The sequence below is a fragment of the Trachurus trachurus genome (genome assembly GCF_905171665.1).
Source record: "Trachurus trachurus genome assembly, chromosome: 10".
NCBI lineage: Eukaryota > Metazoa > Chordata > Actinopteri > Carangiformes > Carangidae > Trachurus > Trachurus trachurus.
This window is the reverse complement of record NC_139894.1, coordinates 7,467,931-7,612,109: the sequence shown is the minus strand read 5'-3', so window position 1 is coordinate 7,612,109 and position 144,179 is coordinate 7,467,931. Positions and strand designations below refer to the sequence as shown.

Below are 144,179 nucleotides of genomic sequence, written 5' to 3'. Positions count from 1 at the left end.
CTTAGTTGGAGCTAGTTGGAGCTAATGAAAACGAAAATGTGTCGCCTGATAACTGTCGCAATCTAACAGGAAAATTATTCTGTACAATTCAGTGAAGAGAAATGAAACATCACTCATAGAGGGTTTAGGTTACATGGTATTTAAGACATGACGCTCTGTTATGATTATGGATAGCAGCTGACTGAACTGAACAAACCATGAAACAAATAGACCAGACAGTAATAATCATAAATCAACCTCCACTCGACCTGATTCACCTATTATTTTTATGAACAATTGAAAAATGGCATACTAAAAGAAAAATAATTGATTATTTCATTGACTGCCTTTGATGCAGGTGCTGTAATCTTTGGGGTCACTGAGGTGTAAAAATGCACATATGCAATTATTCCCATGAATAATGAATGAATGAGAAATTATAGGATGCAAATGCCAATCATCCATCATATTACTTTATAAATCTGTGTACAAAGCCTGTTGTGAAAGTATGTTTGAATTTCAGCTTGATATTTTTACACACACACAGCCCACATATGGATACCTATACATAATATAATTCCCATGGGTTCAGAGAGGCAGCTTACAAAAGTCTTTCCAGTGAAATACAAAATCAAAATTTAAGGGTAGTAGTACCCAACAACCACAAAATCTTATAAAAACAAGGCTATTACTAAGACACTCATACCCTTTAATGCCATAACCAATACCCCATCCATTATCCAGTAGCTCCCTTTAGAAATATATCATCCCTTTTTAAACAAATTATGATATCATTTTAGCTTTGAAACAGTAACCATGAAACTGACGCAGGTGTTTCTCCTCGCATGGCGCATGCGTCATCAGACAAAACGACCTAGCTTAGTTAAACTCACCAAAGGCGGTTAACTCCTGGCGCACAAATCCCTGAACCACCTCTTTCACGTCGCAAAGATGTTGTCTGAAAGTCTCCTACCGCCCATAGCAAAGATATTATTCACCACCACTGGTTGAAATTAAGTACTTCAACCTACTAGCAGCAGTTTTCCGTTCGTGTTTTACTGTATCTGTTACTCAACGTTCACCTGGAGGAGGCGGGACTTATTATTTCTCTCCTCCAATCAGAGGTCGGCATTGCCTGACCCAGCCAATAAGAATCAAGTCTAACCAGGCATACATGGACCTCAATCAGTCAGACTTTATGTCGCCATGCAGACAAACTCCAACTACATAAGATGCAGCCCACCACTATTAATTGTAAATGACAAGATGACTGTGACTGGTTATTGACAGAAAATACTTCATTTTGAACAGTAAAATAGGTAAATTGAGCAAATAAGCCTAGGCTACTAGCCAAAGTTTGTCTTGACAATGTAGAAACTTATGAAAGACAAAGTAAAAAAAAAAATGCACAAATTGTTACCAAATAAAAACATTTTGATGATTAAAAAAAAGGCTAATAGCTATATGCATTTGTTTGTTTGCTTATTCATAATTTTTTTTTTATTATTATTTGTTTTATGTAGCCTATGCATTATTAGATTTATTTATATAGGCTTTAATATAACTTTTTAATAAAAATCCATACAAGGCCTAGACCTCGCTGCTCTTACCGAGAGAAAATCACTCATGCTGTGTCACAATGGACTCCTCATGCTCCTTTATTAGACAGATTATGTGTAGCTGATGAAATCAGAAGGCATTTCTTGGTAACTTTATATCATATTTAGTGTATCACAATGGAACTTGTAACTCCCTGTACAGATGAAGGGAAAAGATCCTATCTCATCAGGCCAGCATGGGGCAGAGTAAATATATCCTAGCAGCCACTCCCCGAAGCTAATAGAGCTGTAGAGTCTCTCTCTGTCACGTCCATCCTTTGTCATGTTTTGCAGGCTTCCTCTGCTGACACTCTGTACTGGTGAGCTTGCTGAGTTTGCCCAGGATTAAAACTCTCTGAGCTCATGCTTAGAGCCTGGATATCCCCATGACTGTGCTGCAGCTTATGCCAGACCGAACAGTTTGACAACATGTTACTTTATTACCAAATATGGTAATTCTTATCCAGAAGCAATGCACTACCCATTTTTCCTTCAGGCGACCGTTCAGAGAGGATTTCTCCGGCTCTGGAACGTGACAGCAGAAGAATGAACACCAAGAGGTTTTTTGAGACGTCTACATGTGCTTCTTCAATAAGGACTTTAGAAATGTTTAATTATGGAAGAAAAGCCAGCCGCAAACAGTAACTAGTAGAAACAGTGAGGATTGTGGAAAAAGCCATTAAGCCTCTGTCACATCTGACTGCTTTTCAATGAAACCAGGGGGGAATTTGCCCTCAGAAACTCCCCTGTTAACAGTGGGAAAAGACTGCTTTTTTTGTTTTGTTGATGAGGTCACACTAATTAGACACCATGAGCAAAATGTTGAAACGTATCTCATTATAGCTCACTGCCGGGCCTGTAAACCATGGTATTGATCCAATTTTCCCAGTCTATAATTCTGTTCAAAAAGATAAAATGAAGGAAAAAAAATGCCATTCTCACTTAATCTGGGGAATGTTCAACTAAGATAAACACACAGTCGATTTGGGGACTTGTAATCCTAATATTGTAGTTACAGACAAAAGCGCATGGGGCCCAATACTGTTCCTATGAATGCTGCATGTTTGCTTTGCCTGTGTAAAAAGATGAAGCCAACATATGTTTGATGTATGAAGAACAAGTGCGGGGGAAACTACCACTATGTCCACGACTGTGTATTTTGGATTTATTCAGCTGCATTTATAGTAGGATCTATATCATATAGTATCTGCTTTGAGAACTGCATAAACACCATTACAGCCTTCCCTGAGAATCTCGGGTGTCTATCTCCTCTCTGCCTTCAATCAACTTCAACTTCAACTTCGACTTTATTGTCCCCAAAGGGAAATTTGCATTGCAGGCAGGTAAAAACATAAAACATATAGAGCACATTCACACAACATCAATCAACATGTTCAAAAACACAGCACATGATATTAAGAGTTGGGGTCCTTCATTGATGGTTTGCTGATAGAAGTCCACACATACCATTACACATTAGGATGGAAAATTGTCCTTCATGGATCTGACACATGCTCACGGTTGTGTTTCAACTGCTTGCGAGAGGAATTGGTTCATTAAAACATTGTGTGCCTGAAGGTGATATTCTGGCCTTATCAGGAGCAACATTAAAATATAAGATTGCACACTGAGATTACATTAACAAAGGTGCAAAGTGACAACTCTTGCACCGGGGGAAGTAAACATTTCCCACAGATATAATAATAAACAAGAGATTTATCATGCAAAATCTTGAGATATTTTATTTGATCCTTTCTTTATTTGTTTATTTTGTAGATATTATCTTTATATACAGTATGAGTCTGGTTCATAAACTGATAAGAACGCAGTTGTTTTGCAGAGTTTGATGTTACTATTGCCTCTGCCAAGTAGATTCAACCATGTCTGTTTGTCCATTTGTTTGCTTGTTTGTCAGGCAGTATGTCATAAAAAGCACTGAACTGATTTGTACTACACTTGGTGGGTGGATGGGGCCTTTGGTTGGGAATAACCCCTTAAATTATGGTGTGGATCTGGTTTAAAGGGGCAGATCCAGGAGTTTAGAGATGGAGCTTTTCATTATGTGATATTGAGAGATGCAAATTTGTACATAATAGCTATTTTACAAAGTGTTCATATTGTCAAGAGGGAGAAATAGTTTTCAAATGACAGACTTCACTGAAATACATTGCAGATTCAGCATGACACAAACTGGACAATAACACTAAATAGTATACAACTTGGATTGTTTGCAGTTAATCCTGACTGGGGGCAATGGCTGGAAAACTTTTTATGAATTTCTTAACAGCTCTGAAAGTAGTCCCTGCAGTTACTGCAGGTTTTTATGGCTGACTGCAAATATATGAGCCCTCATCACACACACTGTGGTCATCAGAAGCTTCTAATCAGCTCATTATGAAGAGGATGTTAAATCTGTCGCAGCAGTGACTCTGGCACTGTGTTTCACCTTGCAAGGAGAAGGTGTACCCTGCGAAATATATTTAGCCGTCCCAATTAGCTGACCTGGTTTTCACCACTGTGGCACTGAAGGCATCTCCACCACTCCACCACTGTTTACATGACTGATCAAAGATTAAACTGGTGTTAATTAACTACTAATAGACTGTCTGGTTTTAGCTGATACGTAATGAACCTTGTATCTGTGTGAGATCTGAGAGCATAAGGGATACGGGGAATTTTCTTTTTTGATGTTATTTTTTTCAACATTTTTATCTTTCAATAAAATTAAGATAAACGTTTATAAAGCCTTTTGTTTTTCAGTTATTTCATTGAAAAGCATTGGAACATGCAGAGCCACTGACCCAGTGCACTCGTCAGGTCTGGCATATGTTAGTCTTTTCTTTTTAGACAAGTTATATAATAACCTCTGACTCGAAAGAGTTCAATGCCATTTGCAGTTTCTCTTTAGGTTTAACAGACAGTTTTCATGAGGCAGCAGTGGCCAGAGGGCAGCTGACAAAATATCTGTATTTGAAAGACAACCAACAGGGACACACACACACACCAAAAAACGCACACACCATGTGGCTGTGGTGATGATCATCAGCAGTCTAGTCACAGCGAACAGAAGTGACTGTTAGATATCTCACCCCCTCCCACACTCCTGTTCTCACCACAGAGAAAAGGCCTCAGGACTTTGGGGCCTTTGTGTAAAACCGATCTGTCACTAGTTTAGCGACGTGGCCTAAACCCACCAACCCTTCCATCAGAGCAACCCGAGCATGTTTGTCACTGATACAGTTGCTGCAAGAGCAGATTTTCACCTCGTGGGTTATATCTGCTCAAAAACAGGAATGGGCTTAATGGCTATCTGTGCCCTCGGAAACATCTCCTCTGAGGGATTTGCAAGTGCCACCTCTGTGTTTGAGGTTTGGTTTCAGAGGCTAAAGGCTTTAAGATCTGGAGGTTGACTATTAGGTGACTTGATGGAATGAAAACCACAGTCCACATTGCTTCATTACATTCATTTTCCTAAAATTTCCTGAAGCAAACGTCTTCCATATTCATCATTTTTCGTGAAATGATTAATCATAATTGTTGTGTAAAAGCTTAAATATTGACTAAAAAGTATTTTCTGAGCTGACTGCGAATTCGAGCTTTGGCCATCAAAGTGTAATGAGTTTGTAATTGAGTCCAAGTGAATGTTGAAATCATATTTGAAGAAATTCCCTGAGGGTTTTACAGAGATATTGCGTTCAAACGGCCCAAACCATGTTGTGTGACGTCACCACGGCCTTGACCTTTTAAATCTAATCAGTTTCTCCTTAGATTGAGGAGAACGTTTTTCAGATTTGAAGAAATTTGGTTTGACCTTTAACCCCAAGAATATAACCACTATGTCTTAAGGATTACTTGTGCCAAATTTGATGAAGCTGAATTGTTATTGAGATGTCATATCCATGGGAATGAGATAGATGGTCTACCTGAAAACAATACGCCTCTGGCTCTGGCTGCTGCTGCCGATACAGAGGGAAAGAAATAGAAAATAAAAAGTCATGCAATCGCTCTCCTGAGTGATCTCAGCACTTTTACAGCCCCTCACAGTCCTCTTAAAATAAAATCTCAGCTGTCTCCCCCAAATGTTCCTGTAATGTCAGACTACAGTATGGTTTAGTATCTGAATCCTTATCATGCCACCTCAGAGGTAGAAAACAGAGACAAAGACAGTTCTGACTTAAGGCTCAAGACACAAGAACTGTTTTAAGACTTTCATCTTTTCTTCCTGTCTCAATTAAAACCCTGCGTAGCCCACAGCTGAATTCACATTCACACGATTCCCAAAGGGATTCTTTAGGTTAAAGGATTATGAAAGATGTAATATGCTCAACCAAGCTGGCACCTACGGCACACGAGCAGAAGCTAAATATTTATCAGCATCAAATGCAGGCTGTGTTTTATAACTTCTGAGAGTGTTGTCTGCAGCCCTTAAAAGCACGATCTGGTTTCATTCCCTTCTGCAGACGGTCGGTTGCCAGGGAAACATATTTCAGCCATTCTCCTCTCCAGAAAATATTCACCTCGGCACATCATTTCATCTGGTGCTGCTGACGCTTTTAAATGTCTTTTTTTTTCTCAGAGCAACGGGAAGAAATCCGGCCAAACCGGTTCGATTTCTGCTTCACACTTGCACTAGTTTCAAAGTGTGTATCAAAGTCACCATATGCAGAAATTATACATACACATTATATACAGTACAGGCTTCTGTGAAACCACATATTCCACACAAGCAAACAAACAAATCTCATAATGAAATTCCCTCATTGGCAGTACATGCATCACACAGCGAGACGGGCCGTTGCCTGGGTGACAGCCCTCAGTCACGCTCTTGAGTGGCCGGTAGGAAGACTTCTGGGAGGTGTCACTGTGGGCCAGGGAGGCACACTGGGAAGTGTTTTTGTCTGCCTTTGAGCAGCTCTTCCGGCAGCTGGTCCAGAGAAGAACAGTATAGCTCAGTTCTTATCAACTTCTGACCCCCCTCCCTCGCTCCTTCCTCCTCCCATCTCCCATCCTATGTCTCTCTATCTCCTTCTCTCTCTCTCCCACTTCTCTCCTTTTGTTCACTGACCTGTTTCCTGCAGGCTTTGTGACGGCCGTGGTGGATGGAGGATGGAGGTTTCAGAAGAACAGAATGTGATGAATGCTCCACATACTGAAAGCCCAGCATGTGATCATTGTACAGTGCCCAAAATGTCCCAATCGTCATTTCAGCTCTCTGCCGTTTGTTGTTTTCTTTCCTCTGTTTGAAAGCTTTAGGAGCAGCTGTAAGGAGGGATGTGGGGGAGTGGGGGGCGAGGAGCGACAGAAACTGCCTGAAAAGCTCATCTATGCCAGTTATTGACTAAGTAGTTTTGCTGACTACTCTACTCTAGCTCCATCACTTACGGCTAACTAACAATGTACTGCGGCTCTTGTGAATTTTGGATCAATAAAACGAATAAATCCACCAATTGTATTCATCAAAGTCAACTGGGGAATCATGGGCCGTGCTGCTCAGGTGGAGAGAGGAGAGAGAGATGGCTCTGGAGGAGCTTTTTCAAGTTTAAAAAAGAAAAAAAAAAGTGACACCACCAAGGTTAGCTCTGCCTGGAGGCAGAAACCTTCACATTGTCCTCTACGACAAACTGCAACAACAAAAAATGTATGGGAGGTTTTAACAAAGGCGAGTCCCAGATGAGACACTTGAACATTAAGGTGAAGTAAAACCTTATCTTGCAAAACACAATAAACTGAATCCTTGCAGCTCTGTGTCTAATTTGTGGCTCCTCCACAATAATTATGAAAATGATTTTCCATTAAACACAGCCTAAGTCTTAGATCTGAACAATAGGATCTGCTGTGTTGTGTTGGTGTCCACACACACAGGCACACCAATTCATCCCACTAAGCACAATACAGAATTCTTCATCCATATTGATTTGGCCCATACCGGCCCCATACATCACACACAGCTACTTTGTTCAAATTTCATCTGCCTCCTGTAATAAAACATACTGTGTGTTCGCTGACCTTTAGTGGAAATACCAAAGCAGACCTTGGATCTGCTGTTCTATGTTCTAATGATCTTGGAACCTGCCAGAGCAAAATTAGTTACATCTATAAAAACACAGCTTCATCCAGCATCTCAGGGAGCAGCTGCCATAGCAACCAGACAGTCAGCAGTTGCTGGAGATGAATAGGGATCGACTCAAAGAGGTTGAGCAGAGTGAAGAGACATTAACACAGATGATCCTGATAGCTCCTGTTCAAATTACATTTGTACATTGGATGTGAAATATTTTATTTTAGGCTTGAATATAGATTGGATTAAACAAAAATTAGGTTTTCTACATTATACTATAATACAATATTTGTCAAATAAGGAACTGTAATACAAACCCCGGAGATGGCCAGCATGAAAAATAAATCAGTCGCTAATTAAGGCTGAGTAAATTCAGCAATATATATTTCCACAGCACTAATTCCATCTGCACAACAGCAGAGTTGTGTTACATACACAACTCTGCTGCTGCTGCTCTTCATCTCCCTTTGGAGTTCAACAGAAATGCTGTTTACATTGGCTGATTAATTACAAAAGCCTCTGTGATTCATTGAGTGCCATTAAGTTGCAATCAATAAAATTCAACATTTCCTGCAGATGTTTCAATTTAGAGGCCTTCAAAAAAAATGAAATGGTTTAAAGTCCAAGTCTGTCTTTTTTTTCATGTCAAATTAAAAGCTCAAGGAAAAGGTTTATGAGCTGGGACAAGGCTTTCTTATGAGACATAAGGTGACCAGTTGTCCCAAAGCATTTTCATCCTTCGTCCTGCGTCACACATCTTCAAATCACCATGATAACCTCTGAGGGCACAGGTGTTTTGAATCAGATTATTACTAACATCTGGGATTTTATGGTGTTTATCACCTAATTTACTGTCGGGACAGTCATTTTCTGCATGTCTGAAAATGTGAAATCTGAAAAAACACCTCAACCCAAGGACTGTGAGCCGCAATAAATACAAATGTCTTCATCTTGGAAGTTGCTGGTGATAAAACCTTATTTATTGGATGAGAAAAATCTCAGACTCTGAAACTGTTGAGTGTATACAGCCCTCATGACTAGATATCAAAACAGGGACAGCACTGACAAAACAAGGGAAATAAGAAATAAAAACCTAGTACTTCAACAATCCTCAACTGCAGATTCTCTGTAGAGGTGAATTAAGGCCATGGTCACTAATTGAAGTTTTAATAGAGGATACAACATAATTAAACATATATGAATGTCACAAAAGCTGAGGATGGTATGCACACTGTCATTAGCATGACAAAATCCTGAAGGGAGAAAGTCAGCACCTCCTGAGATTGGCTTCATTTTCATATAGTACTCCTCTGCACTATTTAAAACAGTTTTGACATTGTGTCTTTGTCAGAGCTTACACACTTTGAGTCAGTGCCAGTGACAAGTCCCATAGAAGAAGATGTAGATTACACAATACTCCTACTTTGAAAAGCAAAGCAAACACAGTCGTGACCTTCCGGAGGCCTCAGTTTTCTGCGCTGAAGTGAAGCATTAAAAAGTAAGATTGAGGTTGCAGCTGGAGTCCTTTCATGAGCTTTGATGCATCCTTTTCTGTGGGGAATTTTCATGCAAATCTGACTATTTTTTGACAAAACACCCCTCACATACAGAAAGCTGGTTTCGCTGTGCAGACACAACACAAAACAGAACTTGTTATGTTGATAGAACACTGAACCGTGACATACTGATATTTGCTCAGAAGCAATGCGTTTGCTTGGCTGAAAAGTAAACACCGTGTAGGATATGGCGGCACATTAAGGTATTAAACGCAATTAGGATGGGATTGGAATGGTTTTACCCTCCGTAGGTATTTTCCTGACTGTGTTTTGAGTCAAACTTTCCTTCACTGAACAAGTGCAGATGAATGTGGGTGAGCTGGTAATAAAGTGAGTAATGGACTGGCTTCAAGTTGGCGTCAGGATGACTGTTGGCAGAGGAATACGTCCTGCCTGTAATACTTACTACAGCTACACGGCTGTAGTAAGTATGATGACAGCAGAGGATTCAGATGATGTAGTAGCTACTTCAAAAGTCCACTTTAGGAAGATGGTTCAGAAAACATATACAACTAACACAAGAAAGTAATAAAAGCCATTATTAACCACATAATTTTAATGTTGCGGTCACATCCTATAACAATGTCAACAAAGGTGTTATGGCCTCAATTTAAGAGGATAACTTTACGTTTTTTTCTGCCACCAAAATGTATATTGGAGGAAGTGGGAGCCTCAGGGAGGCCAGAGATCATATCCTCTGGGTGAGTAAAAGAATGAAGTTTGATGCTGAATTTACAACTTCAACTGCTGATGCCAACGTTAGCTATTTAGCAATAGCAAAACTTATACTCAGCATCAGAGGCAATTATACTTAACTCAAACCACAAGCTTTCCCAGTTAATCCACAGCTTTGGTCCTGGCAACTAACAAATGCATTGTCACAAAGATTTATGCAGACACATGGTTCTCGGAGAATGGAGCCATCTCTCTTTGGTGATTCCTTGACTTTTCCTTGAGCATCAGGTTTGTTTTTGTGATAATGGAATTGAAATGACAACTTTCATAATCTCTTGACCACTCATGCTGTGTATCATCAGGTTAAACTTTGTATTTGTCCAGTGTATTCATAGGCAAAACTCCCCATCACTCTGAGCTGTATTTTGTGTTTAGTGCCAATTAGCAAGCCTCATACAGTACTAATGCTTAACTAAGATCTTGAATGCTTCCACCATTATAGGCCTACATACAGTACATCACACTGAAAGCTGAAACCTTGGTAACACATGGATACCAAATGGAAACCAAATGTCAAAAATCTGAACATCCCTGCTGTTTATTTCTGATCACTGAGGCAGAACTGGGAGAAAATGGGAAAATGGGAAAGTATTTGATGTTTGTTAGTGTAACTGCCTTCTGGCGAGCGAATGGTGAAATCACCAGAAAATGTCAGATAATTTATGCAGCTGTCCCCTTTTTTTTTTTGCCAGCGTTTCTCCTGCTCTTGGGGTTGGGGGGCGGTGTGTACTGTAGCCTATCTGCTTAGAAATGTGAGGCCTGAAACCCACACACACTTAAACCTACATGATCCAAAAACTCTGTCTGTGCCTCCCTGTTTATATGAGCAGCCTCACTCCTGTCGACCTCAGCACCAGCAGCCTCTTCTCTATCTTCAGTCTGACGGTGTTGAAACAGGAGCAGACAGCAGGGAACAGTCCAGAGTTGCCACCTGCCTGCTACATCATTACACCCATCCACCTCTCTATAGCCCGAGTTTGTACACAGCCGAATATGTCTACGCTGACTCTGTGTGTGTGTGTCTATTTGTTTACCTTCTCCTTCAGACACCTGTCACACACGATCTCACCTGCTGCAGTAGGGAGGGGGGGAGGAAAGGAGGGGGGGGGCACAGCTGCTGACCCTGCCTTTGTGGAAGCAGCCTCTGGCCAAAGTCCTATCTCTCCCTCCGTCTGTGACTCGTCATGTTCCTCCTCTCTCTTATTTATTTCCTTATCTGCTTCTAATTGTCCATGTCATTGTCTATTTAATGGTTTTGTCCTGGCAGCTATTACACACTCGGCTGTCCTTGTGGTCAATCCGTTATTTGAATTGGTTTTATTGTTGGAAATTTGACCTGATCTTATCCAAGCGTGTAGGGCGGATGCTGCAGAGTATACCGTGTGCTCACTTACACTTAAGTACTTGTCATATGTTAGTCAATAATATTTATCTGTTTTTGTCCTTGTCACACAATAAGTTCCTGCATTTCTTGTCCAGATGGACGACAACTACCAGTGGAGATGCACAAAGATCCAAAACGTACAGCACTGTTTCATCCACACACATTAAACATACATTTGTCATGTAAATTTGCATGTTTGCATAAATCATCCAACCCAAGCAAATAATTTTCCCTAATTTAGAGACCTGCATCCATTCACCCATTATTGTTTTTCATTAACTGTGATGATTAACTCGCATATTACACTGAAGTAGAAGGGAAAGTACAAACTTTTTTTTTCCTCAAATGAAAATGGCAACAGGTGTTTTCACAGTTTCCTGAGCACATTCTGACATTTTTAATCCATTCAGACTGAAACTCTGAATGTCACCGCTGCTTCCTGAACACAAACTATTTAAAAGCTCATAATAACGTTTGGCTGCTGCCCAAAACATGAATCATAACCAGTTCAGTTCTGTACAAACCCACTGTCTAAATCCTGTGTGATGGAAAATGACTATTATAAAGATGTTCACATGAGAGAATGGTTTATTCTCTTCATATGTTTGTTTTTTTTCATCCACCTGCAAATTATCCGCTGCAAAACATGAATCGCTACATTAAGATAAGAACAAATATTCTCCATACATTTTAGTTAGCACTGTTGTATTTTTTTTTTTAAATGCCATTTTTCCTTTTCATCTGTGAACAAAGCATGGGCAACAAATGAAAAGAAAAATGAACAAAGAGGAGCATTAAAACACCCAAGGCTAACCTTCCAACAAAACAGAAAACGTGTTGTTTCCAACCTCTGAACTCCTTCGAGCCTCAGCTGAATCCGGCCATTATTGACTTATGAGATGGCAGATCAAAGGCAGCGCCCACACACTGTGGCCTTACAGGGCCTCACATGGCGAAACACCCAGAGTTCCTTCAGTGGGGACAAACATCCTCACAGAGCCAGGCAGCAGGGGAGCGGGAGCGGCACATGCACGGCTGAAACCAAAAGTCAACGTCTCATAAATGCTTAAAAACTTCACTCATTTGTGACGAAGAAGCTTTTTATCTTACTTTTTTTACTTGCCAAGTGAAGAAATTTTTGTCTTGCAGCCACATAAGACATAAAAGATAAATTACAGCCCCCACATGAGCTCACATAAAACAATGTATGCTGGTGACAGCATAAGATAAAACCTGGTGTGCGCCCAAACATCATTATCCCACTCAACCCCATCCAAGCACAACATTTGGTGGTGGTTTAAATGAATCTGTCATCTTTCCAAAATGTGATCCCCTCATTTGGTGGTATGCTTTTTATCTTATCGTAGATGTTGTTAATCAGTGTCAAATCATGATCTATTCATGGTGGATTTGACTGAGCTCAGAAGATCCACAGTGAAACATCAGATTTATTCATTAAGACCAATAACTTGTTCTCTCCACTATAATGTACTGCTGTTTTATATCAATTCAATTTCTCAGATTAATGGATCATAATACAAGACCTGCTTCAGATCTCTATGTCTTTCTCTGTAATTCTCAGTTTAAAAAAAGCATCTAAATGTTTTGCTGTTGCATTCAAGATCATACTTTCCACCTAAATCTGTAACAAACAGCTGAATGCAATAAGACGAGGCTGTTTTCTGAAGAATGCTTCCAACAAATCGTCAGATCACTACACATCACACTGTGCTCACATGTACATAACAATTTCGAGGCATCCAAAGTTTGATTTTGTATTTCTTCAATATTTTCCAAATTGCAAATGCACGGTGTAATATCAGCTCGCACCCACTGATGCGTGAAATAAAAGAATTCGGTAGGCCTACAATTATACAAAAACGCAACTGACAAGCCAGCAGCTGCTGAGATGCGGCTGGCTCCGGTCCAGATGAGGGCCTATTGTTTAAAGCAGGCACACAACACACATCAGGGAGCAAGTTCTTACAAGAGTACAATAGATCCGTCTGCACAACAGACAGCGCCTCACAGCACCAACGATAATGTAAAGAAATGTTTCAAGTGGATCAAAGCTCTAAGTGAAGAGGACACGGCGAGCTCGGGCGAAGAGACGGGGGCCGAATGAAAGAGAGCAGAACGCGTTCATCGGGCCTCCATGTTGATTTACTGGGCTGTTTGAAGGGATGACACAGAGCAGGAGAGAAAACAGTTCATGTGAGAGGATGAGACCTGATAGCGGAGGTGGCTTTCACTTGTTTTGTCACTGAATGTTTACATCTCATTAGAGGCTTATGCAACAGTGAACCAGCTTCGCAAAAAGAAGGCAAACAGGCACAGGTACTTCTGTCCCCTCTGATCGAATCCACCTTTAGTAGTCTGAGTCATCCTGCCCTTTTCTTTTTTGATTTTTTATAAAAGGACACACTTGTTCTTACATTTACATTACATTTACATTTTGCTCAGTGAGACATAACATCACGGCAGCAGCAGACAGCACAAGGACGTGTCTGTCTGCTCCCTCGCCTCGCCCGGCTCTGTCCTGTTATTTTCATTCATCATTTTCTATTTCTTTATCTTTCCCTTTGTCCCTGGACTTGCACACACACACACACACACACACACTCACACACTCAAATCCTAATAAGTTTGACAAGAACACCCTGTAGGACCAGACAAGGCAACCGGATCAAATCTTAATCACCACGATGATGGGAAGGACAGATTCTCCTGTGTGCATGCTAATGAGCATCTCTCTTCAAGAGAAAAGGTTATTCGCTGAATTAAAGAAAATTCCATTTGTTCTCAGTTAATTGAACTTCAAGTTGATTGGACAAATATTTGAAAGTCAGATTCATAAAGAGCCTCTATAAAGAAGTTCACCAACTCAAAACTTTCTGCAGAAGTGAAATGATCTATAATCTACTTAATGTCAATAAAAATGAATAAATAATTAATGACATTTCAAAAGGGTGTACAAGCTTTGCTTTCTAAATTGAGCTTTTATTAAAACTCCACTGACTGATAAAGACTGAGATGAAAAACTTTCAGTAGGTTGTCCTTGTATTAAGGTATTTTTGTGTGTTTCATAAATTGTCAACATGTGCACATGCAGGCGTTACAGACTGTTTTATTATGTTGCTTTTTACTGTTGCTATAATTGACTAAAATGGATCAATCAATCAAAAAAAAGCTGTGTTTTATCGTGACTCCATGAAGTGGATGGTTAGTTAGTATGTACAGGTGCTTATATCTGCTAATACAGCAACCATTTCTTTACATTCATTCTTGACTCAATGGTCCGCTCACTTTTTTTCTAGAGCTTTCATCTACATAGTTTCCTCTCTTTTGGTCAATGAAGTAAGACATGGCGAGATATAGTACCTCATACAGTAGAAAGTAAGTCATTTGTCTTAGTCAACTCTTTTCACTGATGAAGACTGTCAGATGAAGTTGAAAGCTCTGGAAAACAGTCCACTTTGAGTTAAAGCAGAAGTGAGTGATATATTTGTGTTAATATAAGTCTTAAATAGTTATATCTTCCGACAGCAATCACTTACATAGAGTGTTTGGACTGAAACACGGGTCTGTCAGTCCCTCTGCTCTGCTCTGAGCCGAAGAGAAAACATTTATCGTATCCTACAGTTTTTATCCAATGAGGAGAGAGAACGGCATGCAGGGCTGTGTGTGCAGCCAAGGAACGCCGTGAATGTGGTGACGTAGCGACGAGGACTGTTATGGTGCGTTCAAGGAAACTCGTATTTTTCCGACCGTGAAGTGGTACCAGTTCGATCTGGTACGAGTTCACCGGTCGGAAGTTACGAGTGGCCGTTATAGTGACTTTCACCGGTAAAACAGGTCGGAAAAACACGAGTGGGTTGCCTGGAACGCTACAAAGTCGTAAGTTGTGACTTGAAGCTGTAATTTACGATTTCAAAAGCCTGCCTGGAACGCAGCATTAGCGAAAACGACCGGATCACTCACTTCTGCTTTAATATTATGTCAAAATGTTTTTGGTTCATGCTAAGTAAAATCAAAATTCTAGTCAATTTACTTATTTTTTGGTGATTTTCAAAGATGAAAACAAACAACAAGCCGCCAGTAAGACTATAATGTGAAGTTTGCCTCATCACTCTGTCTAGACTAAATTAATCATTGAAAGACTGTGTGCTGGCCGGATTTTGAGATGCACTTAGACACCTCCAGCCAAAAAAAAAGTTTGTTCTTCCACCAGCTTATGACAGAAATGCATTTGAGCCACCTGCCTTGGAGGCCCTGAGCAAACAAAGTCACTGGATGCGAGGCAGAGGGCAACTTCCTGCAGGGACACTTTGAATCATGCTGTAACCGATGCTATCTCAGTCTTGTGTTTTTTGAGGACACAGTGATAAGGCCTTGGTTGGGGGCTGTATTCAGGGCAAGCAAAGATCCACAGAGGGTTCTTTAGCCTCATTTTCTGACCAGCCAGCTCCCAGGCCTACTTAATATTTCACAGCTCCCACAGAAATGGAGGAGAATGCACTTAATTAAGTGTGAACAATAAATTGGCTATAACCAATGCTCCACCGAGCGTCGGTTTAGGCTTTTGATCATTCAGCAAGGTCTCTGAATGCATGTGGCCCTGAGATGCTGTGTGCATGTAAATGCATGAAATTACAGTATGACGTGATTTGACCATGACAAACTAGAACTTTGAAGTGTTAAATCACAGGACGGGTGTCAGTGACCTCAAAACGCTCCGTTGGTCTCACAGAGGGAAGAGCCCTTTGCTTTGGCTTTGAGAGAGGTGGGTGTCAGAAATAAAAGCATGGGAGCAAACTGAAGCAAGAATATTAAGTTTAATTTTGCAGCCACAAACACACAGAGACACCTCTCGTGGTCTAAAAGCAAAGGTCTGTCTCTGGATATGGTTAAATTGTTGGATAAGTCTGTTTTGGTCTTTTGGCTACACATAATGCCTTTCAGTGCTGCTAATTCTGTAGGTGTTTTGTCCAATTAGGGGAAGTCAAAGTGTAAATAAGATGTTGCATCTCAGTTTGTCAGCCAACACTAAAGTTGTCCAAAAAAAGAAAAAGGTGTCAGGTTTTTGCGTCATCGATGACTAAGGTGCAGGTCGGCGCTACAATCTGTAAACTGATAATTGGATGGTGATGCTAAATTTAGACATTAAGGTGGTTCCCAATCCTCAATATGGAGCAGCCTAATGACTTCTTGTGAGTCTCCACATCAACATGCACATGTCGGTGAGTTTGTCAGTTGGTCAAAAGCAGTCGGAGCTCTTCAAAACACTCAGTCTTAACATTTCTGATAATGCAAAACCATATAATCTTTGATTAAAGCAGAAGTAAGCGGAATGATTGTGTTAATATAAGTCTTAAATAGTTACATCTTCTGACGGCAATCACTTATATAGAGGGTTTGGTCCGAAACATGGTTCTGTCAGTCACTCTGCTCTGCTGTAAGCCGAGGAGAAAACTTTCCTTGTATCCTACAACCTTTATCCAATGAGGAGAGAGAACGGCATAAAGGGGCGGTCCTCTCTGTGTGCAGCCAAGGGATGCGCGTGAATGTGGTGACGTAGGGACGAGAGCGGGGACCGCTAACTCCATCGGCTGACAAGAAGTTAGCCAAAACGACCGGATCGCTTATTCTACTTTAACTGTGCTTTTCACTAAACTGAGATAATCCTGATGACATAATTAAGGGTTATTTTAGGAGGACTCCTCCAGATATGTGATTTGGTGAAATGCCCCTTTAATTATTAGTTTTAGAATTAGTGAACAGCTTCAGCCACAGTACTTTATAACAGGTATAAATCTTGTATCTTCTAAGACTCATTATTTATCAATGCATTATACATTGCATTATCATAACCTGGTGAGTCAAACATTTCCTTATTAACATATTACTACTCTCTAAAACATTAATAATCAATTCGTTATCAAGCACTAGCCCCAGAAATTTAATGTATATCATATAGATGATGTACGGTGGAGCATTAGTCATTCAACCACGTGGCGTCTCTAAGGCGTCTCTATTCCAGGAACTTTGAACAAGTTCCTTTTAGATGTATTGCTTTGGGTGGACAGTACACACACACACACACACACACACACACACACACACACACACACACACACACACACACACACACACACACACACCCCTGGCAGCACTTGCAGGCCCATCCAGATGAGCTGTTATTGATGGAGGGATGTATCATCCTCCCTCCCACTGTCTCTGACACACTGCATTGATGGAGTATGATGCTGCACAGGCCGAGTACAACCAGAGTGTGATACTGTGTGTCTGTGGGGCAGGGGCGTACATCCATAGTCTTATTTCATAAACTCAGAGAAGCCCTATACACTGTATTATATTGGCCAAACAAGAAATAAATCAATAAAAGGTAAAAAAAAAAAAAAAAAAAAAAATCAGAGGGAAAATACTGGATACAATACACAAGAGGACAGGAAGTATCAAAGATAAATACAAAATAAAGTAAAATAAATGAGTCTAAGTTCTGTGCCAACTTTCAGTACTTTGTGCTACAGGAACAGTTTAGATGAGACACAGTTAGTCCTGCTCATAAAAATATCTGCTCCCTCCCTATTCTGGGATGTGAATGTGTGAAGGCCGATCTGTCTCTCAGTCTTTTTTTTTTTTTTGTAGTCTACTTCAGTCACAGTGTGTTTAGTTCCACATTTTCCCTCGTGCTTCCCATTTTTATGATGGACAAAATCTCCCATTACTGGATCCAAAATGGGGAGCTCACACCTGATACCATACACCACCTCCTCCTCCTCCTCCTCCTCCTCCTCCTCCTCCTCCTCCTCCTCCTCCCCCGGTGAGCAGCAGCTCCCTGGTGATGGAGCGCGTGAGGAGTCCTGGAGCTCTGCACAGAATGTATTATTATTATGAAGAAGAAGCCATAGCTAGAGTAGTTATAATCTTTCAAAACTCCACATCAGCGTCGCCCTTTTTCTCCTTTTATTCTCTCCACCGCGCTGCTTCAGAAAGCACATTCGAACAAAAGGCAGAGTGGTGGGGTTAATGCACTATAATTACTGATGGAGGTGGATGCTGCTGAGGCAGGCTGCCATCTACCGGCTTAATAGCAAAGCTGCCCCCCGCCCCCACCCCCCAACCCCCACACCCAATACACACACACACACACACACCCCACACCCCTCCACCAGCTCACCTCACCTCACCCCAGCCGCCCCCTCATCCTCCATCTCTTCTTCTAACTCCCACTGAAGTCAGTTAGAGGAAGTACACACACTTTTTCTTTTCTTTTTTGATACACTCGGGGCCGGGTGCTGTGTGATAGGCAAGAAAAATAAAACTAAACATCGGCACAACGGCCAGTCTCTAAACTCAAATCCATCCTCCTCTACACCCACCTGTGGGTCAGAGGTGACGTTGATGTCGTTTGACCAATAATAAAAGAAGGAGGGGGTGAAGCAGCATCACAGTTTGTCACCAGTCTGAAGTGTCGACTACTTTAGAATAAACCATTCAAGCTATTTTACAGCCACATAAAAACACTCTGATTTACCCGAAAAAACAAACAAACAGCTCAAAGCATTTACATTGGTCACAGTGCACAGATTTTACATGAACTCTGGCTTTAAATAATTTGATTACGGGACAAAAAACAGCAGGATTCATGGCCGGCAGTGATGAATTGGCTCATAAATTAAAAGAACGAACATAAAATTGACTCCAATGCTGTTTATTTACTTTTTCCACCTCTTAACTCAGGCCCACTCCCCCAATCAAATGGCCTTAAGAAACCAGACTAATGAATTACATGCATTGGATAATCTGCAACACTGCCCTATCTAACCCCAAATAGACAACTAAAAATGAGTTAAGATGAGGAGATAACAAAGTTAGATGTTTACAAGCAACTTTTTTTTTTTTTTTTGGAAATGTTTGGGGCTGATTTAGAGATATCAGCTTCATATTTTCAATGATGCACACAGACAAACAGACATCACAGACAGACCCTCTCCACAAAGGTAGCTCTTCTTCAGTGAGAAGCAGTATGTTACAGTCGTGTATGTGTGTGTGTGAGAGAGAGAGTGTGTGTGTTTAGCCTATGTTGGGCATCGACATGACTCTGGCTGTGATGTGCCGGACGCGCTGAGCCCTCTCCAAAGCAGGAAGCTTTCATATGGTAATGAAATCGATTGGGGCCGAGGCGCGCACCAATCAGAAGCGTTTGATTTATGTTTAAGGGACTGTTGAGAGGAGTAGTCGCTTGGCAACCGCCTAATGAAAATGTGCGAGCCGCTGCTATTAAAAATAGCGACCTTATCAGAACCTGTTTGCTCTTGTTGCCTGTTGTTGCGGCTGTTTCAGAGACAACAGTGCGCAATAAACTGTGGCTCAGTTTGGAGGCAGAAATGAAATGAAATGAAGTGAAATACCGTAAATCACCGGAAACAGCAGCAACATGGGAAGTGATGGGAGTTGTTGAGGAGAGCAGCTCTTTAAGGTTGGGTAAGAAGCCCATTAATTAGACAGTGTATTTTCCTAAGGAAGTGTCAATCATTTTAGGATCCTCTGCTGTTAATTCAGCATGATAATTAATCCTCAATGCTTCAGTGTTAAAGCGTCGCCCGGCCACTGTGTGAGTGTGTAGGCAATGTGTGTACATGTGTGTGAGTGTGTGTTCAGTGTGAATCTATATGGAGGCATTCTTAAAGGAGCCAACAATGGATGAGCACCGCTCCTTCCTCCTGAGCTGAAGAAAGACGTGACATCGGTGCACACTGCGTGGAAAAAGAAATTGTCTATCTCAGCAACTCCTATTTCGTTTTTTCACGTGCGAAACGATTTTATAATAATGTTTTGAATGCATTTTTTGTTTTGTTTTGTTTTCCCAAATAAAAAAGAAGCAGAAAAGTCTCAAATCTCTGAATGCCTTCCAGTGGAGATGACGTTAGATTCAAGATGTTTATTAATATCAAGTGGGATTATTTCAACCCCCCAATTTTTGTGCTCCCATTCACTGCAGCCACAAAAAAAAATCGTTAAGGCTGATGGATGAAAAGAACAAATCAGGGTCGATGCTTTTTTTTTTTTTTTTTTTTTTTTTTGCATTGTCGTCTTGTTTGATCTCTGGAATCTGACGGAATGAAAATGGGATGGATGTGACTGGACTGTTACTGTGGAAACCAACTTTCCTCCCTTGCCCACACGATGCTCTGCTGCTCTTTCATCCTCAACTATACAACCCATGCAGCGCACGGCACAGCCACATCCCCGATATGTTCTGCTGACTGGATATAGATCAGACAGCACCGATGATTTCCAATCTCAATCACAATCAATCAATCAAGCTCGCGTCACGGGCATCGATATAGTATATCACTGGATCACATGCAAAACACTTGTGTGGAGGGTGGAGGAGGGGGTAGCTGGGTTCATTTCAACCAAGGAAGAAGGTGTTGGTCACTTACAACAATTGGTGACAGCGAAACTGTTCGCCACTTCCAGATTGTCAATGTGAGGCGTCAGTCTGAATTCAGAAGTGCCAAACTGAACCATCCCTATCCGAAATGCGCTGTACTCTTGATCCGCGCCCCTTGGAAAGAGTCCCCCTAAAAACCAGGGGAGATATGGAAGAAAAAAAATACCAGTTACACTTTGCACCATGTCCAATGATGAGACATCGTTTTAAACCATTTTTTTTCTTTCTTTCTTAGGGTTTAACGCACAAAGTCATCTCAAACCGTTGAACTAAACGGATACCTACCAATCTGAACACTGGGTGAGCCTCCGAGCGCGCATCCCCATAAAACCAGCAACACCGAGAGGGATAAATTCACTATCTTTTCCATGTCCACAGTTTAAGTGTCCACATCCACCACGGGGGGGTTTGATATTCCTCTGTCTCCTCTCCGAAGATGTTAGATCCGATACATATTGACACCTTCAGCTTTGGGGAGAAATCAAAACAAGAAGTAGAAAAAGAAAAAGAAGGGGGGGGAAAACCAATCTGCAAGAAAAATTAAAAAAAAAAAAGGAGTGGGTTATTTTTCTGCAGGTGTCTGGCAGTGGGAAGGAAACCAGCAGTGAAGGAATGGTCGCCTGCACTGTGGCTCTGCTGTCTATTCTTCCGCTCTCCTCCTCGTCGCTCTCTCCTCCTGCCAGCAGCTGATACCTCCTCTAAACGCACAGGGACACTGCGCGTCTCCGCTCGACGCGCCGGAGATCCTTTCAGCATCACACCCACAAGTGAGGAATGTTAATGAGACGGCGGAAAGAGACGGAAAGAGCCGAGCGAGTGCAACCGGCTTTTGGCGACAAGAGCGCGCGCTCGCTATACACTTTCAGCTCAGGCTAATAACCTGTGGTCCAGAGAAGATATGTTTTTGTCTTTTGCTTTGTTTTACTGGCTTTTAAATGAGCAGCGTTGATCACATCATACGGGATCATAACATTTGTGCTGTTAATTCTTGTGATGGATGGTTGCCAGTAGAGACACCACACCATAATCCCAGTTTTAAAGCAGTGGTGAAGCGTCTCTCAACAGAACTGTGGAATAATTGGTATGATGGCACTGAGATCTCAGTGCACTGCAGCTTAAAAAAAACAAACATGCAAAGACAGTTGTAAATTCAGAAAATATTCTTATCAATACCACAATGGGTGTAAAATAAAAACTCAACATAACAGAAATGTATAGGAACACAGAAAACGTGACTGATCTGGCTAAGACTAATGCTGAGCTAATAGTTCATATCTGGAACAATGATGTTAAACATATATCAAACAGCACTAACAGGTAGCCACCATTAAGATTTCTGAAGTCAAAAGGCACTGAACAGAAACACAACCCAGTCCAGCCCGTCACTTTTTTGTGTCACTGGAAACACTTCTGTGGTGTTGTGAGTTTTATTATTTGAATTTGAAGCCTGTTTGTGTCTTTGTATTTTCTAACGCCAGTATTGTTTGTAGTTGTCAGTGTTTTGCAGTGTGTTGAGCTCTCAGGGCCACCGTAGTTTGTCATCTTCCTCACCAACATTAGTTCACCTGAACCTGTCTTTCTTCTTTCCGTATGAAAGAAAACACAACAGTTCAGTCAAAAACTAATATTTAATATTAGTGAAAAGTTCACCTGATACCTGATGGAAATTGTAACCATCATGCAACTTCATGTAACAGTTTTTTTTTTTGTTTTTTAAGCAACAAATGCAGATGCTGCAACCAGAGAACATAGTCAGCTGTTTTGCTTGCTAAAGGACTAAAAACAATTGAAAATATTTTTTTGGTCAATCAACTCAAATCAATTAAATGAGGAGGTGTTTCACCTGTAGAGTTTGTAAGACAAAACTAGCTGGAGATGATTTCATGAACGTGAGCTGCAGCTCTTAATCAGACCTGTAACCTTACGGAGGAGGTGACGTCCTCCTTCATCGTCCTGCTGCCATGGGAGCCACATAACAGCAGCAGCTGTTTATCTGAGCTGCATTTAAAAAAAAAAACATGGCACTGACGTTTGTGTTTCAAATGTATGAGATTAAAGAGGAGTGCAAATAAGTATCTTTTCCACACTTACAGTAGTACATTTAAGATTTACATGTGTTAATCTTAATTCCTGTGTGACTCACTGCGCTGAATGCCACTAACCATGATTGTAATAGTCCACAGCTTAATTCAAAACACATTTTTAACCATCTGCAGGAAGTAATCCTTCCTCTGCTGGGATATTCCTGAATGTGTTTGCAACCTCAACCAAGACAAGTGACTCTTTGTGCTGAAGCTCAACTGTTACAGTTTGGATACAGATATGAAAATGCTTTTAGTTTACATGAATAACAAGTCTCCCTTAAAGCATGTAAACAGCAAGCAGAATCTATCAAGTGCATCAGCTGGAGTCCATCCCTCACACTCTCGATGAATCCTCTCTTTAACTTTGATCCAGCTTTATTACCCTCCCTCTTACGATTCAAAATTTACAGCTGGCTCTTAAGTGTCATGTTGAACAGGGTTAAATGGAGAGGAGTTGCCTCAGCGCCAACAGGAAGTAAATGGCAGCCCTGTCGCCTGTTTTTATGATATGCATATCTCAGCCCACACAGACAGATGTATATTAATCATCGGAGCGTGTGACATAGCAATCTGTGGGCAAACTAATGAGGCTGAGAGTGAGGGGGAGGGGGGAGGAGGTGGTGGGGGGGAGTGGAGCAAGGGAGGAGGGAGGCAAGCAGCAAGAAGCAACAGAGTGAGTCAGATTTCAGCACCATGGACAGCACATCACACCTCACACTGGCTCCACAGCTCTGTCGCTCCATCAGGCCAAAGACAGGAGGCGGTTTAATGGAGATTATGGTTTATGATCAGGATACAGAGTGAAAAAGAAAAAGGTTTGATAGAAGTTTTGTCACAATAGCAACAGTAAATGTGGAAATAATCGTAGAAGATATCTCCAGAAGCTGCTGTTTAAAGCACATGGCAGGCACGTGGTTTCAGTGATAAACATTTTTCTCTCTAACATGACATACTCAAACAAATATAAATATGCTCAGCTATTTAATAAGAAATGTGACATGATCATATTTAATTGACAGTGCTGGAAACAAAAGCAAACATCATCACAATGATGGCATCAGCATCAAATGATGATAGATAGCTCTTAACGGAGCACAGAAGTATGTGACTTAATAATAATAATAATAATAATAATAATAATAATAATAATAATAATAATAATAATAATAATAATAATAATAATAATAAGAATAATAATAAGAGCACCTTTCAACACAGTTACTATTTTCTTGTGGCTGTTTTGTGAGTTGTTCGGGTACGCAGCAATACTTCAATGACCTCTTTTGTTTTCTGGTTTTTTTTCTATAAGAAAAAATGACTACTTTACTCTTTGTAAATGTTTTGATACAATTGTATACATCTGCAAAACCCAATAAAAAAGTTTGAAAAAATAGAGTTACAAGGTGCTTAACAATAAAATGGTTAGTGCAATTTAAAATTCATGACATACAGAATTTTTTTTTTAAAAACCTAAAAGGATCAGTTTAAGAAGGCCAGGCAATAAAAGTGAGTTTTAAGAAGTGATTCAAAACAGGACACAGGAGTTTTGACAAAAGGTTAAGCCATGCCCATCTCAAACCTGTGAGAAAGCAAGAGAAAAACATGCAAGCACCTGTAACAAAGGTCTGATACTGTACTTTGAATCAAAATAAACATTAATGCATCATATTGTTGGTGTATTGTATGACTTACTGTAGACGTATTCAGATTGTTTTTCAGCTGACCTTCTGACTGCAGCTCTCTGGCTATAGAGCGAACCAAACAGTGATTATACCTCCCTCCATAATTAGCAGCTATTGATTATTCCAGGAAAAGTCTTGTTTTATTTTCTCACTGTGTGTGTTTCCCTGTCAAACTGCCTCCACATCTTTGCATCTACAAAACTATTATTGTACATTTTGACATAAAACAGAATGTCCCTTAAAGCCCATGCAGTTGTTAGTGGAGTTGTCACCTGTTGCCTGTTAATATAGACTGAAAACCAAAGCTTTGCCCTCTGATTCAACACTAGATGAAAATCCTCTCCTTAGAGTGAATTCCCAGCCGTTTGTGTTTCAGTGGCTCACACGTGTTCATCTGTGTGATCTTGTATGCCGGCGGTGCCATGCATGGATTCACTCTGCTGCATGCTCGACTCAAATGTAATTTCAGTTTGATTATCTTACACCACATTCCACGATGCTCTGGATTTTGCAGCCCGCTAGATAATTTAACTGTCACAACGCAGAGGAGCGTCCTAATGGCTGTTTGGGAGTAAGAAGAGAGTGACTCATAATCAAATCATGAGCCTGCTGGCTATGTAACAGTGTTTACCTTTGAGCCAGTTTACACAAATAAACCATGAGAATGAGATGGCAATTTTACACACTTATGAAAACATTTGGCTTTCCCTCTGAATTCGCTCTGCTGCCTGAGCAGTAAAAAAAATAAAGCAAGTAAAACCAAGTCACTGACCTTTCCAGAGATGTTTCAGCACTCTGGTTTTTATGTCTCAGAAAGTGTGACTGCTTCCTAGAAAGCATTTATATTTCTGGCATTTAGCCGGCGCTCTTATCTGGAGTGACTTACAATGAGTATTGCATTTTAGCCGATCACTCAAGGGCACTTCAGCGAGAAGACACTCAGCTGCTGATGGACAAATACTGGCCGTTGTTGTGGGGGTCTGACCTTTTGTTAAGCAAATAGGCCTGTTTTAATGATTCCCTCATTGTCACTACCTGCAGTGCACAGAAAGATAGATAGATGGATAGAGAGACAGATAAAGATTGATAAATGTTACATCCTCTTAAGTCCACTGGGAAAACATGAAGCCTGTTTACTAAATTACTTTTTTCTTTTTTTTTCAAACCACACAGTGAAATTACAAATTATCTTCCATGTTTGGACTGACCTTCAAAATTGGGTTTGTAGAGACTCTCGAGAGATCTGCTACCCTACATGTTTTATCAAAAATAAGCTGGAGTTAAATGAAAACTCGGTCCACTTGGGTAGATACGCAAGAAGAAAATAAAAGGCCAGAGACACAACAGCATGACATATAAACGTGCACTCTCCAAGTCTGTAAAAAATACTTGACATTAACGACCGTAAATCGGAGGGGTGAGGGCTTCCAGGTAATACAGTGCACACAGAGACTGTGGTTTATTATAGTCTCTGAGTAGTAGAGTTAATATATACACATGGTAGCTGGTCTGGGCAATGGAGGATGACAACAATCAATGCTGTTTTTATGTATTATGTGAATTGGAACTATAAAAGCGTTTACTCCCTATACATTCAACTTAACACACCGAGAAAAATATTGAAGGTTATGAAGTGTAACACAATGTACAACAACTACTACCATCGCTCTAACTTAATATTGGATCGTCTCAAGCTAAATAAAGCAAGATGCTCAAAGCACTTTAACAGTCAGAGCAGAGAGAGAGACAGGGTGCTGCTGCAGGTTACAGGTGAAAGGCCTCACACCTGAGCTGTTATGTTTATCCGCTGTGAATAAACCAAGCTCCTCCTCCTCCTCCTCCTCCTCCTTACTGCTCCTCACAATAATCTGAACAACTTGTTCAGAAACTGTTGTTATCAGTTTTCTGTGCTGCATTCCTTCTCAGGAAGTTCCTCGGGGCTGCAGTTGTTCCCAGCATGCAGTGAGAAGGAGGCCGAGAAACACAGGACTTTATACATACTTGCATGTAAACACAGTGCTAACACAGGTATACAGACTCTCACTTTTCATACATACAGTATGAGAATGTCCTGTTAAACAGAGAGCCACTGCATGTCTATTCATTCAAGGCAATTACTGTGTCATTTCTGTGTAATAACAAACATGTGTGGCCGAGCCCAAGGTAACACTGTCTCCAGCTCTCTCGATAAATAAATAAAAATGTCTTATTCTTATTCTCCTCGCTCTTGCTCTTGCAACATGCTAATCTTGAGTGGGATTTGCAACCCAAGACTCCAAAGTATGATCTGATATCACCAAGTAATTAACAGCCCAGGAGCACTGTTATAACCAACCGGTTAGGTTTAGGGTTAGTGTTAGTCCTGGGCTGTTGTTTACTTGGTGATATCAGATCGTGTAGACTCCAAATTCAAAGTCATTGTCAGTGATTTGTGTTATTAAAGAAATGTAATGTAAGATAACAACTATGGTGGACCTGAGAGCTCAACACATTCAGCTGGATTGGATTGGGAGGCTCTGGGTTTGAATCCTACTCAGGGCTAGTATGTTGCTGAGAAGAAGAAGAAGAATTATGTTCACACCTGGTCCCTTTTTGTTTTTTCAGTTAAATGTCGAGATGAGGGGAAAGAATCGGCGTACAGGTCATTGTGGTCTTTGACAGTAAAGCAGGTGATCAAAAAGACAAACATCCTAGATGTTACTGATATTCTCAGTTAAAACACATGTGCCCTCAGAGGTTGCCATGGTGATTTTACCTGCTTAGTCTGAGTGAGTGAAATGTACCTGTCAAACACAGGATTACAACTTAAAGCAGAGCAGAAGCTCTGTGGCACTAATTACATGAAATGATGCAGATCATTAGTAATTAATATTATTTTGCATGTTGTTGTACATTTTGATCTGTTACATAATTGCTTAATGACTAAGCCTCTGGTAAAAGTGAGCATCCCTGGCACGTCTTTATATGGAACAATTTTTTTATCACCTCAGGCAAACCACTAATGCCAACAGCACCAGGCTATTGAACAGCTGATCACGAGAACGCCCACTAACAAGGTGCATTTATAGGTGCGCATTATGCCCAGATGAGGACTTGGCATATCAGTGCAGCATGTTTAGGAAAATGAAATGTTTTTCAGACATTTGAAGCTAATTCTGGGTATTGAAATTAGAATGTAAGACTAAATTTGAGGGATGCAAATGCAGCATTAAAACCAAAGCTGCATTAAAACTAATCATTCTCCCTATTTTAATAAGGCTGTGTCACTTCCTCCCTCTCTCTGTTGTGTCAGTTGATCAGAAAATTGAAAACAGCAGTGACTTACAGTGGATGCTGACGTGACAGTGACTTATAGGCTGCTTCAGCATACACGACAGAGGTGATGTGAATACATAACAAGGACTTTGGACGGACGGAAGTTGCTAAGCCAAGCATATACTGTCATTAGAACATTTCTGGGGGAGTTAAACCTGAAGGGATCTGCCCCAAGGTCAGAAAGAGTGCTGAGAGTGGACACTTTGACTACATTGGCTTGCATCGGTAACATTCAATCTGTACCAATATCACACGGAGCTCCATTTATGTTTGACCTCTTCGTTTCAGCCTTAGATCAGATTTCAAACTAATACATAAACACCATTTCACCATTTTGTCACATTTACTTGCAAAATAACACAAACTTAATTTCATAACATAGACACAGAGGCCCCCAGAATTACAGTACAAAAGTGAGGTGTAAGAGTGTAAGTGTGCAAAATGTGGCCATGCTGCTAAATAATTTTCTGGACATACAGGATAAATTAACAAGACAGGTGTATAGCCACGTTAGCAGCTCTATAGGCACAGTGGGGAATTTTAACCAAATGCCAACAACAGCATGCTAACATGCTGCTATGTTAACATGTTCACCATTTTAGTTTACCATGTTAGCATGCTAATACTTACCTACATATTAGTGGTATATGTGCAGCTTATAGGCTAAGAGGAATGTCATGTATTTGGTCATAAATCAAGTATTTTGGCTTGATCATGAAAAGTTCACCAAAATGTCTGTGAAATTAGATCAATTAGTATCAATGGGACAACATTTCATGGTGATCTGGTTTGAAGTTGTTGAGTCAGAACAAGAACATTGAAGATCATTGTTCATTCATATTCTTGGTTTTGATCCTCTGATTCAAGCTGCACATTTTAAAGCTTAAACAGGAGGACATCTGCACCAGTAATTGGGGTTGAATGAGGTTTTGATGGCTGACATCATCTTTTCGTGACCAATAAGTGTAATCGTGCTTTCAGCTTCCATTTAATTTCTGCATCTCTTTCTACTCCCCTCTCTCTCACTCTTTCTCTCTCTCTTCTGCTAATGATGCATCCTCTCCTGAACCCCTCACTGCTTAATGGTTTTCGTGTTTCCAGCTGAGCTGATGCACAGCCATTCAAAAACCTCAGCTTCGACATGGTAAAATATGCAGAAGAAAGAGTGAAATCATTTTCGGTTCTTTAAAAATTTGATCACATTTTAATTTGGGATGAGCACCTTAATCTTTCTCTTTTTGTTCTGCATTTAAAATGTTCAAAATGTTTCTCTACTTTTACTGTCCTCTGTCATCCTTTTTTTCTTTGCAATCAGGCTTTTCAGATCAGATCTAACATTTCACGTCTCTTGTTTGGGCAGATCTAACTCTAATGACCGGACCTATACAGCAGCGTCATGGCTACTTTACAGATTGGTTGGGAACAGTTTGAACTGAGATCCTCACCACCTTGACCTCTGACAGAGAAATGCCATCCTCCACAGTTTTTCTAAACTCCACACTTCACATTTCAAACTATGCCAAAAAAAAAAAAAAAACAGAAAAAGAAAATTCTGCCAGCAAACAGCCAGTGGGCCTGTAAGGGAGTGGAAAATTCTGGCTGACCTTAAATCCACTGTGGCATCCGGATAATAGCCTATTATGTCTCAGGTTTCGGATAAAACCTTGAAAATTGCCTCATGACACTGTACAAAAATGACAGGGAGTAAACAAACACACCAGAAAACACATATAAATACAGACTGCATGCAGGAGCCACTGGGCTGTGAGTGTGGGCAGTCATGATGAGACTTTTATTTTGAAAGCCTGACAAAATGATATGACAGCCTAATGGAACATGAACTTTTTAGGGATGACGGTAAAATTCGATGTTGTTGGAGATGCTGCTTCTTCTCCTGATAAGAAACCCAGTTCAGTTCTTTTCAGGTGAGGATGAGGCTTTGTAAAAGCACAACAACAAAGATGTGTGAAAGCCTTGTTCACAGTAAATGAGCTCCCAATGAGCCCTGTGGCCTCTCCCTCCCCCCACTGTTCCTCCACTAATCATTGCCTGACTGTCATGGTGGTTTTCTTGGTGGCCCTGTGCAGCTGCCTGGTGAGAGGTCAGGTTGGATTAGAAAGTGCCCTGTGTGATATAGGTTACTGCACTGTGCTGCTAGCAGGGTGCACGCCGGGTGTGGGGGTGGAGTATACACACACACACACACACACACAGAGAAACACAAATACACACACAAACACACGAGTCACACCACTGACAAGAAGTGTATCTGATACATCTTCTTTGTCTGAGGTGCACAAATCTAATCGTGACACATTTGATCATCATCTCCCTGCATCATCAGCCGAAGTCGCCCGCGTCACCTCAGATCTTCTCAAGGATTTTCACATCAATAATTAAATGTAGCATCGCCACTGAAAAGGTCTCATACATACGTACGGTTTCATATACTAAACTGAAACCTTTGAAGTCAGCTTTCTACCTCGCTCCCAAACCCAACCTGGCACTACATGAGTCCCCCCATGCACTCCCCAACCCCCCCTCCCCCAGGAGAGCTTTTTATTTCCTTATTGCAATAAACAGATATAGATTTGGCCATTGGAGGGCACTGCAATGCAGAATCTCTTTCATTTAAGTCTAAGTCTATTATTCAGACTCAACTGAGAGGAGACTTCATATTAGTCAATATTAACTACTGTACAAATCAATACATTAACTTGAATGAAAGGATGGGTTTCCCTCTTATGATCTTAAGGTTCATCCGGGCCATTTTTCTATTTGAGTCCCGTCTCACTTGTGTGACGTTCAGACTGTTTTTTGTTGTGACAGAGAAAAAAAACAACCTCCCATGTCTGTAACCATGGCAGCCACAGAGAGAAAGAAAAAGAAAAAAAGAAAAACCCATTAATGACAACTATTATTTTCTTTCCTTTACATAAGCAAATCCTGAGCCGCTTTGTCTCCAACTTCATTAATATGAACCCGTTGTCGTGACATAAGGTCGGCATCCATCTTGCTTCATTAAGCCACAGACATTTCATGTGAGGAGTCTCTAAGTGATGGTCGGAGGTGAATTTTTTTTCGGAAGCAGGTTTGTATGAATAATAAATGTCTGGTTTGGCACATTAGCAGAGGTCAAGCCTGAGTGGAGGAAACAGCTGTGTTGTGGTGTGTGGGATACATGATGGTGGAGCAGAGGGGGTGGGGGTGGGGGGATGCACTGGAGCCACAGATTTTGAGTCATTGTAAAAACACAGATCAATGTGATGAAGCTGCAGCAATAAATAAATACATAAATAAAGTCACAATAATCAGGGATTCAAATTCAAGTGTATTAATTGTTTTAATCACATCAAATGGTGAAAAGTCATTTGATTGTTTATTTTTGTGTCACAGTCACTTCACCAGTGACTCATTTACACACACGCTACAGTCGGGGAGGGTGTCAAACGTTAAACATTTGTCGGAGGAGTGGCAGTGTCACAACCATCTGGACAGGAACAGGAGCGTTTCACGTATCCACTTATCTTCTCAAGAGCAAATCATAAGGATAAAATTTTAATAAATACTCTCACATATATTTAAATTCTATCTTCTCTTCATATACATGCAAGTATTTTCTTCTTTTTTTTTTTAACATGCTAGGTAATTACAATGTTACACTTTGCAGAAGCTTAAATAAAATGCTTTGACTTTGCTGCAAGGAGCCGAAAAATCAAATACCTATTTACAAAAGCTCTTTTATAGATCTGTGCATCTTCTGCTCGGTCGTTACGCAATCAATCAATTTGTGGATTTGTTTACACACTCTTCATCACAACACTTACATCTTCAGTCCTGTATTAACCTCTCAAGTGCCATTATCAATAAATTAAATATATTTCAATACAAGATTACTTTTCATTATAGGTAAAGAGAGATTTAGTTATGATCGTTGTCTCATACACAAATGTTGAAAGATCTTTTTTGTGAAGATAAAATGCAATAATAATAATAATAATAATGATATTATTTTCTTCCCAGCAATCACTTTTTATGGGCAGGAATCAAACTATTTGTAATCTGATCAGTGAGGAAGTCAGTGAAGTGAAGGAGGGGGAGTGGGTTACTATTAGGAGATGATTTACAGGTATATGGACCAGTAAATCACATTAAAGAAGAGGAAGGAGAAAGGGAAGAGGGCTCGGGCGTACAGGTCGACTCTTTTGGCAGCAGAGGGGATGACTGGTTTCGGAGGAGGAGGTTTCTTGTTGTTCTTGGCCTGGGATTTTCCAGCTCCGACGAGGTTTTCAATGGGCTTCCCGTAGCAGTCAAAGTTCGACAGCTCAAAGTCCCTCGGGAGCGAGCCCACGATGCTGAAATCATTGGTCCGCAGGTCCGATTTGGAGGTGCACACCTTCTTGCAGCGCGTCTCCGCCACCTGGGTGCAGGAAAGCAGACAGAGAGAAGCCTGCATCATTTGATTTATATATTATCTGTAGGAAACGCATGAGGGAAAAAAAAAAAGGCAGCCTTTCTACTAACAGTCTGAAAGCACTGCTGGCAGCCCCCGAGGCAGTGTAACTAGACCAAAGTGGTTTCAAACTGACTGAGCAACAGACACTGGAGGCCGATGAGGATTAGACTCACAGTGATACAAAAATCCCTCCCTCCTGCAAACATTATATTCTTTCAAGAAACAACAGTCACATAAACAAATAGTGAATAAAAAGTGAGAGACTGTGTTGTTCCACATCCTGTTACCTGACATACACAGCGCTTTGTATGACTACAGGGAGAGTTTTGTACAAGATGCAAACTTCAAACAATGGAAAGAGGTGTGGCACATAACCAGTATATGCAAGGTTTTTTTTTCTCACATGAAATATGTAACATAAACATATGTGAGTTCAGTTTCATTCAATTTTGACTGGTATTGACTGGAGGAACACCAGATGCCATGCTGCATTTAAAAATAGAAAAGTGTTCAGACCCCATCCGTGCAAATGATTTTTTAGAAATCTCTTCAGAAATCAAAAACTGAAATCGTTCATTTACAGAAGTATTAAGAGCCTTAATTTGGTACTTTGTAGAAGCTCCTTTGGCAGCAATTACAGCTTCTCAGCCAAGTCTCTATAAGCTTTGCACACCTGGATTTGAGCAGTTTATCCCTGGTCGATCCACTCAAGCTCCATCAGACTGGATGAGAAGGTCTCTCTCTCTACAGATGCCCTATGGGAACTTAAACCGGGCTGCTCAACACAGACAGTCAGAGAGACTTGTCCCGAAGACAAGCTCTGTGCCTCAGGTCATTGTTGTGTTGAAAGGTGAACCGTCGCCCACATCTCTGGTCCACTGACCCCTCCAAGAGGCTCTCTATATTTGGCTGCACTCATCTTCCTTTCAGTTCAGACCAGCTTCCCTGCTGCTGATAAGCCCACACAACATGATGCTGCCACCACTGTGCCTCCCTGCGGGGATGGTATGAACCAGGTGGTGAGCAGAGCCGGTTTTGGCCAGACGCAGTGTTTGGAGTTCAATTTTGGCCTCATCAGACCAGAGAATGTTTTTTTCCTCCTGCTCTCAGAGTCCTTTAGATGCCATATGGCAAACTCCAGCAGGGCTGTCGTGTTACCTCCACTCAAAGTGGTTTCCATCTACCCCCTCTCTCCCCATAAAAGACTGATTGATGAAGTGCTGCTGAGATTGCCGTCCATACAGCAGGTTCTCCCATCTCTGAAGCTGTGTTATAGTGACACCTCCCTGAACAAGGCCCTTCTTCCCTCCCCGTTACTCGGCTTGGCCGGACACCCAGCTCTAGGAAGAGCCCTGCCTGGTCCAAACTTCTTCCATTTCACAGTTATTGAGGCCACTGTGCTCGTGGGAACACTCAAAGCTTTAGAAATGGCCACATGCCCCTGCCCTGACCGAAGTCTGCAGAGACTTCTTGGCTCGGTTTTTTCTCCTGACCTGCAGTGGGAATTTTGGGACCTTGCATCCACTAGTGTGTGCTTCTGTAAACTATATCCAAGTGAATTAATTTGCCACAGGTGGACGATCAAGTCTTAGTATCTCAAGGATAATGTCAGCAAAGGGAATGCACCTGAACCACTGACCATCATTATTGAGATTTTTTACAATCTCATCTGGTAATTTCATTAAATCTACAACACAATGTAGTCGATGAAAGATGAAGTGGTCTGAATATTGTATCCACCATGTGTGTACTGTGTACTGTACTGTTACTTAGCTTACGTAGTAGATAGAGAGATCTATAGACATATAGATACTATATACAACAGATGGCACCGACTGTGCCATCACACTGGCTCAGTGCTGACTGAGCTCTCTCTGACCCACAGCCATCTGTACACATCTATCTCCATCTACTTATTTGCTATTAATCCACTTTTCAATCTTTCTGTAAAATGGAAAGGAATTGACAAGATACTCATGTAAAATATACTACAAACAAACCTTGGCCAAAACCTGTCTGCGTCATGATTTTATAACTCTGTCTTCATCTAACAAAATCACCAGACATAACCTGAAGACAGATACTAAGCCACGATTTCAGCTGTGTTTAATGTAAAAGTATCAAATTATTTTCTTTTTTTTAAAGGCTTTTGCATTTATCTCAGTGATAGTAAGAGAAAGAGTGATGAGAAAATTGGTGAGAGAGAAAACGGATGCTGTGCTGCAAAGGGCTTTAACCTGGCCTGGCCCACACCTTTATGATGCATATTGATTATAGTGGTGTGTATAAACCTCGTTACTAACGTCTTCCCTCTGTGTACCCTCTCTATGTTAAGTTCTTCCTCCTTCAGGAATGAAAGTAGTTTATTGGGAGGTGAGGCTCAGTGTATTGGTAGCTCTCTTCTTCTTCTTCTTCTTCCTTGCATTCCCCAAAACACAAAACTAGCTTGTAAACAACATTTAACTTCAGTTTATCTGACATGCTAAAAAGTATTTTTATCAGACTTCCCATCTACAACAATACAAAATGTGGCCTAGTTTGTCCTCTTTTTTTATGATTCATGTCTTATCTTTTTAGATTCTTTGCCTGCAGACCAAACTGCACAAATCATCACGTGGACATATTTCCAAACAAACTCTAAAGCTTCACTTTCTGTGACTATAGTGTGACACATAAAAACAGAGTTGTGTGCACACACACAGTAGCTATGATGTCTCTCTTGGACGCCACATCTATGATGCCGGTAGGTTTCATCAAAACTGAGAGGAATGTTTAAATGAGGCTGTTTAGGATTGTTGGACTCTATTGAAAATAGACTAGGAGCTGTTTGATCCTGAGTCTTGGACAGAACTCATGCTGATAAATCACAACTACTGTTATTTTAAGAAGAAGGGGGAAAAAAACAGTCTTTGCAGCCAAAATTAGATTCACTTTGTGCTCTCAAACATTGCCTAATATGGTTGCTCTCCCATCTGGGGGTTTTGTAACCCCAATACACCCGGTACATGCTATCTCAGCGAACAAACCGGTGCTTATAAAAAACATTCTGCAATAGGATGTAGTTTAATGTCATCCAAAAAATCCCTTTCATCAACTTCCCTGAAGGCCTGCGGGGTGAACAGGATCTAATCAGTCTATGGATGTTTACTCACTGAAGTCATTAAGCTCATTAAAGCTTCATTATTTTGATTTGGTTTTGACAAGAAAACCTATTATGCCTCAATGGAATAATGTAATCCTCTCAAACCAAATGTGGTCAGGACTAACAGAGACACAGAGGTAAATTAATTTCAATTAGGCGTGCGATTGGAAGACCCACAGTACATACCGCAAGTCTGATGTGCATGTGGGTGTCAGAGTCCTGGGCTGAGCCGTGCGTTAGAAATATTGCCAATTTCTAATGATTGGAATTCCCTGCTTTGCATTTAGATTAGATCTCACTGTTACAAACCGGCCTGAGGATGTTGGATTGGATCTGGAGTATGCATTTTGACGTTGCACCGTCTGTTACTGTGGGTGGGAGGTTGCACACAATCAGATACAAAAACACACTAAGTCAAAGCCACAAACAGCAACGTGACGGCAATGTTTTGATGATTCACTACAGTGTCGATACCCAAGGGGACATCATTTATACTTGAATAATGAGAATGATTGTTATCAGCAACACAGCCTTTTCTAAATCATATGCATACACAAGACTCAGTGTTCCCAATAGGAGATGCAAACTTAGTAATATCAACCAGGATCTTGATATTTTTGTTTTTGAATTCTTTATTTAATTTCCTGCAGTTGGAAATTGTTTGGATTTTCGTCTGTATGTCCAGAGGCTTTCAACACCAAGTAAATATTTGTATGCCCTATATAAAGTGGGTTTATGTTAATGGGACGTTATGCTGCTGTTATATTGTAGTATTTGGTGTGCATCTTATCTAACAGGCCAACAGGAACCCCCTAAATGATCAATGGAGTAAGATCTGATCTGAATTTATTCTCCTAATGGATACTGGAAATACCAGTATTGCTAAAAAGAAAAAAAAACAGAAGAAAACTTTTGTAATCTGAGTGATGACACACAGACACACACACACACACACACACACACACACACACACACACACACACACACACACACAGACAAGTTATCAAACCAGATCCACTGACTTGCAAGGTGCTGACATGAAGCGGCGTCCCTCCGGTCCCGTTGACCGTGTTGTTTCTGGCGCTGGGGCTCTTTCCCGCAGCTTTCGCCTTATTTGCCATCTTGGCCTTCTCGGCCTCGATGCGCTTCGGGCTGTTAAGCATCACTTGAACCACGGCGTACTCCACCAGCGAGGCGAAACCAAACAGCAGGCAAGCAATGAGCCAGATGTCGATGGCCTTGACGTAGGACACTTTGGGCAGCTCTGAAGCCAGGGAGGTGCACTCAGAAGACAGAGAGAGCACCGAGAGGATGCCTGGAAAGACAGGGGAGACGGTGACCTTGTCAATCAGAAAAGTGAGAGGAAGTTGAATCCATCTACATAAAAAAAACTGTAACTTTTTCAGTATGAATGATTCCCTCCTATGCACTTCCTGTCCATGCTTGTCCTATTTTTGTGATGTAATTTTAAACACCTGTTTTGATTAAATTTAAAAAATAGAAAATGAAAATATCAATAAGGTTGTTTTGTTTTAGCACTTGCCAGTTTTTGGTATCTGATGCTGTTGACACATTTTGGTAGATGCCAAAAAAGGAATTGATGATTGCTACTTGCTGCTAATATGAGTGTAATTATGACATTTTCAAATAAAACACTGACATAAGTTGTTTCTCGAAATAAAAATGATCCATCGAATGCTGAGAAAAGAAAAAAAAATAACAATCAGTGTACAAAAATACAGAACAAATTAATCTCCCAATTTGCACAATAGCTGTAATACACGCTTACATCAACACAAGGGCCTGTGAGGAGATAACTGCAATTCGGATGCATGACCGTTTCTTTACCCCTTTTATTAGGACATCTCCAGAGCTCAGACAGCCTCTAATGACACAGTCATTTTAAATCGTTTTTTTATTTTTTCAGTCTCTGATGGCCAACAGAATTACAGGTTAGAGACTCCCCCCCTTGCACAGCAGCACTTGTCTCAGACTACAGCAGAAATAATTACAGTGACTCTGAGGGGGGGGGGTCCTCACCAACAGTAAAAGGGCGTCACTCCCCTTTCTCTCACTAATGCTACTTCAGAGACAGAATTAATATATAAGAATGGACAATGTAATGGGTTGTGCCTCCATTATGGTCGCTCGTTAAAGACTGATTTGTGTATAAAGTTTAACTTTTTTAACAACACTTCTTAGAGCATTTTAAACAGACTATTATTGATGCTGAGATCATTTGCCTTGTTCATTAATGACAGTTTCAGCTGCATGTACAGAGTAAATCTATATCAGACAAAAACAGATGAACAACATAGTATATGACTGTGATGGAAAGCTAAACAGTTTTTTTTATTGTGACATTTGTTTATATCCCCCATGCAGAGAGGAAACGTGTGGTGTTAACTTCAAAATACATTCATAGTTAAATGCACATATGGACGCGACACTCTAAACACCCCTAAGTGCTATAACACACACACAACACACACACACACACACACACACATACATACATACACGGAGCAATAAATGAGAGTAGTCCCACAGCTGGGTGTTGACTGACCTGGACTGATCCCATTTAAAGAGGAGTCAGAGGAGGCTTCCAGGTGGAGTTGGAGTGATGATGGGATGAAAGTGGTGATAAATAACTGGAGGGAGGGATGGAGAAAGGGAGGCAGTGGATGGCTGGAGTGGGATAACAATGGATTATCTTATCCATGCAGACCTGCACACACACAGGTGCCTGTGTGCAACTGTATATGGGTGACAGTGACATAGCTATTACACACAGATTGAATCGTGGAGAGGGAGCAGGAAAAGGTGGGAAGTACAATGGACATGTTTCCAGCAAAAAACAACCTTTGTCCTAAATGTTAAAATTGTGTGCGTCAACACATGTGCAAAGTTATCTTTTCTGTACTGTACATACCGACTGTGTATACATGTAAAAGATATTAAAGCCTAGACAAATTCAGAACAGATTCCATGGCCACAAAATATGTCATAAAATATATTTTAAATTAATTTCTAAACAGTATAATGGACAATCACAGACTGCGGCCTGATGCAGATTTTGACAAATTGAAATTAGCTAGTCTATATTATTGCACAATATTTAGCAGATACTTAAAGGGGAACTATGCAAGTTTGAGCTAACCCACTAACACGTGCATTTGTTTAAAACAAAGTTGAACAGAGCCTCCATTCTCCCCATAACAAGTTATTTTACCATCACTTCGAAGCTGCTCAATTAAGGTAAAACATTGCATAGCTCCTCTTAACTGTAAAATGAATTGACTGCTTGCTGAAGGCCCATACTTAAACGTTGATACAGACAGAGCTTGTACGTCAAACTATTTTTTTTTTTTTTTTTACAAACCTTTCCAAAAACCAAAAACACAAGAGGAGTATGAACGTATTATGTAATTCACAGTATGTAAGCTAATTAGCTAACATTAGTAAGCTACAACTGAAAAAAAGTAATGCTAGCAAAAGTCGCCATTGCAGCTGACAAACAATATAGCTGTCAACTAGATAACAGAAACCTGCTCTTGTTTATATCATGGGATCACTTCTTCAACACTTTCTATTTTGAGTAGTAAATCTGACATCATTATCTCTGCAACCAACAGATCGGCTCGGCTCGGCTTAGCAAACAGTTCACAGGTACAGTTTGAGCATCCGCTACATCTGTTGACTGCAAAGTCGACAATTAATTATGTGTTTAAATAATGTTCTGCTGTTCAAGCTGTGTTTATTGTAAATAATAGTAATGTAATTTTAATCTCATGAGCAGGTGCCACACTGATCAGTTACCAAGTGTCTAATTATGGTGCATTGCTACTTCAGCTTATGTAATTTGTAATTTGATGAAACAACAAACGGACACACTGAGAAACTAAGAAAATGCTGGAAGGATGAAGATGCAATGAGAGGAGTGCTCCTTAAAGGGATAGTTCACCCAAAATTGAAATTTCAACTAAGGGCTGGGAGAAGTTTCAGAGTTATCCGTGGCTTCTCTGAGTTACAGGGGGTCTCGGCGTAGCAGTGTCCATATGACGGCTGCAAAACGAACCAAGGTCCGTCCTCTTCCCGGTTCGTCCAAATTTGACGAACCGGGAAGAGGAACTTCCACTACAAACAAGCTTGAAATATAGACTTATTTGATTTTTTTCGGGACAATTTCGCATTTCGGGGCTTCAATACAAGACGGACATTACATACGAGCAGCATGGAGGTATTTGGATGTTTTTTGATGTGTCATTTTGTTACGAAGACAGTTGGTATCCAGTTGCAACCGTTATATGGACATGCACTGCTACGCCGAGACCCCCTGTAACTCAGAGAAGCCACGGATAATTCTGAAACTTCTCCCAGCCCTTAGTCGACATGAGGGTGAGTAGATAATGAGTGAAATTTCAATTTTGGGTGAACTATCCCTTTAATGAGATGAATAAAGGTCACAAGAAGTCTGGGAGTTGCTGTCCATTGTCATGCAAAGCGAACTAGGACTGCGCCTGCATCTGGTTCTTGCCTGATTTATTCAGCGCACACAAAAAAAACACAAACACAACTTAAGTACTACCAGCGCTGACCCATTCTTGCGTCCCCCTTGGGGCACAGACTAACAGTCTAGTAATGTAGCTGGACTTTCTTCAGGCCACAGACATTGTGTGCTCCCTGGTTTGGAGAAAAACAACAGCATTGCTCCTCATGCAGCTCAGCATACTCCTTCATTAATTGGGTTAATAGGGATCAGGTGTGCCTCGTTGGCCAGCTGAGTGTCTCCAGGTTCTCTCTGTCTCCTGAACAAACCCACTCGCATGAACAAAGATTAGCCAGAAACCCAGCAATCTGTACTTGTTTCCCACCATCAGCTCAGCCTTGTACCTGCACATTTTACACCGGAGTTCAGTTTACAAGCAAGATTAAATGTTTGATTCTGATATTAACTATTAAAAGGTATATTGTGTAAGAATTACTCCCATCTAGCGTTGCGGTTGTATATTGCAAGCAACTCAATCGTATTTTTCATGCTGCATTCACGTGAAATTGGGCAGACGACAGCCGCTGCACGTAACGGCATAAACAAGCCTCTATGTAAACAAGTGGTCCGTCAGCACGAGGCAAAAACAATAAACAACGTGACAATATGTTGTCATGGCGATGTGGTATTGTTGACCTGACCCACGTTTCACCGGCTTTCTCTCGATTTCTGTGACTAAAATGACATCTGGTTTGTTACCGACGGCCGTCTGCCCGACTGCACTTGAATGCAGCATCAGTGTAACGCTCCATTCCTCCCCACCTCGACCTGAGCCGGCAGCTCCGGTGTCTCCGGTGAGTTTCCGTGGTTTCCTACCGCCACACTGCCACTGAACGTAAAAACATGGCGACACGACATGGCAGCCAGCACCGAGCTTACCCGCTCCATGTAGATATGAATGATATGAACGGCAAATTCAGAGCTGAAAGGAACACTTCAGTTTGTTGATGGGGGGGATTACTGATTCATGAAAAAGAGACTTTTGAATGAAATAATCGTTTTTCGTGAATAGATAACAGGAGAAGTTACACAATGTCCCTTTAAAAAACATGAAATTAGGGGCTAGAAAATGAATCCAATGGGGCAATATTTGAATATAGGCAAATCTGAGTGATATCAGATCAATATCTGAAGGAGAAATCAAACCAACACTAGCCTCAGCTTGAATCTCTAGTGGTTACTCCACATCAACATGGGCTCAAATTCCTGATTCCTTCATTAGATAAGTGCCGCTTGCACCTAAATTACCACTGCTGTGGGTCGCATCTGTCAATTACAGCTATATTCAATGATTTATCACATCCAGGCCAACACTGGACATGGTACCATGGTTGATAGATAAAGTCCTTCATGGTGCCAAAGTGATTGATGACACCATGACGGAGACAGTTGGGGCCGTAATGTCAGTGATCCCTGAAAACATATAAATCCTTCAGAGAGGATTTTATTTGATCGACCAAAGTCTTTTTCCCCATGGCAAGTTTTCACACCTAATTACCTCAGCGACATACAGTACAGTACAGTGCACACTCTCACCCACTTCCCCCGCTTTTGATCTTAGAACCAAAACAGCACAAGCAACATTTACAGATCCTCCTTTGTGCTGGTCAGCGTCAGTGGAAGATGATCAATAGAGTTAAAATAATCCATACCCAAGGGAACCCTGGCAGCACTCGCGTCGGGGTTGATCCAGAAGGACAGCCAGGAGAGGACAACGATGAGCAGCGTGGGGGCGTAAACACCCATCATGTAGAATCCGACCTGTCGCCTCAGGGTGAAGATAACCTCCACACATGTGTAGTACCCTGCATGGGGAGACAAGACAAGAGAGGACATACACTGACATCAAACATACGGTAGTTTGTTTTCCAGCTCACAGACTGAATCCTCCAGAGGACACGACCCAGGAGGGAGTGAATCTGCACCTTTTAAATCAACAGTTTTTTGTTTTTTTTTGGTGCAGTTTTTATAACCAAATGGGAGATACTTGTACTCTCTATTTACACTCTGAATGGTTCAACATAAACGCTGCATCACGCCATTTCTATAAGCACAAAGATGTCAGCGGGTTATTACCTGATTGAGTCTAGAAATATCAACCTGTAATGCGAGTATTCAGACCCTGAAGTGAAACACGGCTGGTGAGAGAAATGTCTCCATACTGACTTGGTCTATTAAATCCCCATTAAGCATTTGGAGGAAAGGTATACGGTCCAGGTCAAGTCCTGTATCTGATCTGCCTCCATTTGCCCAAGTATAAAAGGATGAAAGGGAAATCACAGCTGTGTGCACCATTAGTAGCAGAGAAAGCAAAAAGAAAAAGAGAAAGAAAAGAAAAAAGGTCAATGGGCATAAAGGGCTTTAACATAATTTCAGCTAACTTTGTTAAAGCTGAGACCTGGTTGAGCACTCAGGGCAGCAACACCCGCCCCCCTCCCAAAAAGGAAAACACGGCTTCCAATTGATAATGTGCCAATTACGTAGGAGACCTGTCGGAGAGGCAGAGGAAGGATTATTTTTCTCAATACATGAGCATAAATTTCTACTCATGCACAATCCACTTTAACTAATCCACCTGTGCAGAGCTATGGTTTCCATTAGTCGGGCTTAACTGTGCACGTATTAAGCACCCATACTATTCAGACCTCCTATGGCCGCGTTGTGTTTTCTCGCTCTTTTGATGCTGGTCGTCAGGGTCCGATGGGACGGCAGAGTGGATGGGCTGGAGTAATATTGAACTAGCCTTGGGATTTTCTGGGTGAGCCTTATTATACAGCTTATAAGGGCTGCCTGTGTCGCACCAGTTGTACACACAGAGGTGATCTTTGTGTCTGGACAGGTTGTCATGGTTACCCGTTAAAAGGCTGACTCATTGCACAGCGCTGTGCCTCCCCGAGTGCGAGAGCACCGAGGTCACATCGGCTCCGTCGGCTGATAGAGATTTTCTATTTCATTGCAAATGTCTTTTTGGTCTCACAACAGCCTGGAATTTGTGTAAGACACAGCACCACGACCTTAACAATTTGACTCCAATTTTATTAAAGGAATGTCCAGTGTTTTTTTTTTGTTTTTTTTGTGCTGGCTAATGTGATATGTTGTTAATTCAATCTGTGTACGTCACAGCTTGTATCTCCACTGATCATACCTGCAGTGCACAGCAACACACAAGAATCTGTGAGTCAAGGTTTTCAATGCAAAGATGAAGAGATGATGATATTTTCTGCCAGTTAAACAGCAAGGCACCCTAGAGTGGTATCTAAAGGGTGGGGGTGGAGACATGCATACATCTGAACACAACTTAAAGGTACCATGTGGAGGCGTTGACCTTTCCCACAGTGTCTTTACCAGAGACTTCCTGTTGTTTGTGTTGGGCACGAGCAAAAGGATGGGGACAGGGTGGGGTGTTGAGGTTAGGGTCAACCCAACCCTCACCTTAACCCTAACCCTAACCTTTATTGCTTAAAACTCTGTTTTACGAAGGTGGAAACATGTTCAATACATTTCATACACGAATAACATGTTATGTAACACAGGACACCTGTGATTTCTGAACTTAAAAAAGCAAAGTTTTTATTTAATGTCTTGCTTATTGTTTTTATGTTTTCATAGGGTCTCTATTTTTAGACAGGCTTAATATATCTGGACCTAACAAAATATGTTTCTTGTTGTTATATAATCATACAGCAGCATACTGTACGTATACATCTCTGCTATCTGTGATTAAAAAAAAAAATTATACTGTAGGTTAAGATAGAAGTGATACATTTTTTGCTTTGATCAGATAAAAACATGCACATAAACCCTATCAGCTCCTGTCTAAGACGTGATGTGCTCCAGTTTGCACTGTCAATCACTGGAGCCCAACTAATCCTACCTCAACAAAAAGATCCATCATCCTCTCTGACTGGGAACCTACAGTATTGTACTACAGACTTACAGTGCAGCTAACCGCTGATTATTATGAAACAATTAGTTGTTGTTATGCCTCCACTCCACCCAGAAACAACACTTCCTTATGTTTTCATCATGACAACCGACATAGATGTCAAGGAGTAGGAACACAACCTAAACAATAATCAGGGGACCTGCTAGACACATAAATGTACTTATTGGGGCCGGCGTATAACGAGGACGCTACAGCTGTGAGCCCTCCCAGAACAACCTATTTTAAATTCAGACAGAATAATTAATGAAAGAAAGGAAGAAAGAAAAGCCCTAAGATAAACGGCAATAAATCAAAACGTCGTTTAGCTTAAGGCATTGCGATTAATGGAAATGACGGCTCCAAATATTTCACTCTGCTGTAATTTTTTTTAGTTTTTATTGGGTGGGTAATTCCTAATCAAAATGGGAATCCTGCCCTGTACAAACAAATATTTCTGTTTCCATTTGTGTAATTTATGTTTTTAAAATCAGAGAGAAGGGGCAGCATAACCATAACCAGGACAGTACCTGTTCCTGAGTAGAATTTGGTGCAGTTCCCATAATCGATATCTTCTTGTCTGATGTCAAACTGTGGCAGAGCAATTGCGTCCATTTGCACCGGGTCTCCAGTCTGCCACATGAACTGCAGGTCGTCGGTAGTGTAGCCAACTTGATGACAGAGGTAAAGAAAAAAAAAGTCAACATGCACCTAAACACAACACAAACAGTATACACAAGTGCTTATATACACATGTATAAACACATATTTGCATAATACATGTTTGCATGTTGTGCACAGAAACACATAATCACAGAATAAATAGGGATGTGTATGCATACAGACATAAGACGCTATAAGTCTCAGCAGTCAGGTTCGGCATTATAGGGAAACGGCTTGAAGTTATTTTGCTCATTTAAGTCTAAGCAGCTTTGTAAACAAGATGCAATAACCACAGTCAAGCTCAATTAACTGTGAGATTTTCACCACAACCTTAAAATATGATAATTTATTCCACTTCTCCACTTGCTCGCCATTCATATCGGCTTCTCAAGCACTGGCATAAAGCTCCCATTTACCCCTTTAACAACTATTTTAAATATATTCCCAACTCATAAATACGGGATCGCCCAAATACCGACCAGCAGATGGGTTAATTGATGAGCCGGGTTAAGGTAAAGTGATATTATTTCTGGGGAAACTCACAGCTTTCGAGCTGCATTTTACACCTCTGTGTGTCCATGGGGAACAACGTCAGGTCGAGCGGACAAGACAGGGTGACGGACAACCTGGAGGAGGAGGAGGAGAAGAAGAAGAAATAGTTTTAAGTTTTTCATTTATGCTCTGCTTTAGAGCATCCACTCATATCCACTTAAACTCCCACACAAGCCTTGTGTGCGTGACACCAGTATAATGTTGAGATGTCAAAGGATTTAAAAAGTTTACCCGTCAACGTCTGTATTTTTGGAGTGGAGCATTTCCAGAAGATATAATCAGTGTGTTGCAGTCAGAATTACAAATGATAAATTTCAATGACTCTCTGTGGAGATGACTGAAAGCTAACATAACATACTGTAGCTGTTGGCTCAGATCGTTTACATTGAGCCCCTTGGAAGATGAAATATCTTTTTTCACCATATGTTATGCATGTCAAGAGCCTCATTATCTTCGGAGATTTCACTCTTGCAGCCTTAAGCCACAATCATTATTGACCCAGATACAAAACAAATAAAACCAAGGAATCATTGACAGCATAGGGAAATGTTATTCTGAACAAAGCACACAGGACTAAAATCATTAGAGCTCAATGTACAATTATGTAATCACTTCAGCATCCCCAGGTAAGTGACCTGTGCAATATGTCCTTAAAATCAACTTGTTGAGATTTGTTTACACCTGCATTTAAAGCTACATCAGGACATTTGCATATTTATATACGATTATTCTTATTTGGTTTTTGCCCTCACCAATTACTGTGAGTCATGTATCCTCTTTGACATTTCAGGATTGGAGGATAATGAACCGTGCAACACTAATACGTTACAGATATTCCCTAATTCTCTAAGTTTCCAAACCAAGTCAAATAATGTCTACAATAGAGGACAAAGATAATGAAAAGAATTAATATTCATCACCTCATACTGATAAGGACGTCTCCGTTACGGAAGATGAAGAGGAGGATGTTCTCCTGAGTGACGTCGTGGAAGTTGGCGCTCTTTTCGTTGGCGAAGAACAGGTCGGGTTTCCACAGACATTTGAACATCGTGGGATCAACAGTGAGAGAATCAGACTTGTAGTCCTGCGGTAACTTCAGCCGGGGGTCGTTCCAGCGCTGCCGCAGGAAGATGTTGACTCTGTAATCCTGTTGGCGTTCAAAACCACACAAACACACACACCATCACATTAATGGTATTGGACACACGTCAGTCGCTTTCAAAGTGCTCAATAACAATTGAATGGAGTAATGAAAAAATGTTTATTTTAATCCTTAAAAAGGCATCAATGTGTTTTTTTTCTCTGCTGCAGAGTATGACTCTCTACGCAGCGCTACATCTTTGGGACGATTGGAAAACAAGGGGCCAGGGCTAGCTGGTTAGCATGCTAACTTGCTATCAGTGGATAAAAAGATTTGATATTATATTGAAGTCCATATACAGTAGTGTTATTTCTGAGTAAAGGAATGAAGTTGATGCCGAACTCACAACGTTTATTTCAGTAAACAGTGCTAGCATTAGCTATGTAGCAAAAGCTGGGGGAGCATACGTCAGTCCGACCGCCCAAAAGTCTGACCTCATTTCTCCGACTATTAATCTGAGTTATTCTACACTGCAGTGTTACCTTATGGTTAGGTTTAGGGTTAGGGTAACTTAAGTCGGAGAAATGGGAGGTCGGACCAATGGACGCAAAACTAAAGAAATGTATGGTCGGAGTATTGGGAAGTCGGAGAAATAGGTAGTCGGACAGACGTCATGCGCCCCAAAAGCTGGCTCCTTCATGTAAGACACTGATGATGTTGTTTTTATTTTCTGTTTTAAAGCCAAAATGTCAAAGATACAACAGCTGTGTTTCTTTTAAGACTTTTTTTTTTATCTTGTTTTTCTTGAAAGAAAAAAAAACCCTTCAAGAATCACATTCCACAGCTGCGATGAAGACACTCAACACGTGTCCTTTACAACATACAGGAAGCTGCACAGTCCAACGGTCAAATGTTATCAATACAACAACATCTCGTTAGTGAGCTAATTATGGTGAAATACACACATTCTTGTTGGTGGGTTACGTATCACTCAGTAAGGCTACGAGACTTTCTTTTTCTTCATTGTGCCTGGTTTGATGGCGTGCCTCAAGCTGTTCTGGGACCAGGTGCTAGGAAGGACTATTAATGCTGAGTGTGAAGATGGATGGCATGTCAAATAAAGCCACCAAAATACCATCTGTATGTGGATATGTGTGTGTGTGTGTGTGTGTGTGTGTGTGTGTGTGTGTGTGTGTGTGTGTGTGTGTGTGTGTGTGTGTGTGTGTGTGTGTGTGTGTGTGTGTGTGTGTGTGTGTGTGTGTGTGTGTGTGCGTATCCTTGGTAGGAGACTAACTTCCATCTTCCATCGTTTCATTATTCCCTCTTGTATAACTTTCTTTTTCCCCCCTCACTTGTTTTAAACTCTTCTAAATGCCAACATTTGTCACTGCTTCGTGATCTGTACTTTTCGGAATAAAAGTGGCTAATTTTTTCTCCCAAACTGTGAGAAATGCGAATATTTTACAACTTCAAATGATTGCACCGGTATTAAATGAGAGGAGAAAAAAAAGAAAAGTGGCTCCACTGCTGATGAACTCTATGGTTGAATACCAGTGATAGAAATTTACAACAGCTGTGGCAAAAGAGACCAGACCACCCATCCTCTCCCCCCACCATCACCAACCACCAGCACAGTCAGAGTGAGTGCATATACACAGAGGGTGTAATGCTAAACTACCACAATGGGAATAATGGAGCTGGAATAAACATATAAGAGACCCTATGCCCCCCCCCCCCCCCCCCCCCCCTTTTGGCATAAAAATGTGCTTGAGTCAAATCCAGGTCAATCAGTCTTTTAGTCAAACAGCACAACAAAACTCATCCCACCACACCACAGATGTATTAAACACCGGATAAGGTGTCCAAACATGGTGGCGCGCTCATCTCATTCACCCAGCTCATTGCCTCCATGCCCATTATGTGTGTCATTGTCTCCGGGTGACTGCTGGGCTCACAGGAATGGCATGAAAACAATGATTCACGTTGTTATTGGTTCGCCAGTGGTCTTTGAAATGGTGATACGCAGGAAATTTTCTTCATAATGTTACAGCTGCTTCCTCTGTCACGGACGTGTTTGAGCCCAAGGCGGCCGTTTGACCTGCAGTTCTGTCTTTTTGCCGCTATACAGTATGACGGCTGCGATCACCGCAGTGTTTTTTTGTTGCTTTAAACCCGGTGATCCTGGGGGCGTCTTTTAGTTGCACGTCTCTCTCTCTTCCTCTTTGTTTCCTGTCAGCATCTCTGTTGTAACTTATCTAATAAAGCAAAAAAACACAAAAACTCCCCTCAGGGATCTCTTCTTACTGACTATTATTTTACAACTGCACAGGCTCATCCATCCATCAAAATGAATGTTTTTGCCAGCATTATTATTACCACATTAGAGCTCGACTAAGGGAACAGAGCAGATATTGGCATTTCATTCATTTTTCTCTCAGTCCTATATGATCTGTACTGTAAATATGTTAACTGGTCCTCTGCCAAAAGATATTCCTACTGGAAACTATGTCAGTCACAGCCAGGTTTGATCGTGAGAGACAGCCAGCTGACCTGAATCTGGCTTTATTGTACATCTGTTATTCATGAAACTACATTGGTTTTGTGATTTTTTTTTTGTTTCAGCTCTATGGCAACTTTATCTGCAGTAAAGTAGCAGCCCCGTAGACACTGACCTAGACTGTCTGTGCTTATATTGAGATACACAGTGTCGCAGCTTCTACTTCCCTTCGAGGCCAGAAGGACACTTTTCAAACTTAGACTGTTTCTCAAGACCACAGTAACATTTTTTATTAACTTGTTTATCAACACTAACACACTTTTACTTTTCACCTATTCATTCAAGACCCAACATTATGCAAATATTGAGTAGGTAATTCTCCTGCATATCTAAATATCAAACGCTATTAGCTTCCAGGTAAAACTGCAGAGATGTGATGTGATGATTGATCCATGCAGAGGTGTTACAGTTCATGTATGGATGACGGCTCAGGTTAGAGTTAGTGTAGTATTAGGGTCATTTGTCACTATGTAGAAGCCACATTTGAAGACTGTACAACTACAGTGTCTCATTTCAAAGGCTCTGTCAAATGTGGTAATGACATGTGGCCTTCTTTTCCTTGGCCCAACCCAACAGGTGAACCCATCCTACCCCAAGATTCACTGTTCACCAATAATGAAACATATAGTAAACAACGCTAAGAGAGTCATACACTTGACAGTGCTATGTCTGGGGAGAACACTACAAGTATTAGAAAAAGTACATACCAAAACAAAATTCCTTGCCAGAAAATCAAGGTAATAGACGTAGCTACACTTAAGATTCTTGCTACAGCTCTAGTACAAAGCCATTTTGACTATGCTTGCACAAGTTGGTTTAGTAGTATTTCAAAAAACCTCAGACACAGACTACAAACTGCCCAGAATAAAGTGGTCCTAAAACTTCACCCCCGTACCCACCTGACGATGCGTCACTTCAGAGCCACGGGATGGCTGAAGGTAGAGGATCGAGTGTCCATGCTCAAAAGCAGAGCAGTACACAATGTCCTATTCAATAACTCAGCCTCTTATTTTAAAGATTACTTCAGGCGGGTTAACAATAGTCACGACCACAGGACCAGGGCAAGCCTTTACAATGTCAACACTGTGACTTTCAGAACAGCAGTAGGGAAAAGCACCTTTGCCTATAGTGGGGCTTTAGCGTGGAACAGTCTCCCTGCATCAATTAAATTAATCAGCTCGAAACACAGGTTTAAAGTAGCAGTGAAGAGGTGGTGGATGGATTGCTTAAAGCAGTAGAGTATTTCCTCCATCATCCTGCAACGTGCTTTCGAGTGACTCATGTGTGCACTTTTCTTTAAGGTGTATTGCAAATACACACAATCCTCGTTTAATGTGTATTGTGTTTTGCAAAGCTGTATTTAACATGTACTGTAAATGACTGTTTAGTAGTAATTTTTCCAATGTGAATGTTTGTATCACCTAGCCTTGATCGTCTCAGAGGACCACAGTGGAAATAAGTCCTGGACTTTTCTGTGTTATCCTCGTCAGTTTTTGTATTTCTTTTCTACTGACAAATAAATCAAAGCAAATCAAAATAGACAGCCACATTTCACTACAACTGTTAAAACCGAGGGATGTAAAAAAAAAACTCAGGATTTTATAAAAAATAAAAATAAAAAAAAAGCTTAAGGATGTTGAGGTTGCTAGGCAACAGGGGTAAGAGAGGGAATGATGATGATGATGATGATGATGACAAAGTGAAAGTTCTCCGTGGGCCAGTCTCATTTCAGTTCAGTCTTCGTGGTCAACGGTCTACTGAAGGATGTTGTTCCCTGGAAGTGGCCACAGCTCATGTCCACAACAGAAAAGACAAGAAACCACACCAAAGGTTTCCATCCTCCCTGTTGTATACGAATAGGAAGGAGCTATTTGACGAAAACTCGTAACAATTTAAACACAGAGACCATGGTAGTTATTTTTATAAATTCATCAGTTCCCCAGATTCTGCTTCAATTCACTGCCAGTAAACATTTGTTTGTCAGTGCAGTGGTCAGAGTTGTTGATGTCTGATTTTTTTGGGAAGTCGGGCCGTCGTTTCCGTACATCCTAATTTCAGACTCTGACGTCCAACTAGTCCTCAAGTGACAGCGCAAACGGCCCCCTCGCTGCCTCTCCCCCTGTCTGCCAGAAGACGCAGGCCAATTCCCACACCTTCGCCTTTCTGAAAACCAGACAAGGAAATATATCCTCCTCCTGGCTCGCTATCAAGCTGCCAGCGCTGCGTTCGATTCCGGAGAGATTTAACACAACCTCTCGCTGTAATCAACCAGGAAAACTAAAACTAAAGAAGCAGTAAAAACACACATACACATACACGGCCACCATTCATTTCATCTCACACCATCAAATTAGTCATCCTCTCCTGGTGAATACAGTCATAGAGTGAAAACAGATGTGTTAACTACAGTGGACGCGTGGCGGTTGTTTGGCCGAGGGAGGTGTAAATGATGAGAGAGGGTTTCCTGGGAGCAGATGCCCCACAGAGTGATAAATTGAGGGGGAGACGTGACCAGCTGTCTCAACGGTCTCCTCCTGGGTTTGTTTTAAACCTTCCTCACTTTCCGTCTCTTTCTATCTTTTTGTCGGGCGTCCAGGGAGAAGAGGAGGAGGACAGAAGTTGCCGTCCGGGAGTCCCTCATCTCTCTGTCTCTGTCACAGTCTTGGCTCTCGCTTGTTCTTTCTCAATCCTATTTCTTTCCTCCTCCTGGCTTTAGTTTCTTCCCTCTCCTCATCACTTTTTTTCTCCTCTCCCCTTCCTCTTCCACTCTTTCTAATTTCTACTCCCCTCTCTGTCTGATTCTTCCTCCTCTACTTTCAGCTGAGCTGTTTCCTCATTCCTGTCTCTTGTTTTGTTTTTCTCCACTTTCTCACCTCTCTCACTCTGTCTTGGCTCTGTTATTACTTTCCAATCCTCTGTTTCTTCCTCATTCTCTTCCTAATACCTTTTTTTTCCACCTTCCCTTTCTCATGCACTTTCTCCCTCCCTGATTTATTTCTTTTTTTCTATCTCTTCTTCTCCCACTTACTTCACATCTACACTTTGCATTTTAAAGATCTTACACTTAGAGCATGTAACACCTTAATTGGACTTTAACTGGTCCTGGTGTGAAACTCTCCGCCGGAGGATTTCAGATGTGAACACACTTTACTGATGTGTAGCCAAAAGGAAATATTTCCAGACTTGATTTTCATGCCGTTCCAACCCCAGGATGTAGGATCAGAGTGTGACTCCTCATGAAATGGACTTGGTAGAGGCTTGGGGCCCCTAATGGCTCCTTATATTGGCACATTTCTGCAATGACATCTATAGACCTCCTTAAATTTCCCATGCATACACTAGTGCGCTGCTGCTCAGAGGCAGAGGGGGGCTTCTAATGATGTGTGCTGTAGCTTGCCCATCGCCCACAGATGAAGCATTTAGGGGACATGTGTAAATTACACCATCTGCCATTAGTCCACAAATGGCAGAGTCTTGGATTGCCACTGAAGATTGGAGGACTCTGATGAGTCGGTGTACAGGCCTGAACTACTGTATGGGAATCTTGTGGGTAAAGGAAATCTGAAACACTCAGCTCCTGTGAAAAGTGAGGTATTCATGAATAAAACTGATTCGTTTTCACTTTGATAATGTCAGACAGTTTGGAGCTAAAAATAAACAGTTGTGCTGCATTTAAGGCCAGTTTTATAGCTTTTGTAACTAAAAGTTAAGACAAAAACAGTATATACATAATACTCCAAATATTGGTTAGGTATATTGGTATATTGTGGATTAACAGAATCTGGATCTAAAATCAAGTGCTCTGATGTGTGAGACCAAAGATCAGATTTATATTTAAGATTAAGCTTGAAGAAACATCTTGTTGCTCATTGGTTTGTAGGAGATCACATGTTTAAAGTCTCTTCAACTACTTCAATGAGGACAAACTTTTCCTTCCCTTGTGTCCCTCATGAAGTCAAACTGTGGATCCTGTCACTCTTCATTGCAGTAATTACAATTAACTTGTTACATGATTGAGTATATTTACTGAGAGAGACAGTTAAAACTCATTGGCCCCTCCCAGCAGCTTTAAATTAAAACACACCGGTAAGCCGGGGTGATTAGAAACCTTCACAAATGTTCCATTTTATTGTTTCTTAAGTGATCGAGAGTCGACCCAGCACCGTCCTTGAGTTTAATCTGTTCATTAGCATTAAAACTGCACTTCTTTATCAGCAATTAAGCCATCAGATAAATGAGGCATGAAAACTCCAGTCTTCATAATGATTCACTGCTAAATGGACTGATACCGTCTAGAAAAACCCACTCATGCATTCTTCCCAAACCTTGTAGGATAAAGCAGTTTTGAGCTCTCAACCACCGCGTCTGATTGGCAGCACTATTGATTTTCAATGCCGTCAAGAATAATAGGATTGAAGTGAATTCTTACCATGGTCGTTTCTTGGATGGAGCCAAAGCTGTTGATGAAAATGTTCACTCTGTCCTCCACAGGAATTCCTGAATGAGGAGGAGGAAATAAGTGACAGTGGCATTAAGTCGACGGCGTTGTAGCGTCAGTACGTGTCATGAGACCTTGTACATCTCTATTTAAACACCAATACAAGCTGTTCCTTGTGGCTGAATTGGGTCTTGTTACTGATCAGGATCTGTGTGAGACTTTATCAACGTTGCAAAGTAATAAAAAAAACATTCCCCTCTCAGGAGCTTCCCGTTCCTCTGCTAAGCTAACGCTGTAAACATTTATACAGGCATCTTTCTCCGCTCAGGTTATTGCATAAACTAATAAAATCCTTGATGAATGCCAACTGTTGACACTTCTTTGAATACGTGATTTCCTTTGACGTGTTTACTGAAGGCTCAGGAGTTTCGCAGGATACATTTCATCAAGCGGTTAACAACATTAATGCACATAATATGAGAGCGACACATAACTCACACCTCTGATGCATTGTTTCAAACTAGAACACTAATTAATTTTCAAGAAACCCTTGTGGCGTTAACTTAAAATTCTCTATATGGTCTATAAAAGCTGCTCACCATTTTATAGGCCTGGGCAAAGTAAGGCACCAGGCGCAGTTTAGGATGTAATTTGGGAGATTATGACATGGATGTTAATGGACGGGGAGCTTTCAGCCCACCCTGAAATCAAGAGCAGATGTTTGGCCACTGGACCAGTCGCGGGCAGTCGCAGGGAGGGAGCTTATTCTGCTCACAACACATCAAACACCGAGTCCCAGATACAGCTCCTGCTGCCAAGTGCCAGAGGATGGAAACTATCTGAGGATCCACCTGAAGACCGACTCATCAGTTAGACGGAGAGGCTGCCAGTCACCTCTTTGTTATTTTTATGGCTGTTTCTGTAAGCATGGTACTCCTTACAGTGTGATGTTTACAGCACATTGTAAAGATGGATACTTGGCCAGCAGTAAAGAACGGGGGGGAAAAAACTATATACTATTGAATTCCAGTGTTTATAATTAATCTCAATTGGTTTGTAAAATATGAAACCTAAAGGGGAACTATGCAAGTTTTTGCCGTTTTGGTCGTTTTTTTCTCTACAGAGCTCCCCCTACATTTTTTCACTGTTGTAAAAACTCACCGCTAACCCTCCTCCCTCCCCCATGGCCATGTGCATTTGTTTTCAATGAAGCCAGCGAGAAGGCAATCTAGTAATCTCTACCAAGGTGGGTGACGTTAACATGAGATCACGGATTACAGGGCGTACTCTGTATACTACTGTACCTACTGTTGTAACATGTTATGTCAAATTGTCATAAGAAAAAGAAAATGTTATGTCAAAATGTAAAAAGAAAAAGAAAAAGAAAAGATTATGATAAAGATTTTTATTCTGTGGGTAATGGGGGCGGGACTAGATAAGCTTTTGCTTCTCCCGCTTTCCCTTTCGGCCATGTGTATTGTATTATTTGAACTAAGATGAAGTGTGATGATGATGATTTAATTGACATGCCCGAAATAAACAAATAAATAAATAAAATAAATAAAGTTGTGTTGTACTAGAGTGCCGTAAAGCAGTTCATGTTTCTTGCGAGATGGGATCAGGGACACCGGATTGAAGGCGCTGACTGTAAGGTTGGTTTTTGGCCACAAGACCCTATAGGTGGAAGGCAGAGAGCCTCCATTCTACTCTTAAGCTGTTTAATTAAGGTGCAAAAGTCCCTTACGTTCCTTAAATTATTTCCTGCAACAAAAAGTCAAAATACAAAGACACAGAATTCACGCTGTTTACCGTTCTTTAAAGATTTGAGGCGGTTTAAACAAACAGATTCACTCCCACAACAGCCTGCTGTGTGTGTCAATCAACGCCATATCAAAGAGTCTCAGAGGGAAAACAAACCGAGAACATCAGCTTACTGCTACAGTGCTGTGGCACAGTTTATACAGTATATATGCAAGTGTATGCAGAAATTCATTTTCATTAACGTCTCAAGCGCCATTATGCAGATATTTGTTCAAGCACCAAATTCTGAAGAGGAATCTGGAGGTACATATTCATAGTATACAGGTTTTTTTAATTACAGTGACAGCACTGCAGTAAAAAAAATGTAAATTAAAAATAGACAGAGACAGATGAAGAGGGAAAGAGACTCGCCTTTGAAGTTTGGCCTTATTCTGGGATCATAAGTGATCAGTAACCTGTTCAAGATGTTACTGGTTGAATTCACAGGGACTCGGGCCAGATCCTCAGATGACAGCTCTCTGCAAACAAAAAAAAAAGACAGAGAGGCAACTGTAGGCACGATTACATTAGCAGGTCAAATTCCTGGCAGATGAACAGTACAGATGTACATTACACCAACCTCTGCTCTGTATACTCTCTGATTAAACTATAACCTGAGAGAGCTACCAGTTAGGGATTAAATTAGCTTTTAAGATTTGGACCACCCAGGCCCAACGTTAGAGCGAAGGAATGTTTAGAAATGTGATGTGGTGCTATTCTGAGATGTTTCCATATCACGGCTGGGGAGGTTGACGTGCAATGCACCCACCACAGCCTGACAAAGGACATGATTTTTAACTTTTTATGTGAATTATGTGAATACATTTTTAAAATAAAAACTCTATGCATGCACAAAAGTAAAAAGTAAAATATTAAGGAATATATTCTGAGCAAATTGAGAGCAAACAGCCATGCTAGCATCACTGCATGGCTTTAGGAACAGGGTATTTTGAGCTAAATGGTAACATGCTCACTGTAACAATGCTGATGCTAACATGAGCTAATTAGGAGAAAAAACACACAGTAGAAGGCTAGTATCCCTGTGTGGTTATAAGCACAAGGTGCTTTGTGCTAAATGCTAACATGTTCATGTAACAATACTATTAAGCCTGTTATGATTAAGATTTGGGAAATAGCAGAACAAATACAAAAATGGAGATAGAGGCCTATGGTCATGCAAAGAACTCTCCAACCTCTAATTCCAGCTATAAATGTTTGGTAACCCTGTAATTTGCAAGCTGTTAATTACGTGATAATGTCAAGAAATAGCAATTAATTGCGTCATAAGGTCTAGAAATAGCCCAGAAATAACAGTCAATTTCATAGTTGTCAAGAAATATAGCCAAGAAATAACTACTGATTGCATAGAAATAGCCCAGAAATAATGGTCAATTGCAAGGACTTGGTGGAGAAAAATTCTGGCCTTTCCCAAAAAATGAAAAGCGTGTGTAATCTTTTGCCTTTATGAAAAACATGACATTACTATGAAATGACTGTTATTTCGAGGGTATTTCTTGATATTACTCTGCAATTAATTGTTATTTCTTATCACATAACGGCCTGTAAATTGAAGGGTTACCAAATGTTTCTCTCATTCTGATAAAGAGACTCGAATGATCAAATGGTTGATCTGTCACTCAAAAAATGGCAATTCATCATTTATGTGACTCAATTTTTTGTTAATTGTATTTTTAAGTGCAGAATTCAGCCATAACAGGAAAAAATGACCTGTCAGGACAAACATTTCCCCTATTTATTGAGACATTTAAACCCCCCTGCAAAATAGTAGGCCTATAGCTGAAATTTACCATAACACACAGCAGTGGTTTCAAAGACATTTACCCTAACATCACTTGTTTTCTGAGGTTCACTGATGAAAAAACAATGGGACAGAAAGAGAGGGAAAGAGAGAGAAAGGGGGGGTGGAACAGGATCTGGCAGGAAAGGAAAGAAAGGAGAAACAGAAAGCCTCCTTGTGGGTGGCAATGAATTCTCCTGCCAAAGAATTTCCCCTCCTCAAAGCACTTTATATATCATTATGTAAACCTTATCATGCACTGAGGATGAGCTAAAGTGCTCCACAGGAATGCTGCACAGTGTGCGTATGTTCTGCGGTTCCCCTGATCAAAGTGAAAAACATAATTCCCATCCACTAAACCTCTTTTTTCCTCTCTCTCTCTCTCTTAACAGACCTTTCTGACAACCTCAAGCACAACAGTTAAACTGGAACCAAGTGGTTCCTTGATCCACAAAGGCATCCACAGCACTGAACACGAAATATGTCATACAGCTTACACTTGCCAATACTGGGACTACATCAAACGTTCTCTGCCTCGTGTTAAACAGTTTGATTGTGGAGCCATTCGTTACGCGTTAGTAGAGGCTGCAGCTCTCCAATACGTAGAGACAATGGACGCTTCCAAGGCAAGTGAGGACATACAGATGTTTACTTTGTTCGGAGACATGTATTTACTTCTCAGGTTTATCTGTGTGCTGAAAACTCGATATTTATTTGACGCTTCCTGATAGAGCCCAATGGTGTTAGCCAGTTGAAGCCAGTCGGCTGAAGACTAAATAGGGACGTGCTTAGGTAATGATCAGCCAGCTTTGCAAATCCAAAATCCAGCTGGATGGGTCAATCCCCAAGGTCCACCATATTGTTTGTCTTTCCTTTCCTGTGTCATGTTTGTCTTGCTTCAGAACTGTGATATGTGACAAGGTCAGTCATGTAACTAAATGTTCTGCTACTGGTTACAGTAAATACTTGTCACATCTATTCATAAAAAGAAAGCCAGCTCTTTTCTGTAGGCCTTGTTGGGATTCAAACCCTCCAGCCTCCCAATCCAAAGTCAGTGGCATTACCCACTGTCCTATCCAGCTGGATGTGTTGAGCCCTCGGCCGCTGTCTCCTTCAGAGACACGAGAGAGTGGCAGCTTGTCTCTTTAGGCAGATCCTTAAGACTCAACACATCCAGCTGGTTAGGTCAGTGGGTGATGCCACTGACTTTTCATCAGGAGGCTGGCGGTTTGAATCCCAGTCACGACTACAGTATATGGCCTTGTGCACATATATGGCTTTTAGTTTGCTGGGTCAGAAGAAGAATAGTTTATTATTGGGCCCAGCAGCAGCCAGACCCAGTAACAAACTCCTCTAATAGTTGCCATGTGGGCATATACAGTAGCTGTGACTGGGATTCAAACCCTAGCCTCCCAATCCAAAGTCAATGGCAATCCCCTCTGACCTATCCAGCTCTATGTGTTGATGTTCTGTCTGTGCAACGTGTGACTCAAGGTCATGTGTTTTACTATGATTGCATGACTGATTGTCATTTCTTCTGTTATTCTTCTCTCCATCTCTTCCTCTCTGACCCAGCAGGTCGCAGCCTCGCAGCTCCCTGACTCTTAAAATGAAGTTTTTCCTTATCACTGTTGCTGATTGCTCGCTCTTGGTGGGAACTGTTGTGTCTCTGTAAACACTGTTAGGAGAGTGTCTAGAACTGCTCTGTCTGAAGTGTCTTGACAAGACTTTTGCTGTGAATTGTTGATGTATAAATAAAAGCTGACTTGTTTTGACTTGACTTGGTGGGTTTATGGGTCCATGGATCCTATTGGACTGCACTGAAGCACACATGAGAACCTAAAGTAGCTCTAAAGTAAAGCAGCAAACACGGCAGGTGGATGAATACCAGAAAGTATCGATCAGCTGTAAAACAGAGTTTTACTTCTCTGCTTATCAGCCCACACTGAAGCACCTCAAAAGTAAATGACAAGTTCAGTTTAATTGTCATGGGTAGTGTCTAATGAGCTAATGAGAACAGTTGTGAGTTGAACTTAAGTGCACCATGCATGCATGTATGTTGTCTGTAGGGATGTGTGACAGCACTTGGTGTTTCTTCCACACTCACGATGGACAGTAGACCTGCTTCCCTTTCTTCTTCCCCTTCTTTGTTCCTTTTTCTTTGGCAGTCCCTCCGTCCAGACACAGGGACAGAACCAGGAGAAAGATGACGAGCCTCTTAACTCCCATTCTGGTGCGCGCTGAGCCTGTGGAAGAGAAAACAAACTGATTAAATAAAGGGAAGACGCCGCTGAATTTAAATTGCTCTGGCTTAATGGTGTGCCATTTAATAACCGTAAAAAAAAAGCGTGTTTCTCTCATCACATCCAACAAATCTTTATTTGCACATGTGACAGGAGACAGCCGCTGCTTCAGATGTACCCTTGGTGGGGACAATTGTCCTGATATGATGCGTTCCCAATGGTAAAACGTCTGAAATGTAAATGAATCAATCTGACCAGGTTTAATCAAGCAGAGCAAGTTCAAGCATAAATCCAATCAGTGGAGTAATGCACCTGATGGTCATTCAGGACTCGTCAGGTGAATGTGACCTCTAAAGGGTGGCTGAGATAAATATTAGGTAAAATATCCTCCACTTCAACCCAGAAGCTGCACAGAGGAGGTTTAATAAAGCTGTTTTCTCAACTGAGCGTCCGCTTTATCATGATGTTTAAAAAACTGCATCATTAGGTTTGATCTATGAAGGCTGCGGTTCGGTCCTTTCTCACTCCGCACATACTAGAATGCGGGGGATAATATGGTCCTTTGGGTTTACCATAAATCTCTTTGTTAGAAGATCCAAAGCCGGGTCAAACCTAAAAGCACAGCCGCTCATATACACAAATGCACACTTTATACACGGAGGCAGCGCTTTTTTGCATTTCTTGATAGGGGCCATTAATCAGCTAGCAGCCCCAGTACCTGTATGAATCACCCCCCACCCACTATCTCGCACCTCTGTCTAGGAAAGCAGTGCCCTTTTCCCTGCGTAGGGACAATGAGACCAACAGCGAACCAAACTGTGTCTCACCCCACCCCCCCATCCCCATCCCCATCCCCATCCCACCTCACACTGCCTCACACAAGACTGTATATTAACTGAAGCAGTTTATTGTCTAGACAGAGACACTCTCTCTCTCTCTTTCATTGCCCTGGCCCAGGAAGTCTCTGTCTGCTCCTCGCCTGCACATTGATCATCATGTTCTTCAGCAGAAATCGTTTCCAGCGTTTTCTTTTCTTTCTTTTCTTTTTTTTTTTAGTCTGTCCCCATGCATATACCTGACTTCACCCAAACTAAGTCGGCATTACTTTATCGATTCGGAAGTTTCCTGCAGACAACAGCGAGGCTGGACGGACGGTGTCCTCATTCCAGAGGAGGAATCTGTCAGCGTACAACAACACTCAGCCACACGTATCCGGTGGCACTTTTTCTTGGAAATCATTTCTCATCTGACCTACTATTCTTGCGTCCCTTCTTCCCCTGTGGTTACAGTCTAGTATGATGACTCCCATCTCTGACCCGCTGATCCAGTTTTACTGACAGCACATTATGCCACTAGTCCCTAACCTTCTTTTTTTGGCTTGTGACCCTTAATCATCACACTAGTGCCTCATCGGCCCCTTCAGGAAACGTTCCCTTCTCAGATTTCATTTAACCTCAATCGTGTTTAGAGTTTTAGAATAACTTCATTTGCTAACGCTTGTCTACATATTTCACAAAATATAAAAAAATAAATACACATAGCGTACTGACCATCACCTGCACATAATGCCCAGTGATGCTGAACTGAGCCCTGTGCACAGAAATGTGAGTTCAGCTATAAAATTGACCGTGGCACTTCCTGAGTCAACTCTGTGCCACCACCGAGGAACATTGCCTGTCCTGTGTTTTACTACTGGTGATGTTGAAAGTGCAGAGACATCGCTACTGTATAGAACAGCTGACAGTGACTCAAGAAGCCTTATAGGTTTTTTTTTTTTTTTTTTTTTGCCCCACGGGTCCAAGGTCAATAAGCAATTCTGCTCTGCTGCTCTTACTTCTGCCAGTTTTGCACTTCTCAGATTCGTCTCCATAAACATCTTTTTATATGACAAACCAAACATATCCAGGAATATGAAGGATTATTAACCTGTTTATGCTGACAATAAAGCAATAAAGTAATGCAATTTGGTTAAAATAATAATAAATATACTATTATTATTCAATTTGAATTAGATTTAGTGTAACATAATACACTCCATATGACTACTTAATGTGCTTACCTACCTGCTAAATGCATGGACCCATGAGGGCAGGCCTGTGCTATGCTCAACACAATACTGAGATGCATCCCATTCAAAACAAACAGTATACACATATAGGCTCCTGGCAGGGCTCTCACAACCTGTGGCTGCACATCGCTTTGGGTCTCTGTGTAACAACAGAAAAGTAAGTAGCAGTGGCTGACACGCAGCCCCGAAGCCTGAGCGCCTGAAGAGCAGAGCAGAGGAGCTGGAGTGAGAACAACACAGGAAAACACAGCGACCACCATGACGGGGGATGGAGGAGGAGGAGGGGGATGCAGGGAGAAGATGCCTGCACATATGAAGGCGAGCGCGAGCTTCACATGAGCGCACGTTACGAACATGAATATAACACGAGAGCGGTTTGGTTTTGCTCGTCGTGTTGCACGGTCTCACTTACCGTTTCTGTTTGTCACCTGTCAGTTCTTCAGGAAACTGGACCCAGTGAAGCTGAGTGAGCAATTAGTGGTTAACGCAGCCTTCAGGACCAGCCGCTGTCTTTCTGGTCCATTCTGTTCCCGCTCTCTTCACCGAAGCGATTTCTTCAATGGGTTTTTAGAAGAAGAGAAAAAAAAACAAAAAGTTACATCTCGGCAAATTGCCAATTTTTTTTTATTTCCGCGCCCAGCTGCTTGTTGTTATTTAGGAATGAGTGTGTGTATATATGGCTGCTGCCCTTTCGCCTCAGCTCGGGATGCCCAAGATGGAGGCTTGCGTGTACCTGTCATGCAACATGCGCAGTAGCGGCTGCACGAAGCCGGAGAGCATCAGTCCTCCCATCAGCACCACGGACAGCCGCTCCCCGCCTCCACGCACACATCACACACAGCCACAGCCGCTGCTAAACGCTCAGACGTGACGTGGCAGCAGAAGGGGAGAAAAAAAATAAAAAGAAAGCAGGAAAAAAAATGCTCTCATTCACGTGATGGAAGCAAACGCCTCACTATTTATGTAAGTGTCTGTGTGGTATTTAAAGGCAGATGATGTGCGTGTAGTGAACAGGGCTGTGCAGACCATAAAGCCGGATTTATGGATGCCGTCAGATCAGGGCTTCCACTGGTAGTAGTGTACTCAAAGACAACAGGGTTAATATACGAAAAAATCATATTAGGCTACTGTAATTTTTATATGGATGTGAATAATGTGTGAGTATGAAATATATAAAAAAAAAAAATGTCGATGTTGTTTTTTTCCTAAATAAAGTGGGCCTCTTTTCTGAAAGAAAAGGAAAAAAATATATACTAAAAATAAATAAATAAATATTTAAATTCAATTTAACACGTGTGCTCATGTGTCTGGCCTATAGAAACAGAAGGGAAGTAGTGTTTATAAAAACTAGAATTATCACCTGCCTGAGACTACTTTGATGTCACATCCTTACTTTTCCATAATCATACAAAATATGACCCATTAGTGTGAAATTTTGTCATAATTGCTGTGGTTAAGTCTTGAGTAATGACCTAAAAGTGCTTTCTGAGGTCAAATTGACCTTGACCTTTGTCCTTCGACCACTAAAGTGTAATCAGCTCATCCCGAAGCCCCAGTGGACATTTGTGGAAAATATGAAGGGATTCCCTTGGAGATATTGTGTTCATAGTCTGAGGAAGTTTTTCAAAATGTCACTGAGATATTGTGTTCACAAGAGGGGAAAAAATCACCATGGTCACTGTGTCCCTGACCTTTGACCCCCAAATTCAAATCACTTTATCCTTGAGTCCTTGTGAATGTTTGTGCCAAAATGTAGGAAGTCCCAGGTGTTGGTGAGATAGTGTCGTGTACATGCAGACAAACCAGAAGTTGACGCTGAGGGATGAAAAGGGAAGTTTTGAACAACTACATTTCCAGAACAGCTACCGATTGAATTCTGCAGTGCACAGACTTTATTCTCAGCTGCTGTTTCCCAGGATCAATAACTCAGCTGTGAGTCGGTGTGTTAAAACACTTATCCATCACCGCGGGAGCCTCAGCAGGCTTGCACTGTGTGTGTGTGTGTGTGTTTTCTAACGTGGGACCTTTTGTTTACGTTGAGATTTAGCCTTTGACTAAATGAACTGAAGAACAGACGAATGGGGCAGAGTGAGCGATTGGACGAATGACTCATATGGTGTGAAAAAAAAACTTTGGCAGAAGCAGTTACAAAACTCATCATATGATCTCTTTTTTATGGAGAGAGCAATGATTTATATACTGTATAATCTACGGTGTGTGTAAAGATATATAGGACTTTTATGTGATGGATACTCTTTAGTACAAAGCAGCTGAGTTTCCCACTGGTGAGCTACATACACAGTATTAAGATGGATTTCTACTCCAGAAAGTCAAAGCTCAGAAACTCGACTTTTCAACATTGTGAAGTGCTGTGCTGTGCACTTTGATTTGACAAACACAACCTGTTGCAATATGATGTCACAATGAGTGGCAGATTAAATCCTGAATATCTCTTATGCAACATTTGTGTGGAAGAAAAAGATTGATATTTGCGGTTTTACAGGATCAGCTGCCACTCACTAAGAGTGTTTTTATTATTTGAGACATGGCTAATATTCACTTCTTCAATAAAGAATGACAAATCTATCATCCAGTTGACCAAAAATGATCTTAAGTATTAAATATAGATGTCAAACTGGCTCATATAAAATACTGTGGACCACAATAAAAGCTGAGCCAGTCTTTAAAAATAGAATTGATAATGTGGGCGATGATAGAAATGACTTTTAACATTTCAAAGAATTCCCTCCAGAGGTTTTTTTTTTTTTTATTCATTTCTAAGAGCTCCAATATGCGAATGTGGTCAACGCTGTTTCAAAAACGTCAAAACAGTTTGTGTCACTTTTCCGCTCATTCTGTACGATTGGTTGAAACACATTAAAAGAGCTGAACAGGAAGCTCGAGCTTTTGTTCTTCCAGTGAAAATAAAATCCATCGCAAGTGAAGTTTTTTCTTCTTTTTTTTCCCACACAATTTTGATCCATATCTCATTCATCACTTTATGTCAAACAACTTGGGCGGCCTTCCCGTGGTTTAATTTTGACTGACATGGCGTTCCATTTGCATACACACATTAATCAGCACCATATGCATAGAGATTAATGATTTATGTCACAGGGCATGGCTCTGGTGTTACAGTCAAGAGGCAAGCAATCGAGCACAAGGATCCTTTTGTGTTGTGTTCAGAAAAGTGTTCGGAGGTTGGCTGTGGGCCACGTGTGTGACTGACAACTATGTGCCATACCAAAAATATGTCAGGCCCAATGCACTGAACCAATCTATCGTGGTACTGTACCTGGCATGCAGACCACATTTCTCCTACTGCTGAGAAAGAGTTACGTCTGTTGTCGCATTCTTATTAAAATGAAAATGAAGCCTTTGACAGATGTGGACTTGTCGCTGCTAAACATCTTGTTTTTCACCGAGTGCCGCCAAAGGAGCTTGTTTGTTTTCAGTTCAGAAGTGATGGACGGTTGTTCTGCCGAATCCAGAAAAGCTTCATGGACGTAGTGACAAGATAAATTACTTGGAAGAGGCAGGAGCACAAGACTCTGCCAGACTGAATGACACGTTCATGTAAATCACGAAGGATGTAGATAAAAATAAAATAAAAAAAACAGAGGAGGTAGACTGGTGGGATTTACAAAATATATGTATTTGAAATATTTTCAACTGTTCATCTGCACAGAGAATTTGAAACTGGATTTGAAGCAATTTTGATAAATACTGAAATGATTGAGTGTAAAGAAAAAAGAGAAGATGTGTGATTATGGGCCATCTGATCTAAAATCAACTCAATACTCAAAAAATGGTTTAGTTTAGTTTAGTTTAAGTTAGCTTTATGTGTACAGTGTAAATCAATAGTCTGTTTTAATTATCTCAAAATCATTTTACAGTACAGATATTTTTTAAGTGAAACATGATCTCGTTTTATGTATGTAGATCCAGAAAAATGACTATTAAACTGAATCTGAATCTGCATCTTGTTCCTTGGTTGTGCTCTGAACCCAAAATGCAAAATTTTAAGACGTAAGAGAAAAAGACAAACATTGGGGCAGCATGGAGGCAGACAGGCCAAGGATCGAGATGCAGGGAACGTGAATAGTCCAAGAGTTGCTGGGTCAGTGCCATGAGCTGGAGGGTGTGGAGGCTGGGCAGCGTAGTGGCGTGGGCGCTGGTTTCTGGAGGCAGAACACAGGAAACACAGGTAGGTGAGTTCAATCCAAGTCACAGGTAACAACTCTCTTTAAGTGCACAGGTCGATTTACCATGGAGCGGCGGCAATCTGGCATGAGCACAAAGGAGGCCAGCATCTTTATACTGCTCTTGATAATGATAAAAACCCAGGTGCGTTGCAGCCAGCTCTTCACTTTGTAAACCACGCCCAGCCTCTGCCAAGAAAACACACACACACAGACACTGCCAACCCTTTCCACACATCACAATGCATTGATTGTTGTGTACTTTAAAGAGGAGCAAGATATTTAGCTTAACTATGCTACATTTTTACCTTAGTTAAAACTCAGGGAAATCGTGATGGTTAAGTAAGCAACTTGCAAGTTGTGCGGTGTCCCAGCTCTCGTCTCTGCACACCAAGACACAAAGGCAGCCTTTAACCCATAATCTCTTGTTTATGACAAATAAGACTACACAAATATACACATCGTAACATCGTATATGATATAACGTTATCCACCGCTCCATGGGTTGCTTTCTCGCCGGCTTCCTTAAAAACAAATGTACATGGCCAGGAGGAGGGTTAGCAAAACAGCGGAAAAGTGAAGGGACTTGCATAGTTCCCCTTTAAAAACAAGACTAATCAATTGATAACATCAAACTATTAGCCACAGATAAGCAGTTAAAAAAGAGACAGCAGAAGCCAAACAAAAATAAATGATGAATAATAAAATACGATAATTGCTATGACACACCGAGCTGAAGATGCTCTGATAAAATTATTCTGTCATTGTTTTTATTCCCATTAGGGACTACACAGATTCAGACTTCAGATTTCCTTTTCTGGTACATAGATGTTAAATGAGGACACAGGACAAATGGCATGACTTGTTACGCGGGTTTCAACCTGCGTGATTTCAAATGAAAATTGCAAAAATAAAGAAAAGATAAAACATGATTTGGAAAATAATTAATTCTGCTGTCCTTTATTTCATGGATCAGTGCCCTCATTAGAGCAGCACATCAAACAGGCAGAACGCTGACATGGTCACTCACTGGTTTCCTCCTGGTTGCTGAGTTTTCCTTTTAGTTATTGATCAAGGTCTCCTCAAGGTCTGAACAGTGCTTTCCTGACCGGTAAACAAAGCACATATATGAACCTAAATGAACCTATCTGATGCATTTTCATGTCAGACATATGTTGCACATTATCCTTTAACGATAGTTACAGTCCAGATTGCACTTATTCAATATGCATACTTTGTAAATTGAATGGGTAATGCACAGATGTCCACCCTCATGCAATCCATCATCTAACAGTGCTGGGCTCTGGTACAACGCTGCATTGATGAAGCCCGGCACTGTAGTAGATTTGACCCCTGGATCATTAAATAAGCAGATCGTCATAATGGAAACTGAGTCTTCCTCCATCAGCAGATGTTTAGTAAGCCCAACACCAGCCGAGGTTATGATGGCGGCATGGAGCCAGAGCTGTTCGGCAGGAGAGCTCCCTCCCAGTGTTTTTGGACTTGCTCTCTACTCCAGTGTGCGAGGGGAAAATCCTCAAGGAGCAAAGAGACGTCACACCCATAAATTAAATGATGAAAGATTTTTTATGCACTTTTATTATGCAGTCACAGTGCTTTGCTCGCAAACATTAACAGAACTGGAGATTAGTTTTTCTCTCTCTCTTCTTTGTAATTATCTTATTTCTAAAACCCAATTAAACTCTTCCACGATCAAACTATAGACTTCCTGCTGTCTCATTTTCAGGGCAATGAGCAGTGATAACAAATAGAGTCTGGCAGCATCGCACAGGCAACAAGTGGATTTCCATCAAATTCAGTTTGGCTTCTGTTGTGAAACTCTGGCTGCAGACAAATGCACCGAATTAATGTATTGGACAAGAGGATCAGTGTGTTTAACTGTAAGTGCTGCATGGATACATCACAACGTTAACATACTTCAGTCTCCACAGGCCCCCTGGGGCCACATGTACAGCACACTTGTCTGCAGTAAGTAGTTTTGCAGTGTCTAGAGGAGACAGTGTTGTCTCAGATAAAAAAGGTTCTTTGAAATAAAATCTGCTTTTATAGTTTGATTTGTCAAGAGTTTAAGGTTTAAATGAGTGGACATTAGGTTTCCACCTCTTACTTAGCTGAAGAAGTAACTGTGAGTGTGTAAAAAGTGCACTGTACTGAATGAGTATTAGGCACTACTGGAAACATACTGCTGCAAACTTTTACTACTGCACTGTTATTGATTGTTATTGTAGATGCAACTTAAATGATGAAATGATAAAACATGATGCAGTGTTCTTGGGTATAAGTAACAACAGATGGCTCAAACTCAACCTGCTCCACTCTGAGTAAAACAGTACATTTGTGAAATTATGTTATATACATCCTGCAGAATCAGTATATTTCATCATGTATAACTGCTGCGTTTAAGCTGTAACACTTTTACATCACTGAAAATGTTAGAGCCTGTTGTTGTTGGTGGTGTTGATGTAATCCATTACATAATAAAGCTGCAACTGTCATCTCATTCAATGACAACAAAGAAAATGTACAGATCTCACTCTCCAGATTTGCCCGCATCCAATAAAATAATTAGTAGGTTATTTAATGAATGAAGGGTGTGAGGAGGAAAAGCAGCATGATTGTCTGAGTTGTTTTTATTGTGAGCCCTACAGTCTGCCAGTCAGTCAGAAAAACAACACAGTAGCAGTCATGGGTGTTTTTTAGAGGCAGAGTTCAAATGTTCATAAAGATTAAGGCCCCGACCTTCTGCAACCCAAAACAAGATAAGCAGATTAGAAAAATGGCTGGATGAATGGATAGATGATTCCATTAGAAGACAAGATGTTATTGTTTTACTCTGAGATTTATTTGAATCACTTGATGTAATGTGTTTTCCTTCACGACAGACTGGAATTAAAACATGTGTTGTTGTTGTTTTTTTGCCACAGCATCAAAACATTTTCAGGGGGCACAAACCGGGCTGTAGCCCTGAGGGGCACCACCAGGGGGCTCTGGCTTCAAAGCCAAAGTCAGCCAGGGGCAAATTCATCACTATGATGCTGCCACACACTTTCCACATCCCAAACTTCAACATCAGGATGTCACTGCACACATACTGGAGGACACAACACCCTCAGAGCAAACAGTCTCCTGGCTCCATCTCAAATCTGTTTCCAATGATAAGAACTCTTCAGATGTAACAATGGAGATAAAAAAGACTTTAAATGGTTATAAATTCTGAGAGAATCTGAGTCATTCCTTTCTAAATTCCTGTGTTGGAAGATTTCCCACCTACAATGAAAACCACAGACAGCTCCTTGCGGGGACCACACAGGGAAAACGCCGCTGCTGCTGCTGCTCCTACAGGAGGTTTTACCATATAAATGAAGTCATCTCAAAGGCCTTTTCCCTCAAGGTGCAATGATGAAGTGCAATCTGGATTTTGCGAAGACGTCTGCTGCTCCCCTGTGTTCACTTCATTTCACCTGGAACAAAGTTGGGCGTTTCTCGGACACTGTGAGTGATGTGTCCTGAAACGCAGAATGACTGGGAGATGGCGTTTGTCTGTTTGACAGTATCTGCCCTAATAAGGCAGGCGAGCCTAATGGGATTTTTTGCCGTTTGTGAATTCGTTGTTGTATACATTTCCATCTCCAGTGGACGCGGAGTCCTCCGGGCTGGCACGTCTCTGTACGTTGTAGCCCTGACCCAAAAGGTCTGCCCTGTTTCTAGTTTCCTCTGTTTATTATATTTCTTTGTATCAAAGCCTTCCACGTTTCACAAGACCACCGTGGAAGCGGCAATCAAATGTGGACAACGAGACAAAATACCCAGCTTTTACAGACAAAACCTCAAGGGGTGAATGAGTGTGTGTGTGTGTGTGTGTATGTGTGTGAAAGAGAGAGGGATTCCACAATGTGAAGTGCTGACATCTGCTGCAGGCCCTTGCAGGGCTGGAATGTGATACACTCCTTTACACAAAGGACCTTGGCCCTTGCAGCAGGCACAAGAAGACCTCTATATGCCCCTCTCCACTGGGGCAACGCACATATGAAATGTCTGTATCAGTGCCCCATGTCTGCTTTTCCCGGCTATTAACTTTGATCAAAACCACAAAAAAACCCTCCCTTCATACCTTGATGCTGGAGAGATGGCCGCTCTAAACTTTCTTTGAGGTGGTAGTTTCTGAGCTATGTGAAACTGGGGGTAAATTGCTGCAGCATTGCATCATAAGTCTGACTCAATGGGTTCAATATGTCTCTCCAGCTCGCCTTTGATTGTTGTGTCTGTGCTGCACCAGACTTACCATATAGCAGGGGGATACACTGGTGCGTTTTGCCAACAATGGGATGGGAGGAACCACATGAAACGCAGTTGATGAGCTACAACAGTGCGCTGGGCAAGAAAAGGAAATTGGGAACAGGAGGGAGTATTGTTCCAAGCGGTGTCTCTGCTTTGATTTGACAAATTGAGAAGCCCTTAAACATTTCCTTCCACAGAAACATTTAGGCAGAACGCACAACAGTGTGTTAAAAAGTCCAGTGTGGGTACGCATGAATCTTTCATTTGTGTTTGGGAAAATGAATCCAGGGTTTAAACAATCACCCCATGGTTAAAACAAGTTTACTTAGGCAGATTTTTTCATGGAAACTTTCCTTTTGAATCATAAATGTCTTGATGTGAATATGTGTGCGGACTGTGGACTTCAAGTTTATATTATAAATGTGATGAACCACGATGCACTGGGCAAAGAAAAACATGTACGTAGGCCGCAAAGCATTGTAGTCCAATAACATAAAGAAAGTATGCATGTCAGTACTGTATGCATGAACACAGAGGGGGCAACTGGTTCATGCATAGTAGCATAGACCTCATATAATTGTCTTTAGTGGTTCTCTATTTGATGTCCAGAGTCCTTGAGGACATCCCTGGAGGTCCCCAACAAAAAGGGGTACAGTTTATTTTCACTATAATGTCATCCATAAGTAACACAATGACAAATTGACTATTTGGATCACTGGTGTTAAACACTTCAAGGGTCTGTGGTCTGTGTCAGTTTTAATAACCTATGATGTGCAGAACAACTGATTTGAAATCATTTTTTAATTATCTGTATGTGCGTGGGGTGATTACAGGGAATGAAAGAAAAAATGCACCTTTTATTAGGTTTAACTTGATTTTTATTAGAAAGGTTCAATTCTACAGTTTTTGCAAAGTTGTTCCATAAAATGTCACTTCACTCCACTCCACTGTTTATGTTTTTGTGCCAAAGTGCAAACATGCTAAATATTGTTGCTATGGTGAAAGAAACAGTCTGCACAGTTATGTCAAGAATTACTTTGTGTTATTTCTGCCTCCTTTATAACACACTGTACTGAGCTGCTTTACTTTCCCTCTCTCTGTTATCTGGAAGCTTTTCCTGGAAACTGCTGGTGGAGCTGCATTTGCCAATTTGTAACTCAAAGTGACTGAAACACCTCCTTTGGACCTCTGCAGCAGCAGCAACTGAATAGTTAACATCCCGGGGAGTTTCCTCGGCCGGGAAGTTGTACTTTATGTATAGCACCTGTTGTGCAGTCAGTTGGCAGTCTCCAAAAATCCAACCCCGGTCGCGCTGCGATATTTTATCTCAGTCTCCACCAAGTTATGACTCGAGACCTCGCCAGACAACAGAATCGTCTCGGTGTTGCGAATGGTTTCTGGGTACAGACTGTATCAGGTTTCCTGGACTCTCTCGCTGTCTCCCTCTGTGTGTGTGAGCGTTTGCTGTAATGCGTAAAGATCTGCGAGGATTTACTCAGACGGAGTCAAGAAAGCACCGTGGACGCGCGCTTCAGCCAAGATGCATCTGTGCACTTCTAATGATCTCGCGCCATAGATGATATGCGTGCCTAAGGACGCTTTTGCAACTAACTCCAGGATTATAAACACGTAGAAACCAAACTTTGTCCAACTCTGTATCCAACTCTCCACAGAACCAACAGGTGCGCTCTTGCATTGCGCAGCAGCGGCAGCAGCAGGGTCTGGAAGATTTGGGAGAGGATTAGTTGAAAAACAACAAAAATCACTTTCTAAGGGACTGATGATTAAGATTATGTGGATTCTACTCTGCTTTTATCCTCTCCAAATGTGTCCAAAGCAGCACTGGGGTCCTGTAAACGACGCGTGTGTGTGGTGATAACAAACCATCCCGTCTCCAGCGCTTTGTGATCGCCAACCACCACTCATCCAAATGATCCTTCCATTATTATTCCTTCTTGCATCGCTTCTCCAACAGTATGGCTCGGAAGCTGAATCAAGTCATGTCAGCAAATTTCACCTTCCAAGTGTAAAGGAGCAAAACGGTGAGTTTTTCAGTGCGTTTTGTCTCATCAGAGAGAGAGAAAAGTTTGTGACACATAATGCACAAAATGCTCATTCTGACTGGGCTTAACGCCATTCTCTGGAGAGAGAAAAAAAAAGAGAGAGGAACATCTTGCTTGAGTTTAAACTGCAATGAATGAGAGCGTTTCATTCAGTTTAAACAGCATTATCCAGGATAGGAAGTGCAAAATTACCTTTTACCTTTAAAGTGTAGCTGAGTATGTTTAAGGGGGAAAACCCTCTGAAATTTCAGGTCCCCAGGGAGAAGTTTTTCCCTGTGATCATAAAAAAAAGGGCTCCATTCATGCTGCAGTCGCTCCAGGCAATGCAATTTGGTTGAACTGCACTGAGCTGCACTATCACATTCAGAAATCCAGTTTTGTGAATGTTTAATGACACAGTCCAGGTGAGACTGGAGCTGATGGCCTCAGTCTATTTTTACCCTGAGTCAATAATGACTCTACAGTGATTTCTTGCCACCACGGCTGTTTGGCAATCAAGTAATTGCATGAATGAATTTTACACTTTGCACTGATTCATTTAGATTACTTTTTCTCTCATCCTGCTGACATTTTGTTCATGTACTGCTCATTTACTTTTACCCTCATAACTTCACAACCTTCGCAATCAGCTTTTTGGGAAGTGTAATCTGTGTTTTGTATGTTTGGACTGGGGTTTGTAGACCTACATTAGGGGAAAACAGGACCTCACAGGGAGCAGTTCAAAGTATACCAATATGCCTGTACCCTGCAGATGCTGAACTGGTCGAACTTCATTCATTACTCAGTCGGCTATAGCCGCCGGGTTTGACTGGCCTTGTGTGAGGACATGCAGCGCTGACTTCACTACAGTAACAGTCAGGGCTGGGAAATCAGAGCCTCCCGCCGGGATCTCCAAGTTTAATCAGGACGGCTGAGAAAGGAAAACAACAGGGAGGAGTGAAGTGGAGGAGGAGGGATGAAGGAGGAGGTGGAAGTGTGGGGTGAGAGATGTTAACCTGTCAAAGAACTCTTTAAAACAGCGGTCACACGTTGGCTGAGGGCGAGCTGGCCAGGCTGTCTGTAACCTTTGACTGGAGCGTCTGAGTGCTCACTGTTCTGACGCGCTTGATTGCTGATGCTCTGTGAGACAATTTGATATCGATCTGGAGGAGGAGAGGGAGCCAAACCTGTCTGGCATGTTTAGTGGTAGTTGCCTGGAGAGTTACAGTCCCCGGCGGTATTAAACTTAGCAGTGGCTACTGATGACTTCATAAGATATCAGAGGGGGCCGTCTCCCATCGTGGGCCAAAGCCAGAGTGACTCTGTGTCACAATAAGAGACTTTCTCTGAAATGTCTCCTGGAGGCAAACAGAGTGGGCATGAACTCTGAAATGTAAATTTTTGTGAGCTGCGGTCATAAATAATGTGAACATTTCCTTCCTCCACCACTGAAGATTCTGTTACAATAACATGTATTGCACATGTCATTTTCATGTGTTCACCACATGGCTGTAAGGTTCTGTGGTTATTAAGAGAAAACAATGTTAGAAATTACATCTGCAGTTGCACCAACAAAAGATGTTTTGTACAGTTTAAGAATTAAAATAGTTGAAGGAAAATGCATCGACCCGTCCACCACGACGATGACCACAACCTCCGGTTGTAAGCTCAAGTTATTCATCTGTTAGAAATATCTTTCTCTCACTGTTGTTTCACAGAAGATGTTGTGTAGCTCATTTCCTCATGATGAGTGGTTTGAGGGGCCAATGTTAGCATTAACAATTGTTTATATAGCCTAGAAATTAGAAACATGAGTTTAGTATCACACATTATTCCATTACTTTCCAATGCTGACTCTTTGATACTTAACTAAAACTCCAGTCTCCCTCTAATCTAAGGAAATTATTGTAGTTGCCTGGAGAATTTATAGTCTTCATTTGATCAGGAGGTTTTTTTTTTAAGTTCAATGCATGTTTTACTACTGACATATGACAGTAAAACTGAACTGCATCGTCTTTAAGCGTATTAGTTAACAGCCCATATGCGCTTGTTTCATTACACAGAGATGGCCTTTGTTCAGAATTTACAATGTTGTTTTCCACTTGGCTGTAATTTGCTGGAAGAGCTGTCAGTTGTATAATACTGAATATCCAGCTGAAGATGCATCTCAGCCTCCCAATCACACAGGTCATCTCAGGGGACGCCTCTTCATATCACTTCTCTGAGTTAAGTGGTCTGGCTTCACTTTCCCGTAGAAGGCCATGCATGTTTTCACCCCCACCTCGCCCACCCATGTGCACAGGCCCAGGTCTTATTAGAAAAATCCGGCCGCAGATATTTGAAGGAGACGTGGATTACCTGCAGATATTCCCACATATCCCCCCCCCCCCTGAGCGCCACTAGAGGAAGGTATGCACTGCGCTAGACCTGCCAATGATCATAGAGGCTGCTGTTCCGCTAAAGATTACGAGATTAGGGGGAGAACAGGGGTTATAAGGGTCATAGGTCCAAGGGGGGAACATGTGCGGTTTTCCACGTATAGCCTGCAAACATGGTGGGTGGAAGATACAGACTTGCATTGTGCATTCATTAGATTATGATGCAGCCAAATAAGCAGTTCAGAGCAGGGATTTAAAAACAGGAAAGAGAGTGGGTGGCCTTGTTAAGAATCATGCCTGTTTCAGGTGTAATGTGAAGTGTGCATCAGCCATTCATTCACAGACGACTGAGAACAGTTGTTAATGGAATACTTATATAGGAAGAGAGTGAAACGAGAGTTATTTTCGTCAATGAGAGCTCTGCAAGTAAAAATCCTATTCATTTTTTATTCAGTTTACATGACTGACAGGTGAAGACTTTCTATGACTTGTTTAGGCTTGATGCTTCTGTTTGAATGATTCAACTGGATTAGAAAATATCTGGTTCTTTGGGAAAAGGTCAAAGTCTTTATACATAAAAGATCAAACGTAGAAGTCAACCCACAGCTCTTAAATATTTTGGTGAGAACAATCTGATCACAGATTAAAATTCTGTTGGGTATTCAACCCACTGGTGGCCAGTTCAAGATATATATACAGTATCTCTGTTCAAAGATGCACCTATCATCCTAAATAAGTTACTAACTTTTGGATGGATTTTAGCTCTATTAGCCAGTGTGATGCAGTTTGAGCCATAACACAAAACCATTACATTATCAAATTAGTTTGTCTTGTTTTTAAATGGAATTTAGACCCCGTCAACTTCACAAATTTGACACTTTTCAGATTTAAAAATGCATCATTACATTGCCTCAAATTATATTATATCTCCTTCTCAGCCAATTGTTACCAAATCATCCCAGACTTGACCAAACCGTAACGGTTTATATAGGTTTAAGCCTCTTGTACTGGCAGCTACAAGTGTGGCCAGCTGGCATTCAAGTTTCCACTATGTTATTTTAAGTGGTTTCTATAGTGCTTAACTCTGTGTTTTAATTTGAAATTATGATATGGCTCTTAAACCGGTGAAACAAAACTAGCTGGTCTTGGAATCTCCACTCATTCTTTAATACAGGTCAGATGTTTCCTGAGCCTGGCTCCCTGGGAAAGCTTGTTTCCACTTAGGAGAAGCTGTGCTTTGATGGATATGCTTGAATGAATGAATGTAGCACTATGCAGTTAATCATTGTAGTGGGTAGTGCAATAGCAGCCGGTATGCTTGGCTGAATTAAAACCATCAAAGAAAATGGATGGCTCGAATGTTCAATGAACTCAGCGGGAAGAGAAGAGGGCAACAATTACACGGAGTATATCACTGTTGTCAGATGAAAACCACATATATACTGTAAAGAAATATTAGTGTGGATGGTTAAGAGAACTTGTTTTTAAGATGAACAGTGAAACAATTGAACTGACTTTATGTCCATTCTGAGAGTCAGCACATGCAGCAGCTCCCATTTAAACATTCAGTGTAAGTAAGAAAAAAGAAAATCCCTAAATCTGCAGTTAAGTGATTTTTTCCACGATACTGTAGCAGCAGTACAACTCCTGAATAAAGTCTATGTCTTCTGGTAGGAGGGGTTTCCCCCCTCAACATCTTACTCCAGAGAGGGGGACCCTGGATAACACTGTCTATGTTTTCCCTGTCAGCACTATTTGAACATGGAGTGCTGTATTTGGCAAGCAAAGCATGCCACCGCCTGCCTGCTGTTTGTCATTTTGGGCAGAGAGAACACTGTCTCCCCCACCACCTCAAGCGGCCAAGGGACTTTTCAAGGGATCTGGGTCACAGGTTGAAGTTTTGCTGACGGAAAAAATGCTCTCTACAGGCCCAGTGAGTCTGACTCAATGTTAGGGAAGTTTACTTACAGACAATAGCTTCGCTGGAGATAGTCTAATGAGGTCAAATATCTTGGTCTCAAAAAATGTGGAGGAGCACAATGTGTCAAACCTGCAATAATAGATTTCTTTGACCGCGTGGGAGGGATGTGCAGTTTCATGTTATCACACCAGAGGGCGCAGGCTTGAGATATTACTATTGATTCTTTATGTAATCTCTCAAAGTGTAAAAAGCAGATGCAAACATTGAATGTGGCTCTCCAGCAACAAAAGGTTGAATCCATGCAGCCCATTAATTCAATCTTCTATCAGCCTGTGCTGAAAAGAAATAAAATGATAACACATAATCTCCTCTGCCCTTTGAAGCTGTGCTGTAAACACACAATACAAGCTGAAGGCTGCATTGGTCATTGTGAAATGGTCAAAATATTGATAATTACAACAAAAAGGATCCACCAAAGTATACATTTGTGGCCAGACTAATCACATAGCCTTTCATGCAAGAATGAATAGCCAATAGTTTCTATCACTATTGTTAGAAATAAAAACATTAGCATCAAACAACTAGTGTCATGGTTAGCTTGGTGAAAAACCATTGTTTTTTCTTCTCTTTTCTTTTCTTTCATTTATTTTCTATTTCCTTTATTTGTCCCACAGTAGCGAAATTTACAAATATATTATTCCTCTAAAAATGTTCTACGTTTTTGTCCAAGACCCTTTGACCTCACCTGATGACCTTTCACCAGAGGTCATCGGCACGTGACGTCAGAGTCTCAGCTAGCTGCTACCAGGTTGCTACTCAGGGAGCTACACAGACACGAAGTTGCTCAAATATATCAGGATCTTTGTCAACTTTCCGGTGAAAGAAGCTGCCGGTAAGTTGCAGTGGTGTTTCGTTTGAGTTGTTATGGATTGTTTTGAAGGATGAAACTGAGTACTTTTGTGTGTTTCTGCGTTGTTTACGGAAGAAACAGCTGTTAGCCGCGAGCTAGCACCGGTTGTGTTGAAGCAGGTAGTTGACCAACGGAACTGACGTAGTTTGTCTCGCCCAACGTGAATAATCACAGAGATTATAAATAACGAATGGAAACAAATATAAACTTGCTGTATTGTTGACCCTATGTGTATTTATAGCTTTATATAGTCTGAATGAACACTGTGTCAGTGGGGCAGACTAGCTACTGGCCGTGGTTGATGTGTGTGGTTATGTCCTGCACTGAGGGGAAGGTCGGCAGTTCGAAACCCGCCTTTTCCGGTTATTGTAGTGTCCCACAAATTGCTTCTCCTGATGTGTTGTCAGTGTGTGTGTATGTGAATGTGTGTAGTAAAAGCACTGTATGATTATGTTTCAGTGAGGAGCTGAATGTGGATTGTAGAGTTAAGTGTCTTTAAAAGTGAAAAGTCATGGTAGGATACAATGAAATCTATTCCCACTTAAGTATTGATACATTATTGCTACTCTGATCATTGATGACATGGTAGCATGTAAATTTAGTTGTTTTCTAAATCTTATTTCATGCTCTAGCCTACTTTTTAATTTTGCACACCTCTTGCCCACCCTATAACTACAGCAGATGACACGTCAGCAAAGGTGATTTGGAGAATAGAAGAGGTCTTTTACTATTTGCATGGTCACAGATCTAACAAAATTAGCCAGTTAAACTGCTGCATTTAGTGGTTGCTACCAGCAACAGGAGGGTCACAGAGTTCAATTGTGAAGCATGAAGCTTGCAAGAAACTAAGGCGTCATACATGCCCTTGTAAATAAGTCAGCCTTATCTCAATAACTACTACTGAAGTGCCATAAAGCAAGGTACTTAACTAGTAAGTGTGAGTGGCCAGTATTAGAAGTTCAGTGACTGTACAACTCCTAGGTGTGTCTGAAACTGAATAGAAATCAGGGTGTTGGTGAGGAAATGCATTCATGCTCAGCAAACATTGCTGCATAGATAATATCATTAAGTAATGTCTTTGACGTGGCAGTGTGTTTCTTGTCTTTCAGTTTCTTATCAGCGCAGCATCTGTAGTGGTCTCATTGTCCAGCCTCTGACTGCTGTCCTCTTTTAAGAAGCACCCATTTAATAATATTACCAGTTTGCAGATAAGGATTGTCAGCCGCTTACGCCATCAACTTGGCAATATGATCATCAAATGTTTGGCTTTTGTCAATATTTTGTTGCAAATGCTTGATGTGAATGCCAACATTTCATTAGGAGTTGTAAAGATTTCATATTACCACTCTTCCTCAGAAGCAAAACAAATACGGATAACATTTCAATCATGCTTTTTTTTCCCTTATCTGCGTGATGAAATTACTCAAATCGAAAGGCAATTTATCTTCCTCAGTGGAAAGACTGATGTGAATGTTATCAGCTGCCTCTGCACAATGACTCAAGAAGCTACAGTCTGACCAACTGGCACTGAGCAAAGCAGCATATTAAGCAGCTGGAATAAAACAAAGCAAAACAAAACAAAAGATGTAGCAATTGTGAGTGAAGTGCATACCTCTGAGACTCTCAGAGCGGAAAAATGTACAGTTTATAAATTTAGACTTCTAACCATGGCACTGTAAATAGTCCCAGTGCTAACATTGATTCTGGCAGGCAGAGGAAAGAGACTGCCTGGTGCAGTCTAAACATGAAGGGTGGAGTGTGTCTGCCTTAAGTCAAGATTACTTGTCCGAGCAAATACCTGTCATTCACTGAGGCAGCATCGTTTCCTTAGCCCCGTTTGTTTCTGACTTGGCTGATTGTTGTCCTGGCCTACTGTTTTCCTGCTCGTTCTGACATTGACGCCCTGGGACAAATCCTCCACAAAGAAAGGGGGGACTCACCTTTTCACAGGCCTGAAGGACTTTAGGGTCGTGTCACCTTGTCAAAACGTGCACTTTCCTTTCACAAACAGAAAATGTATAAGGTGCAGTCACCCCAACCAAACTAAATATAGGCCTATTCCTCAAAAGCACATTGTGCATATTGTATCTCTTTTACACTTGCCTAAAATGCAAATAGAACAAACAAAAGACCACCTTGTTTCGAACCTTTCTCTGCCATCAAATGAATTTCAGTAGCACTGTGTAATTTATCTGCATAATTTTGCACTGAGCATGTCAAGGCAAGCAAATGTATGTATCTCCTTAGATATGTAGCGTGGTGGTGTGAAAGAAGAGAAGCTCTGAAGGGTTGTTTGATTTACTGTAAAAGCTGGCAAAAGTAATTCATTCGTGTTGTTGCAAAACTGATTCCCTCCGTTGAAGAAGCTTCCATTGATAAAACATTTGGATCAGCAAGCGGCTTCAAGGTTTTGAAACGCTGCCAGTACGGCAGTGTTTTCCTACAGGTCTCAGTTGCCCTGTGAGTATTGGTTGTCTTATGGCAACTGGAATTCCACTTGGACTTAAAAGTCTTGGCAGTGAGATGAGTTGACCTTGGTTACCGTCTCTGGAGGGCATGTCTGCATAGCTTGGCAGATGTCATCACCTCCCATCAGAGAGGAATTTCAAAGTGTCCTGTAATGACTCTTCTCTTCAATTCACTGGGCGTCATGGGCATCACCTTGCAGTTGACTGACAGGGAGCCTGACCCAGAACAAGTGCTGAAGAATCCCACAGCTGTGTCTTTTATGATGGTGGATAACGCTTAATGCAGACAAAACAGTTTTCTTTCTTTCCATATAAGATATTTCTCATACTTCCCGTTCCCTAGCAAACAAATTGATTAGTAAAAATAAGATGAGTGGCTCCAGTTAAGTTAACTGAGAATAGACTTAAAGGGATAGTTCAATATTTTACCTTTAATTGTCAGTGCAAGCTATTTTTAGAACAGCGGAGCAGAGCCACGAGCTGCTCAGAGCTATGCTACAGAGGCTCATGGAATTTCTTGGTTTTCCTCATCAAACTCATCAAATACACAATCCAACAACTCCACAACGCTCTGGTGGACAAGTTGTGACCTGCACATTCACCACGCTATGAGATAATAATGGAACGTTACGAGACGGAGCCGTTTACGAGGTAAACACAGACTGCTTGCTGAAAAACTGTCCCTGAACGCAACGCGCATCAGCGGTTTTGCATGAATTTACCTCTAAAACAACTCTGTCTCGTAACGTTCCATTATTATCTCATAGCGTGGTGAATGTGCAGGTCACAACTTGTCCACAACAGCGTTTTGGAGTTTTTGGATTGTGTATTTGATGAGTTTGATGAGGGCGTAGCTCTGAGCAGCCTGCCGCTGCGCACCGTCGTTCTAAAAATAGCTTACACCGACAAATAAAGGTAACAAACCTACTGCTATGACTATAGCGATTATGGCAATGGGCCAATTTGCCAAAATGTTAAGTACTAAATAACTTCTGAATACTGGCCACGGCCCTAATGAATAATCCCCCACTTTGCTCTAAATCAGGTGCTAAATTACACATAATCAATAACTAATCATTAGCTCCTTTGTTATGTGCATATTTGCCACTATTTGGGCTCTATAACTCAATAAATAAAATCCCTCACGATCCTCCAGACATTTATGCATTCATAATGAATCGACATAATGGTAGCGGACTTATTTATTCAATGTATTGATTATTGTAATAATGAAACCATGCAAACTTATCTCCAGTTTGTGTTGCTGTTTATTGTGCGAATAGAGTAATGTGTTTACGTTGCATTCCTCCAATTTTCTTGTCCCAGAATTACAATGTAGCGGTGTGGCTTGATAGCAGCAGCCACCCTCCCTCAGAGTTCACAATGTGCAGACACAGCAGACACTGTAGCAGAAACGAGCTCAACTGGTTTCACTTAGTCTCCCTTCCTCTTCATTGTGATATGAAGGCTTCCTCACGTGTGTGTGAAACGGATCCGATACAGCCGAGACATTTCATGGTTATCAAGGACCATCATTAAAGCATGCTAATTTTAGAAAGCAGCGATGGGAGTTACTGATGTGTGAACACGGAACAGCCTCACACAGTCAAAAAGATGTTTTAGACACCTCAACACAAAGTGATGTGAATCTATAGTTTCTTCATTTGTAATGCAGCTTCTAAACATTATTGTGCAAATAAAAAAGTGTGTGCTGCTCTTACAGAATGCATCAGGGAAGATTAAATTAATCAAAAAAAATAATGACAAAATATAATTTATTTTAATCCGCTTCTTCTATTCTGTGCTGTTATGAATATACTTGTGCAAAGGATGTACAAGACCGTGTACAGAAGATGGGGACTTGTTTGTCAGGTGATATGTTTGCTTATCTCTCTTGACATATTTTATGTAACATTCTTTTGCACCTGCAATGTTTTGTTCTTTTAAAGTAAAATTGTACACCTGATGTGTGATTTGACACTTGAAACATGTGAAAAAAAGTAGTACTCTTTTTTCCAGTTGTTTATCTAGAAGTGACTGTTCTTTATTTCATAAAGGCTTGGTTACCCACCAATGACTATGACTGGTCTAAGCTGATGGCAGTCTTTGCTCTTTTATATTATTCAATGTGCTTCAGGTCACAGACACCACTGGGATCTCAGCCTAGCTAGAGCTCATTATGCAGGGTCCGACGTTAAGGTTTTTTCGTACTTGCCCTGTCGGGCAAGTACTTTTCAAATCTACTTGCCCCATTTAAATTCTTACTTGCCCTGCCTAGGTTTTTTTTTCTGGTTGTGTGGTGCATACTTTCGCTCATGACTTATATCTTACTAAAATCCTTCCTGTTGACTATACACAACACTACACAACACTTCTTTCTTCAGAAAGCAGTATTTATTATTATCTATAATTGCATTTAAATGGCAATCATTGCAGACATGTAAAATTAACTGCTATTTCACATTATTTGACCAGTAGCAGTTACACCCTCCATGCCCTATCTGAACAGGTGAGCCACCTGTTTAATGCCCGATCACAGTTGAAATCTTGAACTGAAGGGCCTTTTAATGGCTAAAAACATTAACCTGGACAACATTTTAACAGATAGCTGGCTCCTCCAATCAGATTTTATACTTTTCATTGCATTCACATGCTGCAGTGGACAATTTAGCTTCAGTATTACTGCAGTATCTAAAAAAATATATATATATATTAGAAAAGACCAATTTAAAAAATAATTTTTAATATGAAAATGTTCATGTCCATCTATATGCTCTCAGTACTTGGTTGGGGCCATTTGACTTGAACTACTGGAAATAGCCTAGACTTTTCCATGTTACTCTAGTTTATTGAGTTGCCCCTGTAAAACTCAAGGATGTGGGACATTGAAACAACAGTGACAGGCAAACAGCCAATCATATGTGTCAAACTCAATTTAGTTCAGGGGTAACAAACAGCACAATTTGATCTCAAGTAGGCCTAACCAGTAATGCATGATAGCCTATACTTTAAAATTTTAATTTTTCCTCTGTTTTAGTACATTATTAAGATGTTTACAGTTAATGAACTATCCTTTTACAAAACATATTATGAACCACCTGAAATTTCTTGATAAAAATATGTGCAATTTAAAATTTTCACACTTGCTGAGGGCCGGATTGGACCCACTGTTGTGCCGGTTTTGGCCCGCGGGCCGCATGTTTCACACCCCTGGTTGAAGCGCCGTCTCCACGTGTGTTTATTGACAACAGGATTATAACCTAAAAAGGACCCGTTAGCTCGTCGGTATGGTAACTAAACGGTAACAGGTGACTGTTGCTGCGTGCGTCTGCCCCGAGTCTGAAACAGCGGCGGCGTTAATGAAGCAGCGTCAGGCCGCTCACCGTCAGTGAAATGCTCGGTGAAATCGCCGATTAAATACGGCGAGCCGCGAGCGACGTACCTATCTCACCTGGTAGAGCACCCGCTGCAGCGACCCAGCTCGATCCCACCTGACAGTTCCTTTGCTCCGCGTCAACCCCCCCTCTCACTCTCTCCCTCTACCCCCGTCTCTCTCCAGCTGTCCTTTCAAAATAAATGCATAAAAAGTCCGAAAATAAAAAATAATAAAATCTGAGTCGGTGCTTGCCCGACCGGGCAAGTCCGCGCAGGTTCTACCTGCCCGCCGGTAATTTTTACTTGCCCCGGGCAATCGGGCAACCGTTATTGTCGAACCCTGTTATGCCTAACTGAATGTAGCTACATCTTAACAAAATGGCCTTTTCTCTCCATGTGTTGCTCGTGTGGTGTGCGGCGCATCCTAAGGATGCTCGAATATTCAACCCTCCGAAACTAATATGGACAGATTTTCCTTGGTTTCGTTCCCATTACCTACAATACTTACAATACTATCTCATATGTCGTACATGCTCCTGGAAATCAAACTACCACTACGTCTTCTTTATGTGAGAAAAAAAACCCAGAGCTATTAAATGGAGATGTGAAATATCCCAGCTCTAATGCATTTAGGGGTGGAAATAAAAAACACACCTGTCCCAGTAATCATTGGTGCAGCGCCGTCCCATGCTGGCTGGATTATGTCACCTAGCACATGGTGAGATGTGATATACGACGCTATGCCAGTGGCATACAGAGACGGTAACCCAATCACACATACTATTTTGAGAATGTATGGCTTTTCCCAAAGCACAAATAGGTTTTCGGCGCAGACTGGATATGCTCTGCCACGGCATGCTTACACTTGGATCCCCACGGGAGGGTATCCATTTCTACAGCCCAAATGGAATGAAAATGCACATTAGCTATTAGGTCTTATGACTGACTGGAATGATTTCGCCAACTGTGTGTGTGTGTGTGTGTGCATGTTTGTGTGTTGCTGTGTGCACACCAAACACAATCTTGCAGCAATTACCATTTAATAAAATAAGAGTGCAATTACCCCTTGGTCAGACCAGCTCCCTGGTAATACAGGACTGTTCTGCAGCATTAGAAAATGTTTTGTCTTGGGTGCAGCCTCAAACTCGATTATCAGCCTGGCTGATTATTGATCGCAGTATTCAGATTTGTTATGCGTTTCTATTATTTAATCAACATTCTTTAGTGGTGGTCAAATTATTAGAAACGTACGCAAAGTGTTGTTATTTAGCAGTAGATTTGTGTTGGCATGTCAGTTCCAAATACTGGTTGTTGGTCTCCCTGATAATTGCAATCATTGAGCTGTTTGCACAGGCAAAAGAGGACAAGGGTGAAAACCCATTCAGTTTTTTTTGTTTTGTTTTGTTTTTTTGTTATTTAGCTGGAGCGTACATGATATCCTGATCCTGATACAGCCTTTTCCATTCCATTCACTCCTCTTGACTGAGGAAACTCTTGATACATTGTGCAATTTTTAACTTTGTGGCAGGGTGAGAAGCTGTCCTTGTCCTGTACAATGTAAAATAAGAAAAGAATAACTTGGCAACCACACTGACCAACTTACTGGAAAAGTGCACATTATACACTCAACTGCCCTGAGCTGAAACATAGAGACTCTTCCAGTAAGTCAGAAAGCAATGCCCACTTATTTTTCACATTTGGTCCTCTTGTCACTTGTACATTTCATTGACTGCTGCTGAAATGGCAACACTGTGCCAGTGTGAGTAGCTGATTATTGTCTTTTTTTTTTTCTCTGCACAAGCTGCCATGCATACCTGATGATTACATGGGAATCTGATTCTGGTTGTGGTGAAGCAGTTGGTCCAGAGGTGTGGAGAGGAAAGGGCTCCATGCCCAGATGTTACGTGGTTCAGTACCAGTTGAGGGATACAGCATATGACAAATTCAGTCATGTGGTGAAAACATAGGCAAGTTTATAGAGGAGGATCTGGAATTACACACGAGGACTAGATGGTGTAATCAAAGGATGTCAAACAAGCTTAGGAGTGGAAGTAATGCAATGTATTCCAATTGGTTGGGCTGTTTTTTTCCATGGTTGTGCCAAAGCACCATTGAAGCCGAAAGAGTAGTGGTGTTGAACTCTGGTGGGAAATATTTGGTAATTTACTGCAAGTAAGGTTCCTCTTTGACCACGCTGTTCACGATTAAATAATAGTAAATGGAGTATCTTAATCCTGGAGGGTTTGGCTAACTGGTTGTCGTTGCTTGCAGCAGACACTTTGACTTGTCGTAGCAGGAAATGCACAGGTGTAACTAATAACCTTAATTATGGCTTTGCTCCATTTAGGTGTGCCAATAAGCTGTGCCAATGGAGCAGACTGGGAAACACAAAGGCTGTGTTGAATTGGCACAACTAAAAGCAGTTCAACCTTTTATTTTTATGTTATTAGTTTGACCTATGATTGACAAGTGAAAATGCCCAGGAAGAGATAAGTGTCTGTAAACACTAGAAAATTCTTAAAAATGTCTGAAATTATGTTGACTGATTAAAGACCTTTGGACTTGAATGCAGTTGAAGATTATAATGTCTTTGGTTTGGAATGAGGGTGGAGTGAATATGTATTTCCGTCCAGAAGATAATTAACATGACATATACCGGGCAGCTTGCCACGAAAGTCAGTGGCAAATGGGCATTAGGGGGAGAAAAAAAAAACATTATTTATTGGTGTTCTCAGTGTCTCCCACCTTGGTGCATTAGCTCCATGTTAATGTGTACATTAAACACAATGCTCCACGGTATCTGTTCTGTCAGCAGTGGGGTGTCTGGTGTTAAATCTCAGCTATGAAACATACTGTAACAGTGTACACATGGGCAATTAATGTTTAGCTTTTTCTCACATGCTGCTCAGTTGTGCTGTAGTCATTTTAAGTTGCGGTTTTGTAATGAGCATTTACACCAGACCCACTCTAAGCTGGCAAAAGTTGAAAAACATATATTGTCTTTGTTTTGGCCTCACATTCACGATAGATAAAGCCATTTTTTCACATTTCACAGTGTTTTTGTTTGTAAAAACCGATAAAAAATAGATGGTCCATCATTTTTAAAGCATCACTTTCCACAGTAAACAACACCTGCTGATTTTTTGAGTGTCATCTGTGGATACTCAGACACAGAAAAATGGCCGCATTTACAGCGTTTGGTTCTCCTACATAATGCCACGTTAAAGCTCTGTTATCCAAACACTTTACTACCCTTTTTCAAGACTTTTTTCACTCCCTTTCATTTTTCACAGGTAAGATCTTGTGATAATACTGTGAAGAACACTCTCTAAATGAGTAATGCTTCTTCTGTAAGAAGAATGTGACAGGTTACCAACCACTTAGAGAAGGTGTAAAACTCCCCACATCCTCCTTCTCGTCCTTGTCCCTCCACGTTTTACATCTGTTCTGCAGCCTCTAATTAGGGCTCTTACAGACAACAGCATTAAAATGTCCCAGAACCAAGCCAGCTAATGAGATGCCATTGACAAGGTAGATCTTTCATGCACAACCATGTTTGTCAGAATCTATCTTTCATTCTCTGCCTTGACAGCCAAGTTTGTTCAACACTTTGTCTCCCTTCACACCTGTTGACAGGCCCTCGCTCAGATTTTAAAGTGGGTCGGTGAGTTGGATTGTTTTTGGCGTCGTTTGCGGCATCGGATGCTCGTGTTGATAGATTTTCTCAGGCACATCGCAGACACGTTTCCTTGCATGCTGTGGACATGAAACATTTTTCACCACTCTGTTGCTGCCAGGATGTCTGTTATGTTGAGCAGAGATAGTTCAGCACTCGGCTCTTGCGAAGCATTCCTCTTTACAGATACAGATGAGAGCTGTGCAGTTAAACTCCACATTAGTTCCACATATGTAAATTTTTTGTTTTACACGCCATTCCATTACAAAGAGTGCATGGGAGCATATTAGAAATGTATAAAACATAAGCATTGTGCGACCACACATATTTCCCAAAAAGACAGATTAAAATAATGAGACCTTTGTCCAAGTTGAATTCACATGGCCTTACATCATTAAAACATCATCTTTCAGAATGTACCTTCCATTTAAAAATGTCCTAAAAAATGATTAGTAGTTAAAAGAATCAAACAAATGACGAAGACAATCAAATAATCATCATTTATGAGAGATACGACTGCTTTGTTTGTTCTCATTTACAGCAAAAGCTGGCTTGTTGTTAGTCATTTGAGTCAGAACTGACTTTATTATCCCATCTTTCATAGCTGTGGCTGTAATAATGAGGCATTGTATGATTAACTTATATATTCACAACACAAGCTAATCACAAGGTGGTAGTGTTTGACAAATACACATATAATACCTTATATTAGATAATAGATTGGTATAACAAACGGTTAACAAATATTGCAGCCAAAAGAACATGGAATAAAAGACACATAATGCCCTGCTTAGTTATTGTTTGCAACTTATTTCCTGATTTTTCACCAAACAGTTGGGTAAGCATTAGTGACTTGTCAGAAACTAACAGCGGTTAGTCCGACATGCTAATTACAGGTTGCTGTTAAAGCCACAGCTAGTGATTGCTTCACTCTGGAATTAAATAGTAAAGTTTTAGGGAAAGGTATTTACCCAGATCTACACTTTCTACAAGCACCAAAGAGAAAGCATCTGTTTTGTAACCATTTATCTCAGGAGGTAATTACTTGGCTATTGTTCCTTAAATGCAGCCTCATGAATATTCATTGTTTCCAAAGATAAAATAAAGCTTTTAGTGGCAGCCACTTCCATTCCTTGTTTATGTTTCCGTGATAAGGATTGCATCCAGAACAGCAGTGGGTTATGTTTAGAGGCAAATGGACTCGAATGATTGAAAGGCCTTTTCATGAGCAGTCGGAGAGGAGCACCAGGAGGCCTTTCGTCAAACGGCGGACAGTCAGAGGCTTAATGACCTGTGTCGACAATTAAAAAGGCAAACTGAGTGTTAAGTGCTTAGCATCTCCATTTATTTGTCATCTTGGAAAGCATGCGCCAGACAATGCATAAAAATGAGACCCCTTGAGTCTGATGACGTAACAGATCCTGTCTTGGTGAAGTCTACATGTGGTTAGATGCAAAGGTCATTGAAGGTGTTACTGCTAGTTAAGGTGCATAAAAACACTAAATGAATGGTTGGGTGATGGTTTGATAGGCTGCAATTACATCCTGAGAGCATCCGATTAAATAAAACACCACTGAGTTTACAGGATGTGAGTGAATCATAATCAACATTTCTCCTCAATTACAGCTACAGGTTTTTAATTTACTCACTGGATTTGTTTTAGGTTAGATGTTTTCATATGAGAATCACTGTAGTTTTGCCACTTTGCATGCAATTAGTCCACAAAAACAATTTTGGTCAGACATCCAGCGAAGGTGGAATAATTTAGCCAAGGTTGTGTGTGCCAGTGTTTGTTTTTTTGCCTTAAAGTTACTCAGGTTGACGAATCTATTCCAAAAAATGTAATTTATGTTGACATAAAAGCATCCATGAAAGGTTGTTATGAGCAGTTAATGTTTTTCAGTCTGTGTGTGGATGTCTAACAACTAGCGCAGCTGTGGAGATGTTACCAGGCCTTGTCATTTCACTTTGCATATTTTGCAATGACTAAGCCAAGCAGCTGACTAGCCATGTAGGGTTAGATAAGGAAGATGTTCCCACTCGTCTCGGCCCCTGCTAAGATCTGATTGGTCAATTATTTGGGAAAATATTTATCCACGCCAGACCTACATGACTTGCAGTTTTGACTTGGTGATTTCAGAGCTCTAGATATGGTAATTCTGTTTACATTTCATACAGCTGAGACTCTGATGTAATATTTTTATAACCTCATATCTTTCACATGTGATAACACTAAGAGAGGCAGAAGGAGGGAGTGCGATGAGGCAATTAATCAAAAAGATTTTGAATTTTAGCTTTCAAAGGCTGTGTACACTACCACCCTTTGTATTTCAGTCCTGCCACAATGATTGAAATACAAATCCTGAGGAAACACTTGGATGAATGGATCCACAGAGAGCTGCTTTGTGAGCAACGTTGTCATTACACAATAATTGTATTCCTCTCTTATGGGAATTAACCTGCAGACACTAAGTCACTGCCCTTGCCTGCAGTCATTTCCCCTCAGAAACATCAATTTTCCCCCTTTCTAATCCTCAAATTGCTACTCATGTCAATTACGAAGATCCAGATACAAACCTGCTTGCTTTAGCAAAGGCAACCATCTGGCAAGTCGCGATGCTGGCATGTATGCACAGATATTGTTCCCTGGGGTTTGGAGGACAGACTTTGGTATTGATGGTGGGATAAGCAGTGGACTGCGTGGGTGAGTGCTGGTTGCCGAATTGTTTGGTAGGCAAACATTTGACCAGGGGGCCGTCAGTTTGAATCCTGCGAGAATTTCCGGACAGTGAATTAGACACACTCTTGACCTCTTTCAAGAAGTGCCATGGCAGTGTTTTTGGCTAAAGCAAGAAGCCACGGTTGTAGTGATTAGCAACAGGCCTGAATCTACACGACTGTACAATGTTATAAGAAAAGAGCGGTTGTGCTCACCAAACCCTCCCTTGGTAAATACATAGAGGTTGAAAGAAACGCACTTTCATTACCCTGGGTTGTGCACTGCAGCTCCTCTTTGCGAGACAGCTGGGGCAAAAGGTTAGGAAGGCTTGGTGGGGTGGCAGTAATTAGAGATCCAGGGCAACCCGCTTAAAGAAATCGATCTGTATCTGGAAGCAGTGCCAGAGACTAGAGAATTTCATTCTTAAACTGCCACAATTAAATTTTCCTTTTACTTGCCTGCAGATTTGGATTTACCGTTGTGTATGCCACAGCTCAAAATCTCATCAGACCTCTGAAGGCTTTACTCAGATTTGCTTGCATTGCTCCAAGCTCCTTAAAGGGGTGTTGGGAGGTTATGTGTATGGTTTTTTCTTTTTCTTTGGAAATCTAGACAGCAGTTGTGTTAAGATGGCTATATCGTAGTGGCTCCAAGGCTTTAAGACTTTAAGAGCCAGGGCATTTAGTTCAGTTAGTGCTGGGAGGTCTGTGTTACTTGGATTTCCATGATTTAAGATAAGATTAAAGTAATGGGACAAGAGGAGGAAGATGTGTTAAGACGAACTCTCCCAGTGTGTGAATTTGGCTGTTACCCAAGCTGCAACCTAAGCTTTACTGAGATTGCAGCGTAGATATGCGTGCTCCCAGATCAATTTAGAAATCATTAGTTGAAAACATTATTGACCTCTTCCAAGCTGTTCATTGCAGGTTGGAGAGTTTCTGTCTTGGAGCCAGGGAGCTACAAAGTGGATTTTGATCAGCTATCAATCCTCTCGGCTACAACCATTGCAAAACCTGAATCTTTGATCAGTCTTAATAAGTAGTGTCTGGGTCTGGTATGGCAAAGCTGTCCTCCAATCTGGCTCGCCACAGATCAAACTGTAATTTTCTCCAAACATCCAGCTGTCCGGCTCACAGATGTGACTACAAAGCAGCCTAGAGCTGTCGTCCACAGCTGTGGAGAGAGGTTTTTAAAAAAGATGTGGTTCATCTGTCAACGCTTGGTTTCCAGCCAGAAGGGGAGGTTAGGCCCGTCTCCTAATGTTTGTGAGAAACATTTCACAGCCGTTTTACATTCTCTTTTTTTCCTGTTAAACTATCAATCCATCCACTCAACAGTAATTAACTTTGATACTGATTCCGAGTTTGACAGCTGACAAGGAAATTGAGGTTGATATGGGAAACCCCGTGTTAATGAAGACACACAGGGCTTGATTGTGATTTGAAGCGAGGGAGAGAGAGACTCGGAGGCCTCCACATAGTTGTAATTTGTTGTGCGGCCCTGCAGCCAAACAAAAATGAAATATATTTGTGCATATAAAATTCTTGCTCTTTATTGAAGCCCTTGGCAGCTTCTCCGGTTCTTGGTTATTACCAAGCACTCTTCTTGGTTATTGCTGACCTGGAGGGCATTTTTCAATTAAGGTCAGTAGTGCTGGTTATGTCTTTAAATGCTGATTTTCTGTTGGTACTACTCCCGTCTTGATGGCCACCACCAGTCTTTTGCCACCTGTCCAGCTGTGTTCTTCATTTGTTTGTTTTTGCTCCCAACAAGTTGTTGTCAGCGCTGCCAGATGTTTCGCCAATAATGAGTAACAGCCTTGGCGATGACGGGACTCAGTAATCATCTTAATAGATTATCACTAAAACTGAGAAAGAGTTGCACTAAAGTTGCTTGTAATTGTTAGTTGCAGTTTATTTAATAAATGAAAAAGAGTGAAACTGAGCCCGGATGGTTTATTTTTCACTTTACGGCTGATTTCGGTGCCGATATCATGTCTAAATCCAGGCTCAGGGGCTCAGACAGAATTCCAGAGGGTCAACACAAATGCACGGCTGTAGTGAGAAGACTGACACTCAATCTTCCCTTTTCTGGATGCCAAACACAAGTGTGGGCACTAATTAGAGGCTCTAAGAAATCATTCAGGGGCGGGGAGCCACTGTAACCTGAGGAGAGGCTGTTGTGCAGTGATGAGTTTCATTTGCGGCCAAAGCCTGAGGGGTTGAAAGACTTGAGTTTAGCTTCTTGTTTTTGTTTTTTTTTCTCCACATATGCTTTCACGACACACTGTACTTTTACTTTCATTAACAACCCACAGCTGTAACTTTCCAAAACCTTATCACAATTGTAATCATTTCTCAGAAAACCCTTTGCGTGATGCATTTAGGATACGTTTCATAGCAGTTATGGAGCTTCAATCCTTCATGGGCTTCAAGGCGTCTTATGTTCATCAACAGAGGCAGTTTTTTTTTTGTTTTTTTATAGAACAATTACCTCCATGTTTGTTTGTATTTTAATTATTTTCTGCCAGGAGTGAGCTAAGTTTAAGGCTCATTATCTTTGGTCTTTTACAAAGACGTTCTCACATCTCTAAATGTTGATGCGGTTCCTGCTGCAACACTGATTTAGCTGTTAATATCACTCTTTTTTTTTTTTTTTAACAGGTCATTTAGAAAAGAATGTACACACACACACACACACACACGCATGCATACACACATGTACACACTAGCGGTGTCAGGTTGGGCCATCTGATATGACCCACAGATGTTTTGTTTGGCCACTGCAGCAGGTGTCAACAGATGTCCCTCCTTCCTATTTGGCCAGGTTGACCTCATGTAGAGAGACCTCCCTCCAGTCAGCCGACCTCTGGGTGCAGCACCGCCCCTCTGGAAATTATCCGCTCTGCTGAAGTGTTTCTGCGCAGGTCACTCCCACCCTGCCGCATTCATTCAGGGTCACTGCTGTGCCGCCTGTAGACAGAGCTGCATGGAAATGGAGCATTTTATTACACGGATCAATAAACTATCACATTATTATGTTGCAACACAGCAAAACCAAGGTGTTCAGACCTTTTAGTGCTGGGACTGATTACATTTCTTGAGACTTCCTATGACCTTTGACCTCTTGACTTAACAGGCTTTCACGGGTCATAATTGTCCAGCTGTTGATGATGGGACTTGAAATGTAAGAGGACCTAAAAGGGATATCACGGAGAGAAGGACTATGTTGAATAATTCACAGTGTTTTCATTTCTTTCTGTCACATACAAAACGGCTTGTCTGAGCGACTGCTTGCAGTTGTAGGTGGCAGTACAGTAAGTACTGGTGAGCCCCCTAGAGGGTTTACGTCTAACTGCATTTTCACTCAGAATATCAAACACCAGAATATGATTCAACACAGATGTACTGACTCAAAATGCCTAAATAAATGATCAGTATCCATCACTGATAGGCAGCTGTAATGCAGAGCAGGCCTCCTCAAACTGGCCTATAGAGACTCCTAAATAGTATTGTTGTTGTCAGGTGTTTTATTATTAGGGGCAAACAAATGTGCCAACTTGTCTAAACCCTAAGTCAGCGAGGTAGAGGTCTGCTGTTTTGCTCAAGGGCTCTTTGGCAGGTCATGGAGTATTGGCAGCTGTGGACGGACACGGTGATCAATATTATGTGTGATATACTCCCATGAGATGGTGTCTAATCTCTGAAGCAGTCGCGGGTGAAGATAAGGAAAAAGGGCTTTGCAGCTTTGCTCATGCTGTCAATCAGCACAGTGCTGGATTTAAAGCACATCTTCAGATAGGGAGAATGCAATTAATACTCCGAATCAAAATACACACAGGGTGCACACATTTAATAAAATCTGTCAAATGCACCATATGAATATGATGAAGATATTGATAGAGACCAGGCGGCTGCACGTTAGATCACATTAAATACCTGCACTGAATAAATGATCTGAGAGTGGAAATGGACATGTTATTATATTTTGATATACTTCTCGTACTTATCCATTCATTTATCAGTGATGTATATCATCATATCTCACTCTCTTTCCTCCCTTATTTAAGCCTCTGAAGGGAATCTGGGTGTCAAACCTGCTCCGCTTCCTCTTCAGCCCAGCACACAGGAGCATATGCCTGGCAGATTAAATCGCTGCAGAAGGCTCCCACGCAGCCAAATTATTTTTTAATGGTATATGGAAGATTCCCATGGCGTGTTTCAGCCCTCTTTTTGCCCGACTGACTGTAAACCCCAAAAGCAATAAATATCCTAAGCAGGGTCGGGAATTTACTGCACCTGTAGTAACCACTGCACCGTCTTAATAAGCAACAGATGTCTGAGTGATTGCGTCCAACCTGAAACGCATGCATTGAAAAAAGGGAATTCTTTGTTAGGCACAGTTTCATCACCCGACCAAAGCTGCTGCTGCCGCTCCGGCTCCGTTGCTCAGGGGCTCACATTGGTTTTGATCAGCAGGTAATACGGATGAAATTAAAAACAATTTGGATTAAGTGACACAGTGACTTGGGCTGTCGATTACCGGACAGGAAATAGCTGTCACGACTGGTTACCTGTGATGCATATACGGCTGCTGGAGGAGCACTGTGTGTAGGGCTGATATTTAGCTCATAATGTGTGAAAATAATCATTTGACCAAGTCGCTGAGCAAATTCAACCCCGTGGGCGATGCAATGCATATGTATTTGATTTCTTTTGGAACTCATTTATTTTTTTTGTTTTAACGTTTAGTAAGAACAAATGGGAAGAGAACATAACGGCTAATACTAGTGGCCTTGCTTTTCTGAGGAAAGCCAGAGTTATGTCCGCCTGATGATAAACTCCAAAGCTCAAACACATGTACTGAGACCAGTGAGGCACTGTAGTGATATCATGTGAAGAAAGATGAATTTAGTGATCCTAACAGAAGCCAGAGTGGATGGTTTTCATTCCTCCCATGGCTTTAATATGAGAAACATGCAGCCGTCTGGACAAAGGGGCTGCTCTTATTAGTTAATCTTAGCTTGAAGGCATCTAATATTTATCAATGCACCTTGTGTATGCATGCCCTACGTCTATCTGACTGTGCCAATGTAGTGAAACCACTGTTCTGTGTAACCACTGTGCATCATCTTTCTATTCAGGTATCATTTTTTATTATAATCACAAGTATGAGGAAGAGAATTTATATGCAACAGCGTGCACATGTGCGCGGCTCTCCGCATGCACACCGCAGTTTTGTTTTGGCAGTGGAAAGGTTAATGTTTAACAGCATGAATGTTTCACCAACTAACGTGTGAACAAAGCACAATGGCTGCACTGTATAGGCTCCTATTTATTCAGAGTCACTTCCTCCCTTAATAGTCAGCTCTACTTTCCTCACAGAGGAAAAAAGTAGGTCAAGGAAAAGTCATGTTTGAGGTAATTCACTCTGGGGGACCGCTTCTCTGATCATTAGATGACATTGGTTAACCCCAAGAGTGAGGTCATTTTCAAGTCAAAGTTACGCCCAGAGTCTGGCCTGACTGGTAGCGTGTCTGTGCATTTTACAGTACACACAGGGTCAATCAGAGAGGGAGGATATCAGTGGGAAGGCTGAAAAGAGACGAGCATGAAAAGACAGTATTGTTTATATAAAAAAGAGAAGATAAAGGAAAGCTTCAGGAAGGAGGTATTTTTTTTCTTTCTTTTTCTTTTTGACCTTGTCTTTGGACCTTGCTTTAATCAAATATTGGTTTTCAGCTGATGCACTCTGAAGGAGCTCACTCTGAATGAGTTTCTGCTTTGATGCAAGTGAACAAAAGATCCACAGCGAAGAATCACTTGGATAGTTCATTCTTGAGCTTCTTGCGCAAAGACCTGAACAAATGAGGAATGCAAACACATTGCCCCCACCCCCACCCCACCCCCCCTTATTGAAATTACTTGAGATGAGTGTATAAGGTTTAAGCGGGATATTTGCAGACTTTTTGGATTAAGAATGATTTCATCCATGCCATTCTCTGGACTGTACCTTTTCATCAGGAACCTAATGCTTTTTATGCAGGTCTTCCTCTGACTATGCAACATGCAGCTCTGTCTATTTATTTATTTTTCTTTAAATACAGTCGTGTTGAAGATGCCTTTTGATCAATATTCAACAGATTTTCCAGAGCAATTTTGCATCTGTTTATAACTGCACATGCACTTTTCTTTTCTACTGTACTACAACCATACATTTACACACTGTCACACATGAAGTACAGTGCATCTTGAGTCATGTATTGAAGACTCACATATTATTTTCTTCACATTATTCACTATGTACTTTATGAGTCTATATATTAGAGCCCACGCTAATGGGGATGTAATTAAAAACATGCCATCATGATGGAGGGCCAAGCTTTAATAGCATGAAAGCTATCGGCTTGTTTCCTCCTGAGCCAAGCAAATGGATATAAAAACAGTCAATCAAATCTGGCCAGTCGCAGCTACTTGCACCACAGATTAGAGGAGCAGTGGACCTTTTTTTGCCTTTTCTGCAAAGACTAAAAAGAAATATTGACTGCAGAAAGAAAGAGTTTACTAGATTTATTTGAATCGTCGCCCCTTGAGAAAGGTGTAGTCCTCTCAACCACAAAATATGGCCTTTCTCTAATCCACTTTTTTATTGTTGGTTTTGTGTATCCGAGGAGTGCGTGTATGATTTTGCAAAAAAGTGTGATTTGCCAGCAGAGAGTGGCCCTTACTTGGTAAGACAGTTTGCACTTGAGGCCAAACTCTTCACGCAGCTATGAAAGAGCCTGTTCATTGAGAAGTCATGCCTGGGCTTTGTTTTTCTTCGCATCTGGCACACTGTCATTCACTCTGTTCCCACCTGGCTCGCCACCAAACCCAAAATGAAAACATCAAAGTGAACCTGCAATCCGCAAGTAATTGTTCTCTCTAAAAGTGTCAGTGAAGTTTTGACCACTAATAGATAGCGTCAATCTGGATGCCAGGAAAGAGAGCGCACATGACATCAAGGTACATTTCAACAAAACGGTGGATTTTAATTGAATCAATGAGCAGTTGGATGCCGTCCTGCTCTTTACACAACTGGAGAGGAAAACCAAAACAGAAACACATGTCGATTTCTGATACATGTAGATATTATAAAGGTATAGGAAGATATACACCTGGTTGCAAATAGCATCTGCCTTTCATATAGCCATATAGCAGATCATTTTTGCAGGTTTCTCTTAAAACAACAAGATTGCCAGTGGATCAAATTACTCTTCCACTGTTATCTCTGTAAACCAATATAGACAGGCTAAGCAACAGTCAGGATAATTGTCGATCCTTGTTTCTGGCTTTAAAGGGATAGTTCAACATTTTGGTAAATTGGCCCAATATAGTTTTAGCAGTAGGTTTGTTACCTTTAATTGTCGCTGCAAGCTATTTTTAGAATGGCGGAGCAGAGCGGGGAGCTGCTCAGAGCTACGCTACGGAGGCTAATGGAATTTCTTGGTTTCCCTCAACTTGGTTTCAACTCATCTGTTGCTGGATGTAAGACAGCATCTGTCTTACATCCAGCAACTCCAAAACGCTCTTGTGGACAAGTTGTGACCTGCACATTCACCACACTATATGCAATATGAGATAATAACATAACATTACGAAACAGAGTTGCTTTCAAGGTAAATTCATGCAAAACCGCTGATGCGCGTCCCTGTCGGGGGCAGATGTTCGGCAAGCAGTCTCTGCATTTGCCTCCAAAACAACTCTGTCTCGTAACGTTCCGTTATTGAGGTGAATGTGCAGGTCACAACTTGTCCTCAAGAGCGTTTTGGAGTTGTTGGATTGTGTATTTGATGAGTTTGATGAGGAAAACCAAGAAATCCAATTAGCCTCCGTAGCGTAGCTCTGAGCAGCTCGCGGCTCTGCTCCACCATTCTAAAAATAGCTTGCACCGACAATTAAAGGGAACGAACCTACTGCTATGACAACTCCCAAGAATATAGGGATTATGGCAATGGGCCAATTTGCTAAAATGTTGAACCATCCCTTTAAAGAATCACAGTTTGTACTATTTTGAGAAAAACAGACAGTGCCCTGCTCAAGTTGGTTTCTAATTTCCAGAGACGACTCCTCTAGACAATTTGTTGTCCTTGGAACCATCCAGAGGAACTCAGAGTTCCTGTGGAACTGTTATTTGACATTATAGAGGGTGAGCACATGGCACCAACTCAACCTGCCTGTGTTTTTGTTCCTATTGCAAGCAAATAACCCCAGAATGAATCACGTTGCTGGGTATGAATCACATCCTTAAATCAAATTTATGGCAAAATAAAAAGTAATCAAGCTCAGAATGGGTTTCAAATATAAATTGTGCTATACACGTTGCACGAGGGAAAGGGTTACTCATCCGTTTAATGCAGCAACAAACTTGCAGCAGCACACTCACGTCTCCGAGCGAATTAAAAGCCTGCTGCTGGGCTTCTCTGATGGCTAGACATATTGGATTGGTTTATGAATATTGAATAATCATCAGCGGTACAAAAATAAATACAGTGCAAACAAATTGAGGGCAGGCCCAGGACAGAGTAAATTTATCAGTGTAATCTCTGAGAAAGTTGTCAAAATTTCAACAGCGCATGTTGATATTAATAACAGTGTGCTGAGCCAGTGTTTGCATATTGTTAAACCAACAATTTTGGTTAAGTGAAACAAACTGTGAGTGTTGACAAGTGCTGCATGTTTAATCAAAGAAATAAATGCCACGGTGCAAACGTGGGGTTTTGTTGCCTCTGTGCTCTTTGCTAAATAGTCTCAATCTGTATTTCCTGGAGACAAACCGAAACATTAAATGTAGCTGCAGCATCACAATATTTTGTTTTTGTTAAATGTCCTTATTTTGTTGCAGCCTTCAGTAAATGACTCATTTGCAGGCTAAACCTAAACTCTCTTGGCCAAGCTTTCCCCAGAGATTGGCAACAGAGATAAAAAGCTAGCCTAGCCTTACCCAAAGGTTCACTCCAACAACTTGCTCTTCCCTCATATAACCAAGGGGAGACACTACAGGTGAATAGGGTAAAAAAAAATTAACTAACACACATCACCATGAAACTTCCCAAGTTTATCACTTACATTAAGACAAATATTTTTTGTATTACAAGTTTTGTCAATTTTTATGTTTAAATATGTAAATTAGGCAATATTGAATTAATTATGCTAATTTGCTATGTAGCTTTCCCCAGAGATTGGCAAAAGAGAAAAACAGCTAGCCTAGCCTTACCCAAAGATTCACTCCAACAACCTCATATAACCAGTTGTGCTAAGGTTAAATTAGACAAAATTTATATTTTTTATTCTGTAACCATTTATCATTTTAGATGGTGCTGCCATGGTGATGGATAAGAATGTGAAGATGGTATAAATCTGCCTCCTCGTGTACTTACATTTGATCCATTATTGTACTGAAAATGGCCCTTTTAGTCAGAGCTACTTCGGGGTGTTGTCATTGCGATGATCGTGAGGCTCAGGTGGAAGCAGCCTGGCAATTTTTCTCCTGAAGGTGACGGGGCCTGATGGAGCCCTGAGGGACTGAATGACAAGCTTCATCAAAGTGATTAAAACCCTGCAGTCGCTGGGCCCACCGGGCATTAATGGCTTTATCGGAGGAGCCTGGTGAAACTCATCAGGCTGTGTTGAGCTTATGCTTTAAATTCATGCACAGGTGCACGAACAATGCCCAGATAAAGTCCATAGAGATAAAAAAAAAAGGCAACATACAGGTTTATGAGTGTATACGTAGCTTAGTTTCTTGTATTTCCCACAGCGTCCGCGCAAAGGCCTGTGTGTGACTCAGCTGCAGGTCTACGTGTCCCAGCATGCAGGTTTAATCATGCATTCAATAAAATGTTTTAAATTATCTTAAAATAATAGTAAATGTTCAGAAATGTATTTTAATTTGTTTGTGCAAGTCAGTGCAGTGTGGTGCATTAATTCATAACCTGAAGGCCGCAGTGATTCACAGTTTACTTTTTCAGAAACGGCACCTTTTTAAATTGCCCACCATGTCCCAGGTTGATTATGATCTGAATCATAAGCCTAATGTGCAGTGTGTCTCGGCCAAACATAATATTATAACACTTAAATTACTCACTTTTATTTCCTTTTTTTCTTTTTGGTTTCTGTTTTAGGAGTGCAAGATTCCCAACAGGAGAAGATCATAACGGTGTCCGGAGAGGGCATGGTCCACAGCCCAGACTTCCCACACAGGTATCCCAGGAATACTGCACTGATCTGGAGGCTAGTGGCACCCAGCAACAAGAGGATCCAGCTCACCTTTGATGAGAGGTTTGGTCTGGAGGACCCTGAAGATGGCTTATGCAAGTAAGAACATATACAAATCACTGAATAAGAATTAAAAGGATAGTTCACCCAAAATTCAAATTTCACTCATTATCTACTCACCCTCATGTCAACTAAGGGCTGGGAGAAGTTTCAGAGTTATCCATGGCTTCTCTGAGTTACAGGGGGTCTCGGCATAGCACGATACCACTTTTCTTCATAAAAATTAAATAAGTCTATATTTCAAGCTTGCTGTAGCGGAAGCTCCTCTTCCTGATTACTGACGCCGGCGCAAATCGTGCGAGATTTGGACGGACCAGGAAGAGGAGCTTCCGCTACAGACAAGCTTGAATCATAGACTTATTTAATTTTTTTCAGAACAATTTCGCATTTCGGGGCTTCAATACAAGACAGACATTACGTACGAGCAGCATGGAGGTATTTGGATGTTTTTTGGTGTGTCTTTTTGTTACGAAGACAGTTGGTATCCATTTGCAACCGTTATATGGACATGCACTGCTACGCCGAGACCCCCTGTAACTCAGAGAAGCCACGGAGGACTCTGAAACTTCTCCCAGCCCTAATTTTGGGTGAACTATCCCTTTAATACAAGCAGATCAGAAAGTGGTTGTTTGGTTACCAGTTGTTCCATAATGACAGACAACACAAACACACAGTTTGTGATTGATAATTGGGAATTGGAGAAAGCGTGTTTGTGATATAACGTTGTTAGGAGTAGCATGCACAAACAGAATTAGGCCAAATGGATAATTTTTCATTTTGACTCATGGGCTAACACACTTCTAATGGTTTATACAATTCATTTGGAGAGATGAGAAAAGATATATTTTACAGTCTAAATGAAAATGTTGTCTTAAATTAAATGACTGAATGAAGGATAACGTCCCCCCCCTGCAGTTAGAAGCAGTAATGTGCAGCGTGCATTGCTCGGCCCCGCTCTCATCAGATGTGGTCCATCCCCCAGTTGGCAGACCAGATACGTGTTGGTCTGAGGTAAAGACGTGTCCTGCCTGTGTTGGAGCCCATCTTTAAAGATTTAGAGTCAGAGTGTGGCCATTTGTGAAATTACCTTTGGTCTGCGGTGGCAGCTCGTGAATATTGAAAACCCAGCAGCAGCAGCAGCGGGAGAGTGATTTGTTTCGCCCAAGACACCACAATGACGTCGTTCAGCCCGGCGTATTTTATCCAGTGTGGTCGATATTTTTAGTGGCTCACGTGATGGTTTTTCGAAAAGACACACGCAGCGTGTGACCGACTGAGCGACAACACATGAACACACAAAAACGCACGCATATACATACAGTACATGCTCCACTTCATTGAAGATCTCACTTTAAATTACTGCCTGGGTTTTGCTGCTGTTTCCATTCAATCTAAATTGTGTGTGTGGGGGGGGGGGGGGGGGAGATTCCAAGCCTCAACAATCGATTTACCCTCCGTGCATTACGCTCAGTGCCCTGCCCTCAGTATATCACAACTGACTGGTTTACATGGAGGAGCCCAATCAGGGGGAAGGTGGGAGAGGAGCTCGGGGGAGGGTGACCTCATCAGACATTCCTACAAAGCCCCCTAATGGATGGCAATGTGAATAACAGCAGCGGCTTTCTGCAGAGCCCACAAGGTTCAGATGAGGGATGTGGCAACAGAAAATGAGAAGTCAGCTAAAGATGGGAAATTAAAGGAATATGTGGCCATGAGTCAGTAGTCGGCCTCTTGCTCCGGTGTCAGTTGTTGTGCATTCAGTTACACTGATCAGTGAAGTGTTTGCGATCCTGACTCTGATACCGGTCCGTTAGCGATGGGTTGCAGCTGATTCAATTGTCCAAAGTGCTGTAATGTGCTGCCATCTAGGATTCATGCCTCTGTTCCACATTATTCCTTCCATATCGGGGTCTGGTTGTTGTCAGTGAAAGTCAAAATCACTATGTGTGGATGCATTGCACATGTAATCCGAGCCGTCCGGCAACAAGCACACACCTCGGAGGTGGGCCGGGTTCCTGCTGACGAATGAGGTTTTATTGTTGCTGTCAAAACCACCCGTGAGGGGAAAGTTCCACAGCGGGGCAGGGTGCAGACTGACAACTTTTGTGCCGTTCCTGCCTTCACAAGACTGCACTAGTCTGCGTCCTCCGGGGGGGAGAAGAAGGGTGAGAGACAATAACAACATCCTCTTTTCCAAGGTCATGAAAGTTACCGCCGTGTCTGCCACTCCAGCGCTCACATGTGTCATTCTCCTCGCCGTCAACCCTCCCTTCACCCCCGCTACTGAGGCCCAACAGGTTTAGATCAGATCTAGGTTTGCAAAGGGGCGGAACATTTCCAGTAAATTTCCAGAAACTTTCCATGGGAAGTTAAGCTGGGGAATTTTGGAAATATTCCAAATTGGAAACTTTCCATGGGAATTATTGGGAATTTATGGGAATTATTGGGAATTTATGGGAATTAACTGGGGTAATTGGGGGTAATTTAAACAAACTGTATCATATCCAAACATAAATGTAAATATTTTGTTTTGTCATAAGCAGACATCCATGCAAAATAATACAATTAAAAAACATGACATTTCAACAGATGTATTTGTGAGTAGAGCTTTATCAAGTTTTAATTCTACTAAGTAAAATATTACTCATATATTCCCGTTAATTCCCACATATTCCCGTTTATTCCCATACATTCCCGTTAATTCCCATGGAAAGTTTCCAACTTTGAAAATTCCCGGAATTTTGCAACCCTAATCAGATCTCAATATACACACTCCTGGCAGGGTTGGCAGACAAACGACTGCAGCATGCAATCACAAGCAGAAACAGACACACACACACAAGTTTATCTTCTCACTGAACACACACGCACGCACCACACTCACTTTTTCTGTCCCACATACACACTCGCATGCATAAGCCTTTTGGCTTTGACTGCATATCCACTTTATCTTTCATGTGTGTTTAAAAATGTATTACCCCAAATTTCCCCTTAGACCTTCCACTGCAGTTGCGTTACGGCAAAAAGACATCCATACACAACGTTACTGACACGCTCCTCTTACCCCTTGTGTCACTGCACAATGCGATGCAAATAAACAAGACTGTAATCTCCTGTCCAGTTATTCGCAGCAATGGCCAGGGATAAAACAAACAGCAGTGGGAGACGTGTTTGGCTCTGGTAGCGAGAGCCTGGAGCGAAGGAGTCTTTGCTAAGATGAGAGGGGAGGCTGTGTAGTTGAGATGCTCATCTGCTATTCTGTTTGTCTGTGGCACGATGAAAAGCATTCTTACCAAATCCACTGGAGGAGAGGCATATTGGAGAGGGATTGGTCTTGCTGCTGTTGGCATGGCAGCAGAGTCGTGCTTGACGGGCTCACAGATAGGACCGTTCTCTCCCCGACTTGGGTCTGAAAAGGAGAGGACTGTTTGTGTTGCTAATCTGCGTCATCTCCGCGGTAGATATTGTAGCTATTAATAATGTAAAAGGAGAAAACTATGTAAGAGAAAAAAGGCTTTTGTGAATATTAAATACAGTTTTTTCTTGCAGTGTGTGCAGGAAGGGGGGGAATCCTTTCTGGTGGATCTGTATATAACATTCCTCCGCTGCTCTGATCCTCTTCACTGGGACTGTACATACAGTTCACTATGTATGTCAGTGCATTTGTAAATCTGAGAAACCGCTGTTCAACATGGTGATTCTGAACACATGGCGATGTGTAATGATCAGGGCGTCGTGCATTATTGATGAGCCATCTGTCAAAGCTGTGGAGCTGTCTGAGGGCGGATTCTTTAGTGAGGAAAGCTTCTCTCTTCACTGACCTCCATCTAGAAAGCAAAGAGAAGCTAAACTGATATTTTATCCTTTTTTTTCTCCACCCAAAAATCAGTCTGGCTCTGATTAATATAAACAGCGTTGTGCAGTTTTCATACATTTAAATTGTGAATATATGGTTTTCCAAAGGAGCAGTTTCAGCTTTACCTTAAGTTTGTTTGTGCAGATCGCAAACTTCCTGTATAAATTTCCAAATCAAAGGCCGCACATACACACACACACTAGTCTCCACACCCTTTTCAGTTTATATAACATCAGAGAAAATCCATTTTTAGTCTTGTTCATGTCCCTCCATGTTGTTTTATTGAAACCAGCTTGAACTGAATCTGTCAAGCTTGTGCAAAATGTAAACAATGTCCTTGAAATCCAAATATCCGAATTGGCAGCACTGAATGAGAGGTTAGTGTGCCTGTTGACGCAAATGGCAAAGTGATTAATCCCAGACTGTGAAGAGTCAGTGAAACAAGGCCGTATTGAATGCGACGCAGCCACTCGTTACACACACAGGTATAAATAATAAAGGCTGAACTCCTGAACTGCGCGTCTTAAGTGCTGAGGTTGGTCGATGTTAGCCTTGGCACACCGGAGGAGTCTGGAGCACGGCCATATGCCGCTGCACTTCATAATGTTTACTGGTATTATGGGTTGGCAGGGTGGCCGGTGGAGAGACAGACTCTCACATAATTACAGGGCATAAAGTTTGATTTCCACAACAAGCAGAATGGTGCTTGTATTTATATTTTTGCTGAAATGAAATTTATCTTTTCAGAAATTCACAAGAATGAATAATTTAAAAAATGGTGAAATTTTTTATGTTAAAGCTGAATATCATTTAAAACACTTTTTATTTTTTTTTATTTAAAAAAAAAAATAAATACAGTGTTTGGTTTTCAGCCGCCAATAGTTTCTGCAACTTTCAGTGATTATGTTTATAGCCAGAAAACTACTGTATAATTTAAACTCTGTTGCCGTCCAATTACATGGATTATTTCTGTGGTTATTGAAGAGGAGTCGCTGACAGTGAAAATGGTAATCCAATCCCGACTACTCAACATAATACTGTCAAAATTAAAGAATAAAAGCACATGGTCATAAAATTGTTTTTGAAAAATAGACGAGGCCTGCAGCTTTCCCACAGTCAACAGACGCTGTTGCATAGCCATCTAAAGCTTTAATTAAAGACTATATTTCAATGACAACATGTAGCATCAGTGTAATCGTGGTGGATGGAAAGCTGCATCAGCAGACATTAACCGCTGAACAGTAAGAACAGCTGTTTAATGCTGCGCTGTCAACCGACCTGAGATTTGTCCTCAATACACTGACGCTCTCTTTACGTCATTTGGTTCATTTAATTTTAGGCAGTAAATAACAGAAATAAATCTCATCTCTCAACACAGTGAAACTGCAACCTGCTGTTAAAGATATTTTCCTTTCTTTTTTTTCTTTTAAATGAGGTTAAACCTTTATTTCCCCTGGCGGATTTATTGATATTAACAACCTGCACCTTTAGCGGGGGTGAGGCAGACCTGAGGAGACAGCGCCACAGCAAACTTAAAAAGTGCTGACAGATTTAACGAGATATAATTAAAACTACAAAAAGCAGTGGCCGTTAATGATAAGTATGGGAGTAAATTAGGATTAAGTATACGGCTTCACACTGATGTTGTGTATCTCACCAACCCCTTACCCCCCAAACACACCCACTTTTTTCTCTTTCTCCTTTACATATTTTGTGTTTTTGGTTTTGATTGTGTTGTGTTGTATTATCTTGAGTTGTATGTTTTGATTTGTGACAGTGGAAGGCTGCAATCTTGTGTTGCTTTTTTGATGAGCTTGTCTTGTTGTCGGAAAATGAAAATGAAAATTAAAAAAAAAAAATCAAAATAAAGCTCAAACAAAGCCTGTAGTAGCTGGAGGTTGTGTTTTGTTGTTTGTTTTTTTTGGGTAACTCTGGTAACTAACTGAATAAATTGGACCGAGTGTGATGAGTGTCGTCTCAGAGACCAAACTAATCTCTTCTCTCTCCACCTCTGAAGGTATGACTTTGTGGAGGTTGAGGATCTGACGGAGAAGACCATCCTGGGTCGCTGGTGCGGGTCGCAGTCGGTACCAACTAGTCACACGTCCAAGGGCGGTCAGATCAGGATCCGTTTCGTCTCTGATGAGTACTTCCCCTCTGAGCCGGGATTCTGCATCCACTACTCCCTCCTGCCTGAGGTAAGCACACCACCACCAGAAAGTTGGGGCCACAAAGCTGTCAGTGTGTTTTTCTGCTTCCGTCTCCAACCTCAGGGAGTTCACATGGGAGTGATTAATCTCTCTAGCATGCAAACACAATTAAAATCATTTGCTTGTTGCATAACACCGTCTCTTAATTTGCAATCACCTATACTTCTGCCTCAGTGGTGCTGAGGGTTAAAGCATTGTTGGGGAGGAATGACTTTGGAACATCTGGCAGCCGTGTCATTTTACATTGCGATGTAGATCATAGACTGTAAAAAGCACCCGTGACGTCACCCATTGGTTTGGGGGAGTCTATTTGTGCCTCTACTATACGAGCATTTGAACTGCGCCATCTTGGATTTTAGTGGGAGTGTACTTTCCATATTTGGAGAGGTGCGGCGGTTTGCCGGCCGAGAACCCGCCCGCTGAACTCGAAAGCAATTAACCAATTAACGGCCGGTAACTGTCTGCGAACCTGTCACTCAACGTAACCACCCCCCGATTTATGAAGCCTAAACAACACTAAAACGGTTGTGGTACAAAAAAATTCACCACCCCCACAGTGTTCACGGAGGTGGAAACTATCGGTAGAGACCAAAAAAATAAAAGGCACCAGGCTGTAAATATGTTTTTTTAACCTGTTCACGCAGGCCCCCTAGTGGTTGGGACGCCGGCGTCCCAAATCAATAACACATGAACGGCGTCCTTAATATAACGGAAAGTAGGCATGCTGTAATGAAAACTCCACCACAGACCTTTTAAGGACACTTTCGGCAACAAGTAGAAAAAAAATGAAGTTTCTAAGTGCTACGGTTTTTTCACAGTCACTGAAAATGTCTCAAACAATATCAGACTACGGCAGCCCACAAGCGACGTCACGTCAACAACGAAGGTGATTTTAACATATATGTACCATCTGTACACCTCTTCTTTCACCACCAAAAAATCATAAACTGTCATATAAACAAAAGCAAAACTCAAAAATGCAGTTTTTACCCCATTAAAGGTTTAAACCAGCCTGCTCACTGAACACACACAAACCCGGAAGTCATTTTCGAGTGCCGAAAAAGACGGACATTTGTCAGTCACAAACCCACTAAAACACTGAATAAAATTACAAGCTTACCCTCTTTTTCAAGCTGAAGATGTGCTCGACAAAACAGGCATGGGCGATTTAATCCATCGTGACCAGATAATCCATTAATGGTTACGTTTACCCGCAGTGCTAATGCTATGAGCTATTATCCGTCAGACTGCGCACCCGCTTTGCGCATCTCTCGTCGCCTGTCAATCAAAGTCACGGGGTGAAAACTTTTGGTCCAATAGCAGAGACTCTAAGGTGGGACCTGATGTATAATGATCCCTGATTGGGCAAAGCTTAAGCCTGCACCAAGCTGGTTCATGTGGTTCCCTCTCCCCTAGTGTCAACATGTAAGCAATACAAGTCTCCACAAAAAGTGTGTTTTTAGTGTCGAAATGTCGAGGGGGCGGGGCTTGTGGGATTTCCATGTGTAGCTACATTGCATTTTGTCTTTCAATATTTCCTATTCAAATAAACAGCAGAAAGTGCCACTTTTCCCCAAATGAAATAAAATATTTTAAATGAAACAAATCCACTTTTTCTAAATGGGATAGCTACTTGACCCTCATTCTGCTTCACATGTGACGGATGTGCGCGCATGCTGACAGGCGACAGAGTCAAGAGATCAGCTGTCCGGGCTCCCTGCAGTCTAGGTGATGGTGCTGTTGATGATGAGTCCAGCTCCGCAAAAAGGGCAAAATCATCGGCAAAACAGGTGGATGCAATGGTTGCATGCATTCAGAGGACCGCGGACATGCACAGAAAAAAAGAAAGAAACCGAATGCGCGCTGCCTCGTCCGCTTGTACCGACAGCATCGTTAATAAACCACAACAAAAGCACGTGTAGCCCCCCCCCGCCCGCATATCTGCTGCTGTTAAAAAAAAAAAAAAAGGGGCCGACAATTCGACAAAAAGTCGACACAAGGGCCTCGACAATCGACAATCCAAATCCCGTGTCGTTCCCATCCCTAGGTGTAAAACCCACAACCCCCTTGATGTAGATACAGCATAATAATACTCATAATTCCTGCATTGACAATGGTGACTTTGAGTTCCCCCAGCCGAACTTAGAGCAATGCATGAGCTTTCCTTTAATACTAGAAGATTTTCAAAGTCTACGTTTGATATTTGTCACTTTCCGAGTGTCAGTTTTCCTGTCAGACTGTAATTTTCTCATTCTGCGGGGCGACTGCGGCTTCCACGTTTAAATAACTGTTACATTCTCCATTACTGTTCTATATAAAGCCATATACCCTCTGAACCTGCACTGTATCTATAGATCCAGTCTGACAGATGAGGTGTCTCGGTGTCACTGGTGGTGTTGCCTGAGACCGAAATGGAGAAAATAAGTGGTTTCACATTCACAAAGAAGGTCCTCTGACCTCCGGGGGGATTCATTCATGCCCCCGAAATGAAAGAAGGAATTAAGAGATAAAAGTGCTTTTTGTGTGGGAAATTGTCAGGCTGCCGTCTGCCTGTTTCATTTTCTGTTCACATGTTATCTTCACATACAGTAGCTCAACGGTAATACCCTGTTTTATGTGTTTTTACAATACCCCGCTTCACAAAGATACCCCTGTTGTTTGACTCTACACTTCAGGCAACGTATCAGAACTGCTCTGTCTCTCTGCTTCTTTCCTGTTATGTCACTCTTTCACTTGTCTTTGCTTGTAATAAAGACTATAATCACTAGTTTCATCCCTCATTAAACTTTGTTTCTATCCTCCCTTTAGACTTTTGGCAGATACTGATCCAATAAAATGTCGAGTCTGTGCATAACATAAGCTTCGACACATTCGGTGCATCACCGGTTAATGCGAAGGACTGTTGCATAGCCTAAGACTTGAGCAGCAGCTGTAGTCAGTGTGATCTTTTATGATTTAAAAAAAAGACATGAACTCAATATAAATGGGTGGAGTCAAACTGGAAAAGTGCAGCATTTGTCAAAAATGAATGACAAATCAACAAGCTCTTGCCAGTGACTGTTGTTCGTGCATCTTGACCTTTTAATTCCTGTTTTAGTCAGACATGAGCTCAATGAAAATGAATTACTGTCCGACTTGTTTTAATTTTCCCATTTTCTTGTTTATTGTAAGGGTTAATGACTCAGGGAATAACTGACTGTTCCTCTGTCGCTCCTACACGCTCATGTGGTTTAATTTAACCTTCTGGGAAACTCGTTTCTTAAAAAATGTTATCTCTATGTCAAATAGTTGCCCAGATGTGTTATTTACATCTGTGCTAGTTGCTATTGAGTTAATTTCCTAACTTGCTGACTCCATTTCCATTTATACAAAGCTGTTTCCTGTCTACAAAGATGTGTAGACTTGATTAGTCAGTTGTTTCTCCAGCCCAGCGCCAACCGCCATCAGTGAGTACAACACCAGGCCGACGTGTCGTGTGTAATGTGGTCAGTGATTCAGAGGTCAGGAACTAAGAATTGGACGAGCTTGACATCACCTTACCAGAAATGCCACAGGTCTTTGGCTCCTCTCGCTCAATTTTTAACAGAACCAGTGAAGTCATATTTTACCTCCAGACAAATTCTGCTTCCAGCGAGTGCTTGCGTAACTACTGTAAAATTCAAATATGTGGTGAAGAAACACTTTCTTTGCCTATGTACATCTAATTATCTTTGTCTGGATTGATCCTCTACCCCATCATTCATTCCCTTTCACTTTCACTTGCCCTTTTTTTTTTTTTTCTGTCCAGATCTTCAGACCACACACGTTCACAGTCAATCCCTCTGTCCCTGTGAACCTCGCTGACAAAAGCCCGGAGATAAACTGAAGAGACAACTGCCATGTTTTAACCTGTCATGTTTTAGTTCTGTTCACTTGCTTTAAGTAAACAGCTCTACTCCTCATTAATCCCTAATGGCCCGCAGCACTGTGAAATCTGACAAGCACAAATAGGCAGCTGAGGTCACTGATGGTGATTTGTATTCCCGCTGTAACATCGCTCCCCACTCCCCTCCCGCTCTCCAAAAGCTTCTGTTTTGCTCCTTTATTCCTCATACACATTATTACTGCATTCCTTCTTCATCCTTAAAATCCCAAACAACATTGTTGATAGCAGAACTAACCGACAGAGGATTCACATGTCACGCTGAGCATCAGAGGTGCATTCTCACCAAATACAGATGTCTTAAAAGTGACAATACAACTAGTCCACGTGATCGTCAATAAGTGTTGTTGAATTAATGTAAATGACAGAGTGCAGATGCCAAGTTTCTGAAAAGCAGGTTTCTCAGCCTCAGTGTGGGAATGAATTGTATCAAACTGCACTTTACATATGTTTATTATAATGACTGTTAACTGTAGTGGCTTGTGATTTTAAAGGCACAAAAAACACATTCCTTTATATAGATTATCAGTTCTGAAAGTGTTGAAGTGTTGATGAAACTAATGATCAGTTTTACTTTTGTATTTTTTTTTTACTCCACTGCAACAAAGTGTTAAAGGGACAACGAGGAGTTTGGAAAGCAAAGTGTTTTCCCATGAGCCTCCGTACAGTGAAATTCTTGGACCGGTGCAAGACGTACGAAAGCGAAAACATTTGCCAAGAATGTTTTCATTGATCAAGAATGAAAGTCGGAGGTTCAAAGACGATCAGATACCGTCGTAGTTCTGATCACAAACGGTGATTCGGCGGCGTTATTCCCATGAACCGCCAGGCAGCGTCCACGAAACCGAAAGTAGGAAATGCTGAGCGAGCCGACCACTAAATAATAATATCAAAATAACGATAAAGACAAAACAATATATTTATCGAAAATGGACCAGTTAACAAGTGTGGGTAATGTAGATTCATCGTCATTAATATGAAACTTTTTTATAACCAAATACAAACTCCTGTTTGTCCCTTTAAATGTTATGAAAAATTAACTATGACAGAGAGGCAATGCACGTGGATAATTTTCAGACATATAGACCTTATTGTAAGACATTTTAATTTATTACGGATCATTTTTATTCAGCAATAAATTGTAAAATGTAAATGAAGTCTATGATTAACTTTTTTCATTGATTAATTCTGGAATAATCAGATCACTGTATAAGTAAGGAAAACGATCAGTATATCAGGAATTTGAGTTACTGATGTCTTTAAACACTCTTGATTGGGTAACAAAAAGCTACTGTCATTAGATACTTAGCCCTGTAACTATAAAGAATATACTCGATTATCACTTAGATAATAATGTGAAGGTTGTAGTTGGGGTGATTGTGAGGTCAGGTGAAACATGTGATAATGATGAAGTTGTTTTTCTACCTTGGAAAAACATTTAATGATTTAATGAAACTTTCTAAAGAATTTTCCCAAGGAAGATAGATGGTGTTAAGTAAATAATATGAAAGTATTTTTGCTGTGGTGCTCAAATGTCTGCCTTGAACTGTTTGATGGAACAAGAAGCCAAGTTTGTGTTTCATATCCCAACTCTAGAAGGTGCGGAAACTGTGAGGTGGGGGGAAAAAGGAAGCTTTGGCCTCTGCACGTTGAGTCTGGCTTCCCTTTGAACCTTCCTCTGACAGAGGAGGAGCGCACTAGAACAGCAGCACTCTGTTTCCTCTGTGGTCAACCAGCAGCTACTGAAACCTCGTGCCACGCAGGGGCCAGCACTTTAGTTTATATTTAAACAAGCAATAATTCCTCCCCACCACTTCCATGGGATTGAAGGGGGGAAAAAAATAAGACCCGGTCTGTAACTCAACAGGAAGAGATTTTAGGGAAAGTGAAAGGGCCGAGGCGAAGAGGTTGTTAAAACATAGAAGAGAAGGAGTCTGTTGAACAGAGTGTGAGGGGCGTTGAGCGGCCGGCGTTGTGGGTTCAAGGAGCAAATAAAACATACATCATTGTCTCTGTGAGGTCTCGGCCCAGAATTAAACTTGCACCAGTTGGCATGAAGATCGCTCCACCAGCTTTGTTTGTTTTTAATGGACTGAAGAGAGTTTTACTTTCTCTGGATGTAAATCACTCGTGTTGTGTTTACCTGGATAACGACACAAGCCAAACTCCACTATTTGAATACAGAGACAGAGGAAGTGGGGGGGGGTAAAATCCTCGTTAAAGCAGATGGTAATGACTGGCAAAGCCATGCAGGAGTCCCACCGCTGGCATGATGAAACTGAGGTCTGTTTTTACGCCGACCTCAATTGCAGCGTGTGGCGTATAGTGAGAGACAAAAACACTTTTTTCACGCACAACAGACCTTGTTGCTTACTCAAAGCTCCCTTGTGCAAGGAAGTGGTTTGCAACTTCATGTGAAAGAGAAGATATTGTTTTCCAGAGCTCTCCCATGATGCTATTTCAGAATTGTCATCTCAACATAGTTAGCTGAACCTGTCATTTTAGTTACCAGAAATAAGATCATGTGGTTGCGCTTTATAAGAACAAAGAGAGCTGGAAACGAGGTAATCACAGTTGGAAAACAAGGTTATTTCTTGAGGGTCAGGGGGCTCGGAGAGGTTAGTAGTGACAAACTGAGCATTACACTCAGAGAAAAAGATACACATTCAGCTTTTTTTTTTTTTTAGCTTTTTTAAACAAGCAAGAGCTCTTTCCACACATACATGCACTTTAACAGAGCTGTGCATTGCAACTGTCATTCTGTGAAACTAACCATACACATTATATAACATGAATGATCTCCTACTATGGTAATTTTACAGTTAAACACATTGAAATCGTTGGTTTCAGGACAGAACGTCCCTCTGTGTCTCTCTGAGCCCGCCTCAGGCTGCTGGCTCGGTTATTTTTGCATAAAAGATTGAGATAAGCAGCATCAGGAAACTCCTTTTTTTTATTAAGGAAGCCAAAGCATATAATAGATGTCAGTGTGGGTTTGAGGTTAATATCTTGAGTCTGAACTGCCACTAGGCTAAAGGTGCCCCATTAAGGTTAACGACTAAGCATCACATCAAATAAAGTCATTTTGTTGGATTGCTATGCAAATACAGATTAAGGTTTAGTCATTACATGGCAGTCAATGACAACTCTTTTGGCTCATAGCTGACATTATTGCCCCACATTATCCACCCAAGTCGGGGCAATTTGGGGTTTGGCCTGTTTTGCTCGAGTCAAAAAGTTGAACCCTTCAATTTCTGAGCGAGCCCACTCTGCCACCTAAGCTGCAGCAGCAGACCGGTCAATATTCATCATCAGAATGCTGTATTTTCTTGAGTATGTCAAAATGACTGCCTGAAAAAAAGGTTGTAATCATATGTAAAAATACATTTTAAATATCATGTTGTGCTATTATTATGAACCTCCTGCATACATACAATAAGCCAAATTTAAGACTGTGCAACGTCCACCCGAGTCCTTGCAACACTGCTACTACACAGTGGATTGCATTTATGCAGGGGGGGACATTTGGATTCAGGACATTCGTCTCCCTGTGCGAAAGCTTATATACTTGCCAGTGTGAGCTTTTGGGTAAAGGAAATAGGCCGTGTGTGTTGTACATGCCTGAGCCTTTGTTTTCATAGTGTGAGACATCTATAGACACAGGAGGCTGCACCAGGACCTGGCTGACCCGGGGGCTCAATCGGGCCAAGGTACATCTGTCATCTCTGTACTTTGTGCAGCGTGCTGTTCTTGAATCTCTTCCCAGCCTTTGTTGATAGTAATTCCTCTCACTATATTTCACTACACTTCTGTCTGTGTTTGAGAATGCCTTGCTAACGCAAAACTGACAACAAATGAAGACCTTGTGTGTCAGGGATTAGAAGCAGCTTTCCAATATTCACTATTTAAACTCATAGATCATCAATCTATCATCATTCTGGAATTACGGCGGCACATTTATGGAGCTGAGCCTAGTTCGAAAACCTTTTGTACTTTCTCTGAACTCAACTTTTTTTTCTTTTCTTTTAACTCAGTCCATTATTTTTGGATATATATCAAGTCTTTATGTGTCAAACCTGACACATAGACGCTTTGGTGCCAGCTAAAATCATTGCCCTATTAAAGAACCTTGTTCCTTCTTATATGGCAACTCTGATCTGCTACTTACAGCTTTATTCACGCCATCTTGATGTGTCTCTGAAGAATAGCTTGGCTCCCCCTATCTGAAGCCGAGCCTGCAGAGCGCCACTAATTTGGGGGGAATGGTGCACCGTCGACATTCACAAGCTGTTAATAGCTCCTGCTCAGAGAAAGGGCCATTCACCTCACTCTTACATTATACCCGTATGGCGCTATATATATGACCGGTGCTTCCTTGATTAAATATTTCTTTCACATTTGCGTCTGTTTATCTCAGTAGGTGCCAAATAAACCAAAGATCTGCTCAGTGGTTGTAAAGGCAGCCTCATTAGAATGAGTCAAATCTGTGGCATGAGCACAGCTGCACATCAGCTGTATTTTTGTAGCCTGTGGTGCAGCCATGTCAAACCACCGGCATCTTATTTTAAAGTCTGCGCCAAAGGGGCTCGGATCCTGAGCGCTTTACATGGACTCACGCTGTCTTCGAGGTGTCTCCTGCATTACACTTATCATTCAGTGTGAAAAAGGCCTGATCTGGTCATGTAACTGTACATTTTCCTCTGTCTCTACTGGCACCCAGCTGAAGTACTCTACTCGGCAGTGTTTTAATGGCTTCTATATGGAAATACTATATGGTTCCCGTAGCTGTATTCCCATAGGAAAAAAAAAGCTCTTTGAAATAGAATTATGTAAGCCTCTTGATTGATAACGTTTGTGGTTTAGTAGTGCCACGAATGCTAACATTTTTTTTGCATAAGTAGTAAATAGGAATCCAACCACAAATCCCTGCGATGTCAGTGCCATGGCCTCTGGTGAAAGGAAAACCTTTCCTCTTCTAACCTCCGTTTCTCACTGAATTCCTTTCTAATTCTCCCCTATAAGTCATCAAAGGGAAGATACGGATTCCTGGAATCATTTTTTTCCCTTCTTTTCAACCACGTCTGCCTCCCTAAAAGCTTAAAGCCCCAGCTGCCAGCAGCCAATGTTTTCGGTTCTTCACAAGCTGCATTTTTTTTGCAAGTGTCACAATGTTGCCTTCTACCTGTCAATCACAAAAGATTAGAGGGACCAGCCAGCTGACATGTTGGACAAACGCAGCGTCACAGGACTGAAAGGTTTAACAGATTAGCCCCTTCTCTCACGGGAGGACCAACACCCCAGGTATCAATCTCCTCGGTGACTGCACGCCACTGCCTGGGGAGTTGGGAGCGCCAAACAAATAAAGCTGCTGCCTGCGAGTCGAGAGCTTCGGGGACAAACGTCGTTATGCAAAGTGGGCAAGGGGAGCCGACAGAGATGTGATCACATTTGACAACATAAAAAAATGACGCCATCAATTCACATGGAGCTGGTTCATGTGTGGTCAGCACAATATGAACTTTGTTTGAGCTCATCCTTAAAGTTACCATCCAAGGCGGCTGGACTTACAATTCTTTTTGTCTTTTTGAAGCACCCACCAGCTCCGTCCAATCAGGAATCAAACCGTTAAATAGGCTGTTGCTCAGTAAAACAGACCATCGCTCTGTTCAGAGTAGCACATAGCAGAAGAACTATGCAGGATATTTACCTTATGCTTCATTTTTACTGTCATTAAACGATATGATATTAGATAAATGACTTGTAACTTATTACAGGGAGAGTGATGTCCTGTAAACATAGATGGCGGTTGCATGATTTGACAATTTGACGGACAGATGGGCCATCCAACCAAAGTTGTCTGAGACTAATTTGATCGGTAGGCCAAATTTTGGCCCCTGCTCTTCACACAGATGACCAATTGATATGTCAAATCACTAATGTCATCGATTACTGTCTAATACTTACCAGATATACTCAGATTTTTATAATATATTATAATATAATAATTTATATAATATTTTGCCAAAAATGAGGCACCTGGGATGGTACCTTTAAATGCAGCATATCAGCACACCTATTGTTGGACAAAACAGAGCCACTGATGTAATATTTTATTGAGATATAAATGTATCCGTGTAGGAGCGACTTCTCTGCTTTGTCTTAAGCTCTCAGAATAAAGTGACAAACTGTTTATCCAACACATTGACCAATGTGGGAAGTCTGTCTTTAGTCACGGTGCTGCCACACATTACCGGGTCTAACACATAGAGCTTAAATAGGCCCCAGCTGGGCCGCGGCTGTCATGGTTTCTATTTAACTCAACTCAGATCCAAACCACTGTAGCGTTTAATGAGCCTGAACCCAATTTAAACCTGTTTTTATTATCATGACATAAAATGTACCATTGCAGAGTCAAACTTCCCCTCTTTTTTTTATACCTTAACGGTTTTTCACATTGTAGACATAAAAACACCGTTGACAAAGTTGTTCCCTTTGTGTAATTTTCCTGTTTTCATATCGGTAACCTAGAGCAAGTTTATTAGTTCTTGGATGTCACAGTGAGGGGGTTTCTAGAGGTGGAAACTACACGTCGTATTCTTCTGTCTTCATGACAACCTTGGTGATGTTTGTGTTTTATGTATCTTTTAGGAGATTTACATGATACAATGGCACAATACGGGGCGACCCAGGGCCTTACCTGGTGAAGCGAATATCAAGGTTCAAGGTGTCTTTATTATCTCCAATGGGGCAATTTGTTGTGCAGCCAGTAGAGAGAGGAAGAACCACGTAATACATACAGTACTTGGAATCAACATGAAAACTCACCAAACAGTGGACATAAAAAATACAGCATGAGAACATGATACAATAAGATAAAAAACAGGATAAAGACAAAAAGAGGAGCTAGTTAAAAGACTCACGTAATAGTGTTTAAAAGACTAGTGAGTGGGAATAGTCCGACTCCTTACCACGGTGCTGCAGGATTTGTCGCCCCTTTCCAACAACTCCCCATCACAATGCAATCCATCAGAGAGAAGCTCATCCGATAGTCCATCACATGCTGAAACCTACAAGAGCAAAACCCCTACATTTAATGCATTGTACACTTTGTATCAATGACCTTTTTGCTTCAACTCTCCTCACCATGTGTCCTGCAGAGTGTATCAGAACCCGAAGTGCCCGCGGCTCTCCCTCCGGCCCTGCAGGGGATGGAGGAGCTGTCAGAAGCCGTGTCGGGGCTGAGCACTGTGGAGGAGGTCATGAAGTACTTGGAGCCGGAGCGGTGGCAGGTGGATATGGAAGAGCTGTACAAACCCACGTGGCACGTGCTGGGGAAATCCTTCATCCACAACAAGAAAGCCAAAGGTAGTTACCACTTTTAAGCTTAAAGCGATAGTTCACCCAAGATTGAAATTTCACTCATTATCTACTCACTCTCATGTCGACTAAGGGCTGGGAGAAGTTTCAGAGTCATCCGTGGCTTCTCTGAGTTACAGGGGGTCTCGACGTAGCAGTGCATGTCCATATAACGGTTGCAAATGGACACCAACTGTCTTCGTAACAAAAAGACACACCAAAAAACATCCAAATACCGCCATGCTGCTCGTATGTAATGTCCGTCTTGTATTGAAGCCCCGAAATGTGAAATTGTCCCGAAAAAAATCAAATAAGTCTATTTTTCAAGCTTGCTTTGTAGCGGAAGCTTCTCGAAGCTCCTCTTCCCGGTTCGTCATATTTGGACAAACTGGGAAGAGAACAGACCCTGGTTCGTCCAAATTTGACGAACCGGGAAGAGGAGCTTCGAGAAGCTTCCGCTATAAAACAAGCTTGAAAAATAGACTTATTTAATTTTTTTTGGGACAATTTCGCATTTCGGGGCTTCAATACAAGACGGACATTACATACGAGCAGCATGGAGGTATTGGTGTGTCTTTTTGTTACGAAGACAGTTGGTGTCCATTTGCAACCGTTATACTGTATGGACATGCACTGCTACGTCAAGACCCCCTGTAACTCAGAGAAGCCAAGGATAGCTCTGAAATTTCTCCCAGCCCTTAGTCGACATGAGAGTGAGTAGATAATGAGTGCAATTTCAATTTTGGGTGAACTATCCCTTTAATACAGCCGTCAAGAAATATAATATATATCTGTTTACAATAGTCAAGTGGTTCTGATTATGCGTCTCACGTCTTTGTCTTTCAGGAGGAGCCGATCTCAACCAGCTGAGGGAGGAAGTTCGACTGTACAGCTGCACTCCTCGCAACTTCTCTGTGTCCTTGCGTGAGGAGCTGAGGAGGACAGATGCCATTTTCTGGCCCAGCTGCCTCCTGGTGAAGCGCTGTGGTGGAAACTGTGCCTGCTGCTCTCACCGCTGCTACGACTGTCAGTGTGTCCCCGCCAGAGTCACAAAGAAATACCACGAGGTGATGATCACAACATGAACAAAATACTGAAATTTAAGTCACATAATAGTAATAATAGTGATATAATAATGATACAAGAAATCATTTTTAACATTTAAACAGGAAGCCACACTTACCAGAGCTTGAATTAGAAAAAGATGACGTTACTACATTATATTTCTAATTTACATACAGTTTAATTCTCAATAAGAATATGGTAAGTGAACCTTTCTCTGACAACGACAACAAAACTCACAGAGCTGTTCGTAGATGCCACCAAAATAAGGAAACATGATTATGTTGCTGCATCTTTGTTCAAGGATAATCTTTATAAGACTTCTTTTTTACAGCACTTTTAAGTACAAGTAACAAAGTGCTTCACAACATTCAATATAAAACAGGCAAACAGATCAGAGAAAAGGAGGATTTCTGTCCAACAGCTCGGAAACATGGGGAGGGTCCAACATGGGGAGGGTCCAGCTCAAACCTGTGATTAAAACAATATAAAAACAGTCCTGAGAAAACAGGCAGTCAGTGGAAGGATGTAAAGAGCAGGCTGAACAAGCATTTCCTTCCTTCTCTAAAACCAATATCCTGCATGCAAAGTCACCGGACTGCCATGACTCTCGCCGTTAAACAGTGAGTGTCGTCAGTTGGGTGAATCGATTTCCCCCGCATCATGTTTCATTTCTCAATAACCTCGTCTCTGAGCATGCCTTAACATCAACCACTTGACATCGTCCACATGTTCACTGAAGCATCCTTGTTTCCGGAAAGGTTCTACTGCTGAAGCACCGGAGCGGTGGGAGAGGCGTGCAGAAGTCCATGACCGACGTGCCCTTGGAGCACCACGAGGAGTGCGCCTGTGTGTGTAAAGATGACTGGGACTGACCTCGGACATGTGTAATCGCTGCCACTGGAATCACACGGGATGTAAAAAAAAAAAGACACACGAACCTCTGCTGCCACTGTTGCGACCACCGCTCTGTATCTCATCCACTTCCGCCCCGGGAGCTAACAAGATTCTCCCCTTCATCCTATTGTCCTTCCGCTAATTGGATGGAGCAGAACAGACTGGAATCTAATAAAACTTCTGAATGGATTTGACTGCTGTGGAATACCAATGGTGAGCTCCGAGTGCATTGTAGAGAGAGACATAAATTCACTGGAGCAGATCTGGACTATTACCTATGAGCTCCGAAGACTAGCCTCCACAGCTCCTCAGAGATAAGACCATTGAGGCAGTTTTTTTTGTGTCTTCTTCTTGAGGTCTTTTTTTTTCACCCAGCATTGGCTAATATTTTCATGGAAAATGGGAGCTTCTTTGTTTAAGTACTTTTTCTGCCTCTGCTCCTCTGTTATTACAGTACCGTCGATGCAAAGGAAGATGCTTTTTTTTTTTTTTACGAACAGTTTTCCCGTGCTCTCCTCTGGTCCTACCACAGCCACAGCATCGCTGAAACGCCTCTCTAATGAGACTGTATTATGTGTAAATATTTCATTTACATTTCGTTTCTGTACTATTTTCACCTTTTCTACCAAAGATTCTCAAGGAGAAGATAAACGTTGCACATGTGGAACTGGGTGTTTTCCATTACAACTCTTCATTCGGCCCTTCTTAGCGTCACCGTTGTGCGATCAGCTCGCTTCAGGAACGCCTAGCAATCAAGAAATTCTCACCACATTTGAGATTGTTCATATTAGATATTTATTTGTTTGATGAAAGGGAAATTTTGGTCCAAAAAATGTCTTGTTTGCAACATGTGTTGGTGTGCAGTAGTATTAGCCTGCATTTTCATCGTTAGTCATTTTTACATTTTCATTGTGTCGTGGATGTTTTCCATTTTCTCTAACTCAAAGTTATTTATCTTGACTTTTGCAACATTTGTTTGTGTATTTCATTGTACTGAACATCAAAAATAAATTCTTCCATGTTCAACTGGTGAAGGTACAGTATTGGGAATAATGAACAAACTCAACAAAGAGTATTATTGTATTTCCACACAGTTGCATTTACCAGAGTTTGAAAGTACAGACACTAAAGTACCCAGTGGATATATGTTTCAGGATGTCACTGGGAAACTACAGTCATATTTGGAGAAGATGCAGTATTTTCTATATATCGGTACAAACCAGAGGAATCTAAAGGGGTGGTAAATAAGGTAGACTGAGAGGTTCATCCTCAATTCAAAACTGATGAAAAGCAGTGCAGAATGTGACTGAATGCACTGACCTTCTGTTTTTCTCTGTGCAAGATAAAATTCTTCTCCTTACAACAAACTCGCACAGATTTTCTTTTACGTTCTTTTTAGTGCATTGACTTCTCTAAAAGCAGTTCAGAAAGTCCACACAAAAAGAGAACATAGGTCAAATTAACACAAACACACACACAAAGCACCCAGTGAAAGTAGAAGCAAGTGAAGAGTGAAATGTTTGATGCTCGCTGTGAAAGACAAATGATGAGCTGGGAAGGCCAAACACCATTATCACGAATATGTTGTTAAATTGAGTATTTTCAAATTTGTCGTCCCAAAGGTCAGAATAACTACAGCAAGGAGTTTGCACCTTCACATTTTATTATGACTTTGAACATGGTAAAAAAAAAAAAGTATGATGTTGCCAAGTTGGTGCATCTCACTTTAACCTTCATTAACCCTGGTTTGTTCCCACAGCTGTACTGTACCCTATCACAGGGCTGGGTGAGTCGTTCACGTGTCTTTTTTGTATTGTCCGAACCTTGATTTAGCACATTTAGGTCTTCAGCTCATTAATCTCACTCGCTGACGGGAACCATCAGGAAGTGTTAATTAAAGAATCGGGGGTACTTTAGTTTGCCAAAGTGAATTTTGTTTTACCTTCAATGTGCTGAAACATGGCTCACAGAGTCTGTTAGCCTTGTGCATGAATGACTGAGCCTGTAAGTTAAAGTATGTGTGCGTGAGACGAAGGAGAGGAAAGAATTTAAGAGAACATCTCTTTCTATATTTGTAACTCTGGGTTTTGTATTGCGTGAGTTTCTCTAATATTCCTGTTTAATCTCATTTTAACCCAACATTAGCAGCATTACCTTAAAAAGCTAAATAGAAAGCACCTCTCCCTTAAGCCGTATCTTTCTTTTTTTATATATATATTCCAAAAGCTCCTTATCAGACACTGAGCAGCGTTGTTCATTCTTCCCCTCGGCCATCAGGTCACCCAGGAGGAGGTTCTCATTTGTCCATCTCACGCTGCTGTCCTGGCCAATTATTCTGATCTAATGTGCGCCCTGGCAGGCATCTGCGGCGACGCCAGATGCTACTGCACACACACGCCGGCTCCCAGCGTGGTTTTTTATGATATTAAACAGACTGCCTTCCTCAGTCGGTGCACTGTTACTTTGCAGAGGAAACCTCGCTGCACTGGCACAAGATGTGACACAGCATGGGCAGTCGGTCTGCTTCCTTGGTTGTGTTTGTGTATAAAGTGAGTGTGTATCAGGATGTGAGCACTTGACGCCTCCACCCCTTCTTCACCCACGTGCCCCTCTGCTCATTGCCCTCCTCCACTGGAAAACCAAAGAAGCCTCAGTCGGGCCCGACCGCAGCGTCATACTGCAATTTAGATGTCTCTACTTAATGCGGGAAACAAAATTTTAATTCATTTTGTCTGAGGAAAAACAAACTCCTAACCATCATCCGACACAGACGTTTTCAGAGTTCTAACCTGTAATGACACACTTGCAAAAATAAAAGTCTAACAGAGTAATTAGCTTGAATGCTAAGAGCCACTGTTGGCTGAAGTGTTTTTGGATAGTTTGATACTTCCTCGGGCCAAAGGCTCAGGCACAGTGACGATCTGTGTCTGCCTCCTCTACGCATGAATCATCTTTATAACAGCCGAGCCGCAGCGCACTCAGCCCCAGCATCTCCTCCACATTTGATGAAACAACCAGGCTAACCTCTAATAAATTGCGAGTTTGACCTCACCTCTGCATATCTGAGCAGCTGGAAAGATGAAGTATCCCACACTTTCACACCTTTAATCTGAAGAAATAATAAATCAGGACTCGAGGACTCCTAGAGAGATTCACACTTGTCCCTGACATTTCTCCGTCTGTGGAAAGTGTGGAGGCTGCAGCTGGAGATGTGTTTTTTTTGTCTGTTTGTTTGTTTTGTTCCACCTACAAGGTTATGTTTTCACCTGTGTCTGTCAGCAGGATTACGTAAGAAGCGGTGAACAGATTTGCACCAGACTTGATGAAGAGATGGTGCATGTTGCAGGGAAGTACCTGTTGGATTTCAGGGCAGATCTGGATCACTTACCATGAATTTGACTTTCTCTCACCTTGGCAGTGGTAGTTTGTTTTTATGTTCTTAAATCAATCCCAGTGGAGATGCAAAATTATCTAATGCAACTTCACTGCCAACATAGACATGAAAAAATTCATTTCTGTCCTCCCAAAATATTGGCTGGGACGCTCCCCTATCATCCATCTGCAAACCTACACCCATGGGTGGTTGTCAGACTGGTACTTTTCCAGCCTATCCAGCCCTCCTAGCAGCTCTCTCTATGTGCTATGCTAAGCTAAACTGGCTTTATTGTATGCACACATGGGAGTGATTTTGATCCCCTCCATTAGATATCAGTCATTTTCTACAACCATATTATATCACATAACTCGTCTCATAGGAGTCTTTAGCGATTTCTGATGGGGAGTGGATATAAGGATCTCCCACTTCACCTTCACTTTTGAATGTTATCCCACATCTTTCTGCTTGTTTTGCAGAATATTGAGAGTAAATATCATCTGTCACACTTTTTGCTTCCAACAGCTTAAAACCCCTCTGGCTCCGTCTCAGATTTCAACCACCAGTTCTTTAGCCGGTGGCAGCAACATCAGTGGTCCTGACGTTTCACTTATCATTGCCATTTCCCATCACTGCTGGTTGCTCCATGCTGTCAGTAGCTAAGTGTGCACGCAGTGTTTTAAATATATGAATCTCAACTTACCTCTCAGTGGAAAACTGACCTTTTGATTCCAACTCACCTAATAATCAGAGAATACTGTGACATTTTTATATTTTTGGATCTGCCCTCCTTGCTTTCTCTGAGGGAGCTTGCAACTGCTGTTAGCCTGCCCCCAATAAAAGAGCGGGTCACAACTTGCTGTGAGCACATTGTTAGCCGTGCCCGTTGAATGCTAATGATGAAAACGCCGCTCCAACAACAATAAAACAGAAGCATTTCGTTCCTCGAGCGTGACGGTGCCCGATGAAGAAAGGAACGCCTACATTTTGAAAATGTCAGTGGATCGCTGCAAACAAAACTCAGTGTGAAACTTCATCACCTCTGCTGCAGGAGAAGGGGAAAAAAATCCAGAGAAGGACGTGTTGCCCTCCTGTTCCATTTTCCATCAAGTCTTATTATTGTTGCAGAGGAAATGTTGGAAGATTCACAACCTCCTTTGCAGAGTCTCCCACATTTGCAGCCATCCATCTCCTGTAACTGGCAGCTGACTATAAATTTCAATATGCTGCCTGGGAATCGATTGCAACTTGAGGTCGTTTATAACTGAGCTGGGTCTTTGAGCACTGACTGATGGGGAAAATATGGCGAGCCCCATCCAGATGACAACTCCAGCATCCCTAATTGGTTCACCGTGCATGGATGGAAAGGCCAAATTTACGGGTGCATGTTATGTTTTGATAATTATAGGGTGCTGCAGTGGCGGTTTTCGAGGAACCCGGCTGCTGCTGCTGGGAACGTTCGCTCCTCTGACTTAAGCGTATAGTATTAATCATGGGTCAGGAAATCATTTAGAAAGCAGCGCGGCGTAGGAGAGCTTCATGTTAAATACACTGTAGGTTAAATCATTTGACAGATGTCTCCCATTTCAGCCTTCATCTCCTCATTACGTCCAACGTTTAACCGCTCCGTGCTACCACACAAAGATGAAAGGATTGTAGATTTACCCTGAACTCTGTAATACACTATACTTCACATCCTGCCAAGAATCAAGTACGTATGCGCTACAGTATACATGTACAGTATACAACTGTTTTACCAAACTGAGAAACCGCAGCCAAAGTAAGAGAACTATACCTGACTTTACTGAAACTGCTAAAAAGGTTCAGTGTTGGAGCACTTGTAGCTCAACAATTTAAAACCACAGTCTTCAGGTTTAGAGTATCAGACAGCTCTGCCTCCACTGTATCACGTCATTTTTGAATCACTTAGCAAATGCCATCCGACTGAGCGCTTCACTTTATCCCCCAGCACATCTGGGTAAGTGATAGTGTGTGAGCTACACTCATGTCATAGCGTATCTCCTCCAACGCACACTGTGTAACATGGTGGCAGTGCTGCAGATACAGCGAAGGGGTCCAGGACTGATGAGCTGCGACAAGCTTCTCAGAACTGACGCTATTACTCACAAACATCAAACCCCGCCGACGGCCGCGAGAGAGATGCAGCCCGAACAGAAAACAAGGTCAAAAGTCGCTGATTCCTGTGTCATCCACTCATCCAGTTAATTGGCAGCGCTTTTCGCTCACCCTGGAGGTTCACTTTGTAGGTCTCTAATGATGAATTCAAACTAAGTGGAAAAGCATCTTCCTCTTTTATTTCACTCTTTTGGTTCAATATCATAACGAGAAAAGAGAAAGGTATCAAAGACAATTCCAGAGATTGAAATAAAGTTGTTTTTTTTATTCATCTGAGTGAAAGTAAAGATGTTTTGAACAGAATTAATATTTATGACTGTTCATCGAATGATAACATGACCTAGATAAGACATGCTTCAGATGGTTCAGTCAATGCATTGGCCTGTGTGTCATAAAGGTTAAAATCACTGACATTGAGGTTTCATATGTGCTAATTGCCAGCATGAGGAGCACAAGCCACATTTTCAGACATTATTTCCTAGTAGGAAAAAGAACAGTAGTAAATGATAACATAATTATAGCTGTGTTTCATTTAGATCTGCCAGTTACATGCATGCCGGCTCATTTCCATGGCTCACTGGGACACTTAAAAAGCGTGGAGCCATTGTTGATGTTATTAGTTACACCTTTCCTGCTAAGTCCTAATGTCTTCTGAGGGGAAAGCCCATAAAACCGGCTGTGCTCTAAAGTTGCACTGATGAGAACAAATGTTAAAATGCACAGTTTTTAATCGGTCTTAATCTGCTGAGCTGTGAGAGATTAGATCGCTGCTCCTTATCAAACAAACAAACAAACAAACATTCTCTTGGAGAAGTCAGGTAGATATCTGACTGTGTTGTATCTGCCGCTAATGTATGCATATTATTAACTCTGAGCTGTCACTGGATGTAACTGATATGTTGTGGTCACATATTTTGACAGATGTGTACTCCATGTGACCTAAGGAGGTAAAGGTCACGTGATCTCCTGGGGGTGTGTGTGTGTGTGTGTGTAATCATTCACAGTGGGAGCCAGGGGACCGGGACAGATAGTGACAGATAATCAGACTGACTCGGAGGACACATATACATGATACTGACTACACACAGAGACAATGTACTGTAGGTCTATATGTTGAATATTTAATACTGTGTTTTGTGTATGTGTTTTTAAATCTTGTGATTACAGGCAGCTCTTAGATATAATGAATATTATACACATTTAGCTTTGTGATTTCACTGCTGTCTGTGGAGGATCATATTTATTTACAAGTAAAGATAACTCCACTTAAAGCAGAAGTAACCGGAATGTTTGTGTTAATATAAGTCTTAAATAGTTATATCTTCCGACAGCAATCACTTATATAGAGTGTTTGGTCCGAAACACGGGTCTGTCAGTCACTCTGCTCTGCTGTAAGCCGAGGAGAAAACTTTCCTTGTATCCTACAACCTTTATCCAATGAGGAGAGAGAACGGCATAAAGGGGCGGTCCTCTCTGTGTGTGCACGCCAAGGGGGCAGTTGCATAGACTGAGGACGATGCGCGTGCATGTGGTGACATAGGGACGATGGCGGGGACACTCCATCCGCTGACAGGAAGTTAGCCAAAACGACCGGATCGCTTACTTCTGCTTTAAAGGTCTTATACTGTAAAAGAGAGATTTCCAGGTCTTATACAACAGCTTTTAGGTTTGGTATTAATACTGTGAAAGCATCAAAGCTTCAGTCCACAGAGAAATGCACACAGTTTGTATTCAGAAACTGAGCCTTAAAATGAGCCGTCAGGATTTCTGTAACTTTGTGATGTCACAACAAAGCAGGTCTCCATCATCCCCCAGTCACCCAGATCCACTATCCAAACAGCAGGACTGAGTGTTTACCTGAAATAAGCTTTTTTTTGATCACTCAACACAAAACAGTCGGCCAATTAGTCAAGATGGAAAGAGCCTCCTCTCTTCTGATTGGCTCTCTGAATGTTGAGAGAAGATGAGGAGATGTAAAACTACATAAAGGTCCTTTTTTACTCAACACTTACACAGGAAAAGAGTGAAATATGAGACCTTTAATGTAAAATAAGTTTTCAAAGTTTTAGCCCCCCCCCCCCCAAAAAAAAACTACTTTCTTCTTCACCATAGCTGCACATTTTGCCTAAATTATTCCAGTTCTTCTTTTTTTTCCACATTGGCTACAGGGACTGCTGCCTTCATTCAGCTAGTTAGGACATGAATCCTTGGAGACAGAGACAGAGAGCGGACTGCTGCTCAGTGTTAGCTTTTACATCTGAGTATTAGCAAAACACAAGGCCTCTCTGTCACACGCTGGACAGAGATTGATGGTCTCTAATGCCACTTTGTGTGTCTTTGTGAGGGTGATATAGTGGCACGGTGCAAATGTAAACTAGGCTGTTCAAGCTGTGTTGCCTTGGAATGTGTAGGGTTTTATCAGATACTACTGTATGTGCGGAAACGGGGCGAAATTGGGACAATATGCACAATAGTATTTTAACTTTGATTCAAGTATGAGTTTCTTAAACAGACTTTAAAAAGTATAAAAAAGAACAGCAGAACTAATCTTTACTTTTTATCTACAAAGTTCTCCGAAGTGACAATTGCCCCAAAGGATGGTACATGGATGGCAAGGAATGTTTAATTAAGAGGAACTGTCTCTAATTCAGTATCTCTTTTTGAAATGTTGGTGTTGAAAGAAAAGTTGAATTTCTAGTGGAATATATGTGATATTTACTGAAGAGCCCTGGGTCCATGCGCTGGTTTCACAGGAAGGCTGAAATATACAGAGAGGATTGTGTGAGAGGTTGCGGTTTAAAGTTTGCTTTGCATTTCAAGAGCTGAGCATTAGATCATTGACTGAACACAGCGGGCGCAGGAGTCTCTGACCATCAGTGAATTATTTTCTTTTCTACATGTCTGGACTTGCCCCATCGCCTCACTTTTAGTCACACACACAAATGGGCCGAGTCAAATGGTTTAGGCATCCTGTTTTCTTTTTTCGACACTGTTTGAAATGAGGGTCACAGACCACATGTGAGGCACAAACACACAGGTCCCAGTCAGCAGTCCTCTAAATGTCCCATTCATGTCGAGGCTCTGCTGAGCCAGTTCTTAAAAATCCACTCCACTGATGTGGTCAGTGGGGAAAAAAACACAACGGACGGGATCAGTTTACGCTCGAGCAGCGAAGGTGTACACATTTAGGAAACCATGCTTGGCTGATGACATGGTCATCATCTTCTTTCCTGCAGACTTTTCCAGTCATTCAGCTTCTGGAAATTCTCAACACAACATCGTTGTAATTACGCGCGGTAGCGGGGCGAACACGCAACATCAGTGCACACAGTGCTGATAGCATCAGCGTGGCACTAATCTGAAGCAAATGTTTGTCTTTACTTAAAATCAGCCCAGCGCACTGCACAAACTAGGAATTAAAGGCAGCCCTTAAATATCCTGTTTTATTTAATGAGGGACACGCCAAAGCAGAGCTCCAAGTCAGTCGGCCCTTCTCTGTTTTTGCTGCCTGCTAACAATGTAGACAAGTATTTCAAATTAAGTCTTGAGTGAAGCTAAAATAAACTCTCCCATCGCATAACCTTGTAAACACAGAACCGCTGGTCTCCTTTTAAGGAAGACAGAACAATGTTTGAACATACCACCATTTCTGAAACATTATGGTGGGTAACATGCACTTTGAAGGAAAACCAAAGACAACATGAGATGCCAAGTGTTTGTCAGTGCTGCCAGTCACTTAGACTAACCCAGACTCTTCCTTTTTGACTTTTTTAAACTCACAATTGCTGTTGCATTTATTTTTCTTGCCTGCTTACATTTTTCCCTGTTAAAGTTTATGTTGTGTGGTGACATTTCCATCCACAAATGCCCACTCTGGTCCCATGAGGGGCTGGGTGGGTGGGTGGGTGGGTGGGGGTTGAGGGAGGGAGGGCACTTGCCTTTAATCACCAGCTGCTAAGCAGTTGAGACAAGGCTTGCAGCGATCTCAGGAGTTGGTATATGCTGTATTTTCAGCTGTGACTATTTGGCAGCTGTGAAGAATGCGTGGCATAAACTCGTTTACCTCACACCGTTCATTCATGTTCCTACAATAGACAGTGTGATTTGTTTATGAAGCGCTTTGACTGATGTCTCTTCAAGGGTGGAAAGTTTTTGCGCTGTTTCATCCTCTGCTTCTGTTACTGCAGTTCAGGGGTGGAGCACTGATTTCTTTTTAAGTGTGGGGATGGGACATGAGCACTGCACTACCTCTGGCCTTCAGCCCCAACTCCATGGACCAGTTACTCACCATAGCAACTGGTCCAGACAGTCTCCAGAAATCCTTGTGCCATGCTGAGGAGATGTCCCCAACATGATGTACCCCCACTTTACACCCCCACATTATGGTAGGCAGATAAGACTGAAAGAGTGTAATCAAGTGTGCCCATGTGCCTGATGCTTAGATCACATCAGTGAGGTTTAATAATCTCTGACCTGACAACCCACAGTGGTGGAAAACTCCCAAACCACCCAACTCCCTCAGAACAGTATCAAACTTTAAAACTACACCAAGATCAGAGTAAAGTCATTTTGAAATCACTTCCACTCTAATACAGAAAACGTGAATGGTTGCATTCTGATGTTAAATAAAGATGACGGGTTACTGAAAAGCCTGGTTAAACCTGCACCTCTTTGCCAAAAGACCAAAATTAGGTCTTTATCCAACTGTAAATGAACACGAAATTGGCCTCAAAGCAGAGGGGGGGGAGGGGCAGCACATTGGTTTGTGTGCCAATAACTACCTTACTTAGCAACTTGGGTATCGGCCACAACAGGATGGATTCACTTGAAGTACAGTTCATTATGAGTCTCAGTGTTTCTGCAGTTACATCCAGTCAAGACAGGCCACCACAGCAATCCTGTTACCTCACCTAACATTACTCAAATGAGCCTTAGTGATCTTTAATTCAGGAAAAGACATGGCTTTAAACTTCCACTGGGTTTAAAGGTCCAGTGTGTAAAATGGGGGGAAAACCATGACATCTACTGTTCAGATTCTAGATTGCAGCACTCACTTGTTCGGCGCTCCCGTCTGCAAAGTGACGGTGGCCTCCTGGGAGTATTTCAGGAGCGTCCAGCGATGAGGTGAAGATCTAAACTATTTTACGATATGTCTGCTGTTTCCTACTCCTTCTTCTTTCCTTCCGCCTTCTTAATTCTTCCTTGGTTTATTTATGAACGCGAAACACGCTCTCTGGCTGGCTGTATCTTCCGTTCGGGCTGCCGTACAAACATGGCAACGCAAGATGGTGACACTCTCTAAAGCCACTAAGCCAGACCCTTGCTATATGTACTGTTTATATAAAAGAATAGTTATAAGGCTACAAAAACTGAACAAATGTTATTTATAGCGATCATACACTTATACAAATGTATTCATGGGTAGTACTGTATATTCAGATTTTGCCAATAAACCTTGCCAGTTATTACACACTGTACCTTTAATAGTGAAATATTCTGGAGCTCAACAGACTGCAATTTAAGAAAACACATGCAAAGACAACCAACGTGCTGCAAAGCCAGGAAACATCTTCATGAATTTGAAAACAAATGTGCCTCAAAATAAATCACAACACATGCAGATGCACACACACTCTGGAAACTCAGTCCTACAACACAATGAAAGTATTTTCCAACCTGTGGCCCTTTGCATCCTTTTTTTTTTTTAAAGTGATGATCCTGCTGGGATGCACCTGACATCCAATGCTTCTAAATTCAAAGTCAAAACTGGGCAACAAACATCAGGTTCATCACTTTTTAGTGTCCCGCTGGAAACACTTGGGCAATCACTGCAGCACATGTTTTGTCAAATTCTTCTCCGTGTTTTCCAAAATTTTTGACATTGTGTATTTGCATGTGTTTTCTTAAGTTGCACTTTATTGAGCTCTCAGGGCCACCGTACTGATGAGTTAAGGATGGCATTTCAAGGCTTCAGGATGTTTTGCAGCCAAACTGAGCCAAAACTAGGCAGCACTAAAAAACCAGGACCGACCATATCAATCTGTTATGATGTGTTTGGTTTTGGCAACACTGACTCTGAAAGATCCCGTCCCTGAGCTGTGACACATCTATTGTTTAAGCGCATACTTTTTTTTTTTTTTCCACCAAATGCAACTGAGACCTCAGAGTGCTTGCTATTGTTCTATAAAATGTCTGCAAACACCTCTCTGACAATGGATTCTGAAAGTCTGCCATGTCCTGGGGCCACAGGGTTTCACAGATAATGTGGACATGCTGTGAGCATTAAGCCTGCACAACAAATAAATTATACAAAAATATGAGTCACCATCTTTAGCACTGTGATCTCAATATCAGAAGATGCTGTGGCTTTAAAAGGAAAGACACGGCTGTTTTACACTGAATATCAAGCTGTGAAGTAGAAATGCTGAATTAAATATTAACAAAGATTCTCTACTTGCCACCTCATGCCCCTCTGAAAACATCTTTTTTTTTTTAAATCCTGAAAAATGAATGAAATGGAAAACTGTGTCCACAGTTACTGCAACGCATGTGGCAATTACTGAAACAATTGCATCATGTTTTTGTCAGTAATGTGCTGCAGCTGTGGTGGTGGTTACTCAGCAGAGATGAACATTTCAGTGAGCTGGTAGCTATCATCCTCTGTGGCAGGTGATCTCCCAGGTCTTTTTTTTTTTTTTTTTTTCCTTTGGAGACATTTTGTCACGACCGACTGAGAGGGTTTTGCAATCAGGATTTCAATATCTGTTGTAACAGAATCACCTTTGATGTAAAAAAAAATGGCAGAAACACACCCCTCGATTTAAGACTTTGCCTCAGTTTCCATTTCGTCTATCTGGCATTTAGTGCAGTCAGTGCATGGCATTCTCTCGTGCGTCATCTGCCGAAGGTTTTTCTAATAAAAATGTCTTTGAAGTCTGTCATAGATAAAGATCAAACATTCTAAAATAAAACTGTAACCGAATTATTAAGTAGAGAGCTTATGAAAACATTACCCACCTTCGCTTTGTCTGAAAAGGCATCAAAGCCTCACGACTCCATGACTATTGGCTTCGGTAGGTTAAAGGAGCATGACGGGGCTTGTGCATCAGTGATGTAGTGATGTTGCTGCTGCTGTTGCTGCCATGTATCCACGAGCAGTGCAGCTGCTTTAGTTTCTCTGTGATAATTTGAAATTTATTCAACACGTTTGATGATGAGCTTGGAGTTAATGAAGGTCACAAAAACAAGCTGTTGATCTGTTGAAGAGTAAAGAACAACCAATGAGGGCCTTTGATGCTGTACAGTAGCAACAGAATATATTTTATCTCATAGTCCACAGAAACATTAAACAGCGGATCCAAATTGTTATCAAGCTCTGAATAATGAAATAGCAAATCGAAAGTGTTTGTTTTTTTTGTTTTTTGTTTTTTAAAGCAATGTTTAATATAATTATCTAAGTTGCGGAATAGATTCTTAACACTTGTGGAATCACCATTAAGCAGTAAATTGGCGTCATTCAAGCTCCTTTTGTGCACCATGGCATTTATACCGTCTGTTCAAAGAGGGAGCGCTGACTTTTCTTTACGTTTAACTCTGCTTTCCACCCAGCTTGCACACTGTACATGCACAGCACTAGCTGAAACTGATGGGGCGTAGAGGCTGTTTTCATCTGAGAGCACAGTGTGCCAAGTGACTGCAGCTTAAATGAGGCTGTTTTTATTGGCTCTTTGGTGCTTGGCTCATGGAGAGTTTAGCTTGAGCAGGCATAGCCCACAGTGTCTTAAGTAGCTTGTGAGGTCCGGACTTTGCTTTCAACTTCACCAGCGTGAGTGAGGCGGTTTGTAAATATTTTAACCGCGAAACAATTATTTACATTCCATCTAATTGATAAAAGCTTCACCTCCCCGTGTGTTTGGGGGTTTTACAACACCCGGTGATGTACGAGGTGCCGTTAACTCATACCCACGGACCTTAGTAATAGTTCTACTGGATATTACTGTGGCAAATGTGACGGGGGTTTTCATTTAAGAAGACCTCGGCTCGGCTACCTCATTTACAACTTAATGCATCTGCGGTTGGAGACTGTGTTTAATGAGGAAACAGCTTCAGGGTAGTGCAAGTCAGAGGCTGTTGCTTTATGGGTAAAACATGTGAATGGTGCGTTTACCGTGCAGCACTTTCATCTCATAGCACTCACAGAAAGTCCCGTAAACCCCCCCCCGGGGGCATTTCTAATGTAAAGGTGCCCAAAGGCAAAGAACAACAAGCCTTTTCACCTTGTCGATACAATCTGATGATGATGATGAGGGATGAAGGCTGATGAGGCCTCTGTACGATCTGTTGACGTCTCAGATGTGCTCACAGAATTTAAGTGTGTCTGAAGAAACTGCTGGTTTTCTCTCAGAAGAGCGGTCCAGAGTGTCTCACTGAGCCTGATGGTTTTAACAATGAAGCTGCCACAATCACTACTGTAGAGGTGTCACATGAAATCAATATATTTACTTTAAACAACAATGGGAAGGCGATATGAGAAGAATGAAATAGAAAAACATACAGTAGAGAATTACTGTACATTTTTAATGTCATAGGATTTTACCTCCATGGGATTACTCATGTTTGTATTGTATGTGTGTCATGTATGGCAGTTACACAGACAAATTACATACGATGATCTTTCAAAGGCAAACCTTTCATGTTGAAGTTGGGCTAAATGTATGGAGCTATTATTGTTGCAATATTATTTGCAAATGCGTATCTCAATCTGTGTGTGCGTATTCAGATCTGTGTGTGCGTATTCAGATCTGTGTGTGTGTAATATGATCTGTGTGTGTGTATTCAGATCTGTGTGTGCGTATTCAGATCTGTGTGTGTGTATTCAGACCTGTGTGTGTGTAAAAAAAATCTGTGTCTGTATTCAGATTTGCAAGTGAAGACAAATCTGCAAGTGCATGCAAAGATCTGTGAATGTGAACACAGATCTGTAAGTGTACATAGATCTGTAAATGTGTAAACCGATCTGTAAATGCGTACTTAGATCTGTAAATGTCTGTCATCACTTACAACTCAGGCAGGAGCTCTCAATTGGCTGTGTTTTTACACGTGAATTTTGCAACACTTCTGCCGCGGCAGATCTGTGATCTGCAAATGTGTAGAAATGAGATTTGTCTGTGACCTCAGTGTTCCTTTGCCCTGAGCTCAGGCTCACAGGCTCACGCTGCCTGGCTGCAGTAGCAGTACCGACCCGGTCCGTGTACGAAGTATAATTCAATTACGTTGTTCACTTTGTACCATGAGAAATGTCGTTTTTACCGGTATTTCCTGTTTGATTGACGTGAGACGTACAACGCAATTCAGCGCACCGAAGTGCCCGCTTGTTCCTTTCTCCAACTTGTACAATGAAAATTGAAAAAGGAAGTCGAGAGCCGGAACCAGCCTTCAAAGTAAAAGCTCCGCGTTTTGATGGCTACAGCAACGGACAATTTAAAAGAAAGAAGAAGAAAAACTCCGAAACGAAACTTACTTAATTCACAACAAATCGCCTCCTAAACGATTACCATTTACCCCAGTAAAAACGACATTTCTCATGGTACAAAGTGAACGACGTAATTGAATTATACTTAGTACACGGACCGCGGTACTGCTACTGCAGCCAGGCAGCATGAGCCTGTGAGCCTGAGCTCAGGGCAAAGGAACACTGAGGTCACAGACAAATCTCATTTCTACACATTTGCAGATCACAGATCTGCCGCGGCAGAAGTGTTGCAAAAGTCACGTGTAAAAACACAGCCAATTGAGAGCTCCTGCCTGAGTTGTAAGTGATGACAGACATTTACAGATCTATGTACGCATTTACAGATCGGTTTACACATTTACAGATCTATGTACACTTACAGATCTGTGTTCACATTCACAGATCTTTGCATGCACTTGCAGATTTGTCTTCACTTGCAAATCTGAATACGGACACAGATTTTTTTTACACACACACAGGTCTGAATGCACACACACAGATCTGAATACGCACACACAGATCTGAATACACACACACAGATCATATTACACACACACAGATCTGAATACGCACACACAGATTGAGATACGCATTTGCAAATAATATTGCAACAATAATAGCTCCATATAAATGTTTCATTTTCATGCAGCAAGACAGAACAGATTTTCACTCTGTCAGTACATGATTTATAATTCCACACAGTCACAGTTTGTTCCAGCATCCCACATAAGATATTTCTTTTTACATAATTCAACATATTCTTTCATCCTACCAAGAAGGGATGAAATAAAGAATATGAAACTAAAGAAAAAAATAAACATTTATTTTATTAAATATTAAAACCCTGTGTGTTTGTTTGCAGAGCCACTGCAGCAGCAGCAAATTTCAGATTATGCATTTTAAAAAATGTCAACAAACGCCCCCTATAGGTCAGGGGAGTGAGTGCAGCAGTAGTTTTTATTACAGATCTGCAAACAACAGATTTAAAATTTGTGAGGCAAGTTGTTAAATTCTCCATAAATCATCACAGACATCACCAGCTACAAATCTAGTGTAATGTAATAATATTTTAATAATAGCGTAATTTATTTACAGTAACCGTAGTGGGTTTAAGTGCAATGGAAATGCCAGGCAATAAAATGCCTAACATGCCCCAGCCAAACCATATTGTCTCTTAATGACTTTCACAGTTTTGTATAAGAATATAGAAATGCTCCGAAATGTCCAACATCTGTTAATTTGAGCATCTCACTTGGAAAACAGGTCAGGAGCTCAATTACAGAAATGTGAAAAACAGTTCACCCTGAGGAAATCAGACATTTCGAGACGTTGTGCTTACCAGAGGATTTTGATGCTGTCACAACATGTAGTTGGACAAGTTGCCTCCAGCGGGTTCAAACTGTTCTGATTTGCTGATATTTCCTCCAAGAGGAGCAAACTGTTCTAGATGGTCCCATAGGTGATCAATACTGTCCCTTTCTATTTACATCTAGCATTAATATTTCTTTTTCAACTCTGACCACTAATGTCTTTTTTATCTTGTGGATTTTTCTTCATTGCAAAAGAAAAATAGCATGTTTTCCCAAGTAGAATAAATTAATCTCAACTTTACATTCCACCTTTTCTCTTCTTGCTGCTGCTGCTACGTACAACCCTTAAACCAATGCATCAGTGTGTGTGAGGACTTTGTGCACTCCACTCAGTATTGTGAGTCGTGCATGAAAAAGTCCAGTTGTCATTACTGACATCAAGAGAATACAAACGTATTCGTTTTTTATTTTAAGGACAGTAACTTAAAAAAAAGGGGGAAAAAAAGGTTCATATACGAGTACTGAAATACAAAGAACTACACCTGGAATACAGCAACACAACTAACTTCCCACAGTTCTGTGATCATTATTTTGTGTGACTGAATAACTGCATCATTTCCTGTAACTTGGCTCTAACTCTATTTTTACAAAATAAATCTGTATTTTAATAAATCTGTATAAATAATACATAACAACCTAAAGGATCAGGGAAAATTACAGAAAACTGGCACAGGATAAATTCCTGACCAACATGAGTCACCACACCAACTAAAAAAAATGAACCAATCAATATCTAGTGCAAACAGAAAGTAAGAAAAACAAGACTGTCCCCTTCAATTGGGCCTGATTTCACTTTCCAGTAGAGAGAGAAAGAGAGAGAAGTGGGAATAAAGTGAGATTATGAGAGCATGGTTTGCCTTCTGGGGGGAAAAATAAGTTTCATACTCAGCTGTAAAAACAGGAACCTGAAAGGTGTTGCAGGTAATGGTTTCCTGACGTAACCCAATAAAAGAAAGTGTCTGACCGTCCCTGTGATTTCTGAGCTGAGACGCTGCTGAGTGTGAGCAGTCAGACGGAGCTCAGGGCAGAGGGCAAAGCCAGAGCAATCAGGAGTGCACAGTGAAGGTCGGACGAGCTGCATCACACTCAGATGCACGCGCAGGATTTATCTCTCAATTCTGTATTGGCAACAGTACAGCCGTTAGCAATTAGCCACTCCTAGTTTAATCTTAACTGTCTGTTATCGAGTATGTGTACTTACATATTTATTACATATCTTGACATTACTTCTGCAGTTTGATTCGGAGATGACAGCCTCAGTGGTTATTCGATCAGACAGTTTTATAGAGAAGCTTTGTGTGATGTTGCAGGTTTTTTTTCTTACAGTAAATATTCTGTTGTTTGTCTGATTGTTTAGGCTTTTTACAAAAGAGAGTCCAGTGTGTGCTGAAACAACAGACTGATGATAGAGCAGAGTTGATATAAAAATGAACTCTGTGGGAGGAAGCATGCAGGCATTGGTCGTCTGCCACTGCTGGCACGGACTCAGAGTGTTTCCACTGTGGATGCCAAATGGACGCAGGTTGTGCCAAGAGAGAGATGGATCAAGGCGACGGGCCGTGGTATTCCCATGTCTCTGATCACAGAAGGTAGACTCTGCAGGGGAACCTGGGAAAATCCGGAGGTGGGAACGGTTTCTGATTTGCTCTCTGAGCAGAGCTCGAACTCGCCCAGACTGCAAACCTCTGCGGTGCGTTTTCATTTAGATCAAAGGGCCCAACCCCAATTCCAAGCATGCAAACACAGTGAAACAGCTGCAGCAGAATCCATGATATTTCCCCTGAGGATTTTCCAAGTGGACATATTAAAACAAACTCCTCCATGCTGTCGGCCACACCCCTGACCACTGGAGCTCTGACCACTCCGCGTCCACATCTGTGCCGGTCTGTAAGGAAAATAACCAAATTTGGCCTTCTTAATCGTGAGAAAATGAGCACAAAGATTTTCAGTGTTGAAGTTTACTTCAACCTGAAATACGCTCGATAAAATCTACTGCAGCTCCCTGACATATTTACTGCAGTGACAGGATGGGAAAAAGTCGTTTCCTCCGGTGAGCACTGCAAACACTTGTTTCTCATGCATATCAAGTGGCATTTTTTTGACATACTTGTGGGATGATCTACACTGTGCTGCCATGTGTCAAAATACAAACCACACATTGAAACCACTGAATCCACACTCACACAAACATTCTTCAGTCTCCTGCAGATTTCATTTCATATAATTTAGGAGAAAGACGAGACTAAATCATTTTAATCGACCTTTCTGGTCTGAATAACCTTTTATATTACAAACACAGCATTATCCAGCTGATAGGACAAATTGGATGCATGTAATATCAATAAACACAACTCCAACACTATAGCTTTAAAAAATTCAAACAAATCTGTGCAGTGTAAACACTGCGCTCAGACACTGCAGATGTCATGCCCTTGTGTAAGTGCATCATTAATTAATAAAGCGGTTTCTTTGTCTTTGATCAGATAGGCGTAGTTGCAAATGACTGGCAGAGATGGTGCAACAGCCTGCTTGTCTGTTCAAAGCCCCGCTCTGGCTTTCTTGGAAATAGTGTTGCTATGGTAATAGGCAACCTGGCTTAGTCCACAGGAGAGACACTGCCTCTATAAGCTGAGTAACTATATGCAAACATCTCCCTCAGGCAACACATAAATGAGACTGAGAAGCAGCCCGAGGGCAGAGCGTTTGAAAAAGTCTCGTACTGCCATCGCACTCGACAGGATTATTTGTGAATTATTGATTTTGCTGACAGGCGATCATGCTTCTCTCGACTCAAACACATACTGTACATACCAATGCACTTTTCTTAATGAAGTGGATAATAGATGACAAGTTTGAACGTTAAGTAAATTGATATATCTGCTGTAACTGTAGATACACAAGACACCTCAGACCACAAACAGGTGCTGCCAGAGAGGCAGACAGAGCACTTCTCACTCTGCCCTGCAGCTCTCAGAGGATTCACTCTTGAAGCCCGGGACCTTACTCTGTCTTTCTTGGGTTATTGAAGGCTTCAGCCCGAACAGCAGCACAAAATACTGTCACGTATAGTTCAATGGGTGCAGCCAGACGTTTCGCATCAAAGTGCTCATCAACTGTTCACTTCTTCAAGCATCAAGTAGCCTAAGCAGCACATATCCACTTCCTGACTGCTTCTCTGTGGATACTGAAGTTTTCAAAGGGGTGAAAAATGTATAAATGGACTTTCTGAGCAACAAACAGACAAATATTGCAAGATAGAAACTTTTTTGTGTCTACATGCACATGTTTCCAACAAAAAGATCCCAGGCGTCAAGGGTGAACTCACTACTTTGTTTTGTTATTAACTCATTTTTCCGTCTCTGACATTTAGATGACACATTACTCATAAAGCAGGTGAAGAAGCAGAACTTCATTGTCAAGTTGTGACCAAAAAGTCCTTAAAGCAGAAGTGAGTGGTCCGGTCGTTTTCGCTAATGCTGCGTTCCAGGCAGGCTTTTGAAATCGTAAATTACAGCTTCAAGTCACAACTTACGACTTTGTAGCGTTCCAGGCAACCCACTCGTGTTTTTCCGACCTGTTTTACCGGTGAAAGTCACTATAACGGCCACTCGTAACTTCCGACCGGTGAACTCGTACCAGATCGAACTGGTACCACTTCACGGTCGGAAAAATACGAGTTTCCTTGAACGCACCATAACAGTCCTCGTCCCTACGTCACCACATTCACGGCGTTCCTTGGCTGCACACACAGCCCTGCATGCCGTTCTCTCTCCTCATTGGATAAAAACTGTAGGATACGATAAATGTTTTCTCTTCGGCTCAGAGCAGAGCAGAGGGACTGAGAGACCCGTGTTTCAGTCCAAACACTCTATGTAAGTGATTGCTGTCGGAAGATATAACTATTTAAGACTTATATTAACACAAATATATCACTCACTTCTGCTTTAAATTTGTCAGGTCCTCTTTTTGAAAAGTCGTTTAAAGGCATCTGGAAAGTCAGTTGACCTATAGCAACAAAAAGCGTGTGTTTGTGCAAAATAAGTTTTCATGTCATCCTCAGTATTTACTCTGCTGAGTCCAACTGAACTAAAGCTGTAGTGACGTCCCTCATTTATTCATCGCATTGGATAAAAGCCTCATCGCAGACACTCGGTCACTCGGTCAGTCTGTGGGCGACAGAAGTAGCTACAGTATTTATACGGCTGACTCCACTGTTGCAGTCCAAAAAAAAGATGAAGTAATGTGAAACATTACAAAATCTGGTGACCGATTTAAATGCTGGATGTTGGCACGAGAAGTTACTGTGTCACTAAATATGAAGGGACTGAAGTAAGGGGTGAAATGCCAAGAAACCAGTGTGAGTGAAAATAACATGGGTGTTGCCAAAAATCATTAACCGATTTTATATTTTGAGTAAATTACTGAATATTATGTTTATGGACATGACACGACTCATGGAAGCGAGTCAAATGAAACAGTCCACAGCTACAGGGACACTTGAACGCCGGCTTGGCAGACAGGAAACTCCCAGTTTGGTCATTTAAAAAAGAGTGGGTTCATATTTTTCGAGGCTGCAGCTCATGGTCGGAGACTATACAACCGGTTGCCAGGCAACAGCACTGCCAGCTCGCGGAGCTGAAGTCTCTCTTCAGTGAAACCTTCCTGCACAGCGAGCTGCACAAACACAAGTCAGACATTTAATTTAAGACACTCTAGATGAACATGGAGTCACTCTGTTCTGTTAAAAGGCAATTAAAAACAGAGATACGCACATTCATCCATTTTATATGACGCTCTTACGCAGTGTTTCATTAAAAGGTTCAAAAAGCAGGCAGATTTTAGTGGCACCACAGTTACATAAAAGACACAAATATGCCCAAGGTGGTGCTTACATCCTGAGACTAAAGGCTTGCTTGTTAGCAAACAATTTATAAATAAACAACCTACAACTTTCTCCAGCAATTTATGTTCTCCATAAAAACATACAGTATATCTCTTACTTCTTTAATTTTATGGTCAGTCCTGTGGTGCCTGAAATCCCACAGTGCCTTGAGAAGAGATTTGTTTGCTACAATTTATCAGCAGCATGCTTAAGAGTGTATTATCAGTATATATATATGTAGGTGTATTGTGTCTAAAAAGAATCACATTTGGAAATGTGGAAATGGTCATTTAGAGACCATTTCCACTTCATTAACTGGATAGTTGCTCTTTTTGCAGTGACTGTTAAATGTCTGGTCGAGGCCAGGGGTGCATATTTTTGTGTCTGAAATTCGGAAGCACCTCACTGACAGCCACTTGTCACACAAAACAATCTGTTTTTGAAGTTTTTACTATGACGGACGGCCCCAAAATTAATTTGGTCCCTATCTCTGACTTGCAATTTTCCTTTTATTTGTGAAAGTTTTTTTTTCTTTTGATATGAGGCAATTGCATAGAGATAATGACATCATGCTTCAAATTTAGTTCATAATATGAGGGGTTTTTTTTTTCTCCTCCTGCACTTGGCTCTGGTATTATACACTATTGTGCCTCTGGGTGAGTTTTGAGACCTGGAAAATCTGTCCATTAAACTGCCTGGAGATATTTCAAGCCTTGTTAAAGCCCTGCTGTCTGGTCAGAAGATGAATTCCACCCACACCTTCTCCTCCTCTTTGTAATCATGCTCTCTCAGAGGTTCTCGATGTGAAGGTGGATTGATGGTTCAAATGTGCTCGGGATGCTGCATCATTTAACTACATCAGCTCTACTTAGTGCATTCGCTTTCATTTTTACTTCCAAACAAGTAGCAGAAATAACTGGGTTAAACTTGTCTCGTTGTCTGACCATTTACCCCGTCCAATAAACTAAATATTCCCTTCAGCTAATTACACTTTCAATCTGATGCTAAAATGCTCATGAAATATTTTTTGCAACATCTTTTTTTTAAATCGTCACTACCACTGTGGCAAATAAATGTAAGGTTTGGCTTCAGATTGCTGCAGGAGGATGAGGTCATGATGTTATTTATAATTTTCAACTTGATTATTTCACTGTGGAACATCTCAGACTGGCAGAGTTAGCACCACAGCTCGATGTTTGATGTAGATGTTGTATCTGAGCATGCAACTTCTACTGTAAGTCTCTGACAACTGTGAACACAGATGATTGGACATTTTAGTTTTATTGGCTCCACATCACAGTGATATTTGTTTCAACCAAATGCATTTTTCCATTTGTGCAGCCTGAAACATCTCAAAACTAAACTCCAATTTGTCCCCATTATGTAATGCATCTTGTTTTCTGTATCTCATGCTTTTCCAGCTGTGGTGAAAAATGGATTGAAATCACGCCAATTGGAAACACAATGTCCAAACATAAAAACCTGCACTGGCATGTAATTGCCAGCGATTTTACTCTGACATAAAGGTTGCAAGGTTATTTATAGCGTTCTCATAATGAACTGTCCTTCAAACACTAAGGCAGTCAAAGGCAATCATCTTGAATAACTATAAAATGACCTAAGTATGTTGAAGTGAAACCATTTAGTTTCAATATACAGGCTACAGTAAAATGAAAACCTCCAGATGAAGTATTTTCATTTAAATGAGAGAGGAGGAAAGAAAGATGTGATAATGTATTGAGAAGACAGAGGCAACATGGTGAGGGACACCATCATCAAATTAGAAATAAAAAGAACAAACTGCAAATGACTGTGGGAGGAAGACGAAGATGAAGTTCCTCCATCTGTCTTGGCGGCTGGAGTCACACTGGGAAAGCACCTGTGTGAAACAGAGCCCATTACGGAGCCGTTACAAGGCCATTCCCACAGAGGGAAGACCACAAGTGGCCAATTAGATAATTAGAGCATCCTTTCTCCCCATGTCGTCGCCCCTGCTTCTCCTTCTCCATCTCTTGCTCAGAGCTAAAAAAAATTTAAGCTCAAGATCGAAAAACTGCAACTATCTCTCAGCTCAGCTGGATGCACAAGAAAAAGCATAGGGATTAAGGGTCACAGAAGGAGTATGTCATTTGTCTTTGTCAGCACACCACAGGACATGTTTACTCTCTTAACCTAAGTCATTACTACTGCAGACAGTGGAGAATAATTACGTCTGGATGCATCCGGATACTCACAACTGGCCATGTGTGCAAGTGAATTACACTTTTGTCTTCATTTCAAACTGATTCTGTCTTATTTTTGTTATTTACTCAATCTCAATCTCAATCTTTAATCATTGTTAGTGTATGTTTGCAGTAAAAGCTTCAGTGAAAGAAAGACTGACCTGGGTGTGGTGATCAGAGCAGTGGTTGAACAGCACCTCAGCACTGGGGCTCTTTGCCCTATACCTTTACACAGGATAACAGCTTGCATTTATCCTTTGAAGAGTCCCACGGAGCTGAGGCTAATCCCACTCACTCAATGGTGTATCACATAACCCAGTGGTCTAAAATACATGAGCGTGTGAAACAGCCTATACAATATGGATACAAAGATCCACTGAAACTTAAAAGAGACATTAAAGACAACGTGAAATAAATATTGATTACACAGGAGTGTTGCACAGACAGTGCCTCCATCTTGGCTGTTATTATCAGAGATAGAAAACAGTGGAAAGCAGCCACAGTGCATCAAGTGGAATGAAAATAGCTTTTTTGCAAACAATTAATTGAATCAAAACATTGATCAGAAATTAATTATCTGACGTAGGGTTAACTGCCATGCACATCACCAGATCAAGGCTCAACTTTATCATACAAATGGATGAAACTTTTATTGTTAAATGTGATCTTCATTTCAAATATTAATTGAATTGAGATAAGCAAAGGATTTTATGTATTTTCTTTATTTTTGTAGTGCTAAAACCCCAATAATATCCATGGTCACTGTAGGAGAAGCACAAATGACTGGTGGGAAAACAGTCAAGGAGGCAGCCGAGGCACTTTGATGTGAAACAATATAAAAATCCTTTATTGAAACGGGGACCAACGTGCTTCGACAAACAAGTCTTCTTCAGGGTGTGGCAAGCATAGCTGGCAGGTAGCATAAATAGATGGATCATGTGACCAAACAATGCTAAAAGACACAGGTTCACTATACAAGCTATAAACAATGGTAAAAATGTAAGACAAAGGCAACATAGCAAAATAAACCTGCCCAAGATTCACAGACCAGTGAATGCAACATGGGCACAAAGGCTAGGCGCCTAACCTTAATATCCAGGGTCAATTAGACCCAAACAATGGGCCACTTAAGGGTCCAAAAAGTCATCATAATACAAGGTTAAAGCACCATTTGTTACACTTCAACAAGGAGCAGTTGTAGACTTTGAAGCTACCAAGCAGACTTCATAACTCAAACATAATGGTTATTATTTCCTTTCATGTGAAGTATGATAACAATGGACAATGAGACAGGTTGGAGCGCCACTGCATTGACACTTCCTGAAACGGACCAATTAAAACTTGCATTGACACTGAGCACTCTCTGTTGTCTGAAGAGGTATATCAAAGAATAACAGAAGATGAGCCTTGTTTTCCCTCATCTTTCCTTCTCTTCTGGGCCCCGTGACACTCAGCGATAAATAATAGAACTCAAATGCAGCCTGAGGCGTTCGAGAGCACAGCAGCTCCCCAAAAATCAAGGCCTCAGATCAAAGGATTAGCTGTGGAAATCTATGCACCGGGCACATTAATGGCCGTGCGCTTCAGTTGTGTGTATGTGTGGGTGTGTGATTATCTCTGAGATGAATAAGTGAGAGAGGGAGAAAGGGAGACACACAAACAGGCATGTGGCAAATGGTAGGTGTCGACTACCTGTCGCACTAATTGAGTCACGACTGATTTTGTTGATGTATTACTGTTGTCAGCCAGTAATCATATTTCACTTAAAATGAAATACCACCATAATAGCCATGCATGATTGCCATCCACATTAGTGTGTCTTCGTATGTGTTTTATTATTTGTATGAATGTGACAGTAGTATGTGGAAGGCTTACCTTGCTACATTTTTCCTCACAGACATTATTTACATGAGTATTGCACGTCATAAACTCACA

The 144,179-nt window shown here is 41.4% G+C and overlaps 3 protein-coding genes across 5 annotated transcripts in view; 1 reads left to right on the top strand and 2 right to left on the bottom strand.

Moving 5' to 3' along the window:
• The window catches only part of gria2b (glutamate receptor, ionotropic, AMPA 2b), a gene marked incomplete at both ends in the record, with an annotated part of 47,602 nt that extends 26,719 nt beyond the window's left edge, over window positions 1-20,883 (bottom strand). The window contains one exon of one of the 2 annotated variants that reach the window (XM_083980504.1): window positions 20,781-20,883. In XM_083980504.1, the coding sequence (XP_083836630.1) occupies window positions 20,781-20,868 (88 nt within the window). The remainder of the gene's footprint in view (window positions 1-20,780) is intronic. The other variant, XM_083980505.1, reaches the window with a different exon arrangement.
• Window positions 20,884-31,995: 11,112 nt separating this feature from the next.
• Window positions 31,996-59,074, bottom strand: glrbb (glycine receptor, beta b; the record flags this gene model as incomplete). Its single annotated transcript, XM_083980496.1, has 9 exons — window positions 58,938-59,074; window positions 55,405-55,511; window positions 53,224-53,291; window positions 46,077-46,303; window positions 45,148-45,230; window positions 44,472-44,612; window positions 41,672-41,824; window positions 36,493-36,785; window positions 31,996-32,292 (listed from the first exon to the last, which is right to left on the bottom strand). Exons 1-9 carry the CDS (start codon window positions 59,057-59,059, stop codon window positions 31,996-31,998), a joined length of 1,491 nt encoding a protein of 496 aa, XP_083836622.1. The 5' UTR covers window positions 59,060-59,074.
• An 11,904-nt stretch (window positions 59,075-70,978) lies between these two features.
• On the top strand, window positions 70,979-119,621 carry pdgfc (platelet derived growth factor c). Of its 2 annotated transcripts, none has more exons than XM_083980221.1 (6): window positions 70,979-71,684; window positions 99,294-99,486; window positions 105,321-105,501; window positions 116,593-116,800; window positions 117,638-117,858; window positions 118,615-119,621. In XM_083980221.1, exons 1-6 carry the CDS (start codon window positions 71,573-71,575, stop codon window positions 118,726-118,728), a joined length of 1,029 nt encoding a protein of 342 aa, XP_083836347.1. In that variant the 5' UTR covers window positions 70,979-71,572; the 3' UTR covers window positions 118,729-119,621. The 2 variants fall into 2 exon arrangements, with proteins under 2 accessions (XP_083836347.1, XP_083836348.1); XM_083980222.1 differs by having other exon boundaries at window positions 116,593-116,803; window positions 117,641-117,858.
• Window positions 119,622-144,179: the final 24,558 nt, after the last annotated feature.

What these genes read in the sequence shown, in the direction of transcription:
- pdgfc (XM_083980221.1), top strand. Translation starts at nt 71,573, where the DNA reads ATGATCCTTCCATTATTATTCCTTCTTGCATCGCTTCTCCAACAGTAT. An exon ending in CCTGAAGATGGCTTATGCAA is followed by an intron (nt 99,487 to 105,320) that starts GTAAGAACATAT and finishes CCACCTCTGAAG; the next exon opens with GTATGACTTTGTGGAGGTTG. An exon ending in CCACAACAAGAAAGCCAAAG is followed by an intron (nt 116,801 to 117,637) that starts GTAGTTACCACT and finishes TTTGTCTTTCAG; the next exon opens with GAGGAGCCGATCTCAACCAG.